Source organism: Tachysurus fulvidraco, chromosome 13 (assembly GCF_022655615.1).
Source record: "Tachysurus fulvidraco isolate hzauxx_2018 chromosome 13, HZAU_PFXX_2.0, whole genome shotgun sequence".
Lineage (NCBI taxonomy): Eukaryota > Metazoa > Chordata > Actinopteri > Siluriformes > Bagridae > Tachysurus > Tachysurus fulvidraco.
Window position 1 is genome coordinate 16,166,201 of NC_062530.1, and position 123,639 is coordinate 16,289,839.

The 123,639-nt window shown below is 38.9% G+C and overlaps 5 protein-coding genes across 11 annotated transcripts in view; 1 reads left to right on the forward strand and 4 right to left on the reverse strand.

The window, feature by feature from the left end:
- Positions 1–41,889: 41,889 nt before the first annotated feature.
- On the reverse strand, positions 41,890–44,731 carry c13h15orf61 (chromosome 13 C15orf61 homolog). The gene is made up of 2 exons (XM_027161329.2): positions 43,679–44,731; positions 41,890–43,498 (listed from the first exon to the last, which is right to left on the reverse strand). Exons 1-2 carry the CDS (start codon positions 44,019–44,021, stop codon positions 43,371–43,373), a joined length of 471 nt encoding a protein of 156 aa, XP_027017130.1. The 5' UTR covers positions 44,022–44,731; the 3' UTR covers positions 41,890–43,370.
- On the reverse strand, positions 43,721–67,378 carry iqch (IQ motif containing H). 7 transcript variants are annotated; one of them, XM_027161326.2, is made up of 22 exons: positions 67,057–67,378; positions 66,763–66,876; positions 65,570–65,667; positions 65,395–65,470; positions 65,147–65,266; positions 62,206–62,311; positions 61,506–61,619; positions 61,030–61,199; positions 59,940–60,476; positions 58,775–58,841; positions 58,257–58,340; positions 57,981–58,153; positions 56,303–56,575; positions 55,823–56,011; positions 52,331–52,451; positions 51,958–52,244; positions 48,393–48,563; positions 47,029–47,154; positions 46,770–46,831; positions 46,201–46,309; positions 44,773–44,851; positions 43,739–43,857 (listed from the first exon to the last, which is right to left on the reverse strand). In XM_027161326.2, the coding sequence occupies exons 1-22, from the start codon at positions 67,105–67,107 to the stop codon at positions 43,850–43,852; spliced, it is 3,135 nt and encodes a 1,044-aa protein (XP_027017127.2). In that variant the 5' UTR covers positions 67,108–67,378; the 3' UTR covers positions 43,739–43,849. The 7 variants fall into 7 exon arrangements, 3 of the variants coding, with proteins under 3 accessions (XP_047678671.1, XP_047678672.1, XP_027017127.2); XR_007144749.1 differs by lacking the exon at positions 43,739–43,857 and adding an exon at positions 46,393–46,458 and having other exon boundaries at positions 44,834–44,851; XR_007144750.1 differs by lacking the exons at positions 43,739–43,857; positions 44,773–44,851 and adding exons at positions 46,393–46,458; positions 46,564–46,612.
- Positions 67,379–67,744: 366 nt separating this feature from the next.
- On the forward strand, positions 67,745–74,548 carry aagab (alpha and gamma adaptin binding protein). Its single transcript, XM_027161328.2, has 10 exons — positions 67,745–67,950; positions 68,511–68,701; positions 68,781–68,877; positions 69,567–69,656; positions 71,176–71,259; positions 71,348–71,427; positions 72,024–72,111; positions 72,197–72,301; positions 72,396–72,445; positions 72,546–74,548. The coding sequence occupies exons 1-10, from the start codon at positions 67,866–67,868 to the stop codon at positions 72,621–72,623; spliced, it is 948 nt and encodes a 315-aa protein (XP_027017129.1). The 5' UTR covers positions 67,745–67,865; the 3' UTR covers positions 72,624–74,548.
- smad3b (SMAD family member 3b) lies at positions 73,265–93,963 on the reverse strand. The gene is made up of 9 exons (XM_027161327.2): positions 93,616–93,963; positions 82,759–82,952; positions 82,447–82,581; positions 80,637–80,708; positions 80,499–80,549; positions 78,749–78,961; positions 78,486–78,623; positions 78,202–78,346; positions 73,265–76,803 (listed from the first exon to the last, which is right to left on the reverse strand). The coding sequence occupies exons 1-9, from the start codon at positions 93,816–93,818 to the stop codon at positions 76,680–76,682; spliced, it is 1,275 nt and encodes a 424-aa protein (XP_027017128.1). The 5' UTR covers positions 93,819–93,963; the 3' UTR covers positions 73,265–76,679.
- A 28,890-nt stretch (positions 93,964–122,853) lies between these two features.
- Positions 122,854–123,639, reverse strand: part of smad6b (SMAD family member 6b) — a 24,059-nt gene continuing 23,273 nt past the window's right edge. The window contains exon 4 of the mRNA XM_027161870.2: positions 122,854–123,639. This exon is cut by the window's right edge and continues 393 nt beyond it. Within this exon, the coding sequence (XP_027017671.1) occupies positions 123,485–123,639 (155 nt within the window). The 3' untranslated portion in view covers positions 122,854–123,484.

The window sequence follows — 123,639 nt, forward strand, 5'->3', positions numbered from 1 at the left end:
TGTAATTATTCACTTCTTTTAAATTTTTCAGCAGTAAGTCGAATGCCACAATGATCTCGTCTTTTTGTTACACACACGTCAAGACGCATTGCGTGCAGGATCACAAGCCCTAAAACAAGGGGCACGACCCACAGATCCAGATCAGACTGACGCTGTATTTCAAAGTGCAGATTATTGTTAAAAATGCCTTTGTGGTTTGGGGTTAATTTGACAAAGCGTGGCATAAATAAAATGAATAAAACTTACAAAAAGGTGCAGCAGCAATTTGGCGGTGTTTATTGGAATAAATGTTTAACCAATGACGGTTAAATGAGTTGACAAAGTAATGTTTCCTCTAATTGCATTAAAGAGTTAATAGATTATTATGCTACATTTACATTTTTCAGATTTAAACTGTACACCAAAATAGTCAATAATGTGGTAAAGATCAACTTAAGACCTGTTTTCTTTAAATTATTTTTAAGGAAACGTCTTAGTAACTTTCAGACCTCTTCAGCCATTATAGCTACGTTACTTTCGTGTTTTTTGTTTTTTTAGCTTCTTCTTCTTCTTCTTCTTCTTCTTCTTCTTCTTCTTCTTCTTCTTCTTCTTCTTCTTCTTCTTCTTCTTCTTCTTCTTCTTCTTCTTCTTCTTATTGTTGTTGTTGTTGTTGTTGTACATTTTAGAATTTGCTAAATATACTAGTGTCTGTGTCTATACCCTGTATACGTGGGTACCACATGTAATAAAAAGTTGTTGAAGACACCTCCATCCCAGTGGCTGCTGAGATCTGGGTGACTGTGATCTCTCAGTTGGAGGCATTAATGAGTCCTGCTGATGGACACCGCAGTAAAATAGCCTGATGTTACAATATAACGGAGTGGTTCACTGTACTGACCGGTATTACATGAACATAGGTTCATTTAATGGAATATAACAACAACAACAACATTATTATTATTATTATTATTATTATTATTATTATTATTATTATTATTATTATTATTATTATTATTATTATTATTATTATTATTATGTTATTTACAAAAGGACGAAATCTCTGGGTAAGAAATGTGTATATTTAAAATAGTGTTAATAAAAGGTCTAAAAACAAACAGACGTGTTAACTTTGGGTTTATTTGGGTACATTTATGACAATGCGCTGCTGAATTGTCGAATGTGATTGGTCAGAAAGTTTTGATTAATTTACAACAGGTTTGTCTGTAGTTCCGTCTGGTAAATTACAGGCGAATATTAACGCACTGGTTTAATACATTATAATAATAATAATAATAATAATAATAATAATAATAATAATAATAATAATAATAAAATACATTATTATTATTATTATTATTATTATTATTATTATTATTAGTAGTAGTAGTAGTAGTAGTAGTAGTAGTAGTAGTAGTAGTAGTAGTAAAAGTATTATTATTTTTATAATAATAATACTAATAAAAATTATTATTATTATTATTATTATTATTATTATTATTATTATTATTTCTTTAAGTATTTAAGCTTGCTGTTTCTACACTCGCTCCGTCTGAGCTGCAAAAAATGAGGAATAAAACAAATCATAAATAAATTCGTTTAACACAACCGATAAATACAGTCGTGTAAATAAAAGTCTAATGTGAAACATTACAGAAGTATCAGGGATAGATTGGAGTTATGAGCGCCAACAGGCCTTAAACAGAAAGGCTTTAACTAACGCAGTTGTAGGAAACAAATTGTCATGACAAGACCATAACACCGTGAACCCAATACATTTCTTTCTAGCGGCCCAACAAGCGCTTGCTTATTGATTTACCCGCTCGTCGCTGGATCCGCATCTCGTAGGTTCTTTTGTTTCACTTGAAAATAGCGTTTCGATTAGACCCTTTATTAAGGAAAGATTGTTCGAAAAGAAGCAGCGTGGCGACAATTTAATTACTGTACATTGACAGATGAAGATGTGCTGGTAATAGCCTAACTCGTTGGGCTGCTCTCGGGCATGCCCTTGTGCACTAACCCTGTTCACACTGGTCAAAGGAGACAGCCAGAGATCTACAAGCTCTGTGGGGAAATGTGACTGTAAGTGGAGATACAAATCAGCCAATCAGATGCGCTACCCATGACGCAACTCACCATGACTCCAAAATAGTACAACGAATTAATAGACAAAAATGGACAAACTATATATACAGTACACAACAGTCCCATACTCCCATACATGATTTGATAAGAAAGGATCTACCAAATCCTTTGCAATAGTTTGTACAATTTTTGTTTGTTGCTTTCCAAACAAAATGTAAATTTTAACCACACAATTTCTCATCCTCATCCATGGCTTAAGTAGGAGCTGAACTACACAAATCAGTTAAACAAAATGAGCTTAACATATTATTAATTAAATTAATAAAATAAAAAAAAAACGGTTCCCATAAATAACAAACTTAGAAACACATTCAAAACAAACCTATAAACACAAACTGCTGATAATTATTAATCTCACAATTAAAAAAAGTTAAAATTGCTTTTAAATATAAGATTTTCAACAAACTGCAGACACTTTCATCAAACTCAAAACGTAACAGTCAATAGGAATAAAGGCATGATGGCTGTGGCTTTAACTACACAACGCCGGAGCCGAAATCTATCTGCAGCTATGGTTTGGAGGAACGCCAAATTGTTTAAAAATGTGTTAGAGGAGAGTCACTCAAGAGCCTTGCCTGGTTTTGTGAGTGGCAGTGAAGCTAATTCTACACATCAAGTCAGTTAAGTCACATAGCAGAGATTCTTGGTTCTCCTGACAAGGGTTCATGAAGCTGTTGGTCTAATGGAGCTGTCTGTGGCAGATGCACTAATAGGCAATAGCTCTTTTGCTTAAAAGATTTGGTTAATTATACAATTATATAATTTATTTTGGCGAATAGTAATCTTTTTGTGCTTTTTATTTCTGCCCTAAATGATGGAAATATTTTAAGAATCATTATTAACATTTTAAATGGATTTACATATCTTTAGCATAAATTCATATGCAAATTATTAGGTAGTTATGACAAGTGTACAAAGGTAGTCACACCTACTGATAAGTGTACAAAGGTAGTCACACCTACTGACAAGTGTACAAAGGTAGTCACACCTACTGACAAGTGTACAAAAGTAGTCACACCTACTGACAAGTGTACAAAGGTAATCACACCTACTGATAAGTGTACAAAGGTAGTCACACCTACTGACAAGTGTACAAAGGTAGTCACACCTACTGACAAGTGTACAAAGGTAATCACACCTACTGATAAGTGTACAAAGGTAGTCACACCTACTGACAAGTGTACAAAGGTAGTCACACCTACTGACAAGTGTACAAAGGTAGTCACACCTACTGACAAGTGTACAAAGGTAATCACACCTACTGACAAGTGCACAAAGGTAATCACACCTACTGATAAGTGTACAAAGGTAGTCACACCTACTGATAAGTGTACAAAGGTAGTCACACCTACTGATAAGTGTACAAAGGTAGTCACACCTACTGACAAGTGTACATAGGTTGCCTTTTTAAACCAGTTCACAGTGAGTTCTATTGAAGGCCAAGCCATAAGGGAGGACTTTTGAATGTAAATTAAAATTTTCCAATTAGCCAAAAATGTTAATGGTGCTAATAAGAATTAAACTCAGACATTAACATTATGAAAATCAAGCCAGTCTCAATTCATAACACTAGTGCCGAGGACAGTTTTGAACAGCACCTGATGCTTGAATTGGGTGGAGAAAAGCTATTCAGTCCTAAAGTTGGGAGGTCATTGTGTAGCTCATGCTAACCTTTTGCAAGAAAGAGGGAAAAAAAAATCCATTTAGTGCCCCTACATTAATCACAGGCTGCATATTAAAGTGTGATAATCACCTGAACACTCCATTAAAATAAAACTGGCAGCCCTGGGGAAATCTCACCTTACACTTTAATTGTTTTGAGGCTTTGATCAGCTTTTTAATTCAAGATTAATTTATGCATTTTTAAATAACTCTACATATGATTAATAAGCTTGAAAATTAAAAGTAGACTGAAGCAATTATAACAAGTGGTTGGTCATCACCTCATTAGATGATGTTAAGAAGTTGCAGTGTGTGTGTATTTATGACAGCTAGAGAGAGACAGAGTGAGAGCAAGAGAGATAGAGAGAGAGAGAGAGAGAGAGAGAGAGAGAGAGAGAGAGAGAGAGAGAGAGAGAGAGAGAGAGAGAGAGAGTGTGAGAGAGAGCGCAGCTTTGGCTTGGGTCAGAAGCCACTATTTATTGCAGCCATGTTAATCTTCATAAAGTCTTCTTTCTCACTGCATACATTTTAACAATCTGCTGAAATACTAATCACCTACTTTGTAGTCACCAGCCATGAGCAGCCATGGACCAGCATACCCATTTATCCTTGTAGAATTATTATTGCACCTAGTGGTCAGAAATGGGGACTGTAACAAGTGCTAATAGAAGCTCATTGGGAAAGGAATCACTCTGCCCCATACTCACATCAAAAATATTCTTTGAGTGGATGAGGAGCAGTGGACAATACAGTTTATAACAATGTTGCCAGGTTCATGTTTTTAAGCCAAATTGGTTGTGATTTACAGCAAACTTTCAGAATAAAATCTGATACATTTCAGTAACCAAAGCCAAAATGTAAGTACAGCCAGACTGACTACAGAATACATGTATAGAGTGACTACATGTATAGAGCTATTTCTATTGATGAACCTAAATGCAGAATGTAAGTTTAGGAGAATGAATGGGAATTATTAGGGAGTGAATAATGTCTGTACATCAGAAAAATGTTTGCTTCACGGTGACCTTGTTTCCTATGCAAAGGCTTAGAAAAAGAGGAAATACTTGACTTCCTTTTCTAAATGTTTGACTTTTTTAGGCTAGCTTCTGGTTTTTTGTTATGGAAATTTTGTGAAAACGTGTAAAAAGATGGTTAATGACATTAGTGCTTCTGTGTGCACATATTGAATAAAACTCAGCTGAACAATGGACAGTCTGTATGTTGTCTATTCTGAACCGCTTATAACAGCTTAAAATTCATTAGTTTACTTCATTACTTCATTTAGTTTAAAGCTATATTGTTATCAGTGTTTTCCTGTCCCTCCAAAATCTAGTCTGGAACCAATGCTGAGAGAAACACATTACTTAAACATCCACCCGTAGACCTTGTACAACCGTTTAATGACCTGTTTGGTCTGCCATGAGGTCATTACCTCCAGTACCTTTTTTCTCACCACTTCTTTTAATATAATCTAGTCGTCTAAACCTAGTCCTGGATTTTATACTATTCACTTTTATTATGCCCTTGTTGATGGTATCTTACTGTTTTTGGTTCTAAAGCTATGGGAAAATAAATTTAATCATAGTGTATGTACTGAATTTGGTGAAATTCTGTTAAATTCTACCATAGGTGCAGCACAAGTGAATGTAACAGAGGGGAGAATCGAGACAGAAGTGATTGGCAGAATGAGCATGGTTGCTAAGAAGGTCAGTGTAATAATAAGGACTTTACAGATTTACATACTAATAGTCTTATTCCCAAGAAAGTAAAACTCTGACCACTCTGTCTGCTGGCGGTGGGCAATTTAAGGTCTACAGCACTGGATCTATCATTTTGGGAATGATGTCTCTTTTTAAATAATGGTGTCATGGCACAGTAGTCAGTTCTTCTGATAGCACATGCTCACTCAAAGTCAGATGAGAGACTAAGGGCTCGAGAACTTCATCTAACCAGATGGAAGTCTCAAACAGAGCTCTTTACACACAGGACACTTGAGTGTATGTGTGTGTGTGTGCGTAAAGCTTGAAGGAAGCAGAGGTACCAGGGATATTAGCAGGTCCTCTTGAGGGCTGTGAAGAACAAGTGTGCTGAGTTAAAGCAGGAGATTCTCCAACCTGCTAATGTGTAAACAAGACATCACTTCTCTCCTGGCCTGACGTTTATCTGCCTCCTAAAAGCCTGCCCCTGGGTCTTACACACAGAGAGACACACACACCACTTACACTGCAAAGCACACATTTCTACTCAATGCGTGTGCGCATATGAGACAGAAGAGCAGGAATGAAGGTTACCATCGTAAAAAGGTTGGTGGAAGTGTGTGTTCTAATGTCATCAGAGTAAGAGAGAAGTGCGAAATGAGAGGGGGTGCTGTTGCTGCGTTTGATTATGGAGGGCACAGGGACCCTTTTGTCACAGGCAGGGGCTCATCTGCCACTGTAGGCTTCTGCTCTCATGAGGCAAGCTGGGAACAAAAGTGCTAAAAGGCAGTGTGACAGTGAGGGCAGGCTGAAGAAGGAGGAGGCCTGCCGAATACAACCACAGCTGTCAATCATTCTGCAGCAACAATTACACACCTACACACACACTCACACACACGTACACACACACGTAGAGTGTCTTTAACCATTCTACTCTCTCTATATCAGGATCTAAATTCTTTATACTATAATGTTACCTAATTCTGAAACAAAATTAATAAAAAGATATTTGTTCTGTACATTAAAAGCTAACATAAAGCCTCAGTGTACAGTTCAGCTCAAAATGTAGTTAAATATATCCAAACATCACCGAAATGTCCTTCATAAATAACACTTATTTCTAAAGCCCAAAACTACAAGAACATAAATTTTAGCTTAAGACAGAGACTCCTTACGTTTATTCAGATCAGTACAATGAAGGTCATAGAATGAAGCAAGAGAATAACATTGAAAAGAAGGCTCCATCAGCTCAGCATGTCAGCCAATACTGCCAATCACCGGATGAGCATCAGCCAGTGATAATGGGAATTATAGTAATGAAAACCAGCGTCTGGGCTCATGCTTCGCCTGGGGCATTTTCCATACTATAGCGGGGCATTACCATAAAGATGCGAAGTGCTTGTTTTGCAGGGTCTATCGGAGGAGCAGTCCGCTAAGATAATAACTATTAGTAAAGGACAGAGCTTTTGTGGGATTCCAGCTGTGGAGGCTGCTGCATTTCCATACAGATGGATGTGCACCAGAGGGGTGATATGTATGCAGAGCGAAGCATTTGGGTGAGGTGATGCCATCAGCCATCCTGACCAAGAATCCTGGTCATGACCTCGTCTCTTCCTACTTGACGGTTTGCCCCGCAGGAGAAGGAACCGTAAGCCTGTTCAGAAAATGAACAGAAAAAAAGAGTTATAAGCTTTGTTTGATAAGCTGTTTAAATTTGCTTTGTTATTGCACAACAGTGAAGAATGAAGTAGCAGTGTTTAGCAAGTGTGTGTGTGTACAAATATTTTGCACACAATCTATTTTCTATCCCTTTTTTCAACCCCAAAATGCGCAGAGCACAGATTAACACTCAAGATTCACAAGTGTTTGAACATGTGTGGCTGTCAGGAAAACCCTGTTAGATGATGTAGGATTCTGGGAAAGGGATAAGAAATTAGATTTTTTAGTCTGTGAATAAGTATTGTTGTAGCATCTCAATATAGACTTATACACTTTCACATTTGTATGTCATTCTGGATCAGGACATCAGCCAAACACCATAAATGTTAAAATAAACATCATTTTGTAAAGATCACAAATCTGCTCATATTTTTGGTCAGTTGTGCTGTAGTGAAACTGACAGAAGTCTAATCAAATAAGTTTGTAATCAGATAGCAGCTGTTAAACTGTGCTTTGATGCCATCAAATTATCAACAAAACAGAAAAAGGACCATTTGCACACTCTGGATTGATGACAATGGACAGTTTTAAACAGTGGCTATCAATCCAACAGAGCAGAACTCACTGAATTAATCAGCGTTTATTTCATCTCTGATGTAAGAGCGAACAGCTTGAACACCATGAGTGATTTAGCCCAGGTGATAAGAGACATGGAAGTGGATCATGCTGATGATGAAAGTGATTACACATTTCTCTTAAACTTATAATTCTTGGTAAAGTATAATTCTAATAAAAGTGTTTCGAATCTACAGTATTATATTTTATTTTATTGCATTTGCTTTTTTTTTTTTTTTTTTTTTTAGAATAGAATGGGGCACAGAAGCCTTTATTATTATTATTTATTATTTTCTTCACATGTTTGTAAAAGAAAGAAAAACATATTACAGTTCTGGATAGTCTGTCATTTTTAGAAATATATACAGTAAAAATTTGAACATGTGAATGGATTTCCCAGGCTGCCACACATTTTTGGCATTCTTAGGTTTAATAGGGTTGCTGTCCAGGGTACTGAGATGTGTCTCATAGGTCCCATGTGCACATAGATGCAGCTGTGTGTGTGTGTGTGTGTGTGTGTGTGTGTGTGCGTGCGTGCGTGCGTGCGTGCGTGCGTGCGTGCGTGCGTGCGTGCGTGCGTGTGTGTGTGTGTGTGTGTGTGTGTGCATGAGGTGCATGAGTGTGTGTGAACAAAACCAGACATTTCCATCAGGCCACAAAAAAGAAGTGAGAAAGTGTGTTACATGTCTGTTAGCAACTCCATCAAACAGCAAAATCAAACTTCAACTTCTCACTTAGATTCTGTGCTTGCAGACAGATATACACAAAGAAATGAAAAAAGTGATTTGGTCTGGTCAATCAGTGTCCAGTACAAAGTTCAATTCAAAACACCAATACAGACTGAAATATGTGTCACTACATATTGATCTAATGTTGTATACTGTATGCATATGTTTGTGTATGACCCATATTTTGTATGAACACAACAGCCAATATTGTAAAATGGAGAGTGTATGAGAATTTAGGGCTAAGTATTTTTCCTGTTTGCATGTTGATGAATTATGCATGTGAGGGTTACACTAATAATAGCTGTGGAAAAGAAGGGCGCTGGTTCTCCAGTGAGCAGGCCAAAGGCTTGCTTAAGGCTACCAGTTTGTGTAAATACGGCCAGCAGTCTGTAAACAGCATCTGCAGCACACACATTCACCAGGTGATGAGAGCACAAAAGCTCCATTAACATGATAGGATTCAGACTAATGACACTGCAAACATTCATTCCTCCGGTGTTGTCCTATCACCCTGAAGTAAGGGCTCCTGTAAGAGTGATTTTGTTTATATTAGCACTCCCTCCGCAGCACATTAGTGCAGCAGGACATTAATATCATCATGCTATACAAGTCTCATTAGTATTCTTAAGTCTACAGAAGAATAGAAAAGAGTAAAGCTACCAGCACTTCACTCCTGCACCAGTTGACTTTAGGGGTTACTGTAGCATGAGAGGCCTGTATATTGTAAAAGGCAAATAAATCAATAAATAAATAACTAAAATGTATTCATGGTAATGTTAAAAATCTCTTCAACGGTCACAAAATATTTTAATGCTGTTTTCAATTATGTCCTCAATGAAATAGATGAAAAAGGTATCTGAGCTTGAATTTCATAAAGGACTCATTGTTACGATACTTTAAGTTGTAAAAACATTGATACATAGATGATGCATAGCTTTCGCAGCTTGAACCTCTTGTTGTCTTTATACAACAGAGGGCATATATACATTGAGATCAGTCAAGGAAACAGAGAAGCAGATGTACAAATCAGACTATGAAACATGTACCTGTATTTAAAGATGATTTACTAGATACTGGTTCACTATTACACCACATAACAAGTCCACTAATGGAGTGGTGATGGCATGATGCTAATTATAGTGGCCCACAACCCATTGGGAGGCCACAAGATTCAAGAAGTCCTTGCTCTGGCTAAACCATTGTATTAATAATACGATTAGATTACTAATTGGAAAAAAATTTAACCAAAATGACAAAATCATACAATATTAAAGAAATACTTTAATATTTTGAAACAAAAATTATTTAATCACTGTTCATGCTTTGTGTAATTAAGAACAATTGGCCTAGATGAGGTGAAAGTTGACAAGGAAATGATAAATCGATGATAAATTTAATTACTATAAAATGCCAGAAAAAGAGAAAAGAAAGCTATTTTAGGTGAAACAGCTTATAGCATGTTTGTGAAAGCATTTGCTGCTTGGTGTTTAACCAGCTAACTTAGCTACTAGTAGTAGTTGTAGTAACCTTTATTTAACAAGTATGAAAAATGACTGAGATTAAATATAATTTTTCCAAGAGTCACCTGGCCAAGAAAGCAACAAAGGACAAAAAGTTCCAATGAGTTCAGCAGTTTCTGAAATCTTCAAACCATCCTGTCTGACACCAACAGCCATTTTTCTCTATTCTGTTGTTTGACATGAATGACTGAAGTTCTTGAGATGTATCTGCATGCTTTCATACAATGCTCTCCTGCCACATGATTTGCTGATTAGATTAGATCTGCATGAATGTATGTTGAATGAAGGTGTTCATATTAAAGTGGCAGGTAATGTGTGTATGGAGCAGTGTGAGTTTACTCTTCTTATCCTTTTAACTAAAACCATATAATAACTACAGTAACCAATTATAATTCCAAACCAGTACATGCAACAAGATTTGTTTTGTGGATGATCTGTAGAACGAGATTTGGACATAATGAGTGCTGCATGCTAATAGTGCAGGGGTAGAGCCACATGCTGATAAATTGTACCAATTTCTTTAATCCAGGTGACTGAGTCGTATGACGTTAGGTGCCCTAAAACACAGTTCAATATGTTGTAGCAAAATAAGGAAAGAAGTCGGCCGTGACAGCAATCACATTGGTGTTTCGTACAAAAACAGCCTGGGAGCTGCTCTCACAACAACAACTACTACTACAATGTGCAAGCAATTCTGTAAAGGAAAAAAAAAACAAGGGCAAAAAGTGCAAGCGATCAAGCCTCACGTACAATCTAATTGAGACTTAGAGAAAGAGCCTTTGGCTGCTTTGCCTTCATTGCTGCTACCTGCCATAATGCACTGGGCCATTTAAATTAACTCAGGAGTGACTTGTTGTAATCAGACTCTTCGTTTTTTTTTTGACGAGGGTAAGGCAGTGGCCATTCAGATGAGCAATGTATCATTACCAAGAATCTGAACCCCCTCCTTTGTAAGTGCAGCACCGCAGGCTAGTCAGCCTAGCGTGAGCTTTCATCTACACAGAGCCAGGCAATCTGGCTAGCAGACATGCATGTATTCATAATGGCAGCAGCCTCTGATGTAGAAAAGTGTGTGTGTGTTTGAGAGAGAGAGAGAGAGAGAGAGAGAGAGAGAGAGAGAGAGAGAGAGAGAGAGAGAGAGAGAGAGAGTGGAAGAGAGTGAGAAGCTCTGTTCAAGGCCAGTGAGGCTAATCTTTCCCAAATAGTGAAGACAGACCATCACACTACAGTCACACAGAGTGACTGGTAACTATACATGTAATGATTATGTCCCAATTAGAGGTAGAACAGAGAAGAGACTGATCAGTAATTACAGGGGAGAAAATTAAATACACTTTTAATGCTGTTTATGCCTATTGACACTGGGTCAGAAGGTGTTACAGAGTGAGCTGATGATCCACAAAGGAGTAGAAAAAGAATAATAACAATAACAATCAAGTGTGCACATTTTCTTTACTTATTTCTTCTATAATATAAACAGTTCAGCTCTTGGCAACTTCTTTCTTTTCCACATTTCTCTCTTACACTCATTCGTTTCATTCCAAGGCAAGGGAATAAAGTCTGAACAGGATTATTGAAGAAAGGCATTCAGTGGGATTTAGTGGCTTTCTGCTCTCTATGGGACTGAGAGTTTTAATTCAGTCCAGGCCCCTATTAAAGCCCTGGTCAGCTGAATATAGATGCTGAAATGGGTGTTCTCTAGCCAGTGGGGGGAGAGAGTGGAGAGGGGTAGGCAGGAAAGAGGTGGAGTTTGAATGATGCTTCTGTCGTGTGAGTAATGAAAAGTTCAGTGAGGTTAAGCCATTACAACTGCAGCTGCTTAATTATTAATTACACACCTCCAAAAGGGAAAGGACACTTTTAGTCATGGCAGTGTGTGTTAACCCTGCACTTAAACCTCAAACACACACATATACACACAACACAATGTTTTATGTTTCTTAAAAAAAAAAATAGCCAATCAGGAAAACTGAAAGATGGAGCATTTCAGGATTACAGTAACAGTGATCATGCACACTTTATCAGATCATATTAGCTTGGCTTAGTAATTACACGTGGAGACACAGAGCCACACTTGGCTCACACACTTACTGACTGTAAGCAATTAAAATATTATTCATTACCTTTTAAATACAACACTGGCTCTGAGATCCCATTAAATTTGTGATAATTGAGTGTGTTTAATTATCAGCTGTGGTAGGCAGATAGTTTGGGTGAAAGTAAAAGGCACAGAGAGAGAGAGAGAGAGAGAGAGAGAGAGAGAGAGAGAGAGAGAGAGAGAGAGAGAGAGAGAGAGAGAGAGAGGTGACCTACTTAGTGTCAGAAGAGTTGTTTTAAAAATGACCTTGCTCTGGAACCTAGGCTCAGAATAACTCTTTTCTCAGACACCCAAGACATTTGCTAATAATGTTCAGATTCCAAGTCTCCTTCTCCTTCCCCATTTCGCTGCCTGACTTAAGATACAGGCTTTTATATTAGACATCCTTTTCTGCATTTGTATAAAAATGACCTGTGCCAAATATCTGTTTCTAAATCCAGCCAGAATTTTAATATGAGTTACACTATCAACGTAAATAGACCTCACCTACTTAGGGTTAATCTGTCAATCTGTAGACAATATGCTGCCTAAAAGGCCTGAGCTAGCATGGCCAACTTTACCCATCCATACCCACCCTCGTGCTGTCCTGTCTGGTGTTCTTGGACCAGGCTGTGAGCAAGGACCATAGCAGTCTGGTATTACAGAGCAAGCCTGAGCGGCAGCAGCAGCCTGTGCCTCCACCGTGCTTCATTAGGAAACAAAATATAAGCTTTCCACTCCATTACCAATGACTTTAGGAGCTACAGCACATAAGACGGCGACTCACCTCATCAACAATGCATTGCAATAACTGCACAGACTTGAACAGGCTACAAGGAGAGAGAGAAGGGGGGGGGACATGAAAAGAGAGAGAGGAGAGGGGGAAGAAAACAGCATTAGCCTACATACGATGTCTTTACAGTGGTGCGGTGAGGGAAAAAAAACATTAATGCAATAAAATGTGCCCAGATTAATCAAACGCATCAAACTCTTATGAAAATATCACAGGGGTAGAAATGTTCTATTACATCTAATGGTGTCTAATCTAATACAGGCAGTTAAGGGCTTGGGTATTTCTTCATTGTGAAATGCAATTTGGGAAATTTAAAGGGAACCACTGAAGCGTGGGCCTCACAGTGCCGTCAGGAACACAGGGAGCCGTGATATTTTCTTTTTCTCCCCCCTTTCCTCTCCGCCTTTCCTTCCAACTCATAAAAGATTACCATTAAAGATCCCTGGATGGAGTGAGTCAGAAAAGCAGAATAAAGCGCAAGAGAGGAAACGGCGAATATGTAATTAGCATGTCATAATCAAAACGACTCATTCGGACACATTATGATCACTGGGAGGAAATTACAGCATGGCTGGTGGCAATCTGTGGGCATGTGTTAACACCATTTCCATAATGAAAATACACCACTGTTAATAGACCGCGCCTTGATTTGGAAAGGGAATGTGGAGAAGCGTGCGCTTTCACTAGGTTTTAGGGCCAGGCAGAGTTGCGAGGTTGGAAGAACACGTATGCTCCATCCATTTTGCAAATGTTGTTTTTCTGATTTTGTACGCAGAGCTGTGACTTTTCTTTACAGAGGAAATAACTACTTTTCCCAGAACGCTCTTCTCCAGAGAAGCTCCATGCAATAATCTTGTTTTCAATTAAAATCCCATTTAAACTGATGTTGAGTCTAAAACCATATAGAGGAATTAACATATTTGGATGCTTGCCAAAGTGTAGGTTTTATACTGTGCTTTAAACTATGATTTAGCTTCATCCATTTACTTCAGAGATTCCGTGATTGATGAGAAACCTCTCATTATCGACACAATGCAAAATGATAAAGTCCATGGAAACATCGCATTTTATCCAATTTAAAAGCTCTTCTTAATTCCCAAACAAACAAAAATTTGCATACTCTGACGGAATGGTGCTGTTTGGCAATGTAACATACAATACAAGACATTTTTCATCAGGCATGAAAAAATAGAACTAAGAAGCAGCAAAATATTTTAAATACAAAATATAGAGGAATTGATATAAATTACACAACATATACACAAACCCACACAAAGTCATTCTCTTGCCACATCCCTAATTTGGATTTGTTCTGTCAAAAGAAATTAACAAATACTATTAGAATTTCATTACAACAGGGCTCACAAATCAGTCACAAAAACAACGATTAAAAACATTTCATTCCAGATTGTAATGGCTGTTATGCAGTAGTGTGTCATAATAACGTCAAAATGTTTTTTGGGAATATTTGTACTTACCACTATTCGAGTGTTAACGTTCGCCTCACATTTTCTATGTGCGATTTTTTAACCAGTGTGATAACCTTCTCCAGAAAAGTTTGTTACTTAATGCAATATTTACTAATTCATTTTGGCCCATTTATTTACTATACAAGCAAATCAGGAAAAAAGTGTAAAAACAGCTTTGCCTGTATTCACACCTGCCATAACACCGATTTTATTTCTTAAAACTGCATTTCCAACATAAATGTTTGATGATAATTTTTATTTTTTTTACTTAACAAAGAAAGAAGACAAGAAGGACAAATCATCTTACTCACCTCGTTGCAAGCAGATGGGAAAAGAAGAACATAATGGGAAGTAAGTATATTGTCAGGCTAGGTTATTATTATGGATTATTCATATATTCGCTTGGAAAACGACATTATTTTGTCAGAAACAGAATAATGGTGTTAACTGGTGGAGTTTGGTTGGTCAGTATCTCTACCTATCTTTCTAAAGCAATACGGCACATTGCTATATTTCATATACTGAGATGAGAAAACTATTAGGCTACATTTTGTCGGGCACTTTCAGTTATCCTGTACAATACATGTAGTTCGTCAAGGCAACATAACAGTTTATCAGCAGAAACCAAAATTCAAACAAAGATGCACTTTAGTCTGCTAAATGAACCATTCAGTAAAATGATATATCTGCTAGACAGCAGTAGCAGCCTCCATCCTGAGGACAGCTAATATTAGCACGACTGTCATTACCTACGCTTAGATCACAACAGAATTATAGTTATTTCATTTGTGACTAAAATAATTGTGCACATTCTTAGAAACTCACTGTTCTTTACAAAAAATAAACGCGTTTACATTGTACACAAACAAGCAGCAAGAAATGTTAATATGGATTTTTCTTTTTTTGTGTGTACCAAAGGAAAATCTTTTTTGACATTATTGTAATAGTTTTATTCCTCTAAGACATTATTGCTCAGCAGAGTTTTTAACCATATACTGTACAGTATATAACACATAGCTGGAAGTTCTAACCACATGTCCTTATATTAAATATACTTTAAAACTTCTACCTCAAAAGTTCCTGATGGTTACCTTTCAGAATATGATCATCTTTAGCTATCATTTATTCACACATTACTGTTTTATAACAGTAATATTTCACACAATACTACAGCTAAAGGTCTTGCAATCTTATGCTGAGCAAAGCTAGAGGCCTTAAACAGACATGCTGAATTGGTGTCAGTGTGTGTAGTAACATGTAGGGTGGATATAAAAACCCTGTTCCTTTAACATGTAATTTGCGATTTACAAAATGAAACCAAGATAAATCATAACAGATCTATCACAGCCAACAAATAGAAATAGAAATATTTAAGAAGATGTTAAAGTGTGCACACTCCATAACTAATACATGGTTAAAACACGCTAAGCTTGTGAAACAGCAGTCTGCAATTGGGTAAAAATCTACAAACGTAGTGCCTCACAATTTTGGCAATTTTATATCACTCTTCCTTGCAAAATGCTCCAGATCTATCAAACTGATAGGGAATGTCCTGGACACAGCCCTCTTCAAGATATACAATAGTTTTACAGTAAGATCTATTGGAATCAGGCTTTGACTGGGCCATTCTAAAATGTTAAACTTCTTCTTTTTGAAACCCTTTCATGGAATTATGCTGTGGTTTGTTATTGTGCTTAAGATGCTGCAGGATTTGTGCCAAAATAGATTGGTATTTGGAATGATCTATGATTCCCTCTATGATGACCAAAGCCCCAGTCCCATATGAACAAAATAAGTAGAATGAAACTACCCCATCATGCTTCACTGTGGGAATGATATTCTTTTATTGAATTAAAAAAAGGTCTTCCTTGTTTTCATTAGACTATATTTATGCAAGATATTTTGCAGCAGCATTGTGGGAAAATGTAGGTGGACTTCTCTCTAGCCACAGGTCCAGCAAAACAAACAAACAAACAAACAAACAAACAAACAAACAAACAAACAAACCAAAGTCTAATAAATAGTTGACTGGATTGCAGATCTCCTGGATGGAAAGTGTGAATCTTCAATTCAGACGCAACGTCTGTGAACTTTTAGAACTTTTCCCTCTAACTGTATTTGGTCTATGCTTCTATGCTCACAACACACAGTGAGACTTCCGGCAATTTCTCCCTCCTTCCAGTTATCCTGCATGTCATTATCTGCTCATTTTGCAGGATATTTGTGACAAAGCCACAATGCCATTATTGATTTGTCCTCTCAATTAAATAAGGCTTCGCTATTTCCCCTCTCTCTGTTAATACCTAGAGACCCCCCACCTGACACAACATCCATTCGGCTGCTAGAGAATGAATTATCAGTCGACATGGATAATGAATTTGTCCTGCATTGCAAAAATAACTATAATTGCCAAGCGCAGGCAGGAGGAAATGGGAAAATGATATTAACGTGTGTTTTCTAGGTGAATTATCCATTCGTTCTAGTTAATACGAACTGTCATTAAAAGCGGCAATAAAAGCCCCCACACATTTTGCGTGCTTATTTATCTCACAGGGAATTCAAAGTTGCATTTAGCACATTTTACCAATCTGATTACTTATCACATTACAATACTCTTGCATGTTAAAATTCAAATGGCATGCTTCCCAATGGGTGTTAATTTGCATATTTATCATCTAAGCTTCCTCAATAGGGTTGGGAAGTAATCAGGAAAAGTGTGTATTTCCTCCTGATCGCATCATTTTCCACATCAGTCATAGCCTAGAAGCCCATTTAAACTTTCTGAAAATTCAGTTTTAGCAGCATGGAAAAAAGTTATGAATATGCACACACATACACATGCATATGTAATGATGGAAATTGGGAGAATTATAAAATACAGCATATATCAGCTTAAATCTGGAGCCAGAGTTAAACTACCTCAAGTTAAAGACCTTCTGGGTGTCCAAATTTACAAAGTTAAGGCCAAAAATAAACCAAGGGCTTTCAGCACTGGTCTCCATGGAGATAAGCCCGGAGAGAAAGATAGCAGGAAAGAAGGGAGGCCTGTGTCTCTGTCTACACTCTTCCTCGTTGTTATCAAAATGACAATCCTGTGGGTGAAATGAAATCCGACTGAGTGGGCTCTCTAGCGCAAAGGTTAGCGCTCCTCTCGTCTGCACAGGAATTATGGGCCGGCCAGCTGCCTGCGGCGCTCAGCTTCAGTTGTGACCCCAAACACAGCCTCTCCCAACGGCAGACAAATTTTTAGTGGCACCACTTTCCAGGCCCCCTTTCAGAAAACCCCAGCCTCTGGCAATCACACACACAAGAATCTAGTCATAGGGTCCAGTCATAGACCAGTACCTATCCATAACTGGGATTAAAATTGAACATTCTCTCAGTCAGAAGTGTTAAAGTAAATCTTTTCTAACAAGATTAAAATATTTTAAGTCATGTGTTAAGTTTTAAGTGTGCTGAGAGGCACCTTTGTTATTACAATAATCATAACCAGTGGACCCTGAGAGTAATATTTAGCATATGGACACAATAAATGGCTTTAGGAAAACACCCCTTGAATGCACAGTCTATCCATTTCAAGTTCAAGATCTATTAACCCCTTGAACTGACAGGATCCACTGACGAATCAAGATTTACACTCATCTTACTACATCGCTTCTCTAAGACTAAGACTAGTATGATTTATACTGAATAATGGAATCTGTGCGTTTAAAAGTTTAAATAAGTTTTAATGAAATTTTAGATCTACTTCACTTATACAGATGATCTAATTATAATCTGAAGGATTTTTAGTGTATTACCATACCTCGAGTTACGTTTATACAAGACTGAGGACTGTTACAAAGTTTAAGCACAACAAAAACAGAACAAAAACACAATAAAGTTCTTGGCTAGTTCCCCTCAGCCTTGTAACTCCAAGTATTGTATATCTAGTTTATGTACAAAGGTATCTTTCTCTTTCTAAACAGTTCTCCGTATTTGTGCACGACATGTTTAGACTCCATCTAAACAATATTGGTATATGTATATAGCGAAAGCATGACAGATAACTCATCTCATATATATTCATAAAGTCATATCACACCATGTCGAACACGCTACTCCAAAAAAAAATACAGTGAGAAAAAAAGGAAGAAAAAAGGCAACAAGAACAAGAGAACAATCAATCAGAAGGCAATTCGCTGGCGGCTGCATATGCATCAGATCATGTCTTATGTCTTCAAGGATTTTCAGAGCGAATCGTAAAACAAAACTCCATTACCTCCTGCCAGAACATGCAAATGAATCCCACCATGGGGTGAGAGGGAATTAAAGAGCCTTCTCTAATCAATGACAAGCCAAGATGAAACCATCCCATCCATTCTCTTTCCTACATCAACAAAGGAATGCTGCTCACCTCTTCGTCAAGTGGCCATAGTTCTGCCACAGGACAACACTTACACATGTACACACACACTGTCTATAAGCATAATGTATTTACACCAGTGCAAAATGGTGACGATGGGCAGCAGACGCTCCTGACTGTGACAAAATGCTTCACACTGCCCTCTTCCCCTGTCATATTGATCTATTACAGGTGTCACTGTGTTTCTGAATAGTGTCAGATATGTTTGTGGATGGGTATGTTTGCATGGAGGGCAGGAAGTCTGGTTGCCACACACACACACACAATCCCACCCACACCCTCACAGATGCACATGGCTGTGTAAATGACAGCCTGGGCCTGAGGATGTGTGTTGGCTGCTTGCTCGGGCTCGAGTTCCTGCCTGCCTCTCCTCTCTGCTCCTCTCCTCTCCACCCGCCTCCTGCCGCCAGCCTGCTACAGCCTGCAGGTAAGGAGTCTGTGGCGCCATATGGAGCGAGGAAAATTAACAACGAGGAGAAAATCTCCACAGCAGCAGGAGGCCGCTACCCTCTCTCTCCTCTCTTCTCTTCTCTCCCCCAAACAAAATTCAAAGATGTAGAGAGAGAAAGAGGGAGAGGATAGTGGGGGTGATAAAATTAATGGGGTTCAACACTTTAACACAACACCGCCGGCAATATTTGCACAGAATGGCAGGAAAAAAAGGAGAGATTTCCCCTTACTGTTCGGTCATATTGTGGTATTATAAATCAGACCCTGGCTTAAGTATTTTACGCCCCTGTTTTATAAATGTACATTAACCCCATTTGCCCCCCCCCCCACAGGAAGATAGTCCTGCACGAGGCTAGATCATGCTGAGGGAGATTCCATTGTCCCCGGTGTGTCCTCGTGTTCGATGCCATCATGAACGAGAGGTCCCCCACGGAGCCTCTCCTGGCCTGGGTCATTGATTACAAAGAGCCTCCTGGTTTTTGTCTGACAGATGCGAATCTGCGCTATTTAATTTGGAGCGTTCCCCTCAAAGGGACACCATTAGCCCCTCCAATAGAAGCACAAATAGGATTCCATTAACAACTAGTGTTTCAGTGGAGCCGGGAAATGTGGCGAAGAACTTCATGCCATGTTCAGGAAGGGATAGAGAGGCCTTTTGCATAGGAAACGCATCAAGTGTGTTCAGCAATAAAATATCCCCCCTGACAAAATGTGTCACACACTGACACTTGCCCAGGCCCTGGGCTTGCACACTGTCACTGCAACATGCCAGTGTCAAGCGTGTCCTTGTGTGCCATCAGAGGAGGGTGGGGTTAGTAGTTAAAATGTTAATAAGTGCAATACAGTTTTAATTTAACAGCCCTCTGCATTTCCAATCAGATCAGTGGCTGTGACTAAATGAGAAAAAGAAAATTCAAGTCCTAGCCCTTCTCTCTTTCTGACATAGCAGCAAAGACAAAAAGAAGGTCGGCGGTACATGAGTCCTTCTTTTTGTCTTTGACTTTGATCCTAATGTTATCATATTTGGCCTAGAAATATCTCTTGATCACCACATGAGCAAATTTTTGTGCACAGTTTAATTCTTCTTTATAAACTAGAGTCTGTAAGCATCAACTAAACACGATGTCACAGAGGAATTATGTATAAATGGGAACATAACAGTAACTGATCGCAAGGATAAACACAGAACAATTTCCTGCCTCAATAAAGCAATAAATTAATGAATGACCCATTATGTAACGGCTAAATGATAAACCGTGGTGTGTAATTCAGTGAGTAGGTGCAGCATTTGATAAAGAGATGAAGAGCTGCATACGGGACAGGATGAAGAGAGACAGGATGAAGAGACCTGGACATGGAGAGTCTCTTCACTACATGCTTATCAGCAGCAAAGCCTGTCTCTGTGCAGTCACGCAATAAAACTGTGCATAAATTACTTTATGTAATCATACAATGTAGATTAGCATGATAATGGCAGCATTAATAGTTGCCGGGAAGCAGGGAGTGACAGCACTCAGACATGCCAGGGGCACACATGCGCACACACACGCATACACACACACTTCAACTGGGAATAGTCAGTCACACAGGCCTCAGTTCCATCAGCCTGACGATGACAGGGTGAGGATCGTCTGCTCATCATGTGCCTTTAGGCTACAGTGCTACTTTACCACATCCAGCAGCCACAAGCCTCAGGAGAGGAAGTGGTAATGGGACCTAATCTGCAAATATTGTTTATACACTCAGACAAGGCAGGAGGTATACTTCTTATTTATTCAATCATTTTATTGTACACAAGTAATCCTTTGAATACCTTAACCTAGACCAAGCCTTATTTTGAGGTAATGGCAAATTTAATGTACTTTCATTGAATTGAAATAAACAAACTAAATCATAACTATGACAGATTCCACATACTTACAGTAGGCTAGCCATGTAGATTTTTGGGAAACACTACCATTATGAAGCCATTTAAAGTGAGTTGAACAAACCACCAAGGCGTCCAATCAAACTTGGGATGAAAGCAAACTGGTAAAACTCACCAGAAAGAACTATTTGAAGAAGTGAAACTCATTTTTAGAGAAACAAGGCAATGGAGAGCGTATAGCAGGTATTTTTGTAAACTTAAACATTTGAGTAATTCTGTAGACTAAAACAAGGATAAATCTGTATCAGAGAAAATTAATGCTGAAAAACCTAGCTGGTATTTCAATTATACTAGCCTTGCAGAGTTGCTGAACTTCTGTTGTCAATTATTGAATCAGATGCATGTACATCAATTATGTCATTTAAGCTCACTGAACCAAGAATTAGCAACAGTGCTAAAGCCTATCTATCTATCTATCTATCTATCTATCTATCTATCTATCTATCTATCTATCTATCTATCTATCTATCTATCTATCTATCTATCTATCTATCTATCTATCTATCTATCTATCTATCTATCTGTCTGTCTGTCTGTCTGTCTGTCTGTCTGTCTGTCTGTCCGTCCCAGAAGGGCATCCCAGAAGCCAGACGTGTGGTTTAATCTCCTAATGGTGTGTGGGCTTTGAACTGGTTTCAGTGCTTCTCTACCACACTACAAATCTAAAAGTGCTGGCACCATTAGTTAATCATTCCTGCCCTGGAAGCCGTATTCAAGTGCACAGAATATCAAAGTTGTCATAAGCATACACTTCATGGGAAGCAATATTGTGTATGTCCTGTTTAATTCCACAAAGCCACAGCAGGTGAACTGGGGCATCAAACACTGTGAAAAGCACAGAGAACATCAGACAACAGGCTTACACACCAAAGGGAGTCTCTGTTGCCTGTGGCTTAATCTGAATCACATTGTGTTTAAGACGACATCCATTTTATTAACCTATGATCAGTTGTACCTGCAGGAAATCAGACTGAACATGCCATCTGATAGTAGCAGGTTCAATCAGTAAAGTGTTAGGTTATACATTCAAGACGCAATGTTCTGCTGGAATTTTTCATCAAATGTTACATATATTATTTCCCAGACATCAATAAATGCCTGAAAAGAGGGACATAGGGCATTGTGTCCATATGTTAACCCCTTACATTAACATATTGAGAATCAATGGTTGTAATCAGGAGAACATAGTGGCCACTATTTTAAAATATAGCCACTAACACTTTGACTGCAGTAATGATCATGTACCTGTGTGTAAGAGCACCTGTGTGCACACACCACACATGCACCCAGAACCACTTACACAACCATGCTAAGGAAAGACAATAAGCATACTCTCTTGGGCCTGCTCCGTTGAAATGCAAGCCCAGCTGACCTACTGACAGCCAGAGATGAGGAGATGGCTCCATTCAAACCGGGAAGCACAGGGTCAGCATCACTATAGTGCTCTGAGAAGGGGGTGATGAAAATTAATTAATGTTGGTGCGTGTGGTGAATAACGGGTGGCTCTGGTGGCACACTCCTCCCTATGCAAACAGCCCCTGTACACCCTTGCTATTGTGCACTTGCCCCATGCTTGCCTAGCCGCTGCCGGCATAGCAATGAAACCGCTCTCCTGTTTATGTGAATGGTAATTACAACATGGGCAGTTTTGTTTTGGGAAACAATTGGCGGGTGGCTGTGAGGGACACGGACTGCGATGGCGGTATGAAGGTCTTAATGACTGCAGGACTGATGGGACCCAGGAAGCTGGAGTGATGAATAAAGAGGTAAGTCTCAGTGGGGGGAAAAGAATGAACAGCTACTTGGAAACATGTTGGTGCATACTGTAAACGCATTCAGCCAACGTGCACTGGTTTGCTGATTAATATGTTTTGGATTCAGTTTAAAGCTCTGGTCTATGTAAAGTGAACCACAGTGGCTGAAGATCAGCATAAAAGAAAAATTCTTTGCAAGCTCAAGTTATAATAGTGTAAAGATACATTTTCTGATTTCTCAGAGTTATCATCAGGATTATCCGACAGCGGCAAAGAATGGAAAAGTATCACAAAAAGACCATCTGTATACCATAGCACTCCTGCCCTGACAAAGTGCAGAAGGGCTCCACAGAGGCAGTTTAGATGCATCTCTGAAAATGGGCGACTATTAAGTCAGTGTCAGGAGCCACGGGGGACTAAATGATCTCAGCATCTCTCAGTGTTAACTACTCGCATTCCCCCCGGTCCCCCACTCATTAAAAGCAGGCAGCATCCACCCATGGAGCTTTTTACACACACTCACTGACCAACGGAACATCTAATAGCTCTTTACAGAGATGCGCACCAGCCCAGGGGTGTGAATGGATGGATGCCGGTGGATTTATGGAGCACTTTCAAGTGAGCGAGTGCTCAGCTTGCATCGACTTTTCTCCCACTTCAAAGCCTAGAAGCACTGACAAATATAATCTATCAAAGAAAAATAGATTTACAAATGCAAAAACAGCAGAAAGCCATATCTGCTCATACTACAACTACTGTATAAGAAACACAAGACTGCCACTCTTTATGGCCTTAATACTTTATACTCCTGGCAAGTATTTTTGTGAATATCTTCAACTAGATTTAATGTTAGTTGTGTAGCACATCACTCCAACCTTGTTTTATTGACTGCATATTAGATAGCACCAATTTTACAAACTGTTTTATTAAACACAACAAAGAAGGATATCATAGATAATATCTGTGTTCAATTTAAAGAGGTAGCTTTAAGCCACAGATATTATGTTGCTCCTTGTTTGTTGGTTGTTGGGGAAGTTGACCCCCAGTTGCCTCCTCTTGCACACTCACCAAGACGGGCTTTGTAAGACACACCACTCTGCTTAATAATTCAGCTGACACTAAACAGGGCCATCCAGTTTCGACCTTATGTCCTTTGAGAGACTAGAGGTAAAGCAAAGGCAACTTAATTTAACTGAGCTTGCATACATGTGAATAACAAATACATTATAATAATAAACTTAAAAAAAAAAAAAAAGATTTTTCTTTAATCTAATTAACACAATGTAAAATGCAGTGCTAGTTGGCCCTAATGTGAAAATACACTGTGGTAGAAAGAAAGAAAGAAAGAAAGAAAGAAAGAAAGAAAGAAAGAAAGAAAGAAAGAAAGAAAGAAAGAAAGAAAGAAAGCAGGTGTTATTATAGGGTTAAAAGAGTTCTATTGCTGAACTCTATGCCAGAGGTTAAATGGTTCAATTACTGAATGAGCTTTGTGTGTTCAATCTACCAATTAGGGATAGATTACAATTGCTCCCCCAAACACAGCCATTCATCACCACCAGCCCGTTTGTTAGTCACTTCACTGGGGGCACGGTGACCATCACCAGCCACTGGAGTCACTCGCATGTACTCTTACACACTTTCACAGCAGACTCCTTTTTTATTGCACTCTTACTGGCTCCTCTTGACACAGAAATTGCTCAAGAGGATACTTCACCAAATACACATTTTTCTTCTGATATTCCTGTGTCAACATAGACTTCTCATCTATTGCTATGAAATGAATATTTTCAGCAGTGTGCAATCATAACAGTAAGTAATATTCAAAAACTAGACCTTCGCATTAATCACACTGCTATCTGTATTCGGTGTTATGTAAACAAAATAACTACATCAGATTTGATCACAGAAACCATGAGACATTCCACAATGAGGTAAACTGACCAAAACAGACCAAACAAGATCCACAAGCCTATAAATGTGTGAGACAGTAAATACAACAGCCACAGCAGTAACTAAGCATCATGCTTCAGAGATGCTCAGATAAGCCAGATAAGCACTAGTCGGGTGTTAGGTGGGCCAGCTCAGGTCTCTGAGCAGGTTGCTTTGGCCCATTCTCAGAGCAGTGCAGCCTCATCGTCCTGTCAGCACCTGGGCAGCCTCACCGATAGCATTACAGGGCCTTGTTGGGGTTTGGGTTACAGCCCGATTAAAATAGAAGACCTGATGATTTAATTATGACACCATCTCTTTCAGACCCAGCAGTTCGGTTACTGAGAAAGGAACACAAAGACGAGGGATGCGAGGGAGTTTCAGCTTCGGCTGCCAAGCTGATCGCTTTCCTGCTCTTGTGAACCAACCTCTAGATGTTGACGTGCATCATCGTTGACACTCTAAAATTGCCCTAAAGCACTTGCACCTTATGATTAAAGAAATACTATCACTAGACACCAAATATAACACAGTGGCACATACACAACAATGATACATAGTCTCCTCAAAAGAAGCACATACTTAAGACAACAGTATCCAGTTACCTTCTTCTGCACATTAAAAGTGTCTCTGCACAGTAATTAATGCTAAAATCTCTTTGGACTCAATTCAGGCAGCTGGTGCTGATGTTTAATGGTCCATTTGTACTTTTGAGATTTGAATATGCAAGGCTTAAAATGTGTTGTTAAAAATTGTTTTTACCTGTAAAAAAACAGACAATGTAAGTGTCCTCTTCCTGCACCCTCACACTGCTTGCTGTGTTACCAGCATCTACCCAAGGGGCCTCTTTGCTCTTCTTAGTGTTGATGGCTTACTTCTCCTCTGAGCCGCAATCAATACCTGTTAAGCAAGACTTTCATTTCTTAATTAAGTAGGAAAGAAGATATTAATTTTGAAGCATAAGGTACCTTATGGTGCTTGGCATTTGATGGTGATTATCCTGCTCCCTGTACACTAGCAGAAAGGTAATTAGACTTCTGCTAGCACAAGATGTTTTTGGAGCCATAAGGATACAGACAAATTAAGCAAATAAAAGAATTTCTGGCTGTATTTATGTGGCACGTTCATTGAGGCAATGCTCGAATGTGTTGAATTTTTGTGAGGTCATGCTCATTGCACTGCCAAATATTTGACACCATTTTGCCACCATTTCTAATGCAGTTTCGAGTCGTGTTAAGGAGACAGCTTTTTTTTTTCTTTTTTTTTTCCTTGGAAGGTACATGAGCAATTGCATTGATGGGGTCAAAAGAGCGCAGAAACAATTTTGTTGAATATTCATTCCTGCCTTGGTCATGCTAAATAGAGGCATACAAAAAGATGTAGCACCAGCAGAATCTGTTTCATACAAAGAACCTGACCCAAGGTTAGCGCAGCATACGCGTGCTAGCCTTGGCGAGTGAATGGGAAGTAAGTAGGTTCAGTTTGACTGACAGCTCTTTCCTCCCCTGGCTCAGCTGACCTGCGTTACAGTGCTCGCATGTCCTGCTCCCTCCTGTCTCTTACTTACACTCCAGTCTGGCCTGTAATGAAAGCTTGGCCATGCACTATTCATGGCCCTCTCTAACAGACCGCACACAAAATCTGGATGGCTGTGGAGAGAGACAGAGATCAGCTCACCATCTGAGCAAGATACAGGCCACCTCGGATATCAATTCTGCTTATGGCACCCAGGTCAGCACAGTGCCTCCATTAAAACTCACTTTGTGGTGGTCATACACCAGCCGGATAGCAAGTTTGCTATGTTCAGTCACATTCAAGAGATCATAAGGAGGAAGAAAACATAAAAAGCAAGTATTGCTTTTGGCTAGCTTTTTACCTTTCATGTTCTTTTACTAGTCCAGCTTTGATTACAGCAAGAAGCCATGATTAAAAGAAAGTATTTTTGTGGGAAAGCATCATTTTATTAAGTTGGTGCAAAATTTATAGGCATCTGAAAAGTCATTTGAATGATGATCCTGAAAAATGTCTCAAATGTCTCAAATGCTCTATTCCTTAAAAAAAAAAAAAAAAAAAAAATTAAGCAAATTAAGCAAATCAGCTTGGTAATTTACATCAGATGAGGCCCTGAAAATAAGTAGTACACACAAATTATTTTTGTTGAAATTGCTAAAATGTAGATTTTGTTAAAATTTGTCTCTCTAATTATGCTCTTAAAGGTTCACTACTGAGTTTCTCTTTCTGAAAAAGCAAGAAGTAGAGAAAATAGATGGGGAGTTGGGGGAGGGTGCTGATCTGATTGTCAGTCATAATTAAAATAAAGCACCCACCAAAAGCACTGTTTAAAATCTGATCTAATTCTCTATTTCTACAGTCTAACTCAGCTCTATAAGAATGAGAAAAAAGGGCTTATTTGTGAAAGGATATCATCATATTTAGAGAGGCTCTGTAAATGAGAGACGTTTATCCCTCACTGCCATAAAGAGAGCGATGGAGCGCCTATGGATTTTCCACACGGTTCAATTGAGTGCGAAGTTGTTTGGCTTGCAGTATTGACTTTCGCAGCGTGGCGTAACATAGAGTCGTCAGGTGCTTTTGCTCAGCTCCAATTATACTGTCATAAAAACAAGAATTAATGAGATATTCTGACTATAAAACATTAAAAGGTTAGTCTGGAAACAAAGAGAAACAGCTTGTATGAAGCTATACAAAAATGACCAAAGCATTTTGTTTTTAGGCGTAACAAGGTTGTTTATCATTAATATATATTCTGATGTTCTGATATTCTGCATGCTAGTAATCAATAATAGCAATCAACACGAAGCGTTTTTTGTAAGCTTGGATCTCCCGGTTCTTAAATGCAAGCAGGAGGTTTAAGGGAATGGAGACAGTGGATCTTGTTGATAGAAAAGTACAGCTTAACAATTCTACAGATGTATTCACTGGCAAACAAGACTAGCTCTCAATCTCAAAATCAATATGCATTCTACTGGCTTAACATCAGAAACGATAAATACTTCTGATTCACTGCTTCAATAAAAGACCAAAAAACTGACAGGGGAGAATACACATAGATACACGGTGTGTACACCGTACACAGGCAGAGGGTCATCTCAAGTTCAGTGGAACAAAGAATGAGATCAATATGATATTTGTGGTTCAATTTCGTAAAGCACAGAGAAACATGAAGGAAGAATAGACTATACTACCCAGCTCTTAAGATTTATAGGACAAGGTACAAAACTACAAATGAAAAAAAGAATGAAAATAAATCATCTACCACACGTCACTGTCAAACTGTAAAAAGATGCACGAATGCATGAGTGAATCGTTGTGTACTTCGAATTTTTGTATGCTTAAGCAAAACTCATAGCTCAAATAAACTCTTAATCAGCCCTTGAGAGAGGCAGCGGCATGGTCAGCAGAAGCTTGTGACAGCGTGAAGGTCACTGTATATAAACTGTGGATGCCAGGGAAAAGAAATAAAATGTAATTATAACTATTTTGCTACTGTTAACTTTTAGACAGAATCACAGCAGTGCAGAGATGGAAACACAGAAGCAATTCCATTTAGCTTCAGCAGAGGGAACATCCACTGAGAAGAAAAAAACCTAGTGGAAAAAAAAGGATTGTTCTTCTACTACCCTAGACACACACACACACACACACACACACACACACACACACACACACACACACACACACACACACACACACACACACACACACACACACACACACACACACACACACACACACACACACAAAAAAACACACACACACACACAAACACACACACACACACACACACACACACACACACACACACACACATACAAACACACACACACACACACACACACACACACACACACACACACACACACACACACACACACACACACACACACACACACACACACACAGTATGAATGTCTCAGAATATCTATAAACATCACATCATCTAAAACATGCCAGTGCTTTTTGGAAGCAACACTAAAATTGTTCAAAATTAACACAAAATCACATTTATTATTTTTAACATCCACGATGTCCGAGCGACTTTGTGATAAAAGTAAGGCTGAATGATGTTTATTTAATTTCTTTTTAGCAGGCAACATGATGGCTCACATTCAGAAATAGAAACGTGTAAATAATGCAGCACTGCTCAATGTAGGACTTTTGCCGATTATATTATAGTAGAGTATATTACTGCAAACCAAAAGTGTATGTGCTTAACCCAGATGTCGATAATCATGCATTGCTTGTTTTCTAAAACCTTAATTTTGAAATAGTTTTAAAATTCATGTTCTTGCTTCCATATCATTGTCTTGTAGTGTATATCAATAAATCTCATTGGTTTGCATGAGAGTGGAAGTTATTTGGCTGCCTATCGATAACTGATTTTAGAAGAGCACAATCTTTGTCTCTGAGTGACTGGGGGTGATATGAAGTCAATATCTGCTGTCAGACTTCATTCTGGTAAACGGATGCCGGACAGAGTGCAGCTAGGAACTGCACCCCTCATCCATTTCATTTAGTCTCCACAACAGAACACATGAATTTATTGTAGCAATGCCATTCTGTACAATATTATTTCTGCTTGATAAAGAAGGCACATATTTGGGCTTAAAGTGTCATATGCAGGGTTAATGCACATGCCCAATCAGTCTAGATAAAGAACTCTTGCCTTGGCAGCTTTGGATGGGAAGTGAGGAGAGCAGCAGAGAGAAATCAATAAGGAACCAGTCATTTAGAAGGCCACATGTGTGTCACAGTCAATTGGAGTTAATAGGCCTGGGCTTGTCTTCACTCTGAGGCTGACCAGGTCTCTCCTCTCCTTCTCCATCACCTCCCTGAGACAGCTTAATACATACTGATAGACTGACTGTCTAATGCCACATCATCCTGAGCCCACTAATAAAGCTGCATGAATAATAGGCCTGGATTAACACAGCCAGGGCAAAACAGAAAGAGATTGCATTTCAGCTTGGCTGCAAACAAAAGAGTACAATCATTCCAGCAATCGCTTCACAGTCATAAAGAAGGCGACATTTGCATTTATTCTCGATACTAGAACTAGAAATAGAAACAATGACATTTATTCGCTTAGCTTTAATGTAATCATGCCATTGAGCCTTAATCTCGGAATGCTGTGCGGGTAATATTTAGCAAAGAACTATGATTTTAGACCTGCTGTGGAACAACTGAATTTCACTTCAGTGGAGACTGGCCAAGCAGAAGATAGATGGGAAAAAATCAGCTAGTTAATTGGGGTCTCTGGGTCATATTGTTTGGTCCAGTTACACATTCTCCCCCTCATTAACACCCATTAAGACCTCATTTATGGGGATCTAATTTTTTAATTGATTCTGATTTAATTAATTTGTAATTAAAGAGGACCTCAGGAGAAGTTCTGCATTTGTACAACCCTGCTGCAGAATTACATTTAGGGAATGTGAAAGGACCCATTGGTACAAAGAAAGAAGTATTAATGTATATTTTATAGAAACATTTACATTGTGTTAGACTGAACAAAAGAGATGTTGTAGTGAGAAATTACAGAAAGAAAGCTAAGCATGTAAGATATTACACAGCATTATTAACAGAGGGGTACTTTATATATATTTCTGCTTCGGTTCAATTTGTAATTGATTTTGTTTGACATGTCTATATTTTTAAATATATATAATAATAATAATTATAATTTCTACTATGTAAGAGTAACTGTGAATCAGCATTTCACTCAATAAACCTATTAGCACCAACAGCCTCTTGACCATAGGTGAAAATGAATGCAATGCTGACCACAAGTACACCACTAAATAAATAAATAAAATAAAATAAATAAATAAATAAATAAATAAATAAATAAATAAATAAATAAATAAATAAATAAATAAATAAATAAATAAATAAATAAATAAAATAAAAATTTTCTATCACATGAAACAACATCAGGCGAGGAAAGGAATTCTATACATTTCTAATGGAACACAAAAGTGTATAAGAGAAGAATGGGATGTGTGAAGTCCTGGCTCCAATTGACATTTCAATAAGTAGAACACAATGTTAGCGATCCATTCCCAACTTTCCTGAAACAATTATTGAGATGGTAGCTCTAGGCCATGTGTGTTCAGGCTCCCCGGAGCCTGGGTGGCTGGAACAGTAATTGACTAAATTGTAGAACACATCGGGGCCATTTACTGTACAAATGTGCTGAAAATGAATCGTTTAAAACGAAATGAGGGTGACTCTCAAATTAGCAGGGAAAATGATTGAGATGTGGCTCAGGGAATTAGAAAACGTGATTTAGAGGTCTGCTGAAGCTAGTGTGCTTGTGTGAGACCGAGGGTGTGTGTGTGTGTGTGTGTGTGTGTGTGTGTGTGTGTGTGTGTGTGTGTGTGTGTGTGTGTGTGTGTGTGTGTGTGTGTGTGTGTGTGAGTGGTCCACAGTTTTATACATGTCTCTGACTTGTATTTAAACTCTAGGACACACATGCACACAATGACATGGGTTAACGTTAAAACACTATGAGAGGCAATTAATGCTGTTACTATTTGAACAAATTAAACCTATGTGTTCATGAGACACACAATATTAACAGTTATATATTTGACCTTGAACACCTTAGATCTCCAAGGCAACATCAAACTTAAAAACAATTAAAAGAACATTTCAAAAGTAGTACACATGTTTCCTACAATCCAAGTAAGGTCAAAATATTTTATAGTAAAAAACAGCAGCAACAACAACAAAGGGCAGAGTCACAGATCACAGGACGCAGGTCCAAGATTGGCTTTAATATTAAGTGCTGCGAGGTGTTAGAGAGAGTGATCTTAGCTACACGTTACAGGGTGTACCCATTTCCTAAGTACAATTCCAATAAATTACACAGGCTGAAAAAAAAAAAGCTTGACAGATTTGATTGATTGTTCTGCAGCCACAGTGTTGATTTTTGCCTGTTGTGTCTTTTCCCCCTTTGCACCTCCCAGCAGTCCTTCTCACTTAATCGTCCCTTACAGTCCTCTAACAATTGACAGCAGTTTCTCAACTCCTACTCAGTGGCCCATGAAGCTGCATTTGATTAAAGAACATATGATGAACAATCAAAGGATTTTGGGACGCTTGTCAGTTGGGATCTCACCACCATGCAGTGATTATACTTAGGTGATCCGTGGAAATCAAACATACATGTTATGCACAATGGGATGCATGAACACACTTGCAGTTATTTAAAATATGATGTCTGTTTTAGATTTTTCACAGACCTTGTATATTTCACAGCATGAATTTTATTATGCGGCCTGCAGTACGGGAGATTGATTGCCTGCTGTACTGACCTAAAGCTATGTACAGGACGTAACATCGGAAAACTCGAGTGTGCAAAACGTTTCCTCGCTCTGTCTATCCACGCCACAGCCACTGGCTATTTGAGAGCAAGGTCCAGGTAATCTTTCTTTAATGGGAAATTTGCTGCTTATTGATCTGCGCTTTGCAATGCCTGCCAGCCGCACTCCAATCACACAAGCTGTCAGACACATTACAGGGGTCTCTGCCAGCTTCAGTCTGTGATGTCATAGGACTCTTTCCCACCGTCCACACACAGAGTATCTTCCTAATGATGTAGTACAGTAGAGTAGAGTAGAGTACATAAACACAGGGTATATCTCTCATATTCTCTAGAAGATATATGTGTAATGTGTGTGAATAAGAAGTCTAACTTTTGGCCACACACAGAGCTGTGGTCCACTGACTATGGCCATTATGCACTACGATTTGCTATTACAATAGTGGCCCCTTTCCAGATCATTTCGTCCACCGCACAAATAACACAAAAGACCATTTTCGGTTCAATATCAAAGACTCCAACCGAATAATCACAGGGGTGAAACTGTAACTATTATACAGGTACCTCTGGGATCTCCCTGCACTACAGGGGTGTCGGAAACCATCAAAATGCTGAGTTTCTGCAGGGCAAAAGCGTTTGCTTGGGCTTGTGTTCAAACATCTGTTTTTAATTACTCAATTAGCCCAATCTCTTACTAGTTCCGACATTAACATTTTATTAAACATTAAATTGTAGGAGGAAATTGCCCTGTTCTTAAGGTCCTTGCACGTTTATTAATTCTGGGCAAAAAGTTAAGCATTAACCATAATGCTAACATCACTATATAATAATCGGTCAATACATTAAAGTTTATTAACACCTTTGAAATGAAATTTCCTAATCTCATGTTTCGTGTTCATCATTCAGCCAAAACTCATTCATTGTCATTAAAACTCTGGGGTTTCATAGAAAACCATGGAAGTGGTATTCACAACATGCTGTACTGTATATGTTGTGTATTAATCGTTGTGTATTAATCATTCATTCTTCTTCAGTAATCGTTTTGTTCTGGTCAGAGTTATGATGGATCTGGTGGTTATTTACATTTACATTTACAGCATTTGGCAGACGCACTTATCAAGAGTGCTTTTGAGACTCTGCATTGATTACATTAACTCTGGTTCACTAGGTTACAGACTTAAGATATCATGAGCCTAAAACTTTGTTCAATTTTTATTTTATTTATTTATTATTTTTAAATACACACATACAACAAACAGAGAAAAGGTGCTAGTTCAAATATTTCACGAAGAGGTATGTTTTCAACCGTCGTTTTAAGATGGCTCAGCTGTCCGGACCCCTAGGGGGAAGTTCATTTCACCACCTCGGTGCCAGAACAGAAAAGAGTGTTGTTGTATACTTACCCCTTACCATGGGTGATGTTGGGACAGGGAAGCAGTGCTGGTAGCTCTGAGGGAGCGAGGTGCAGTGCGAGGAGTGATGAGGGATTTTGCAGTGCGAGGAGTGATGAGGTATTTAAGGTAACAGGGAACTCGTCCATTTTTGTCTTTGTAGGATAGCATCAGTGTTTTGTATCTGAAGTGTGCAGTTAAAGTAAGCCGGTGGAGGGAGCAGTGCAGTGGGGTGGTGTGTGAGGACTTACTGTAGGCAGATTAAAAAAGTATTCTTTGAAAAGTAGATGTGCTGGCAGGAATACACCCAGAATGGAACCCTAGTCTGTCATTCATGTCAGTCATATTAGTCAATTATATACATGATTATTGTAATAGCAGATGAATTCATCTAACTGAGCCCACAAAAGTACAAGATGATTTATTGCTCCAACTATACTACGGTATCCAACATCAAAAATGTCATCAGTTTATTTCAGTTAAATAAAACATTATAACAGTGTCTTTAACAGTGACTTTTTCTAATTACGAATAAGCAGAAGAGAACAGAAAGTTGGATTTTACATAACTTTCAAATGGCAAATTAATACAAAAATATACTACTATATAAATATGTAGAGTCGCAACTATAATTTTCTGTTGGTCATGATTTCTGTAACTATGACTTTTACCAGCTTTCTGAATCTCAGACATGTACACATACAGTTATGGACACATTAACATCCTCTCAAGCTTGTTTTGGGCATAATCCAACTACTCAAATATTGGGCTTAATATTTATATGTGTGCAATAATATTTCCACTCATAGAATACATTTTTTATTAAAAATGTCTTATGAGTCCAACTGACATTATGTATTGTTATAGTATCTTTGATAAAAGTGGGCTGAGAGTTACACAACTTTAAGAAAATCACAGATCTCTTGGCTACGCTTCACAAATCCTTCGGGGTCACTGGACTCCAGCTTGAGAAACATGGTTATAGAATATTCCATAAAAATATTTATGCACAGCCACAAACATACTCACACAGAGACTCACACTAACACTATAGAGAAATTCTTTATAAATGTGCTTTAAGCAAAACAGGATAAAAACACAGAAGTGAAAAAGTCCTAAATGCAGAGCTCAGGGTGAGGTGAAGGAAAGGCAGAGATGGATGATTTGTTTGGGTTAAAGGATCGAGTCTCCCTAAAAATTCAAAAGTGTAAAATCGCAAGACCTCCCCCACCGGCAAAAAATAAAAGACATATTGGAGCCCTACGGTTGTGATTTCGTTCTTGCAATGGATGCATAAATAAACATAGGAATAAATACACAGAGGACACAGGCTGTGAGTGGCTGGCCAAGTGGGGCAGCTGTTATTAAAAGGGCTATTTATCACTGTCACCCTGCCCAGGATTCATCACTCTTTGCCCGCCAGCGTTGTCACTAGGCCGCACAGGAACAATGAGGCTCATCCAAGCAGGCCCAGCTACAACAGATAGGCAGCCGCGCACACACGCACACACGCGCACACACACTCACACACACACACACACACACACACACACACACACACACACACACACACACACACACACACACACACACACACACACACACACACACATCAGGCACAAGGACCCCCTGACATGACAAGCCCTTACAATCACAGGCTAGCACACACTCAGCTACAGTACAGACAGACCAGACACATGGACCATTAAAATCCACATAAGCAGTCAGAATACTGTAGACTGTATGGCAGTGATGCACTTTGACCTAATGTTCTGGAAAGCTTCAGCACACCTATTCTGGACTTCCCCTCCTCCACACAATCACACCTTTCATTTTACGCACTGCTGCCTTATTGATTATGGCAACAATTACCCACTAATCTGCGCAGGTTGTATTAAGTGAATTCCCCCTTTGTTGGCCAATAACTAAGCAGGGCTGTTTCCCAAACACCATCGCTCAGCCTGAGGGGACAAGCCTGTGCAACTCCACGCTCATCATCATTAGCAGCCACAGATACAGTCTTCTCCTCAATTAGTCTGGCCTTGTGCAATGACTGGGCCTGACCAAGGGCAAATTCACACAAGCACAAAGAACTGATATGTCACAGGACACGTGCAGGACATGCTCCTGTCCTCACATCTAAATTTCCATGAGATTATAGGCACCACAATTAGTGAGCAACAAACAATTTTACATGAAAACAAAACAATGCAAACTTTCAAAAACCTCATCCATGGCAACTAATCAGAGTGTAGTGTGCCACCTACATGCACAACATCCGTTCTCAGCGAGTACCATTGACCTTCAGTATCATAACCTACATCAGCCACGCTGCTTGTAAAGCCCCCCCTTTCCAAGCTTAATCAAGTGCTTGCTTAACCAACTCTGGCCTCCTTAATTCCTATTAATTTAGCGTAACAGCAATCCTCTCATCTGGAATTAACGACAGCCCAGCAGAAACCTTCTGGTCTCTGTAGGCCTGCAAACAGTCCAGACAGCACATTCCTCCTCCTCCATTATGCTATGTATGTACATAGCAGTATATAGATGAGAATGGTTAAAATTCATAACCCTCGCATAAGACCCCCATCAAGTCTGCTTTACACCTGTATTGCATTTTCCCCTTCAATCAGCAGCTTTTGGAGAACGCACGCACCGCAGTCTTCCCATGAGGAGCAGAAAGCCATTACAGCAAGCCAGGGCTCATTTGCAGAAAGATTGGAGATCCAACATTCACATTTATGGGGCAAAAAAGGTATCACTGTGGAGGAACAGGAATTATTTATTCCGCTTTTAGTTTTCAGAAGATTGCTTCTCACCACTGGCTTTCTTATACAGAGTATTTAAAGTGTTTCACCAATAAGTACATGCTGCTATCCACACTGCACAGGTGGCCTTTGAATGAATAGAAATACATACAAAGCCATGTCTAAGGAATGAAAGTGTCTTGATTTGTAACCTTTGTTAGATGCTCTTGACCCCAGCAAGAGAGAGATCATGACCTTACAAAGAATCAGCTGCTTGAACTCTTTTGACCAGTGAGAATTTCTATAACACTCGTTTCAATGAATCTTTTCATAAATCTTTTAAATCACGGGAAATTAACTGAATTGAGCTACACAGGCTGCAGAGTTTCGTCATTACACATGAAATCAGTTTAATAAAATTGCATATGTATGCTAGCAACTGATATATAGCCTTAACTGTAGGTCAGAGTGGTGCAGAATGGCTATAAAAACTCACTGTTTATTCACACACTGTATAAAAAGTCTGAAAAGCATTGTGAAATTCAATAGTAAGCACCAAGAATTCTAAAATAAATAATTATTCCATAATATTCTTATTATGCTTTATGAAAAACAGATTAAACGCAGCCCGTGGCGACAGGAGCATCAGTACAAGCTGGCAGGGGGTAAAAGGCAACCTAGAGGGGAAGGCAGAGGGTGGCGTCTGCCTTTTAATGACCCGAAACTTTAAATACTGCATAATATATAACAAAAATGGATAGTTCATTTAACTCTCACAATAACTCACAGAGAGACCATTAGAATCCATTACTCTTAATGTCAACACTGTAAGCAGTAAATATGGATGAAGGGAACATGAGATGAGCACCAAGGGAGAAGTGAAAAAACAGAGCCATAATCAACTAGCACAGGGACAGAAAACAACATGTGAAGTTGAATTTTCAAAATTACTACCAGACATTTGAAATCCAGAACAGCCTGTGTGTGCATGGGCTAAAATCCATCTAATGATCACAACAGCTGAAAGCAAGTCCAAACTGACAATAAGCTTAAAAGTTGATGTTTCTCAGCGTAGCTAAACTACATCCAAATAGCACAGACGTAAACATACGACAGACACAAAAGAATAACCAGGGCAATTGTCCAACCCTACTACCTCAGCCTGGCACCCGTGTGACTGTCTATGAACTGGTGATTTTCATACAAAAACGTACAAACAGGAAATTCGGAGGAAAAAAAAAGAAATATAGAGCCACTTGTCATCCCTAGCAATCTGCTTAGTAATGAGAAGGCTTTCCCCCTGGGTGAAAAGATCTGCTATAATAGATTTTTAATGGCTTTTTCCCTCTCCACAAGAACCACTTCCAGCACCCAATAGCAAGCTGGAAAAAAATCAAGTAATTCCAGCCTCAATGGTGTGAGGTCAGCAATTATAATCCATTGAAATCACTAAAGCTTCTAACAGTCTCAGTAAATCTATGTTTTTTTTTCATCTTTTCTTTCTGTAAGATGATAAAAAGAGTAAATTCTGAATCAAAATGAACTATGTTTGGAATTTACTAACTGCTGGACAAATTTTAATATTGTGAGCCAAAGTGAAATAGTAGGCTATTGATGTGGGTATGTATGTAGATTTCAAAGTCCTTAATGTAATCACATTATATAATCGCAGCTTATTATCAGATATTATTAGGACAGAATTTCTATCAATGTTAAAGAGAATGTATTTTTAACATTAACAGATGTATAAAGGTTCAAAAAGGTTCAAACGTAGACATTTTTAAATTACAGAATGGCCTCATTTCCAGTCTGCCGATGTAGAAGTATAGAGTGTCAAGGCAGACTTTCATAGTGATGGAAAATAAACCAGAAGTCAAAAAGAAACTGATATTTGATTCACAGAATAAAAATTGCAATTAAGATGCTGTCCAATGTGTGACATTCTGGTGAACATCCTCATGAATGTGATTCAGTGGCCCATAATTGCTTTTCTTGCTGCCTTAACTTTTTTGTGAAAACAGATTAAATGGAAAAGACTTTAACCATGTAGCATACACTCGTCAGCCATAATGTTAAAACCACCTGCTCAATATCGTGTACAGGTGCAGGTCAATACAGCTCTAACCCGCTGAAGCATGGACTCCACACGACCTCTGAAGTTGTGCTGTGGTATCTGGCACAAAGACATTATCAGCAGATCCTTTAAGTCCTGTAAGTTGCAAGGTGGTGCCTTCTTTGTCCAGCACATCCTACAGATGCTCGACCAGACTGAGATCTGGGAAATTTGTGGGTCAAGTCAACACCTTGAGCCCTGTATCATGTTTCTTTCAGGGGCTACTGTTGTTAGGGAATACAGTTGCCATGAAAAGATGTACTTAATCTGCAATAATGTTTAGATACAGTAAGTAGTACGAGTCAAAGTATCATCCACATTGCCTCCGCTGGTATGCCTTTTAACCATAGTGCAACCTGGTGCCATCTCCTCACCAGGTAAGTGATGCAAACAAACCTGTTGGTCCACATGATGTAAAAGAAAACATGATTTATCAGACCAGTCCATTTCTGATACTCATGTGGCCATTTCAGTGGTGGACAGGGTCAGTATGGGCACATTCACCATTACATTGCTATGGAGCTCCAAACAAAGCAAACTGTAATGCACTGTGTTGTTACACCATTCTATCATAGCCAGCATGAACTATTTCAGCATTAACTTTGCACATGACCTGTCGTTGTTCACTGGTTGTAGTTCCTTGGACCTCTTTTAGTAACCCCTGCATAATGGGAACACCCCAATACCTACCAGTTTGTGATGCTCTAGCCCAATTGTTACACAATCACATTTCAGCTCTTTTCAGAGTCACTCAGATCCTTACAATTGCCCATCTTTCTTGCTTCCAACATATTAATTTCAAGAAATGACTATTTACATGCTGCCTAATATATCCCAGGCCTTGACAAATTCCAATGTAACCAGATAATCAGTGTTATTCATGTCACCTGACAATGGTTTTCATGTTATGGCTGATCAGAGTATGTCACAGATCACAATGCAACTGATGTCCTCCTGCTGCTAGAGCATCGTGAGAAACAAGAGGTCTGTGGATGGACTCAGCACTCAATGATAACCTCCAAAGAGCTCACTGCAGGGGTTAGTCATTCAGTAATTGTTTCTGCCAAATCCATATATCTTCATGTCATAAAGTAATGAATGCTTTTTTTTTCTTGTTAAATAATAGACTGTCATAAACCTGAAGTCCTGTGCAGAGAGAACATCTTAATATGTCTCAAGGGCAAATTAGATTTTTATCCCTATTAAAAACAAGCACAGAATTTAAATTACTGTAGTTTCAATTAGTTACCTAGAATGTAAATAGCATTTGTATTTAAAGATTTCACCTTGCCCTCTTTCATTATCATGTAATTGAACTTGCTAATACAAATGTTTAATCCTTTGTTGATTAGCACCTTTTATTTAGATGGGGTAATTTGGTCCTTCAATTACAGACACAAGTCTGGATTGCGTTGTCCTTAAAACAAGGCATTGATCCTTCAATGTGGCACTGCTAATTTTTTTCCCCATTAATTTAAAGCAGCCAATTTGCTGCTTTGTTATCCTAGAGTGCTGACCGAGGTGAGGTGTAACAGTAAGCACCTGTTTGGGTTATGGCAGCCTCCAGAAGCTTGGCTCAGGCCTCCAGGTGCCTGGCTGGAACACAGGTACACAGACGTCTCAGCTTAGGTTACACGTGGCTCAAATCACCCTTTCAAAGCCCGGAGAGAAAAAGAAAAGCCTGGCCTGCACTGCCATGAGCTGCAACTCATCCTGCCACAGAGCTACAGTATCAGTGCCAAGGGTTGGGATCAAAGGGTCAATGAGGAATAAAGACACGGTGGCCTGAGCATTCAATCTGATCAGGGTCTGATATCAGCTAGTGTATAAAAGGCTAAGCAGATAGGGCTGGAAGCCTAAATGTTTTCCATTAAGGTATTTTACTCTTATTAAGGATGAAATAAGCATGCTGTTTGAATTTATGAGCATTTACACAAAGGTTGTTTTAAAGGACTGGAGAGAGTCCAGCACAGTTTGTTTATTTATCTTCTCTAACAAACTTAATAAATAATAAATCACTAAACTTTAATGGATTTTTGGCTCTCTAGAACTGCTCAGTATAAGTTATTTGGCCAAATTTTGTGGTCATCTGGCCAACACGTTAGATTCTTTGCTTTTATAACAACACTGTTCTGGAAAGGCTTTTCATTAGGATTTTGGAGCATGGTTATATGGTTTTGGTCATTCAACCACAGGAACATAACTGATGGTCACTGATGTCGGGTGAGGAGGCCTGTGGTGCATTCATCATTCCACTTATTCCATCCAACACATGCGTGTTCAATGGGGTTGATGTCAGGGCCCTGGGCAGGCCACTCGATATTTTACACACCTACCTTGGCAAACCATGTGTTCACGTAGACTCTTTGTACACAGGAGTACTGTTTGGGGCTCTTAGTTCAAGTGAAGAGAAATTTTACAGACTGCAAAGTCTTCCTGGCTTCCTTACAGTTTTGGGAAGACACACATATGGGTGTGATAGTCAGTTGTCCACAAAATGTAAATTATACAAATGTGCTTAAATTCTTGATTCTGATTGGACAGAAGGTGCTGATTCTAACATAACAGAAGTGCCACCAGTGACAAAAAAAACCTAGTACACTAAATTAAGTAAAAGACAAGATTATATAACATCATGCCCATGAATAAAATATACAATTCCCTCTATAAGTAGTAGAAAGGGAAGACCAATGACTGTTTTTGCTCTACACTGCGTCATTTAAGATGGAGATTATAAGATTTATAAGATGAGAAATCTCAGCTTTAATTTCCCATTATTTACATCTAGATTTGTTAAATGTTTTAGACTGGCCAACTCAATAAGCAGTCCTTAACCCAAATGAGCAGCAATCTGAAGAGGACACTGAGACAAACAAAAAAGTTGTGATGCAAGCCTAGAAAGAATCACAAAAGAAAAATGCAAGTTTGTTAATGTCGGGGGTCACTGGTTTTTTCAGTTATTCTGAGCAACAGAATTGAAATAAATTTACTTTAAGTACTTGAGCTCATCTAAAAATGTGTGATCTGCCAGTAAATATTCTAAGGTGTTTAACAGATCTAGCTGAAATGCTGATCTACTGTCTCATGTTCATCTTTTGAACATAAACCCAGCTTATTTCAAAAACAAGTGGTCTTGTCGTTCCAATACTTTCAGACGGGACTGTAACAGTGATGCAGTTTAAACATGGGAAAATATTACACATTGCAAACTGACAGAAGCAGGGACATGGTGAAGTGTTGAGTTCTCTAAAGTCACTGTTTCTATAGTAACTTGTTCACAGAACGATGTATTGTGCATGTTCAACATAATCTATGCCCAATAATAACCGATATATCTTTTGTTGTTCTTTTTTCCTTTTTAAAACAAATTCTTTGATATGGTGAAGCATTCTAAAAGTATTTTATTTAACATTAATGGAAGGATTCTTAAGTGTCAGGGATATTGCTGCCACTGGAGTCTTTAGGACAGAGGACTTTAGAATAGAATAGAATAGAACAGGGCATAGAAGCCTTTAATATCGCCACATATATATTACACCACAGTGGAATTCTTTTCTTCACATACCCCAACTGAGGAGGTTGGGGTCAGAGTGCAGGGGCAGATATGATACAGCGCCCCTGGAGCAGGGACGGTTGAGGGCCTTGCTCAAGGGCCCAGCAGTGGCAGCTTGGCTGTGTTGGGCCTTGAACCCCAATCCTCTGATCAACAACCCAGAGACTTAACCAGTTGAGCCACCACTGCCCACTTTCTTTTTAACAGGGCAAGTGACAAGTGGCACTTTTTTAAAATAAAAAGAAAAGGATTGTTAGAGAACTATTTATAACTATTAGAACATAAATGATTACAGGAATTAACTTGTTTGTTCAACTTACCACATGAAACATAATTATAAATGCCTAAAAGTGACATGATTGATAAATAAATACAAAATTGTAACCTTTGTCAATTTGCTGATATAGAGGAATAAAATACTTATAAACTTTGGCCCCAGCATTCCAGTCATTTCCTATTTTTCTACACCTATATGTATTTTTTTTATTTAAACTCAGCTCCTCTTTGTATTTTAACTTCCAAGCTTGGGCCGATGTAATCTAATTTAAAAGATTGTATTAAAACAAATTTAAATAAACAAACAAATAACTAAAAAGTTGACTCTGCTAAAAATTTGTATAAATATCATAATATTAGTAGAGATGGCATTAGAAGAGACAGTTCAGGAAAATAATGTTCACAATTAAACACCGACCCTTGAAGAAGTCTTTACCTCAAAATTACTCAATGCTAAAAGAAAAGGTGACAGGGTCCATTGATTTGCAAGTAATACATGAAATTATTACTTGAGCCTAATTGTTACTAAAAGAGGGAAGCAAAAGCAAAAGTCAAGGCCTCTGATAAATGGGCTCAGCAGAATGCTTTAGGGGCAGAGAGAATCAATATATCAGTTTGTCAAACTCAATCTCAGGGGAAAGTGAGGGCTTAAATTTTGCAGTAAAGAACTAGAGCAGCATCAAGTCAGCAGAGCACATTATCAGAAATCAAAGGGCCCAAGCCTGACTGAGGGAGGGAAAAAGGAGGGGAGACCACATGAAGGCCACACTTACTCTATGGTAATTAAAAACCATTTTATCAAGACTGTCCTCTCAACAACCCCTTTTGCTTCCTATTGTCAATATGCCGAGACGAGAGTGAGCACTAATTTGACTTTAAATAAATGAACTGGAGGTATTTAAAATTCTGCATTAGCAGGGAAGGACACAAAAAAAGTGACGAGCAAGCAGACTGCAGCACCTGTAGGCTCATTCTCTATGCAGTACATTCAGTACACAATGTGTTACACAGTAAATGGTGAAAAGAAGCTGATTTATTGAATAAGTACTATTGCCTGAAATCCAAAAATATACTGATTTCATTTCAGTCTTCGGATATTTATTTTTTGAAGTAAAGACATAATGACATTAGGAGCATCAGTACTTGGCGCCGTCTACCTCTTTATACGCAAAATAAACAGTGACTGGGCCGGCTGAAGTGTGCACAGTTTCTGTTACACCGGCCACCATCCATGAACCTAGGCCATATGCCAGACACGGAATACCTACAAAACAAAAAGGAGGATTAGAAATTTAGGTATCCACATTATTCTTTAATTCCAAATAATAAATAGTGTTAGTATATATATATATATATATATATATATATATATATATATATATATATATATAGTATATAAATAATAAATCTGGTCACTCCAGGTTTACAAAGAATTTGAACTAACCCAAGTTGATGACTTTCAGTATGCCAAAGAATTTGTTTTCAAAGTCAAGGTTTTGTGGAGGTGCTTTGGTACAGTGGTACTTGATGAAGGGAAAGGCTCCTGTTCTGAGGATGTGGTAGTTGGCACCTTGTACGTGCCAGTTGAAGTTGGACAAGCCAAACTGGTCATTGATTACAGCACTGTAGGGCACACAAAAGGATGTCCAGGGTGGCAGTTTGCGCTGATAAAGATGACATGTCAAAACCTCAGAGGCAGCTGGAAGGACACTGTTATTCCGCAATGTACTTGGGAAAAGCATAAGCTTCAAAAAACAGCTATGGATTATTCTCAGAACCCCAATCATAACCCCTCATTGCATGTACACTTTCTGCTAATGCACAATTTCCAATTTTTCTCCCTAGGACAATCTCTGATTACACAAATATCCCAGTGTATATGGAGCTAAAAGGCTCAACACGGCGGGATCTGTTACAGAAGCCTCATACACGAAGAGCATCAGAGACACAGGACCAGTAATGTTACACATCCCATTAATTAGCTTAGAAAAGCTAAGTCGTGCTAACAGTTAGCTTAGCTAGGCAGCTCGACGGCTCACCTGCTTAACAATCACAGCATCGATGAAAACAACACGCACCAAAACAATACGCTGCTTTATAGAATGTTAAAGAAAAATCTTAAAGAAGTTTAACTTGACCTCAAGAAGCTCTGTCTAAAAGCTGGCTAACTATAATACTATATGTACTGCCGCTATACTGTCCGATTAGAAACAACGGCGCAGCTTTGGTTCCGTTTAATTATAAACGGATAAATATCTATTAAGATGGATTTCTTTAATAATAAGTGGCCTGTAATTATTTATGTTTCTAACTGATTAAGTTAGTATCAGTTCAGTATACTGTTGCTATTTCTACACGACTGTACTAGAAGGATACTCATTGGTCATATTCCATTCTATTCAGTACTTCATCACATGGTCTATATCTATATGCAATTTTATCTTCATTTTATTAATCTCTCTACATATTTCCCTCTTTATCTATACATATGGCAGATGTGTTGGTTAACTGGTAAAAGGAAAAGTTAAACATCTGCACATGTCTCATTTTCTTTGTGCTCCTTGTTGGTGTTCTGGGTTATTAAATCCAGCACCTCCTTGATATTCTTAATCAGGTCCTAAAACAAACAAACAAACAAACACACACACACACACACACACACACACACACACACACACACACACACACACACACACACACACACACACACACAAAATATTCCTCAAATAACAATTGACTAACAATCAGTTAGTACAAACAAACAGTTCAGTATACTATATATATATATATATATATATATATATATATATATATATATATATATATTAGCCTGCATAATCATGCAGTTATCTAATCAGCCAATCATGTGGTAGCAATGAAATGAAGAGGAAACATGTAGATACACACCAAGTGCTTCTGTTAATGTTCACATCAAACATCAGAATGAATGAAAAGTGGGATCTCTGTTACTTTAATAGTGGCATGGAGGTTTGTACCAAATGGTCTTTTTTGAGTATTTTAGATACTGCTGGGATACTTTTAGATATCCTCTTTGAGCTGCTTGATGTGGACACTAAATGAAGCTCATGGCTTGCATCTGCATGACTATGTTGTGCTCGTGCCACATTGCTTGGCTTATTAGATAACTGCATGAATGTGCAGTTGTGCGGTTTGTTCCTAATAAAGTGGACAGAGACTCTAATTGTGGTTGTCTTATTTCTAATTATATTATACTATGAGAAATTTGAAAGAAATTGAGAAATTGGCAGTTGTTTGTCTATAGATTGGTATGGAAGTATAACATAATAAGGACATCTGCAATGTCACAATAGATTTCCCAGAGTAACATTGGACTCAAAATATACTGCAAGGTTTCTGAAACAGGGAGGTCTATTTTTAAAGAAAAATAATTTGTTTTTACATTTTATACCTTAAAAAAGCTAGCAAATAATATAATACTTTCACTGTAATTATGTCATTTATTTTGTTTATGTCAATGTTTTTGCAAGTGAAAAAAGATACAACAAAACCATAATGTTGAACTGAATGGTTAACATGCCATGTTCAAAACTCAAAATGCCTGCACTTGGGCTCTAAGAAACAATATTGTAAATGGAACAGCTTCAAGTTCTCCACTCATTGTTCCCAAGGCTATGAGAGAGTCTAGTTATTATCTCACAGTGCGCTTATCACTCTAAATAGCTAATTGAAAAGCAAAGCATTTCCAGAGGGATAAAATGTAATTCAAATATGTGAATGTAATTGGTGCTTGGCTGTACCAATCAAAACTTTTGTTTCCTTTACTCTCCTAACAACCAAAGATACTTACTTCATTGAGCTGATGACAGGACAGTGTTTAATGGATGATTAAAGTGTGTAAAGGATGCCATTAACAGGTTTCATGTTTAGAAGAGAGGTTCAATTCAGGGGAAAAAGCACACAATCATTAGTTCATTAACATCGCACCTTAAAATTGGTCTCTCCTTGCATATTCGGGGCTGATATTTCTTGATGAATGACAGTGAGGTTGCGAGCAAAGGTCAGCAGCGCTCCCTTGAGATCTGGTGAGATTGTTCTGTTAACGAGATGCAGAGACAAACGAGCTTACTAATGATCCCCATCTACTGCCATCAGACGGAAAACTAGAAACAAAATCACCTTGTTTGACTGCCGGGGCTGCTGAGAGCTTAATGAGAGCTCTCAGGCTTAAAGAGGGCTGTTGTTCTTCAGGGAGAGACAGGGAAAGAAAGCAGGGCTTGAGTGGTTAGCCATAGAACAGGAGTGATGAATGTGTTTAATTGTGCTTGGCAGTATATTGTGAGACTATACTTTTCATTTGAGGTATTTGCAGAGAAATGTGTAGGTGGTAAATTACGTCCTTGGAGAAGCCGATAGTTGTAAATACAGTGAATGATAGGAGAGAATAAGCACAGAAGGAAAAAAAGAGAAACAAAAAGTAGATACTTCCACCGGCACTATACAGAACAGTGGTTAATAGATGATTAAGGGCATAGAGCACATCTGTGGTAACTTACATCATGCCGAGGCTGCTTCTTTCTGCACTGTCATGAAGTGCAAACACAGAGCCATGCCTTTCCTGCAATTTTGGTGCACTGAGTGAGCATGACTTAACATCATCTTTTTCAATCATACAGTGGAAATGAAATCTTTATATGGAAGGTGTTAATGGATGCAGTGTATTTACAAAGCAAAGTGACAAGCTACAGCAGTAGCTGTTTGATTGTCAGTAATTACTGGTTCTAATGTGCAATCTAAAAAGCACAGGGGTTTTACCTTGATGTCAAATCCGATGCCGTGTGCCCTGCACATCTGGAACAACACATCGTAGTGGACCATAGAGAGGTTGGTGTGATAGAGCCGGCTGCTCATCACTGCAAAACGACTTGTTGATGGTGCTGGCTGAGAAGACACATAGAAAACACTACATCACTAACCGTGTACTAGTATGTAAATAAGACATTCTGTTATAGAAATGGTAGCTTGATGACGTGATTTGAGCCATGGAGCCATTTCTGAAATGCAGACTGACATGGTGCCTGCAATTAAAAGATGCACAATATCATAGGCCCGCAGTTGGCAAAGCGTTTATCGCTCATAAAGCTGAATAGGGATTTCAGGAAGGCAATTCCTGGCTTGTTAGTTTAACGGATAATAGAGGAAGGAGAGGCGTCCTCAGAAAGATAACCATGCTCGCAGCAAGAGCAGCTAAATGATGTTTCGGAAAGCATGATACAGAACCTAAACAGTTGAGAGTGGCAGTACTCTGAGGACTCTGTTCAGGCATGAAGCATATTCTCTTTGACAGAGGTAAGGCACGAGCAATGGCCTCAGCACACTCTAGAGAGGCAATGTAATTCTTTCCAATAGAACCGTGCTTTGAGCTGTCAAAGGCACTATCCTCATCCAACAATAAAGAGACTTTCCTGCCGGGATTTAATTGTGTTTGTAATATTCAGGGCCCAAGTGATGGCCAAAGCTAGAGCCATTAACCAAGAGCAGGGCAGGAAATACACTCAGCCACACACATGCATACACAAACTAAATGAATGTTTGATAAAATAATACAAGTCTCAGATTAACAAGCGTAAACTTGGGCTTGCTGCTAATAAAGAAAGTCTATTGTTTAGGGGGCCGGCATCAGGTTGATGAGGTGCTCAGGCATGCATACACATGCATAATGAATGCTGTATGAATTATTAATGGGTTGATTATTTAGGCTCATCTATCAAAATGATAATGAATTTAACATCTAAACACCAATCAGGTCCAAAGCATAATTACAGTGTTTAGTTGTATTTAACAAAAATAAAACAACAAACCTTCAGCTGATCACTCTTTATAGATGCAGTGATATATAGAGATAATATCCTGTTGAGAGGACTGTTATTGCTCTCTAGTCCACTCACTGGCAACAGATGTGGGATAATTACATTCCTTTGCTATATGGTCATGTTTAACAACCCAAATAGATAATGTATAAACTCTTCCCTATTTCAGCAAGGATAGCTACCTTGTGCCAAAGCCAATTGATAACAACATTATGTACCTGACCATTTAATACCGTTCTAAAATGCAGTTGATTATTCCTAACAGTATGCTAAATAGAAAAACGAAGGATAAGTGTATCTGAGCAGTACGGCATTAGCTGTTGGAGCTCTGTGGCATGCAGGGGTCTTGCTGTTTCGGACTGGAAAAGGAACCTCCAGGCGACCTGCATGGCAGTTCAGTGTTCCTCCTGTTATATGGAGCATGATCTGGGTCATAGCCAGCTGGTTACTGTAGCCCAGATCCAGATCAACAGCCCACACCTAGAAATACACATATACACACATGCACATTAGCATTCTAATCATATAGTGCCATAACGAGTGCAATAAATTCTATTAACTCCCTAACACTGGATGAACCTACAAGGAAGCAGTCACAGTAGTATAACCGGTCTATATCTGGGGTTCTCAAATGTTTTGTGTTCAGGAAGTCTTTCACCCGTAAAATAAAATCCATAAACCCACCCAGTACAGATAAACATTTATTCAAATGTGTAAAATAATATTCTGTCTGTTTATTATAGTCATGGAGCTTTTGATTCCTGAACTTTCCACTGATAGAACACATTAGGTTCAATTTCATATTATTTTATACAATAATTTATTGATTTTTTGATGTTTGGATTAGAGCCATTCAACTTAAGTGATAGTCAACAAGGCAACAATAATAGCTCTATAATAAATGTAATAATTTTGATAATGATCAGAAAAAAAAAAAGGAAAAAGGAAAAAAAAAAAAAACGCACCCTGGCTGTGCTTCAAGGATTCCACTTTGACAACCACTGGCCTATATTAATGTTGTGAAACGATTACTTGTGAACTGCAGAACATAAAAATACCCCCACTGTGTGGGGTAGAGCAAGAGAGAGCATGGCATGAGTCTGTATAACAGTTTGTCTACCGCCTGATGGGCTACTCTCTCCACATCTGTATGGTTAATGGCGTCATTATAAGGATATTAAGGGGTCAAGCCCCATCGTGGCCTTATTCTTAAACAGGGCTAATTTTCGCTGATAATAAACTAATAGCTATGCCCCTTTTCAAACAGTGGGAAATAAATCACCAGTGAAAGAGTTGTTAATAACTAAGTGGCAGTTGGCAGCCTCTGCCGTCGTCTCTATTTGTCAAGCTAAACGCTCCTGCCAGGGAATGCAAATGGAAGCCCAGCTTCTGATCTCTGCCCCCAATGCTTTTAATCGGGGCTCACTAGAGCTGGGTCGCATCTTACCGCTTCAGTTCATAAACTTAACCCCAAACTAAAGCCAGTCTATGGATATAGATGGCTATATGTCTATACATACAAGTCTATACATATCCATAGATTATACATACATTTTTAAATTTTTGTCTATAATAAAGACAAAAAGAAGAATACAATCTGAAGTATACATTTTCTAAATCTAGTAATTTCAGAATTTGCCATAGATATTTTGAGCCCCCGATATTTCAAAGAAGAAAATTATGATGAACCAACATTTTTAATGATGTCAATTCAGTACATTTTAAATGATTGTCCTTCCTGTATGAAAAGCTTCCTGCATCTCAATACAATGTTAATACGAAGAAGAAAAAAACAAGATTAAGATCCATGTCCAGCTGTGAGTCTAGCAGTGCTCAAAGAAAGACCTAGGTTTTGTTCTGAATCGATCCAGGCATGTCTCCTGTCCACAGTTAATACTGGGGGTTTGTGTGATGGGCTAGGCTCCAGAGAGCTATTTAGCCAGTCTGTAAGAATCACCCAGGCCTGCCTCATTGTCAGCTTCCACAAAGGCGTCTGATATATACGCCCAGATTGTACCTGTTTTCTATAGCCTCTTTGCTTTCATTAAAAACTGCAATCCTGCAGCTGAGCCTCCCCTTACACACAATGTGAGGCAGACCTACAAGGGCAAACACATGTGCCCCCCCCTACCACTTTGAATCCCTTTAAAAATGCACCAGCTTTTAGCAACAGGTTTGAATGTAAATTGATGTTCAGATAAAGACAGGTTTGCTCTGTCCGGGCTCTCAACCTCCCCAACCTGCTTGCACGCTGAGAGAAATGGGACCGTAACACCCATAATTCTCTGTCGGAACTCCTTTTGCCTTCTCATCAACACTTAAAGAATCAAATTCACCTTTTTATCTTCATAATTGCATTTCACTGGACAAGTTCATCATAAAAATATTCTCTCATTTTCTGATAGTTGAATTTCACTCATATATATGCTTCATTATTATGTGCAGATGTGGTGGTTATCTTGCCCAATGGTTTAAAATATACCACATAATGTAGAAGAGAATTATCACTGATGTGTCAGACAATTACTGCTGCATTTTAGCAGTATTCTCTATAGAACTGCACTATAGTGTAGGGCACTGTTAAAATATCAAATATTTGAACAGCACAACATTTCTTTAACAAAATCCTCTGAAGGATGTGTGTATTTTGGTAGCCAACACTGCAGGTTGCTTTGGACTGTATAAGCCTTCTCCAGGGGGCTTTTGGATCCATCAGCACTGAGTAAATGTCTTTTTTTTTTTTTTTACAAGCACTAATGCCTTTAAAACTGGAGGAGATCAGATCAGGGAGCTCCCCCCTGCCCCATGCGCTCCACAAGGGCAGTCCACACACCACTGCCTTGGTGTTCTAGACCACCAGCCTTTCCGTCTCTCAACAGGCCTTACAAACATTTAGGGAATAGCAGAAGGCTTTAGAGGCTCTTTCTAAATGGAGACAATTAAATGAGAGTGCAATACTTCGCCCTCTAGTGGCCAAGGTGGGACTGACTTCAGCAATGAAAATTCTTTGTGATAAATTTGAAAAATGTGATTTTATTTTATGCAATAAATTGTAAATATTGTGAAAAAACAGATTAATTTAAAACAGTGCCACGGAATTCATAGAAATTAAATTCAAGCTTTACCGTTGCTAAAACAAGCTTCATCACATGGCCTGGTTCATACATACAGCATTTGACGCTAGTGACATTCTTATGTATTAACCCATAATATTATGCACTAATAACTGATAACAGTCCAAAACAAACACTTGAATCAATTAGTGACAATTTACCACAATAAAACATATCATTTGTTTTGTTAATAATAGAGATATACTGCCAGAGAATGCTATGTCTCATGAGTTTGACCAGACAGCTATCACATGGTTGAGGCATTACAAGGTCAGAGGCCAAGGCCCTAAACGGGGAATTAGTTTATTGACACAATAAGTCCTGACAGTTTATTAGATGGGAGGGAACCCTCCAGGAGCCGTCCATCTACCCAGTAGCATCTCTTTCTTAACACAGTAGGCTGAGCACTGATAGCAAAAAGGTGAGAGTAAAAACGGCAGTAAAAAGGCACTAACTCAATAGAGCCACATGTCTGACCTCATCTCAGCTGCCTGAAACAAGACTTGTTTCACTGACTGTAAAATCTACTGCTGACATTGATTTATCAATGCCTCTCTCAGTGCCCTTATTTCAGAAAAATAGAATGAATAGACACCTCTGTGCATTAAAAAAGCTTCTGACTGAATACAAAATTTGTTTATCTATTTTATGCTATTTAAACTGGGCTAACTGCATATCAGTTAATATGAAGCAATCACATGACTTTAGATTAACAAATTAAGCTGTTTTGAACATGTCTGATCTGAATGGGGATCTCTGACCTGCTGTTTCAGCGTGCCAGGCTCCAGGAAGGTGACAAGGTCGAGGGAAAAATGGCCCAGGATATGCTGTTCCTGGCAGGCTTTGCCTATCCTCATGCAGATGGAGTACAGGACATCGGGGCAAACAGAATTCTGTGGTACAGTGCAGCCTGATACCTGCAGGAAACCAGACCCATGCAGCTGATCTCCACAGGAGAGCATGCGTACTCCTCCACCAGGCTCCACCAGCAGATCCACTGTTATACAGGTCACACTATCTGAAGGAGGGTAAGCCTCAATCACGCCACCTGAAAGATGACAGAAGGCGTTACAGATATGGTGAAGGCACAATGTTATCGGAGTATGATACCAGTGGGTGTAGTTAAATTTTCACCCTTTCTGAGAAAGTGCTCAAGGAAGCAGCTCCAGGTTGGATAGCAGGACGTGTCAAAAGGCTTGGCATGAGCTGCCAACATAGCAGGCACTGCCTCCAGAAACCTTTTTAGCACGCGTTCCTGTGTGAGCAGACAAATGATGACAAACAGATATTCAAGACTAATCTATGGAGACACACATTGTTATTTAGTACTTAGGTGATAATAATTCCTTTAGTTCAAGAGTCTAGTGTAAATCAAACACTAAAGATTGTAGTTTAACAGCTAATAAATAATGGGGTGATTGGGGAAGTGGTGATTGACAGCTAGTCAGAGTGCCAAAGTTACATAATGCCTTTAACTGCCTGCCCTCTGATTGCACCTGCCACAAAGAACTTAGGCCATGAGCAAGCTGATAAATGCCTAAGAAAGCCGATCAATCAGCGGATCAATCACGGACAGTCACTGATCAATATATCTCTTGTTTCACTAACTAGAAAATGCCATATTGGCTGTGGCACTTGATTATGTTGTTAACTGCACAGTTTGAATTTCTGTGAGTAGTTGTTAAAACCTGATTATTACAAAGCATATTGTTCCGTAATGCTCTAACTACTGAGATGAACAGAGAACAGTGCATTTCAGCTTTTGTATTTCAGTTCAATTTAAACAGAAAAGGATAAGGAAGAAGTTCCTACTGGGTACCAAAAGACATTCGCTCACTTTAAAGGCATAACCTTATTTATTAAATCCTGCCTGATAAATGAAGTAGCAGCAGGAGTTTCGGAATAATATCGTGAGACGTTGAGCATAATGCAAACATCTTCCGTCATAAATTCTTTTACATTTCTGTTTTATGCACATAGTTTGTAAAGCAAATGTGTTACAACTAACTCCAGTGAGCAGCGTTGCAAGATGAGAGATGAGGAGTTTGATATTCCAGTCATGAAACAGCCATCATCATATTCAAGTACTGTAAGAACCAGGGTCAATCACTGCACAGTGATTTCACCCTGTCACAAGTCATAAAGCACACAATGGTGCGTCAAAACGCGTACAAAGAAGCAGCCCCCTGTTACCCCCAGAAGAGCACATGAATTTGCCACTGCACATTTGCACGAAAAACAGGGCAGAACGAAGGAGGAATTTCCTGCCATCCTTTATTTGGACTTAAACTGCAGGCTGTGCCGTGTGCGAAGAGTCTAGTCTTGCCTGGTTTCCGCATAAAGATAAGCAATCTGACAATAGAAAAATAAAATGATATACACTGATGTACACTGATTGCTGTTTGAGCTCTTCATCATAAAGGGTGACATTTTCAGAGTTCATATTTTATAAAATATTCATCAGCAGCAGTGGGGACATGGAGGACACTGACTTCGTATTCAGGCCATGTTTTTAGAAATATTTCTCAAAATCAAATAATATAACATTTACAATACAAAAATAGCAGTCATTTGTGAAATGTCAAAACTATTAATCTTGACATAAATGTATAGTTAAATAATTTTAAAAAAGTGTTTAACACAAATCAAAATATGGAAAAAAAAAACTCTGATTACAATATAAGTGTTTCTGACCTTTTCCCAATTCAAACTATTAGCAGACTGCCCAACTGTTGATCCTATTAAACATAATTTTACACTGTGTATAATGACCTATGTGTTGGCAGTATGAGAAAGTGTGTATAATGTGTATCATATAGCATTTATGGGCTCATCCAGCCATTCAGTGGCATGAGAGCCATACGTCTTTAGCTCCTCTTTTCTGAATGGGGTGAAAGCTGAGACACTGTGATACTGTGCCTCGGGACATGGGCCTCCCATATACCATTCATACTTAAATGACCAAATCTTTCATTATACACCCTCCAGGTGTGTTCTTTTACTTGTCTCAAGCTGACTGTTTTTCTAAAAGACCACATGAGTTCTGTGTCTGTTAATTGCCCATGCATTAAAGCACAATCAATAATTAAACAATATGTGCACAGTCTGGAAAATAGCAGGAGATTTCCACATGGTTCATCACTGGCAATTCAGACAAAATGTTACTAGGTCCACAATACTAAAAATGTTCACTAAGAGACTATATTTAATAAATGCATGTACCAAATACTAAGTTAGTGTGGAGTCACTGACATTTAGTAATTGCATCCCAGAAAGTTCACCATAACGGTCTGCATTCTCTGACTTCAGTACGTTTGGGTGTAGGCATATGCTTGAGCAGAAGACTGTGTATATACTAATCCAATCATTCATTGAACAGAAGGCAATATTTACCCATTATTGCTCAGAACACGCCTGCAATTAAAAACTTAGACTGATAAAAACCGAAGCAGAATATTTCAGCATTCGAGCTAAAATTTTATTGTTGTGCAGTCATAAAGATAAAATGCAGAGGAGCAAGCAGTCCATTATAAATGGCATGCGAACAACCCTACTGTAAACATAACTGTTCAAATTTGGCTAAATCTATGTACCCGGCATGAGAGGCACTTAAACTGGAACAAGTGAATTAACAGCAACATATGAATACAGATCTATAGAAAATGGATGACACGCCAGAGTAACCTCTACGCTCTCCGTGCTGTTAGCGGTGCTTGCCATTGATTAAAAGGCTGAAGTGGTGGAATAAAGGCCAACGCTTGCTTCCATATGGTCATAGAGCCCTAAGGGTGTAGGGCCAGCTCATCAGGCCCCAACTCCCTCGCCTCTCTCAGGGACCCCAGCTGGTGAAGTGCCCCCCCTCTTCATTTAAACCTCCTTCACTTGCTTTTGCCATAATGAAGCTTGGCTGGATCTCAACCGCTTACCCCTGTAATTAACAGCACCAATGCTGCCACAATTACATCCCCTCACTCGGCCCTCACATGAATTAAGGACTGAGCTAATTGCTGAGAGGCAGGGCAGCCTTTAAGCCTCGTCCATTTAAAGAGAAAAAGTCTATAATAAAAAAAAAGCCTGAGCCAGGTCTTGCATGCCTATATGATGATAACCTTGTAATTAGTTTACACAATGCTTACAGTTTAATGGCAAAAAATAGTAATTAATGCATGACAGAAAATCAAAAGACCCATTATCAGCCTATGAGGAATAAAGGAGTATAAGCCAAGGGAGCTACACATAGCATTAGAGATATATCAAATCAATGTTTAGCTGCTTAGCAAATGTGTTTATATTGATGGGAATTGGAATACAATCCAATATGCTAACACCCAACCATTCTAAACAACTCTTTGCTCAGCACACTTATTGTTGACAAATTTCCATTAAACAGTCTATATACATTCAAAGTGTATTTTAAACTGTAACCATAATCAGCAACAAAGAAAATAGTGACATAAGAGCACGTTCTACATACAAAACTAGATAATTAATTCCCAGCAAAGTGCTCCAATGAACAACTACCATTACAACTGAAGCACTATTACAGCTGTAAAGCAAATGCAGAAAGGAAGCCTAACAGAGGGCCAGTGTATAAGTCTGAAGCACGGGAGAGTGTGATGCCCTCACCTGAGCCCAAGCCAGCCTCCATATCTGTGGTCCGTGACGATGATACTCCTGCAAAGCCCAGCGCCGGAAGCTCACCTGACAGACATCACAGTAGGCTGTGCCATGGCCACCCAACCCATCATCCATCTTAAACAGCCAACGCTGCACCTCTAAATGATCTGTCATCAGCTGGGCAAAACATTCATGCAGCTGAGAAAAGAAAACAATGTGCACAGTAGGTTTCCAAATCAGAAAATGCTTAAACTATAATAAAAGTATGTTAATCTGTAAGAATAAATTTCATTACAATAAACTCTAATAAATTTCTAATTTTCACTGCACAATATTATCAACATTTAAAATCTCTGGCCTAACAGCATACTTATTCCTGAGTTGTTAATTACTTTAAAATACACAACATAACAATTAGCTAGAAGTTATATTACAATGATTAAGATGCTAGATATGAACAGTTTGTATATGTACACTTGTCAGGCAGACCTGCTGAAGTGTGTATATGTCAGCTTGTCCTGGGGGCATTCTAACACCACTGCTGTGGAAGATCCTCCTGATTCCAGACTTTGTTCCATAGAGCTGTGCCACCGCAGGCTCGGGGCCTAGGACTGGCACTCCTAACTCATCCGCCACAGTCAGATCATCCATGTGAGGAACACCACTGACTAAATAGGCTTGCTTCCCTTGGATCAGGTTCTTTATACGACGCAGAGTGTGTGGGCTGTACTTCAGCAGTGTGGACACACACATGCAGCGACTCTGTTAGAAAGGAAATAGCATATAACTGGGTGTTTAGTATTAATTTCAAGAAATGGGCATTAAACTGAAAGACAATAATAAATTTCATGTTATAGAGAACATATATACAACATAGAACTGATAAATTATAAACACTGACCATTTACAACCTCATGTTTACTGTGGTCATTTAAAAAAAATTATAAACACAAAAAATATTTATGTCCTCATAAAACATCAAGTCAATTAATACTGTGTAGCTTTTATCTCATTCTCTTTGTACACAAAATTCGCCTACATTGCTTTTTGTACATAAATAACTGTCCTTTCTTTTCCTGCCTCTGAGGTCTCCCTTTTGTCTACAGCTATAATTTATTAGCGTATATACATGCAGAGGGCCCATTAGGAGCAGCCGGAGGGGTCGTGACCTCTCCTGTACTCAACAGCAGGTTAAATTGACAAAAGACAGCAAAGGGGAGGTACTGGCTTGTGCACTTCCTCCAGCCCATCTTTTCTGCATGCTAAGCGATAGGCTCCTTGGGACTTGCACTAATTACTCAACATCTGTATTTATTTGATCCATACGGAGTTCTCCCTTCTGTCACTGGCATTGGTGAACAGCAATTCATCCCACTGACAGGTCTGGCAGAGTTTACACATGCCGCCAAGCTGGGCAATCGATAGGGAAAAGTGAAGAGGACAACCTGGTGCCCGAGTTTAGCTGCAAGTTAATGGCAGACAGTAAGTAAGGCTATAACGCTGGCTTCTGTGTAGAAGTGGGCAGGGTCACTTATGCCGTATTGATATGCAGTAAACATGAAGAGTTGGATCGAATGTGCACAGGACCTGGCCGGCAAAGCAGCCTTTTGTTTAATCACGTTTTGAGCCCACTGGTATTAGATATTGGATTGTGTTGTACATTATAATACAGGCTATTGCACGCGATTACAGTGATTTGCAGGCGCAATTAAAACAACAAGAGGTAACCTTTAACCTGAGTAAAAGCCATAGTTGCAGTTCATTAATAATTTACATTTTAATCTAATGTCCTTATTTATTTATACACATTTCATAAGCACCTATAAAATGATAATAAAAGGAGAGATGCATGTAAAACATTCTGCTCAGATAAATATGAGGAAAACAAACTTTTCATCATCAAGCGTGCATAACAGAGAGGGGGGCAACAACTAAAATATTCCAGTACTCTAAGCACTACACCAAAACATTCTGCCTCACAGACACCTCCTAGAGGCCAAAAACAAAATTGCCCGTCTCGATTCTCGGTCTCGGCATCCCTAATTTGATATGAAGTGAAACATTTTGAAATTCAGAACATTGATAATGTGTGACCAAAGGCCAAAATTAGCATATGAAGTTAGCATATGGATGGGCATTGAGTGTGTGTATGTGCTATGACCCATACTGAAAAGTGTTGATGTGCCTCAGGTGTGAGGATGGTGAAACTTTTGGCGTAGCTGGAAGATGTGGGCTTCCCTGTCTCTACAGTTTCATTCAGGCCCAGAAGATGAGTGTAGTAGTTGACCGAGTCCTCTCCCAGATGCACCGGACACACATAGATCACCTCCACATTCTTATCTGACATTAACAATGTGAGTAAGTTAAAACAACCTACATGCACTAAAAAAGTTTCATATAGTGCATTTATTTATAAACATGTGGTTAGCACTGTAGCTTCTACCTCTAATGTCACACAGCCGACCCATCTGAGTGTTTTGCAGTATGTTAAACCTTCTTAGGCTTTGACGCTGTTCCTGGGAGTATCCTAGTGTGCAGACACACAAATAGACAAACACACACACATGCGCACACATGCACACACATATGCACACACACAAAAAGTAAATACATCAATCTGTCTAACATGAGATGCACAGATTTGGAAACAGACTGCTCCACTTAAAGCACATAAAGGTAATCGAATGATTAAATGCAACTGAACTATCAGAGTGTGGCAATAAAAACAATAGGGTTCAACTTCTTAATTATCCCAGCTCACACAGCACTCTCCTCAGCCACCCCCAGTGTAAATACACCACTCCATCTGCTGCTAATTACTATTCGCATTGCTCCCTTTATTATTTGTATCTGCTCAATGATTGCAGGTCACAGCATAAACAGATTTAATTGTCTGTTGGGAGACAAAAAAAATAGAATTTTTATATAGGATATATACATTTCCAGAAGAACAAGCAGTACCTAAAGAAGGTATGTGGATAATTGTCCTCTTGGTGGTGATGAGATGGTTCCAGTTGGTGGCCAAATTCTGTCCGATGCAAAATACACAACAGAAGATGAACCAGTAACATGTAGTAAACACACACACACATACACACACACATGCACACACACATGCACACACACATGCACACACACATGCACACACACATGCACACACACATGCACACACACACATGCACACCACACATGCACACACTTATGCACAAACACACTTACGCACACACATTGCTGGCCCATCATGAGCAGCAAGCAGACAGCAAATTAGACTCATCTTTCTCTCTGGGCTTTGCGTTGCCAAACCAAGCATAAATCCCATTCATTAAATCTGCTAAGCGCATACTTCAAAACATCTTCCCACTATTAATTCAATTAGCAGGTTACATGATGCTTTCTGCCAGGGGTAGATTAAGACTTAATTAACACAATTTGACTGCTTAAAGGGTGGAAACACACACTCTTGTCTGCTCTTACAGACAAGATGGTAGAGTGACGGTATGAACAAATGAAAGTGTGTATCCTAATTAATAAAGATGTTACAGGGATGATGGCACAGGAAAACATCTGCTCTAACAACTGGATATGTTGATGCTTGTGTGAGAGGAGTGTGAGAGGCACCTGAAATCACATCGCTTCTAGCATGAGTATGTCTGCACAGGAATCCGATTTATATCAGTCTTGTTTAAATAGTGGCAGAGCAAAAAAGGTGAATTTATAGTGACTTGAAATTGTCACCAAGAAACCAAGCTTGGGCAGGCGATCACATGCAGGAATTCTTAAAAGAAGCTTAATAAAAACAGCTGGACTCTTTCTATCAACAAACTGTATTTATTTCAGTTCAATATGAAACTTTACCTTCTTGCTTTGCCAACATTTATACATTTATACTTTTATCATACCTTTAAAGCCACCATTTATATGATTATTTTATACCTGTTGGATGAGCATATTAGATCAAATGTGGATATCATAGCATATCATAAATATATGTAGTTAATTTCCATTTATTTTGTTGGATGTTATTTAACTACTAAGAATTGTAATTGTCTACATACTGTATGTGTGTACTTTACAAAGTTTACTTCAATATGATTGTGTGGCTGAAATGTGCAATTGTGACTCTTACCTTCGCTCTGCTGTGGTAATTCTCCAGGTGGCGCAGTCGGGTGGCCTGCAGGCTCTTCCTCACGTGGCTTAGATGGGTATGCGATAGCCAGGACATAGCAATGGTTCTGGCTGCACGCTTGCAACTCTGTTGGTGCAGGTAGGCAGTGCGAGTGTGATAGCACCTCCAGCAGGCCTGGATGCGCACAGCAGCCGCCCGCCGACCACCCGCACCCTTGTAGCGTTGCCCAGGCTTCTTCATCAGCTCCAGCACCTCCTCCCTGTTCTCCAGAGCAGAGAGAAGGCACTCGTGCCTGCCCCAGTGTAGCTCACCACTCTGTGCCAGGGCCACAAGTCGATTGCCACACACCAGTGCATGAGGCACAGCAAACTGGCTCAGCAACCGCTCCAGATGCCACAGTGCCTCTAGCAAAGTGCTCCACTGTAGACAGCAGTACTCTTTAAAAGCACAGAAATCAGCTGCGCTCGGATCAATTCGTCCCTCCACTATACTGAAGAAGTGTTGGCTACTGGGAGCTGGTGGTAATGCTAGGGCACACTGAGTACATGCAAATGATAACAATAATTAGACATAAGGATTTTTCACATATACACTCATTAACCCTGATGTTATGGTTATGTCCTGTTGGTTTTAATGTAAAAATTTATATAGCATTTTATATATCAATGCTATTTTAGCACTTCGACTAATTAACCTAATTAAGTGTACAGAAAAAAAAGAATTTGCTTTGCACAGGACTGCATATCAATTGGAAAAATGTAAATAAAGAAAAAAGTATTAGCAGTAAGCAAGGCTAATGGAAGAAAGTCACTGATTTGTGAAAATCTATGCAGGAGTTAGCCTTTACATAATTTACTACTTGTAAACCCTGAAGCTATTCCTGACACAGTGAACATTAGTGATTATAAGATGTCAATAACAGTAGAATAAAGTGATTAAACCACCAGCATTTTACTGACATGTATTAGGTCACTGATGAACAATAATAATTCAAGTATAAAAATAAATGGGTAATGAACATGAACTCTACGTTGCTGTCTGTTATGTGACACAAACTGAGTGAGTTACTATAACACTTTTGCTGATTTACCTGAGAGTTGAGTGGCATGAGTCGTGCTGATCCACGGGGAAGGAGTCTGCCCTCGGAAGAAGCAGAGGGCGGTGGAGTCTGAGTGGCCCAAACGGATGGGGATTGCGCACCAATTATTTTGGAAGCTCTGGTGACATCCTTACTTTGTGTTCTGTCCCTCTGATGTTTTTCTGTCCACAGATCACAAGATGTAACCTAATAAAAACCCTTTGTGCTGTTCAGGCTTCAACAAGGACTTTTCTTTCCCCAAACTTTCCCAAATTTTCTAAGGTTTTCCTTCTTAGCCTGATCTTTTTTAATTCCTACCATACTGTTCTCTTGCTAGGTAATAAATCTATACTGTAGGGTTGCTACAGTATATAGCTTTAAATATAACGTCTCTTGCACATCTACATGCACACATCATTTTATTTCAAAAGTATAAAAGCGATATATATATATGCTAGCTTAAACAGAAACAGTGGTAAGTGTCTGACCCGTTTTATTGGTGCTGCTGTCCTCTCTTTGGTGCTGGGGTAATAAAAGATTTTTCACCCACTTGAAATCACTTGCTAAAGGAGGAAGTCTTTTCTCTAAGCGACTGGCAAGCCCTACAGTATATGGAAACATACAAACATACACTGCTTACACAGCCGGAAACAAGAACAGGCCCAAATCAAAGTTGTTTCATTTTACACCATTATGTCTGCCTTATCATTTTGTTAAACAAAGACATCATCAAAATGTCCTTGGCTATATTTTCTTTCCAGAGCTGCATTTTAAGCCTTCATCCAGAGCATTTCAAAATGTATCTGTGTGTGTTCAGTGTTGCAGGAGGGTTACATCATATGCATAATCAGCCAGTAATGAACAATGCTGCTAGCTTAACTTCAAGGTCCTGCTTGTGCCAATCTTGAGTATTCACCAAATACCACATAACTGCAACATTCTGTATTGGACTATAGATAGATTAGATAGATAGATAGATAGATAGATAGATAGATAGATAGATAGATAGATAGATAGATAGATAGATAGATAGATAGATAGATAGACAGACAGACAGACAGACAGACAGACAGACAGACAGACAGACAGACAGATAGATAGATAGATAGATAGATAGATAGATAGATAGATAGATAGATAGATAGATAGATAGATAGATAGATAGATAGAGGGTGAGTGTATTCTTGCCTACACCCTTGTACTCATCACAGAGATGGGATGCAGGGAGAATAGTTCTGTTTTGTTCTATAGGTACAACAGCCATTGTAGAGCTCATGGATTTCTGGGTTCCCACCTAGAGAGAGAGAAATGTTATGACCTTTTGGGAAATACACACTCCAACTTTTCTTGTGCCACATCAATTTCTTTCCAACCGATTAACTGATTAGCACATGATATTTCTCTATACAGCCATAAACAGTTTAAACATATACTATGGGATTGTAAAAATGGGTGTGCTTTAGTGTATCAACAGTAGTAGAAGAAGGCAAACAAGCTCTGCCTACAGGCTCCACAGCCAAAAAGAAGGTTATTCAGAGAGCAAAACAGGAACAAACCCCACTCAATAGCTTGTTCAAGAAGAACACTATTAGCTTTGGGTCACTGACTAAATTTCTCCCTCCAAACAAAACTTTGTTCTAAAAGGCTGCAAGAAGGCCATCCATTAATCAGACTGGTGGCAGCTTGTAAATGTCAAGAAATATGGTTTCTTCCTTTCCTTCCTTGTCCCTCTTACTATTTCATCGGCTGCTGGAGTTCACAAATGTACGTGCATAAAGGAACGCAACGTTGTGTGATTACAACCAACAGATTTTCTGCATTCATTAAAAGAAAGTTGGAGCTAGCTTACAGGCAGTTAATGACATTGTAAACTAGCCAATAAGCTTCTCTTCCCTCCAGCAATCAATCACAAGCTGGCAGTGTTTTCGGGAGACTTTGAGCATGGTTCAAAATGTTTATTTTTCTCCTGGTTTCTCTTGAGTGAACAGCTGTTTGAGATCTACAAGAATTAAATGCCATCAGAGCAATGCCCAAAATGCTCCTAGTTCCTCATAGCTATAAAACAGCTCATGAATCAAAAGGCAAGAAGTGCTCCACGGTTATTTATCAACAAAATAAGCAATCATGAATCTGTCTGGATTATCAAGAAGGCAATGTTTATTCTCACGCTGATAATCTTACCAGTAGGGTCATTTTAATGATTACCAATCAATCAGGCAAACTGCTCATTTATGCACACAGATATATTTTCTAAGGATGTAATCTCATTAAAGAACGAACCAGATAAAAGCATGTTATCTACAGCAATTTTACAGCCTATTAGAACCAACAACGGATGAAAAGATGCTTAATAATAATAATAAAAAAAAAACACAGCTGTCATTGTAAAAGTAGCAAGCAAGTAGCATCTACGTATATCTCTGCACAGAAAATAGCATTTTAGTCCCAGCTTGTGAGATATTACACAGAAACACAAAGTAGGAATTGGAAGAGGGTTAAAAATAAGCATGTATGGAGTCACGTCATCCTTCTCCAGCAGATTCCATAGCTGTGTGTTCTCACACCACTGAGCCAAGTGACACACCAGCAGTGCCTGCCAGCTGCGGAAGTTTTATGAGCGGGACATGAAAATGACCACAGCAGGAAGAACAGCTCTAAAGGCACTGAAGTGAGCTGCTGCTGAGGTGTTGAGGTGTTGAAGACAGTTGGCATGCTGCCAGCAGCTGCTGGGTGGGTAAGATGCGCCTGTCTTATTGGCATGCAGAAACAGGTAGCGGCACCTGTCCTGAGACAGCTGTAAAGCAGCAGTCCATACAACTGCAATCAGGAACTGGGCACCTTCTCAGGAGAATACTGATGTGCAGCAATCTGCGTCTGTTTGCTGTCGCCAGCCAAGTCTCCCATCGCCCACTGCAGCAACCTGACAGCCTCAACTCCCCCTGAATCTCTCTTCACATGACAGGCACAGGATGCCAGAGACAGCGGGATGAAGCAGACTGAGCACTACAACAAACTGCGACCTTTGAAAAGATCAATTTGTTGACCAACGAAGGCTTCTGCAGTAACTGTCAAAGCAAGTGGCTTTCAACTCACAAATGTCTGAAAGCATAATGACTAGACTCTCTCTCCTCTGTTATTACTCACCTGTCCATCACTTACTTTTATCTGACATATGTTGAGTTTAAGGTGGCAGTTAGATAAGCAGCTATCAAATAAAAACTTGAATCCAACTTCTCATTTTTTTTTTTTTTGAAAATTCAGAACATTTTGATCATCGAGGACAAAACAGTAAACACTGTTTAACAAAATTTACTCACTAGTCATTGAGCAAGTTATGCAGAATATTATTCTGCTTTTGGAAATCTTTTATGTAATAAAATAATTTAATGCATATGCAGTCTGAACAAAGCTTATCATATGATGCTTAATCACATAACCATAGGTTCAACTTATGTCATGTGACATTCTTTCAATTTTTTTGATTCACAACTTAACAACAAATGGGTTTTCTAGCCACAAATGCTAAACATTCTGGAATGAGAAAGCATTTGTTTAGAACATTCACAATCATTGTGTGCTCTACTGCCTTCACTCCCATTGTTCGGTACTGTACCAATCGCTGTATACTTACATTATATTTTATCAACTATGTCACGTCTCTGGACATGACATCTCACTCATGTTACTGGAAGTCACCAGCTTTCAATGAAAATGAGTCTCCACTTGCTTTGTCACTGAAAGTTACTGTGTGTGTGAATGCAGCATAACTGCTTCATACTGCTCAGGGTCACAGCAGAGCTGCTATCCAATATAGGAAAACTGGGTAGGAGATGTGAAGCCAAGCCACCTGTCAACTTGTTTTATGGAACTGGGAGCATATGAGTTTCGTCATGTAACCCGACGAATCATTTAATCAAAATCCTAGGCCCTGGTGCCAGGGCAGCAACAGTACCCAATGTCACCTGGATTTCTCTTAGCAGGGTTTTACCACACCATCACTTTTTCTGGACAAATATCTGCTGACTGTATCACTTATCACTTATTATCACCTAATATTTACATGCTGTTATAGAGCCAAAGGCTTGTACCATCTGTAATAGAATATTCATTAAATCTCATTAAAACTCACATGAGTCCCAGGTTTCTTGAAGAAATCAGGACGTTGGATGCCATAGTTTTGGTGCATCACCGCTCTGTGTTTTGGGTGGTCAGGGTTATACAGAACCCGCATTGTAAAAGCTGCCTTGTGCTAGTGGAATGACATAAATATAAGGGTCACTGACTAAACAAAGGTGTGCATTAGTGTGGCAATAGTAGTAGAAGAGGGAATCAGTAGTTTGGTTTAGTGTATGATAATAAAAAAAAAAGGACAACAACCTTCTCACCAGGAGATGATCCAGCAATCAGATATTTTTTAGGAGGAATATATGGGATGGAATCAGTGGGTGGCTGCCTATAAAACAGAATTATAATATTCACTTACTTAGGGTGTGAACACTTCATTTGTATGTTCATGTGTATTTTCATATTTAGATATGTTTGTCTATTATACCATTTGGTGACCTTGACAATTTTCTTCTCAACATGTTCAATAACGGGAAGAATCAGTACTTGCTTATTTGCCATCTTTAGATATTCCTCTGTATGGCTCTGTATAAACATCACAAGAACAAGTAATACACAAAAACACACAATTCAACACATATTCAAATGTTACTTTAATAGGTACAACGACTTTCTAAATATTGGTCATTTTATCAGGTAAACAATAATAAAAGTGCCCCATTTAATATCACTTCTAGCCCCTTACTTACTATACCCAGTCTGTCAGCCCACCTCTACTCGTCCACCAGTAATATAAACAGTGCATAATTAATTTACTTAGAAAGAGAAAATACAGAAAAGAAGCACTATGCTTAAAGAAAGAATGAAGGTTATGAATTGAAAAAGTCACATCTAAGGCCAACCCAAAAATATTTTTGTTAAGTTTTCTATTAATGTTCTATTATTTAAACCAAACATAATAAGAGAAAATACAGTTTAAGGTCATTCCACTTAGCATGAATTTCCCCTGGAGTTGCCTTTTGAATGCTGAGGCTCTTTCAGTCAGTTTACGCAAATGTCTTTTGAAACAACAAATGCCTTTTGAAACAACAGGAAAGTTTAAATGAAAGAAGAACATAGATACACTCCATATCACAGCAGTTCTGTTTTTAATGTACTCTAAGTCAAGTATTCAAACCTTATGTAGTCAGGGTCAGGTTTTTACCGTAAAAACAACAACAACAACAAATATGCTGTGGTTCCCCTCAGTACAGATTTATTTTAAAGTGAAAGTGACATACGGTTGGGGGGTTCAGTGCCTTGCTCAAGGGCATCTCAGTCGTGGCCGGCCCGAGACTCGAACCCACAACCTTAGGATTACGAGTCAGACTCTCTAACTATTAGGCCACGACTTGCCCACATGAACATATAATAGATAATTTAGTCACATTATATAAATGTACTGTATGTTGACCTTTTTTAAACCATCATATTACTCAAAGAACTCTATACGATATATAGAGTAAAGTATAAAAAAATGTCAATAGATTTCTAAACTTTGTTTTGATTACTTAGGACTGGATAAAATAAATATCTTTACTTAAAGTAACTCATTAAACTGATTAAAAGTGAACTCATAAACTCAGTGTGATACTGGTGGACTGTGAACTTTCCACATGGGCTTAAGAGGGTGTCAGTGACCTTGATACTGTCTTCTGTCCTGCGTATCACCGCTTCAAGAGCCTGAACATCCAAAGTCCCATCCTGGTCTATTCGACCCAACCACTTCCTCAGCTGAGTTAAATCATTCTGCACCTGGTCAATAAACAGAGACACAAAAAAATAAATTAAATGAAAATGGCAGCTTATATTAATACAGTCAGTAACACATGTCTAACAACGTTTAGAGTCTAGTAGACAGCTGCAATGTCTCCTCAGATGATACAGCTAATCTCAGTCTGAAATCTCAGTCAAGTTGATACTCTGTGACTTTACCTGCACCAGAATACGTCCAAGCTCGTCTCTTTTTTGAATGATTCCAGCCATTTGGTTTTGTTTTTACAAGTATTTACACAAAAAAATCCCGTCTAATCACTTCAAATTAGTAAACGACATTCTAATCGTTTACTAATTATTAGCTTACTCATAAGCGTCCCTGTTGTTAAGAGAAACAAAGTCCGTGACTGTGGTTTCTATAGAAACGAAATGTTTTTAGCATATTAGCCGTGTGCTCCGTTGTGTAGTTTAAGATAGCTATTTTTTTACTTGCTAGTGCATTTTGTGTTCTTCGTAACCATGTAAAATGTGCTTATTAAATAGAAAATGATCATTTTGTACAAAATAAAAGTTTATGAACATGATTCGTATTTTAATTAGGAAAGCGTTAAGAAAACTATATATTTTATATATTATATATTACGTTGTAATTGTTATTTTAGTATTTGTTGTGTTTCTCATTATATATATATATATATATATATATATATATATATATATATATATATATATATATATATATATATATATATATATATACAACAACAACTGTGGTTAATTTAATATTAAGGAAAGTATAAATTTCCTAATAACTTCTTTGTACTTATATATTTTTATATAAGTACAAATAAGTATATATATTATTATACTTTGTACTTGTATACGTACGTAGTATTTAGTACCTGGACGTAGTGTACGTCATGACGTCTTAACGCGTCAACGCGGAAGTTCTGGTTGGACTTGAGAGGTTCTGAGCCACCGTTAGTCAACACTAATAGTAGCTTATTAGCTGCTAACTCGACTGAAATATGTCCGATGAGGGAGAAACTGCACTACCATGTGTTCTAATAACAAGCTGTGATCCTGGGTTTAAAGAAGAGGAGCTTGTCGTGCGTAAGTAAACATAAACATCCCCGGCTAAGCAGCTTTGCTTGGTGGCTAGCTAGCATCACTGATAGCTTGTATGCTATTTAAATGAAGCTAGCTAGCTTGCATAACTGATTCGGTGAGAAAACACACGTAATAAACAACACTTTAAGTTCACTGCTATGATTCCTTGATGTAAGCCTGCACTGTGTGTCTCCAGACTGAATGTAGAACAAGGTTAAAGTAATGTTTGTAATACTGGTGTCATATAAGAGGACACAATGTTGTTGTAACGTTAGATATGCGTTTTTGTGTGAGCCTTTTAGACACATAGATGTGTTATTCTTGTCCTGCGTTGAAGATGAACACAGTAAACATTTTGACAGTTCATTAAGGCATATGGATTCATTAGGAACCATTTAGAGCTATATGAAGTGCAGCTTAATGGCCAGCAGTAGGCAGTGTTTATCTACTGATTACAGTCTGAGTATCAGTGTCATAAACTACAGATTGTCATATTCTTTGATATTTCTGAAATTGTATGTTCATTTTTAATTAATCCAGGCTTTTTAATTTATTGTTTCTAGAGATCTTGGGTGTATCAGCATTACCAGTACCCACTAAAAAAGAGGATGATGTGGTTTGGCATCCATGGACAATCAACAACAAATACTACACTGCAAATATCAGCCTTTGTGTCGTGCCAAGTCCATTCAGCATGAATTTAGAAGTCGCCAGATCCACGCAGGCTTTTATTGTCTACTTTGACAGTAAAACTGTGAGTGATTGACGCTAATATTCAGTTGTCATTTAACATTTGTGGATTTCTGTACCCTCTGAATCTGTCCACGTTACAGAAAGATGGTCTTACAGCTGTCACGCCGTGGGTTGCACTGGTGGAGGAACTGGCTCCTGAGGTGCTCATCTTGGTGTGTGACCATGTGCGTGAAAACGGTGAGTGCTGTCACTGGTCCCTGATTTTGTCCACATCAGATAGCTGTTCAAGTTTTTAATTAGTTAATTGAAGTGCATAAATATTTTGTAAAAAATTAAATAAAAGTTTAGCTGCTTTCCCAATGATTTACTAAACACTATGCATTTGTGCTATGCACTGTATATTCTCAAGTGTACAACTTTAAAAAGTTGGAATTGTCTCAAATGGATCACATCTATATTATTTGTCACTACCAAGTAGCATAAGTTGTTTTTCAGTCGATTGGAAATGACATTAAACACACTTAATGCAATGCTGCTAGCTTCAGCAGAGTTTTTAAAATACTCTAGCTAGTTTTTTGCCTTTGTTTTTAATTTGGGAATTGTAGTGTCTGTATAGTAAAATATCCATAAATATCAGGACACACAATGAAAATGGGTAAAGTGAATAAATTGCAATGAGTGATATTTGATCTTATCGTTTTGTAGGCTGTTTTTCAGTTTGCGGTCATGCAGATGGTGTCTACTAACTGATTTGGAAACTTGAACACCACTACATCTATTATATCTGGTCATTAGTGGTTTTAGGGGTCCTTGTGCTCCAGACATTAATTGTATAAAATGGTCAATGAGACTAGGAATATCTAGAAAGTGGTGGTTTTATCCATGTTATTTATAGTGCTGCTGGCTTTCTGTGACTGTTGTTGCAGGTGTAAGCAGACAAGAAGCTCAGCAGTGGTGCCTGGCTCATGCATTTGAACTGGTGGAGCTCAGTCCTGAGGAGCTGCCTGATGAGGATGGTGAGACCCATGAAATATGTACATTGTGTACACTATGCATTTATAAATATGTTCTGCCAGGATTTTTTTTTGTAGCAGTAGTAATGGTGGCAAATATGGTTTAAATATAAAGTTTCAGTATTTCATCTGCAAACTAAACAGTCTGTGATATAATTTAGTTGCTGAGATGGAAATTGAGAAATTGTTTAAATGTAATTTAGGAAATATTATTTATCAAAAATATACTGCTTAAATAAATGTACACTGTGTAATTTGTTGAGAATAAAACTGTGTGACAATGGTCACGTGTCACACGTGTGGTGCTTATTGGTGGATTTGGATGCTCTAATACATAACGTCCCAGAGGTGCTCAATTGGATTAAGGTGCAGGGAACGTGAGGGCCAGTTGATGGTATCAATGTCTTTGTCATCCACAAATGCATAGCTTACATACTCTGGCCACATGAGGTCAGGCACTGCCATGCATCAGGAGGTATCCAGGGCACCTAACAGCAATAAGGTTATCATTGGCAAGCATGTGGAGGTCTGTGAGTCCCTTCAAGAATATTCCTGCCCTGACCATCAATGACTCTCAGCCAAACCGGTCATGTTAGATGGTGATGCAGGCAGCATAATGTTCCCCGTGTCAACTCCAGACCCATTTATGTCTGTCACGTGTGCTCAGTGTGAAACTGCTCTCATCCGTGAAGAGAACGGGGCGCCAATGGTGGACCTGCCAATTCTGGTGTTCTCTAGCAAATGTCACTCAAGCTGCACAGTACTGGGCTGTGAGCAGAGGACCCACTAGAGGATGTCGGGCCCTCATGGCATTCTCACGTTTGGTCAGAAACATGCACACCAGTAGGTCTGGAGGTCATTTTGTAAAGCTCTGGGAGTTGTCCTTGCACAAAGGAGCAGATGCCAGTTCTGCTGCTGGGTTGTTGCCGTTCTACAAACCTGTACAGCTTTTCATGTGTAACGGCACTTCTACCGGTATTCCTTCCATGCGCTGGGAGACACCAAAAAACATCTTGCAATTTCATGTATGGACGTGGATCCTTAAGGAGCTGGACAACACGTACAACCTGATCGGCTTGTAGGTACTGCCTCGTGATCCAAGTAGTGACAAGGAGCTTAAAACTAGAAACAGCTCAGTCAGGAAGGATAAGGAGACAGTTGACAGTTGCCTCTCCAATGTAACTGCTGTCACTTTCATTTCCACCAAAGCAGGTGAAACTGATTGACAATAACTGGACAAATTGTTTAAAAAAAAAAGTATAACTCATGGTGTTATTCTGTGATGATTGTCTTCCCTTAATTTTTTTTTAGCAGTTTATTTATATAGAAGCATGGGCTGTATGTCTGTGTAGAGCTTCACATGGTGCTCTGTGATGATAGAAGATAGAATTCCACTAAACAGAATGACAGTCTAGACAGACTTTAACCCATACAGAGCCAGAAACTTGGAGGCAAAAAGCAATTCTGTGAATTCTTTCTGGAGGGAAATTGTTTTGTCATTTGTGTGTCATTTATACTTCAGATGACTTTCCAGAGTCCACAGGAGTAAAGAGGATCATTCAGGCTCTCAATGCTAATGTGTGGTCCAGTGTGGAGATGAAGGATGGTGAGGTTTAGATGGTAATTCAATAATAAATGTAAAAACCTGTACATGACACTTCATGTTAACATCTGATCATGTTTTTGCTTCCTAGAACACAATCAGGGATTTGGTCTGATGAGCAGCTTGGTTGCAGCTCGTCACAACAACCCACGATCTGTAGCAGAAACGCAGGTCAGACTCCTGAATTTTAAACCTCTTAAACAACCAAAAGTTAAAAAAGCTTGTGTGCACTGTGTTATTTGGGACAAGAAACAATTTTTAGTTTTTTAATTTTTTAGAGTCTGGTTCCTCTCAAGGTTCCTTCCTTTACCATTCAAGGGAGTTTTTCCTCCCCACAGTCGCCTGAGTCACCTCAGACTTGCTCATTGGGGATAAATATAAACATATCTAAATATATCTAATATTAATCTTGAATTTTTGTATTATATTTTTGTATATTATTCTTTATATGAACTTTTCTTTTGATGTTTACGTTCTGTAAAGTTACTTTGAGACAATGTCCGTTGTTAAAAGCACCATACAAATAAATATGAATTTGAAAAACATTAAAGTCAATTAAACAAAATAAATTTGCATTATTAGTGTAATATCACGTGTGTGTGTGTGTGTGTGTGTGTGTGTGTGTGTGTGAGACTATTGTTTAGTGATTACAAATTCCACTGTCATGGGTGCTCAGTTAGGGGCTGAGATTTTGCTTAACTTGTAAATATATTGTATGAATATTAATAGAGTAGCATCCATGTGTTTCATGCGGTCATTTGCTTCAGTGCCAGTCAAACCGTGCAGATGAGAACACAGAAGGACAGAAGACAGGAAGCTGTGAGAACAGTACACAGGAAGTGGACTCAATAGTAGGTGAGAGCATGTGCAGTTTATATTACTGAATGAAAGTATCACAGTTACAGAGGAGAGGGATATTTATGGCTTTTTTGTCACGTAGACCCGATGACTGACATGGACATACAGGAGTTGGCCAACCTCACTGCTGGAGATGCAGATGTGGACAACTTTGAGCGTCTCTTTACTAAACTGAAAGAGATGAAAGGTGAAGCAACACTTTTTTTTTTCTTGTTCATTGTTGCTTCACTACCGTTTAAGCTTAGATCACATTTCTCTTTTTTTTTTTTCTTCCGGTATAGACAAAGCGTCTTCAATGCCACATGAGCAAAGGAAGGTGCATGCAGAAAAGGTGAGGTGTGCACATAGATAGATATCCTTCACAACCAACAAAATGATCAAATCTTGAAAAGTGGTAAATTGAATTTGGTGTTGTAATTCTCATCTATTAGGTAGCCAAAGCATTTTGGATGGCAATCGGTGGAGATCAGGACGAGATTGACGGTCTGTCATCAGGGGAGGAGAGCTAAAGCAGAAGTCCTCTCCCCAGCATCAGTCTGTTGCCCATAATCCTCCAGCACTGCCGTGTGATTCGCAGCTTGTCTCCTGGGCACTGGGCTGTGGCATCAAGAAATATGTGGGCATGGTAGACAGGCTCCTCATGATATTCTGGTTATTACTCTCTCCAACACCAGCACCTTTGTCACCGAGTGCACAGCCATTATGGGCTGCTGTCTTTTAAACACTGTAATCTAAGCTGAACGGGAGAGGGTGCGGCAGGCAGACTAAAAACTACACCAGAGAGGACCTCACCAAAATCTTTAAGTCCATCCTTGTGTTGCATTGTTGCCCTAGGAGTGTGTGCATGTGTGTACAAGCTCTTTTTTGGTGTGAGGGCAGAACTTGTCCATAATTTTGTTCAGAATATAAAAGATCAAAATTATGGATAATTCAGTGTGGTTGGTTGGCCATTCAAATAATTGATCTAAATAATCTTGCAATTTTTATAGTCTCAATCTGACCAAGCTTCACTTTTAATAATGAACATTTCTGACATACTATTCATTAAATTGTCTTTGTGTATAAAAATTGATGTCTGAGACATGTGGAATTGAAAATATGTAAAACAAAATCTTTACAATCCCCTCACAAGCTGCACAAACTCCATAAATTCAGTTTAAAATACACATTTTATTACAAATCTTTTGAATAACAAAATTAAGCAATATAATAGCTAAACAGTTAATGTAAGGAAAATCTATGCAGGAACAGTAGTGGAGAAAAAAACACATTTAAAGCAAACGGAAACGAAGCAACATCAGAAAAATATATAGGGGTAATTATTAAGCATTGAAACCATAAGACAGAAACAGAGATTTACATTTGCATCACATAATGAGCATATGTATGGATAAGAACATGATACTACAAAGCGGTATTTCAATTTGAAAAAAAAAAAAAAAAAGAAATCGACAAGAATCATAACCCTACATGGACACTGCTGACACTACAGATCCAGCAGGGTCCTCAGCACTGGATGCACAGTTTAGGGCTCGGTGTTAAGAGAAGATCAAACCACAGGGATCAACAATTCTGTAAATGCAGTTCCTTACGACTTCATTGATGACACAGGCTCATTTTCCATAAATCAGCTGTAAGAGCTTTGAGAGGAATCGAGTGAGCGATATTTCAACATGTGATTGCCTGAGCTATCAGCAGGAGGCAGCTGGGGTCTGCAGTGTACCTGCTCTCAAATCAAGCACAACTGCTGAGCTTTACTGGTAACTCAAGAATTGCAAGACAATGCAATTAATCAAAAAGGATCAAGTCTGTAATTATATAATCATAACCTCATAACTACATACAAGGAAATACACTGTAGGACCTGGCTCAAAAAAAAAAAAACACAATTTCAACCTGTGTTAAAAAAACAAACCAAAAAAAAAAAAAAGTGAGCATCCACTAGGAGCTGCCAGCAGTGTTCTCCTCACACTAACATTCGTTCCAAAAATATCTTTATAGTCTTCAATATACAATAGATCGCCCATTTTCTTTGACACAGTAATAACTGGCAGTGACAAAATTGACTATATATAAATGTGTGCAAGAAGCAGTTTTCTTTCACATGGCCAGATGGACCTGAGTTTGAATTTGCTGTTTGTTTGTTTTTCCTGCCATACAGACTGGTATATTGTGAGTGAATTAACTTCACAAATAACTGCAGTGCACCCATAGGATGTGAAGGTCTATGTATATCTATGTATATCCTGCATGTATTTCTTGGGCTAGTTGTATCTGCTATGCGAGTGAAAAACCTGCAGGTAAGATTGGGACTCTCTCATATCTATATACACAAGTGCAAGGGTAAAAGCAGTAACGGACGATGATCTTGGGTCGGCACACCCACAGGCTGCCTGGGTCTAAAATTCAAGGTTGAGAAATTTGAAAACAAACACACACAAAAAAACCCCTTCCATCTACGATCTATTTATAATCATACTGTTTTTCCTGGTTCTCTGATATTACATATACTGCCTTGAATAGCTGTAGCTGCTGCATGCAATGTTTCTTGATTCATAAAGGCTTTCAGTCACTAAGCACTTTAGTAAAGCTGAGGCTGCACCAAAAAAAAGGAGCAGATCAGGAGAAATAAAAAATAAAAAAATGTCAAGTGACTGTGTCTGTGCTGCTCATTGGGGCCATTCTTATAAGGCTCTGCCATAATATACTGTAAGTGACAGCAAAAATACACCACTGCACTCAGTGTTATGCAGAAATAATTACACTCAAGATCCCCCCCCCATTTGTCACTAACAAATTTCCCAAAATCCAGCATTGAATTAAATGCTTTGTTGCCATTGATAAAGTAATAAAAACAAGTGCTTCATATGGTAATGGTTGTGCTACACTGGACTAAGTACCATAAAAATGCACCATTTTCAGTATTTATGATACAAATTATCATAACCAAAAGCCGTCCGAATGAACATAGTTAATGATATTCATTTGACTGAAACACCATTACTGTATTACATTTGCTGAGTCTGATACACTGAGCCACATGTAACCTTTTCCAGGTAAACTGCACTGCAACTTGCTATGGAGAACAGCTGAGAAAGCTGTAGCTGATCATTTAAATGCAGTATATCAGGCCTGGGCGTGTAACTTTATTTACTTTGAGCTTAATTTTGTATTGATGAAGATCAGAAACTGGCCCCCAGGTGGTCCAGCGGAAGGATCCTTCGCTCTCATTGCCACGGCCCGTGGGCGATTCCCATGGAAGGGCACAAACCAAGACACTGAAGAGTTAAATCTCAGTGCCAGTCCTAAGCCTGGATAAATCTGGGAGGGTTATCAGAACCCTGTGCCAAATCTAATATGTGGTCCACGAGGTCCACTGTGGCAATCCTGAACAGAGGTCAGCCGAAGGGGAAGAAAAATAAATAAATAAATGAAAATTAGAAACTGTTCACATGCTCTGAACATGAACAAAGTGGAACACAGGATCTATGCCCAAGCACGTGCCGACTATTTTGTGGATGCAGTACAACAGTGGATAGTTTTAAACATGATTTACCACACAAGACTCAACTGCAGCTGCAAGACATCTAGCTCTCTAGAGAATATTTGAGAAGCTTCATACCAAATCCCAAGCATGATGCTGGGCACTACAAACACAATTCCTTTGTTGTTTCCCAGCTAGCACAGCAGTAAATTGTAAATGTAAAACCTTTTTCAGGTAATATTTGGGGGGGGGGGGGGGCATCAATTTAGTAGCATCTGAATTACATGGTACCACCTAAATACAGCTCCAAGTCACAACATAAATCTTATGTGCGTGTGTGTAATACATATCAGACATCGCATGTTGTATCAAGATGCATTTTGTCTCATCTTGAAAAGAGATGTCTAGAGTTCTAACCAAAGAAAAAAGAACATTAACCAGGTTAACAGCAGTGAACCATCCTATAAACTGTGCTGAACTGCTCAGTGCATGTTTAATCAATGTGGCATGTGAGCACCAGCACACCATAAGAGCAGTACCCAGCTACTGTTCACTTTCAAACAGCCGACAGCTAGGCTTAAACTCTCACGCACCTAAACGTGTGCACAGCAAACTGCTGGGCCTGAGAGAGATCCACTTTCTAAATTACAGAGTGTTACATAAATCTTGCAGTACGTGATAAGCTGCATGTGATGAATGATAAAAATCTACTTCACCAGTTATTTATCCATATCCACCTTCAATGAATATAAAGTGTTTAAACTCTGTAAGTTCATGTTTTAAGCCAGGCTTAAAAAAAAAAAAAAAAGAAGCCAAAATATATATTTTCTTTGTATGACCAAAACAAATCTACATATCATGCACAGCTATACAAGCCATGCTGTAAAGATATCAATAATAAAAAGTGCTCGAAACTCTGTGTGTGGAAATGACTGGACCGGCAAGCAGTGAAGTGACACTAAAAGGAAAGACTTGAGATCATGTCTGTCTGTCCGTCTCTGCCCAGCCTTCTCGTGTTTTCTCATTCAGTATGCAGGTGGTTGGTGTTTTCCTGGGTGCAAATCCAGTGGTGATGTGCCTCCTATGACACGCTGGAGCAGCGGATGCTCGGTGAGCCCATTTGAGTGAGCACCTTGTCTAGCCATTGCAGGGGGCCGTTTAAGTGTAGTTCTATCCAACAGGGGGTGCTGGTTACAGTCTGGCGCCTACAGATAAAAGGAATCAGATTAAGCAATACAAGCTTTTTATAGCTGCGCAAAATGTTTGATTAAATTAAGGAATAACACAATCTGGAAGTGAATTATTTCTACAATAACAGCACTGACTGAAGCCTGTACAACAGTGATTTGCCGACAATTACAACAGCCACTCACTGGTCTGGTCTGGTCTGGTCTCTCTCTGTCTCTGTCTCGCTCTGTCTCTGTCTCTGTCTCTCTCTGTCTCTGTCTGTCTCTGTCTCTCTCTGCCTCGGTCTCTCTCGATGTTAACAAGACAAAATAAAAACGCAGCTAGTCATAAAGAAAGAAACTTGGAGAGCAGAAACCTGTCAGTCTGAAGACTGTCCTGTGTTGAACTTGGCAGCCTTTTAAAATGCATGGACTTGATGACCGTTACAAAGCATCGACACCTGAGACTCCTTCCATAAATGGTACATAACTGTGTGCTAACAGAAACCTTCACAGCAATAACGATTATGTCTTTTTCTTTGTTAAATCTATTTGTTTACCATAGTGGATGGTTATGTGGAATCCACGTGTAAGCGAATTTTATTAAAAAACAGCAATAAACAAGCCCTTCACAGGAACTTAAGGCAAATTTTGCAAGGTCATGATCAAACTGTTTGTGAATAACAACTACCAGCTTTCTCTCTATCTTAGCCTGAATCTCTGTTAATATCTCCTACGCTCTCGCACCCACCTACTGCATTCCTCCCGTGTAAGTCAAGACTCTCCTGCTGCCTCATTCCCTTAATATACTTAGAAGTTCCCTCAGTGAACCACAATGGCAATTTAAACTTGACTCTTCATCCACATCATTGGTCCACATAAACAGTCTACTTTCCCATTAACAAGCCTCAAATTTATAAAGGAGCTTCAACCTCTGCTGGTTACATGGTGAGAGATAAAAGGAGTAAGACGAAGTTTGTGGTAAAATTAAGGATACTGTAATCAAAGTCTGAGTACTGATTGTGTTAAATGTGAAAAGAGAGAGAGAGAGAGAGAGAGAGAGAGAGAGAGAGAGAGAGAGAGAGAGAGAGAGAGAGAGAGAGAGAGGGAGGGAGAGATTAACATGATTCTTAATGATGAATGGTTTCAATTAAAAGCTCAGTGCTAATCTCCGGCAAAGACCACACGCATTTCGTGAGTCACACCTTACACAATCCCCTCAGCTATAACCTCAGTGACCTCAGCTGGGATGCATTCACAAGAGATTCTTACAAGTCTCTCCTTGTTGTTGAGATCTCTGCTGACCATCAGTACCAAACAAGGGCGAAACGTACAGCCATTATAACCTGATTTTAGACTCCCTTGCAGCTGACAGTCTTTAAAGCCTGTGTTGGTGTGTATGTGTGTGTGTGTGTGTGTGTGTGTGTGTGTGTTTACCTGTATTCTGCTCCCCAGCCTTTGACAAAGCTCATGCGGATTGTGCACATGCGGGTCAACTGGTACACAGCCTCAAATCCCTGATTTACAGACTGAGCCAACAGAGCCGCAAACTCCTGGTTATTGAAGATCTTTAGATTACAGCCTGAAAGGAAAAAGGTAAACACACGCACATGTCTGAGCATGCATGAATGATTCATCAAGGGCATGCACTCGAAAGTGTATGCCATCAATCACAGCTTGCAGACACAAGGCATGCTGTGTGTGTTGTGTGTTTGACTCACCTGGAGGAATCTTACACACGGTGGCAGGGTGCCAGCCATAGCGCTGGTTGCAATTAGGACTCTGGACAAAGATGGCACTGTCACTCAGACACTCTGCAAACACTTCACCGCCTATGTAGTACAGCCGCACTCCCCGACCTTAGCGGAAGAGAAGAGAGGATAACCAAGTATATAAGGATGTAAAAGAGGTTACATCTCACTTTATCTTAGATCACATTTCACAATTCCAAAGTTGCGAAGTGACAAATGGACAGGTGTCCTACCAATATGTCTGCGTGTGAGTTCCACAGCAGTGTTGCGGTTCACATTGGACAGCAAACCCAGACAGAATCTCTCAGCGTTGGACGGATCCGTGAACCCATCCACAGTGAGAGAGGGCTGTGAGGCATGGAATATCTCCCCTACCCGCTGGTTCAGCTCGTAGTATGAGATGGAGCACCAGAACGCTGACTCACAATACGTTACCGGTTGCAGGTCTAAAACACATGTGCACATCAACACAAAATGAGAATAATAATAATAATAATAAAAAAAGAAATAAAATGTAAACCCATGGATATACTTTAAAGTGAATATTTACACACAATGCAATATACTGTAGGTTCTATGAGCAGTGATGTGTAAAGAAATTGGGACAATGGGTCACTGCAGAGGTTGAACAATGCAATGACAGGATATCATCCAATTACCTTGGGCTGTCTCACAACACAGAAGGGACAGAAACAAACACTTCTTTCATATGAGCTTTTCACTTAGAGCAAAGAAGCAAAGCCTTGTAGAGTATGACCTCATGAGCACTGACCTCTCTGAGCTCTTTAACCACCCACCCAATATGCGACATGCACTAATACAGCCTTGTGCAAACCCTTGGCTCACAGTGTTCCACTTTTCTAGAAAACATCCTGTTCTGATGTCATCTTAAACAAGTAACAAAAAACTGAGCAGCAAAACAAACATACTTCTTAGTTACTACGCCATGTTCAAATAAACTGACAGCACAAATGATAGGTCAACTATGACCCAGAAACACTCACTATGAGCTGTGGCTTCCAACCCAAAAGTCAGCTCCTCTGGCTGTGTTCGAGTACACATTACACTATTGTGCATCTGAGGATTGTTACACCAGCTAAATGCAAGTTCCACTGTAAGTCAGGGTGTAAAGTCCTAACTTATACACTGAGAGAAGCTGGTTCAAACCTAACAATGTGTAGAATTTGGGTTGTACTACAGGTAGCTAGGCACATCCTGCCTAGATAATAGATCAAAATCTTACCTTTTCCAGCCAATACGATTAGGCCGTTTTATTTACTGTGTTTTTATTTTTATTACATTATTATTTTTCACACTGTATGTGATAAAAATGGAGTCTAATGGAGTTCTACTTAGGGCATCGTCAGTCTGATTTGTGCTTGTGTATAAACTGGCATAACAAAGTTTTTAAAGTCAGCTTGAGCTAATAAGAATATTCTCTGTCCAGCTTGTTCTCTTAATTGCCAGAATTTTTCGTAATCCTATGCTGTTCCAGGATTAGGCTTTAAACAAGGGTTATTGTTGTAATTATAAATTGTAATAATAAAAAACCATTACTGAAACTACTAGAACATCAGCCTGCCATCAGTGTTCTAATAAACCTCAAAGGGAATCACTGGATTGAGTCAGTTGTTGTTCAGTAACAGTGGCAAGCAATAAGCAATGCAGACGCACAATTCTATCCTCACTAATCATAAACGACCTGGCACACACCGTGGTTGTGGAGATAACAAAACAGATTACACTAGTATTCTGTGGGTGGAAAGAAACTCGAGAGGAATTTAGAAACTTTCTCTACAGGGATGTCAGGCTTGCATTTTTTTAAAGACTTCACCATATTAGAATGAAATGAATCTTCTTAAATGCCTTACCCGATTTAGGGTTTTTAGACAATGTATGCTGCTGTGTTTGAGTGTGTGTGTGTGTGTGTGTGTGTGTGTGTGTGTGTGGTGAAGATAACAAGGAACTGCACACGGTTCTTACCAGGGTTGCTACTTGCAGGGGAAACAGGGTTAGGAGACAAGTTTGGGGAACCTGCAAAAGAAACATGCTATAATGAGTGATATAATACAATAATAAACCTATTCTCATCAGAATGACATATAGAGGAAAACCTCTGACCTGTGTCCATGCTGCGATTCTGCTGATCATTGCTTTCACCGTCTTCACTGAGATACCCTGGAGGGGGCGTTTCTGAAATAAAGGCAAACCGAGTGCATGCTTAAAACCATTATACACATCTAACAACAAATGTCTTCACTATAATAAACCAATTTAAAATTATAAAAAAAATGTAAATACTAATTATTTGGTTCAATAAACAAAATACGCATGCTCAGGATGCAACTGATCTGCTTCTCACTAGGTCTGGGAAAACTCTGTTATTATGGTCCTGGGTATTTGTTTTTCACAGAAAAACAGGATTTCACAGAATTGACATATGAAATGGGATTTGTTTTTCTCAGGCTTTCACATGTGAAATTTGAGGAAAGTGCTTTTGTGAGCTGGACTGATTTCTCAGATGAAAGCGCACAGTGCTCTCTACCTGATCTCAAAACTGTTACTTTGTGCATTCATGTAGGACCGAGTGCACAAAGGCAATACATGTTTAAATCTGTTTTTTCTGTCAGGTTTTCTGACAGTAGCCATTTCAGAAATTCGGTATATAGTGGGGATTTTACTAGCACTGATTAGGATTGTACAATACCAATATATATAGTTCCTCTTTACATGTGAAACATGGTACTTTAATGCAACTGCTGGTTTCCCCACAGTCAAAAATCAGCTTATTCACTGTACAACGATTCTGTCGTTCTTTGAACATCTGTCAATCGTAGGCAACAGACCAGTGTCCAGCACACATTTCTGCAATGTACAATTATCATCGTAATTATAATATTCATTATTCAAGAATTAAACACTTTGCTGATTATAGTAAATTATTGCAAAAATAAAAGATATGAATCAGCTGACAAAGTTTTCTTTGATTTCTCCTTTTATTTTTCTCCATTAAAGCTCATCTTTTTGCACTGCTGCTCCTGCTGTATCATAGGGCAGTGTAACATACTCATAAGAAAGTACTATCTGCCCTCTACTACATACATGAGCTCTTAAACAACTGTAGTTAAAGAAAGTCACGCCAAGTAAAAGGGGATAGAAAGTATGCTATTCCTCCCCGCCAGATAACATGGGTGATGGTGTCAGTCTCTTGATGAAAGTCATATGGAAGCCCACAGAGTCTTGCTTTTAATCTAATTCAAAGAGATATTAAAATACACAATTACTTGCATCACTATTAAAGATGGGTAATGAAGAAATAGGTTATAAAAAGTATTTTTGTTGATAATTAACTTTAAATAATCTGCCACTTAAAAAAATTAAAACAAATAATAACAGAATAATTATTTCACTGACATGTTTTAGCAAATGGTGTTTATTAATTTTCATAACTCACACTTGAATGACTTCTTTACACACATCAATGAATTCCTTTTTTTTTTTTTTTAAATAACTTTTTAGGAAATATTAATAAATGAAGCCCTGTATATATATTTGCTGGGCACGAGACAATTGGGCCATCTGGTAAATTGCATGCCACTGTATTTAATGCTGTTGTTCACTTTTAATATTATTTACAGCACCTTCTCCTGACTAAGACATACAGCTACAATACAAAGTGTTCTGCTGTACTGACCGGCAATTCTACAAGCTAATATTAGGCTACCAGCCACGGACGATTTTGTTTACATGTTACCTAGCAACCCAAGCATCATCTAATTTCAGTTCATCATATTAAGCAGATATGAAAGCAGAATACTCAATTGTGATTGAAGACTGATTTAAGACAAAAGTAAGTAAAGTGTATATGAGGAAACACAGCCTAGAGTGCATGTCTGTGTGATTGTGATTTTTGTCCCCACTGTGCACTCACCGGGGATGTAGTTGATCAGAGGCTCTATGCCTGCAGGAAAGTTGGTGTTCTCGGGGATAGAATGGCTGTAGTCGTCCAGCGGGGGAAACTCGGCAGGGATATCAGTGTGTCGGGGAACCAGCACTGGAGGAAGAACTGCACACACGCACACACACACACACACACACACACACACAAAATCATCAAGGACAGATCAATGCAAGACTAATTATAGCGTTCAGAGCAATTTGATAATGATGATTAAATGTGAAGCTTCAGAGAAAAACTAGTGTGCAAGACTTTGACACACACACACTTCTGCTGGGAGCTCACCTGGCGTCTCCACGCGCTGGTAATGGTAGGGGTTAACGCAAACCTCATCCTTCTTCATGTGAAAAGCAAACTCGCACTGGTCTATAGCACGCAGCTCATGGTGTGACTGCAGGTCTGGCCAGCGCCATAGTCGGCAGTAGATTACATGAGGGAGGCCTTTTCTGTGAGATACCTGCAGACGTCCATCCAGAGACCTAAGAGAGATGAAACACAGTCATTATAAGTAGACTGAAGACTCAGCTTGACCACATACTCATACTGGTGTTTTGAACAATAATTAGCCTTGCACACAGCCAACACAGTAGTTTTAAAATCTAAATAAAAATTGCACCGTATGCAATTTACCCCAAAACAAAGACAAGCTAGTTAAAGTTAGGAGCATGAATAAAGAGGAATTTATGAAGGCATGACTGTGGCCATGGTCCCTAACCTCATCTAATAATGTCTTAGATGAAGTGCATAGTGTTTGCACTGTAGAAATTCTTTGTCTAACATTTTGGTTAAGAGCTGTGGTACTGTTGCCTCGCAAAGCATTCAAAATATGTTCAAGTCCGGATGTGTCTTTATTTCCATGTGCTTAACAACAAACTGACTGAAAGTTGCATTGCACAGAATTTTGTGAAGATTTCCACATCCTGCCTGTCCATAATCCATGCAAGTTCATTATCTGTATGGTAACAATAGCTACTGACAGACATACAGAGTTACAGATCATATCTGTTATTCAGAAGGTAGCAAGATACAGGAACGGGTAGTGTACACTAATAAACATGCTTAAACGTCTACATCAAATTAAAAGAAATTTGTGAAAAGCAGAGTTACAGATCATAACATACATGTAACATACAGAGTTACAGATCATATCTGTTATTCAGTAGGTAGCAAGATACAGGAACGGGTAGTGCACACTAATAAACATGCTTAAACGTCTACATCAAATTAAAAGAAATTCAGGGCAACCTATTTAACCCACTATTAGGCAAATCTAAATTAAAAACAGTCTAGGCAGATAATCCGCTTGTGTTCCGAGGTGCTGGTCCAATGACTTGTCCACCTCATATGATGACATACACAAAAAATACTTAGAATGAACAGGGATTAGATTTTGTTTTAAATGGCTCCTTTGTGAGTCAGTGGTGAGGCACCGTTAAAGCTAAAGCTCACTGCATCAAAGGGTCAGATGTTATTTATGACAGCTGGGGTGTTATATGGCACAAAATACGTGCTCTTGTGTTGTCTTTTGTCTGAAGCTCTGTTCTAAAACATGCTGAACACAAGGATATAAACCTAAGAAACATCACATGGGGAAACGTTAGGAGAGATGGGGGTAAAACATTTTAATCCACTGTAAGCAGTCCTTCATATTGTTTCCAAAGTGATTCTGAACCTTATTTGCTGTGTGAAGCTTACTGCGTAACCCTGACAGCTTGTTACCTCTTTCTTGCAAACTGCTTTGCACATGAAGCTGTGATTTCCTCAGCCTGGATGTTTTTAGGGTTTCTTAACACGTTGCTTTTTTGTTTCACTTTCATGATTTATTGTGAGAAGCTTGCATTGTGAATGCTTCAGCAGTGAGTATCGAATAAAAGTCTTTCCAACTAATGTATCCTCCACACAAAGTCCAGTGTCAAACAAAAAACAAAAAGAAATGAGACCCAACTGAACGATTCAATCAATTTTCAGTTCACGCTGCCTGCGACTCCTTCCTTCACTTCATATCTGATTTGAGCAGAAACTGACAAGGCTGTGCTATACAGAACAGCCAAATAACAGCCTTTATAAAGATTTAACCAGCTTCTGGAAATTTACAAACTTGCCTATTTGAGTATTTGACAAAACAGGCTTTATAAATTTGACTTGTCAATTGTTGCATATTTCAGCTGGGGAAATGAGCAAAATGCCCAGCTCTATAGAGCCCCTACTGCCAAATAAATAACAGGGCAAATTTCTGTGGGTGACACCCTCGCCAGGGATAATGCTGCGGACAATGTGAAAAAAAGCCTCTGACACCACGGCCTTTAACACCACTCACCAAAGCTAACAGATGAAATTTATTTATGATAAATTAAAATCTTCTCAATTAAAATCTTGTCAAATAATAGTAAAACCGAGTCATGGCGTCTGACGTCTTACTTCTTAATGTAATGATATCCGGCAACAGAAGCAGCGAACGGGTCAAATACAAAATATGCAATCATTTCATGATCATTTCTGCTTTTAATGATTTTGTGTCTTTTTCTATTTCCTGACGTGAACATACTCAAAGCTGAAGAGCAGAAGGCTTTATCTCACCCTTCTTTCAGTTAGACAAATTGAGTGGAACAAACAGCTGCTCGCTAAAAGGTCACTTAGTGTGAGAGTGGAGTGCTGCTAGTTTGTCACCAACGACAGGCCCTACAAAAGAGCTCAATTATCTTAATGCATTTCTCACTACAGATCAGGATTTTCTCACTTCTCAAGGGCCTCGGGGATAAGGGGTGTGCATGTGCGTGTGTGAGAAAAGAAGTGGGCGAGTGAGGAGCGTGAGTGAGTGTGTGTGTGTGTGCCTGGTGGGCATATCAAAACCCAAAATTCCCCACACCCAAAATTCAGAGACTTTCATAATCTAAATGTTGCCAAACAAAAAGAGAGTTAAAAACCAGAAAAGCATAGACCATACAGGTTTCTCAATATCAACAAAACTTTTATCGTCCCTTTTTCCGCACAAAAATCATATCAACATTGGTTTTTTGGAAGAATGTGCCTGCCAAAGAACAAATTTGAGTGGGTATGATAACACTCCTGGAAAAGTGTCAGGCTTTTAGCTTGTGTTCTAGCAACTTCAAGCCCCATGGGCCACAACACAAGGTACCACATTACTGTGTAATGAGCTTATTTGGACAAACTTCCACATTTGCTCATACTAAATAAGAACAGTTATTTAAATAATGAACCAGTTTCGCACTTGCTCATTTTCAGCACACCGTTCAGATATAATAAAAGCCCTTGAATCTTGTGAAGTTACTGCAGTGAATTATGTAAGGAATTACGAGCGACAGTCCATGCAATCCTACAAAAATAATACACCCTCAGGGGATGGGGTGGGGGTTCCTTCCTGTGCGTTAGAGCACTTATAACCAAAACGCCTTGCATAAATGTTAAATAAACATTTCATAACAAAAAAATGAGAGACAACTTCAAAGCAAGTACACAAGAACACCAGCCTACAAAAAAAAACACTTCATAGGACAGTTCATAAGACAAGAACTGAAGACACTAAAGATTTGCATTGCTCTCAGTCCATCTACGTATTTTAAGGCACACAATTCATTCACCATGAAAAGGAACACAAAGAGCTGTTGACTAGCCCGTCTACGAGAATGTGGACTAAAAGAGAAGGCCAGCGGCCTCTATTGTGTAAGACAAAGGCCAAGTCTCAGGTCTTCGAGTCACTCAGCAGTCTACAATTCATTTTCTGTTCGGAGTGGTGCAGGCTCAGTAACCCCCAGCCTGCCCCGCCACACAGCACACCCCCACTCAGCTCAAAGTCAAAACCAAGAGCATCAACCCTGCCTCCTTGTCTACCAACTCACAGCTTCACCTACAGCTCTGACCTGATGAAACTGTTTAAGTGCTCCACAAATGCACCTATTTTTTTTAAAAAAAACGTTTAATGAAGTAAAGCCTACCAACTGCATAGGTCACTTTTTCAGACAAGTCACTGTTGGGACCAACAGCAAGCCTAAGTAGATACATACATAAATAGCTGGATGCCACTGTGGTTAATAAGGCCAGAACTGAAAGCTTGTAGAGAAAAAAAATTGGGAAGTGTATGTTTGACCAGTAACCTCACTGCTCTCCGCAGCCAATGAAGTTTCTATCCACAGCTTAACAAGTCACACTTCCTCATCTGTGCTGTGGTGCTCAAATTCACTAACCACTGACCATGCACGCTTCTGTCGTCCAAAACAGTGGAAGAGCTGCTGGAAGTTTAAATAAGGCATCAAGAGGAAAAACAGTGCCTAAGAGGCGCCTGGAGGATGCCTGACCTCAGTAAACTCAGAGCAGCCGGTCATTTCCTGGTCTTTCACAGCCACCTTACAGCAAGTAGCCATTCTTCTCTCTCCGACTTGCACATACACAGCATGAGATTCTGCCATGCTGCATGTCTGTTGTTGCAGATGCACTACTGTTCATGGGTTGTACCCTCTTTCTCTTGTACCCTCCCTAAACCCCAGCTCACAGGCTAAACCACGAAGCAAACAGTGACCCACGCCCTCCCCAGGGCCCACGCCGCATTCCTGGCCTCTGAGCAACCATGCCACACAGCACGCAAACACAAAGTTTGGTGGAGTGTAAAACTGCACGTGTGTGTGTGTGTGTGTGTGTGTGTGTGTGTGTGTGTGTGTGTGTGTGTGTGTGTGTGTTGCTAACAAGTTAGATGTCCACCCACTGCCTGCATTCTTGAAGAGATTCATACTTTCTTTTCAAATACGTGCTGAAAAAGTTACTTTGAAATATTAAATAAAGCAATCATTTTAAACTGCTGAGTAGGAATATAAAAGGCTACTGTGCTGCTATTGGTTTACAATTTAAAACCTTATTTTAAACAGTCTTCAGCCACAATCTGAAGTTGAACTTGGCTATTTTGCTTCCAGTAGTTTCTGGGTCAGCTTTGCCATGAGTTTAGCTTCATCCAAATGTGTGCATTTTATGAGTGATAGCTTTGGTCTTGGATTGCTTTGCTGGGGACAAAAAATTAATTCAAATATTAAACTATTAGTTCAGTTTTGAAAAGTGCCTGTGATTTTCCTGCTTGTATCCCAACACTAAGTTCCAAAAGTAAACACCCACATTCACATAGCACACAAAGGAGCATGATGGTGTCTGGGGCACTTACTGAGCAGTTAGTTAATAAGCATCAAGTGCAGTTTGTAAGCAAGCAACTGTTGCGTTCCACTAGATGCAGAACTTACCTTAGCAGGATGTGTGGTCAAAACCGTTACAAAGCCATAATATTACATTTACGAAGTGAAGAAAAACAGTCATAAAAAATTAAACATATATAACTCTGCAAATAAGGCTGCTTCTATAAATTGTGTAGATAGTAACAGGATAACTGTTGTGATGTCCATCAGTTCCTATACAACCTATACAAATCTTAATTTGGATGCATTATATAATTACTTCTTCGTTCAAAGGCGTGACTATTTTATCTTTTAAGACTTGGGGGAATTTTAAAATTGACACAATGATTCAACGTTGATTATCAGGCCGACTTCACTGAACAATAATTCACTAAGTGACATGGAAACATACTTATGTTTATTTGCAGGGTTTCAGCATTGCTTACCTTGTTAACAGGTACTAGTAGTACTAATAATCATGATTAAAAAAAACCTAAAAGAATTTTTGCAATTTAAGCTACAGCTGGACTGCTTTTAGTATTTATTCTTCTGTATCTACGTACAGTACATGACATGACATGCGTACATGACACGTTACACATGTTTGCAGTTTTCTCTGTTCTATGTGCCTCCAGTTCCAAGTCCTTCATAACAGCCCAACTAATTAAATATAAACATTTGTTCCCAACTAATTTTATTGTCCAATTTAGCACTTTTGTTGATTAGCTGTTGCAGCCATATAGACAAGAACACAAGAAGTCAGCACACTTCTCTCACACTCACATAAATATGTGACTTTAGGCACCAAGATGTCTCAGTGAGCTCAATTTAATAACGCAGCATGAGTCAGTATTGGGGATTCCCAGTAAGCTTTCTCTACCTACTTTCTCACCCTTTCTTTAGCCTAAACAGTCTGTCTGCCCTCTGACTAAGCAATACACACACTGCATGGTGGACAAGTGTGGACCACTTGGATTTGAGGAGATTGAGGTGCAGATGTACATCTCTTACAAATCTTTAACAAATACAAATGTGTGTCGTCAACCACCACCACCCACACACACACAATAAGAAGCTTATCTGAGCTCTAAGATGTGCTTCAATTTCAATGAAATGCTATAAAATACAAATTCAAATCTAAATGTATTATACTACAGAATTTGGGAAACTGTTATTGTAGATTGAAGCAATTCCTTCTCTTGTTTGTTGTGATTGTATTTGTGTGAGTGTGGTGTTTTTGTATTGAATCGCCACCCATGCATCATTTTATGACTGTAATATAACCCCGTAATACCATTCTTTGTTAAGACAAAGCTGAAGAGTAGGTTTCTAAAGAGATTGAACCGAATGGCCTTTATGTGCCATCCATTCCAATAAATCCTACTTAGATTCATGAAGCTTGTACATGGTTATAAAACAAGTCTGATCATAAATCACATGCGTCGTTAAATCGTGCAGTACAGAGTTACGAAACAAGCAGGTGGAGTGCCAGTTTGTTTACCACTGATAAACACTCCCTGCCAACTGAGAAAAAAAAAACACAGATAATGGTTCTAGTGAAAATGGAATATCAACAAACGATGAACAACTGCACAGAAATTTACTAATACAGTAATGAAATACATGTACTGCTGTATTCTATTGGCCTTTTTACACCTGGTCACTTCTTGTGATTTCTCTGATCTGATTTGTTAAAACTGTTTCATTTACATTAGGCCACATAAATGCGTTTGGCGAATCAGATATCAATCCAATATTTCTACTCCTGCCCAAAATGCAAATATATTTTACCTCATTTCCGGGGTAATTGAAATGGAACACACTTTGGTGTATATACTTAAATATACTTTTGTTTCTATATGTTATTTGTTTCTGAGTAAGTCACTTGCGAGATTCATTTACACCTGTCCAGTTTCATCTGAAATGCGTCCCAGACCACCTCCTGAAGTGGTTTGAACGATCGGATTTATGTCCGTCTCAAAAACGTTTCAGAGGGCATTTAGACCTGGTCTTTTTACGATCGGATAGCTATCGGATCACAGAAAACGCATGAAGTGACCAGGTGTAAAAAGCCCCTCTGTCTGTTTCTGAACCACATTACTATATTCAATAATACTATATTAATAAATACAAAAGGCATTGCCACGTAGCAGCTTGACAAAAATATATGACAACTAAAAGAACATTTTCCTACATTCCATCATCATCATCTCAATCAGACCCTTAATGAAAATATATAAAATGCATTCATATGACCCATTTAGTGCATCTTAGGAGATGAGCCAAGGTAAAACAAGGCTCTTGTAATGATCTGAGATCTAGACCTGGTGTAATTTTACAGTGGAAATGATTATGGGTCAGTACAACAAACAGAATGAAATTGCTTAAACCTGGACTGTAGCAACTAACCAACAAAACCAGTCAAATGTTTATGATAAGTAACTTAGACCAATAGCCCAGATTTGTGTCAGGCTGTTCATTCATATGTTTTCATGGCCTAACATCTGATATTATTCTAAAAAGATCAGGCTCTACAGTGACCTGCATGTGCAAAGGAACAACGTGTAATGTAACATGTTGAAGCGTGATGTAGTAAGGAGGGATCATAACTCAGCCGCAAATACATCTTTTCAGCTGAATCCTAGCAGTTTATGTCTTCAAACATAAAGTATATATTATATGTGCCTTCTAATTTTCAACATCACCCCAAATGTTTTTGAAGCCCATTACTATCCTACCATTAAAATACTGTATTTTTCCTCCTAAAAGCATGAATTTGGACTTGAATTGCCAATAAACTCAAATAGATTCTGTTGTACCTGTTCAGACAGAGGTTAACAGATTTTGGTACCACATATGAAAGTGGCCCAGATCAGAACTGTAAATGTCAAATGCATCATTTTGTGTTTTTTTCCCTGCTTTTCTGTTTACACTGCCATGCAAGCAACAAATCTGTGTCATATTTAAAGAAACGCTTTTGCCTGCTGTGTGAACGTAGCCTGAGAGACATTTGCTGGAAATGATGGAGCATGTGATTTGACAGTGAAACTATGCTTCTGGCCTCATGTCATACATTTTCATGTGAGTAATATTTAAAATTGCAATCATTCATTTTTGGGAATGTGAGAAAGCCAGTGGCCACAAAATCCTGACAGCAAACCCAGGTCAGTCTGTCCATAAAACCGCATCATGTGATTGTAGAGTGTAAGTAACAAGCTTTAACTGGACAACAGTCCATGGGAGTGGAGGCAATCAAGATTTATATTCTTATATTATATAATATATATAACTAAAAAAACAAAAATGATAGCCGCTATGATGATTTTTTTGTTCTAACATGTCTGGCCATCTCGTATGGTCCGAAATTCTTCGAAATATTTGCTAATTGTTAAGGCAATGGCTAAAATTTACAAACTTCCGTCTTTTTAATTGCGTTGCGAGATCATTCAACAATCTAAGAAGTAGTCAAAAATATACAGTTCAGTTATCCTATAAAGAAGCAATGTACAGACATTCCCATCCAACAGCTGTGAAATGGCAAAGCCATCTGAAATTCTGATCCCTCATCTTATATTAGTCCTCTAATCTAAAACCTAAATGTCTACACACACACACACACACAAAAAAAAAGATACCAGCTTTGCTGTCCAATACTTTTGAAGGGGACTGTAGCAGAGATGGACAAATCACTTATCACAAGGCCTGAAACAAGCAGACTTATGTTCTGTCTGCAGGTTTTTTTAATTATTCATTTCAACAAAAGAAACAAACAATCTTACTGACTTCTACAAAACTTGGCATATGGTATGCATGTTTAAACGTACCACACTTCATGGTGCTGTGACAAACCTCACTGCTGCAACTTCTACGATGTGCTATACATGCAGGCAAAACTTTGTGGTGATAATTTACTAATTAAGTAGCCCGCATGCTATTGATGTTCAAGGAACAGGAACATGCAGATATAATACTGATGAAACTCTGTTAAATATAAAGTCTAGCAGAAAGTGTTCCTATAATTTTCCTGCTAGCACATATGGTCACCGCATGGTTTTAAACAAAGACACCTGCCAGAATAAGCTTTCATCCCAAAGCCAATATTTTTTGCTGACTTTTTGCTGAGGAAGCATACCTGAATATATTCATAGTTGAGTGGTTCATCAAAGCGCTGTTCATTTTATTCCATCCATTGACACATGACTGACAGCATGTTGGAGTTCTTGACTGATTTACAGAACAACCAGTTATTTGTTGAATTGTGTGCTTTTGTGTAATTTGTAAACCAAAGTTTATCAAGAGATCTGTTTTTCAGCTGTGGAGAATTTCTCACTTCCACTTTAACCCACGCTTGGTGATTTTAACTATATCAGCGATGAGATACAGAGTTCCGTGGATGCCGTCACCAGGTATCACTCTCACTCACTCATTCATTTTCTACCGCTTATCCGATCACCGGGTATCATCGGAGTTTATTGTTGTATGTGCTTTTCACGTTCTCTATCAGTCTGACATGGCACGAAATCCAGCACTGAACATCTTAGAGAGTAAAACACCCCCAGAAAATGTTTGTCCTACAACCAAAAACTTGCACATATTCAAAAAAACATAAATACATAAAATAAAAAAATTAATGGTATACAGGAAGAAATAAAAACGGACCAATTAAAATCTGTCCCAAATTCCAGCTTCTACTGAAGAGCCAAACCCATCCCATGGCCATAACATACTGCATATAGGTTCTAGACATCATTAGAACACATATATTTACAATACTTTGAGCCATATTGTGCAGTAGTGTAAAAGGTACCTGTATAAAACCCTAAAATAAAGCAGAAACTATTCAACACCTCCAGGAAGTTCACCAAGCCTCCACCAGTACATTCAACCTGAAATCATTCTCACAACACATTCCTTTTAAAACTGCAGAACATAATAGAGCTGCAGGGATTTGAGGTGAACCATTTTGGATATTGTTAGATAGCTAAGTTATTTGTCATTACACATGATTTGGCTTGTTTTAGTATTAGAGTTGCACATTCACACACTCATCTAGCGTGAAGGGTCGGAACACAGAGCTCCTGTTCCAGTTAAACATGTTGCATAACAGCTGCTAAGCTGAAAGTGCTGTGGGGGATGAGTTGATTAAAACCTTTCAGATAACCAAGCTAGCCATTTTCATTACCTAATGCCCTTAAAACACACACACACGCACACACTGAGAGAGAGAGAGAGAGAGAGAGAGAGAGAGAGAGAGAGAGAGAGAGAGAGAGAGAAAGTGAGAGACAGAGAGTGTGAGAGACAGATAGACAGAGAGGGAGGGAGAGAGAGAGAGTGTGTGTGTGTGTGTGTGTGAGAGAGAGAGAGAGAGCTAATAGAAGTTAGACTGTTAGTCGTGTAGCAAAAAAAATCAAGCTAAAGTAAGTCAGAGTCGTGTCCTAGCAACCAAGTCAGCTGTTTTTCTATTAACTTCAAACGACAGGAGTTTTTGTAAAGCATTCAAATTAACCAGGTTAGACAAACCATGCTAAAATTAGCCGACGCAGGCTTATCATCATCTTCTACTTTGTAGCTTAACACGTACTGCTGCTTATACCACGTTTACTACGCAGTAAGATCAGTTATGAACAGTTCACTAAATATACACGTACAACACGGAGATGTTTTATAAACTCTGCTAGTGTTATTTACTTTGGAGAAAGGTCACAGATCACTAGCTAAGTAACCTGCCCACTTTGATATAAACCATGTGAAACTTGAACATAATATCACTTTACACATTAACTACGGTGTACGTGTAATTGGTGGTAGTGTTGATAAACGGATATATAAGGATATATAAGGGCTTATACGGGTCTATAAAGGTTACCATAGAAACCAGTACTATATTAGCTAGCTGGCAGACTTGCTACATTGCTAGGTTACAAGTTAGCAAAACAAAACTCGGCTCGTGCAGTCGTGAGTAAATAAATACCTCGGTATGGTTATACACTTGGTGTTTATATTCTGGGTAGTAATGGCCTTTTCCAGTTCGTCAAGTTGCCCCGTCTTCTTGAGCTTTTTCACGAGACTCTTCACCGCCTTTTCACACCATTTCTCTTCTTGTCCGTTCTGCTCTCCTTTTTTCCATCCAAGCAGCTTCTTCACAATCGGAGGTGTGAACGGCAGTATAGACATGTTCGTAATCCAGTGAGATTTCACCAAAATATCCGCCGAATATCAGTTAATGAAACTTTAGTTCCTGCAACAGACATTTAGCCGACGGCTACAACACCAACTCTGTAGAGCACCGAGCACAGAACACAGTAATGTCGCCTCGCCCCGCCCCTATAGACTCGTGCACAGACCGTGGCTCTGTCCCAAATGCCTTCATATTAGAAATCGAGTGTACTACATAAGACAAAAGGACTGACCCTATTCCACCCTACGTAGCGCAGTTATATCCCAAGTAAGCATCCATTTGTGATTCAGCCCACGGTTTAAAGATTTAGGCCGGTTAACTCGTACGCAGCACATCCTGACTTAAGTGTTTCGTTTCCTTTTGGGGTATTTATGTGAAGAAATGTATATTAGAATTTCTCATTTAGTTTTAAGGTCATTTATAAGAGCAAATAATTACACGTTTGAAAGAGTATAGAGTTTATATATTTATATCTACATATATTATTCCTTGAAAACCCTCCCACATGTTTTAAACCACATCTAATCATTTACTATGGAATATTGGTTATGCTTTGTAAAAGGCATACACTGCTAAAATTTCATATTCATATTGAAAGGTATTAAATGGGGTATAAAGTAAGACGTTGTTGGTTTGATCCCACGTCCACCAGGCCACCAATGTTGGGCCCCTGAGCAAGGCCCTTAACCCTTATTTGCTCAGTTGTATAAAAAAAAAATGATAATGTAAGTCTCTCTGGATAATGGCGACTGCCAAATGCTGGGAATGTCAATGTCAAATGACGTGTCCGTGTGTCCAGCAGTCAGGGAGAAATAGGGAGGGGTGGTGGCAGCAGTGGCCCGCAGTCGTCTCAAATGCAGGCCTGTTTCTGCATGTCCTTCCCATGCAAACACTCAGGGATCTAATGAATCTGTACAAGAGAAGGCTGTCCTTTCAAAATAGCTAGAAGATGGACGGGCTGCACGGATTACAAGTGGTTGTTATTACAAATGTGAAGGGTGGTAGGGGGTAGGGGGGTTTCCCTGTGAGTTTTGTGTTTATTGTTTTGAATGTCATCACTATCACAAGTATGAAAGTGCAGACAGTAAATATGATGATCCAAGCATTTCTAAGTCACTGTGCATTCAACTTCAGTAAAAACACCTTTTTAATATAAATGATATTTTGGAAAAATAAAACTTCATATCATGCAATTTGAAGTAATAAATTAAAAAGAAAGAAAGAACGAATCTGGTAATGTTTTCTGATCATTTATGCATGAATTGGTTAAGATGGCCAGAGTCATGGTGGATCTGGAGCCTTGTAAAAAGAATTGATGTAAGACAGAGATTTCACACAGGATAGGATTTACATTTACATTTACATTTACAGCATTTGGCAGACGCCCTTATCCAGAGCGACGTACATAAGTGCTTAAATCTCTAACATTGAATACATTAATGCTGGTTCACTAGGTTACATACTTAAGATACCATGAGTTTAAAACATTTGTTCAAAGTTACAATAAAAAAGTGTCAAAGGTTGTATTTTTTTTTTTTTTTAGGATGTTGGATTATCATAGGGCACCCGACATACAAATTCACACAGTCATTCAGACCTGGGTCAATTGAGGTTACACAGTCCACCTACTGCTATGAAACAAAAAAGAGATCTTAGGGCTGTGAGGTGGAACCTTGCTACCCTTAACTCACCATATCACATGTTAACATTTGCTTATCAGCTATCTGTAATTGAGATCAGAAATTAAATTAAACTGCCAGCCATGAGCTCGTATCACATTGTGCTTCAATTAAGCCACATATCTAGATCTTGTTGAAATAAATCATCTTGATAACATTGTAGAAAAAAATGGGATAATCTGCTAATGTATAGTCCTACACATAATTATACACGATCCTAGACACAAAGCTACCCAATGTGTAGAAACCTGTTTAAAAGTAAAAACCGTGTCAAATAATATTCTGTGATATCATGTTAGTGAATCCAGAAGCATATTATCCTGAGTCATTCCAAATCAGTGCCTTCTAAGTGAAATGTAGAGCCAGACATTGTAAAAGGAAGCGCCTCACTGGCTGCCCTCAGCATGTGAAATGTCGACACATTCCTGCTTCACACCCCCACTGCGTTGGCTCTGAAAATGAAGGGCCCCACTTAAGCAAACCCTCACACTAGACTTGATTTTATTTGTATTGTTTTATCATCCTGTTGAGCGAACGTGATTACTTTGGTTTAGTTATCTGAAGTTATTGATTATTAAGCATTGACCTTGCCACTTTTATGTGGACAAAACCAGGCCAATGCTAAATATAGCAATGCCATGAGGCCCATCCCTATGATCCCTTTCCCTTTTATCTTTTTATATCACACCATCAATGACACCACTATATATTTTGAGCTTTTGGCATATCCTCAGCTTCTCTAGCTGTGGCGAGAGGTTCCGAGTAAGCTCTTGAGACGGAGGAATAGGTTTCCTGTCACAGAAAGTTTGAATGAACTAAATTCTGTGCAACCGGATGTGTAGATGGTGCTGCTGCATCATAATATTTGCTTCATGTGATTCCCAATGCACTACATATAGAGATCAAATATAAAGTACCAACTGATTTCTGTTTATCAGCAGAAAACCGCACTAGGACGAAACTAGTGTTGAGCAGAGACTGGGGAATCAGCATGTGTTGACATGTGCCTGCACTCCAGCCTGCACAAGCCCAGCACCTGTTTACACCCCAGGGACTAAGGAGGACAGCTGGTGTGGAGTGTGGACAGAGCATGTGGGGGGCAGATGGGCTATGGAACAGCAGTGCAGGAAAAGGGCAAACTTCACATACACAGCTAGAGGAAGGGATTGCAGTGGACAAAAGGCAAGACAGCAGTCTGAATGGTGAATGACAAAAGTCTGACAAATAACAAAGGCATTGTGCCAGACAGCACACTGCTTAGGTTTTGTGGGGGTGCAGGAGGATCAGCTGGACTACACAATAATGCAAAGAGCAGGGGGTGAGGATTATAAGGCTTTGTATAGCCATAATGCTGTTTAATTACAGCAATGGAAACCTCAATCAGAGTGTGTATTCAGTAATAGTCTGAAAGCTGACTTTCATTCATTCATTCATTTTCTACCGCTTTATCCGAACTACCTCAGGTCACGGGGAGCCTGTGCCTATCTCAGGCGTCATCGGGCATCAAGGCAGGATACACCCTGGACGGAGTGCCAACCCATCGCAGGGCACACACACACTCTCATTCACTCACGCAATCACACACTACGGACAATTTTTCCAGAGATGCCAATCAACCTACCTTTGGACCGGGGGAGGAAACCGGAGTACCCGGAGGAAACCCCCGAGGCACGGGGAGAACATGCAAACTCCGCACACACAAGGCAGAGGCGGGAATCGAACCCCGACCCTGGAGGTGTGAGGCGAACGTGCTACCCACTAAGCCACCGTGCCCCCTGAAAGCTGACTTCTTGATTGTTATTTTTTGTGCTTTTAAATGGTACTGAGTGGTAAATTCTGGTACTGAGGGACAAAATAGAACTGAAGATACTGAGACTTAAGCTGAGCAAGATTTTGGAGTTTCTTTTGTTATTCCTATGCCAGTGTGGGTTTGCTTTTGGTTCCCTGGGTGCTTCCCATCTCTGTAAAAACAAACATATAGGTGGATTGGCTGAATTAAATTACCCCAGGTGTGAACAAGTGTGTGTGTGTGTGTGTGTGTGTGTGTGTGTGTGTGTGTGTGTGTGTCCATTAAAAGACAGGGACTATCATAAGACCACCACTCACTAAATAACCTTTTGGTTGGTGGACAGTTTTTAAGGCAGCGGTCAAATGATAGTGACATGTTTTAGAGCTCAGCAATTGCTCAACTGTGGTGTTTCAAAAATCTTAAAATAGTCAAATTGTCAGTAACTAAACACCTATTATGGCTGTTCAAGTAAAGTTTTGATTTAATTCAATTTTATTTCTGTAGAACTTTTAGTAAGGGGCTTTGTCACAAAGCTTTACAGAAATATATGCATCCCTTACGAGAAAGCCAGAGGTGATGGTAGCAAAGAAAAAGACTCTTCCCAAAGACATTAGTAAGAAACCCTTAGAGGGACCGACCCACAAGGGAACGCATTGTCATCCAAATCCATCTTGGTTTTTAAGTTAAACTTTACACAGCAATTCCATGTATCTCTAGGCTGTGCATGCAGGGCCATGCCCACCAGCAGCAAGCCGAACCTGAGTGATGGAAACTATATAAAAAACAATAAGGGTATGTGTAAGAGCAGCTTGGTTCATTTTAAGTAATTGTGTGTTACCATCTAGTGTTCAGTTGTAGAATTGCATCACAAAATTTGTATATCAATACTTTAAGTGTACTGTGTATATATATATATATATATATATATATATATATATATATATAGATATATATATATATATATATATATATATATATATATATATATTTTAAGTGTATATACTTTAAATGTACTGTGTGTATATATATATATATATATATATATATATATATATATATATATATATATATATATAAATGTGTGTGTGTGTGCGTGTGTGTGTGTATTTCTAAGCCATTTTTTCTAATCACCATTTTACTAATCTCTCATCACTACAAAATGGCTAAAAAAAACAACAGAAAAATGCATTTCACAAATTATTTAACCTTCTTTTGTGAATGTACACATGGATATACTTTTTATAGAGGGTAATTTATTCACTTAACATGGGCCATGAACAAGTAAAGAAAAACTAAGAATGCTACATGTGTACATATACATGTCTTCTTCAAACATGAGGGAAAAGTCCAGGGTTCAACATGTTTATTTAGTTTGATAGCAGCCCTGAGCTGTGTCTCCGACTAGTGCAGTACAGAGGAGTACAGAAGAAGCAACCACGCTCCAGTCTATCTAATACTGCAAGGCCCAGAGGGTGAAACCCCCATTTGCTCCACGAAGCAGGCCCAGCGTGTGTGTGTGTGTGTGTGTGTGTGTGTGTGTGTGTGTGTGTGTGTGTGTGTGTGTGTGTGTGTGTGTGTGTGTGTGTGTGTGTGTGTCTCTGGGGACACTTTAAGCCAACCGCAGGCCACATATTCTAACTGCTGTGCTGATCGAGTCGATCCATCCCCAGCACAGCCTTCCCCTTCATCCAGTCCTCTCGGGTCCCAGGAGACGCAGATCCACAGAGAGACTTGGAGTAAATGAGTGGGCTGGGTATTTATGTGCTACATGATGAGTGAGGCTATGAGAGTACACTGCATGGGGCCTTGGGCTGTAGTAAAGGGAGAATCAGAGGAATTAATGGCTACAAACATATATTCTTACATTTACACATACACACAGTCACACACAGACACACACTTACTTGAGGGCTTTAGCTGAAATATCAGGAGCACTCCTCCCTACCAAACTAATTATTATGAAATTACTTTAAGTGCAATCAGAGACCCCCCTGCTATGAGCCCCTGTGACCGCACACGTAAAATTGCCTAAGTTAATATGGGTTATGAAATGGGGCTAATGCTGTGGATAATTCCTGCACTCGCACTAATGTTATTTTCCATGAAATTGGGGCTTGTCTTTTTACTGAACAGCCCTACAGCACTCTGCCTGTAAATTGCCATGTATTGGGTAATTAAGCATTACTCATGAACATTAAAACATGCTTATTTTGGAGAGCCACTGGCTCGGGGACATGTCCTCTCTTGTGGTGAATGAAGTAATAGAGGCACAAAGATTGTACAAAGAACTCACATAACATACTTAATAGTAATTAATAGAATATTTGACAGAATGTATTAGATTGTGGAAGGAATACAATAATGAGAGTCATATAGTTACATACTAGAAACACTGTTTTAAATATTAACATAGAGTCTTAAGTATAATATGATCTGGCTTATGATGTGCTAAATTGATGCAATCGCAATATCACATTAATAACTAAGACTCCTTTTTTTTTTTTTTTTTATAGAACTTTATTATCTTACAAATTGGTGAGCCACATGAAGCCAGCTATATAATGCTTAATTAGTTCACAACAGAATTGCCACTTACTCATATATCGTTTCATTAATTTGATGCAATTCTGGACTGATGCTCCAAGCAATGCAATAAAATTGTAAATACCACTGCCACAAACTGATGTTATTTTTTATGGTTTAGTAAACATAATGGATATAAACTGTTTTGCATTGATGGAACCCCTGTTGTACTTCTTTTATGCTGCCTGTCTATTAAATTCCAAATGACGTAGTATAGATGTATGATATATATTCATCGTAAAGATCTTGCAGATTTGTCACTAAAGCAGCTTCAAACAATATAAGAAAGTATAAGAAAACAGAAATTAATACCTCCTTTTTATGTGATTTTGGATATAGTCCTTTTTGATCTTAATCTTAATTTGAACCTTTTTAAACACACACACACACACACACACACACACACACACACACACACACACACACACACACACACACACACACACACACACACACACACACACACACACACACACACACACACACACACACTTTACCTGTTCCTCTGCTTAAGGGACGGTTGCAAGCATTTTAGGAGGCCGGTAAAACAATCATTCAAAGGACTCTTAAAAACAACTTTGCTAAAAGTGTTTGTGCCTTCATCAGCAGTAACTGACACAATTCACACAAATTCTGTCTGTCTGTTTGTCTGTCAGACTGTTTGTACATATGTGCATGTGCTGCTCTGTCTCATTACATTCACTGCATGTTCTCAGATCCATATGTAAACCATTTCCCTCACTTTCCCCAAAGCCTGGCCTCATTAGTGTTAGCTTTATGACAGAGCTCTACCTAAATGCCACAGATTTTTCCATTCCCCTTCCCGGCTTGTGCTGCAGCCGTTGCCAAACACAAACTCACCACATTTGCTACACAAAAGCAATCATGGCCACAAGAGGAGGAGACGAGATCCTAACACATAAACAAATGCTTAAAGAATGCACTGTTCTGACCAATGCTCAGAACCCAACTCACACTAGTCATCTCAGTGTACATATCGAGCATCAATTCATTACTACATCACAGTCTTTTTTTTATGGTTTTTCATATGTTCCAGCTGTAGAACAAAACAAACTTAAAGTTAACAGAAGAAAATTGAGGCCTCCATAGATTTTTCATGATTCCATATACTTCCAATATATTAAACCAATAAGCGTGGCACAGAAAATGTAATTTTTTTCATATTTTTTAGTTTAGGTTTTCCTCCTGCTGTCTCCTCACCGCTCTAGGACTCCTGGATCGATCTTGACCTTGGGTTACTGTTTCTGAGCATGTTCTCCCTGTGTCCTGTGGGTTTTCTTTGGGTTCTGCCCCTAAATGTAAATGTGTGTGTTTGTATGCATCTGTCCTTGCGTACATATTGTCCTGTGAGTCGTATCCAGGATGTATTTCCACCTTGTGCCCAATGATTTTTGTATAGACCCCTGATTCACTGTGACCATGAACAGGATAAAGTGAATATTTACTTGTACATTTACATACAATTCAATTTGCACAGAGACAACTCGCAGGAGTCTATTTGCTTTTCTAGTTTCGTCCAACTGAAATAGAGATGATATGAAATACATGGGTAAAAATCAGATCTACATATTTCTCATACAGAAGCTTTTGATGTGGTTTCACATGTCAGCTTTGTGAGGCTCTGGCAGGACCTAAAAGAACAGGCTCAATGTTCCCACAGTACCTCCTCATACACATGAAGAAATATATTCTGGCTACCACAAGGTGGTGGTAGAATATTTTTGAATATGTGCTTTTCCACTGTGCTCTTGCAAAAAAAAAATTCTCCTCAGCTTGGACAAACCAGCAACAATAAAAAGGTCCCCATTTGCCTTTTTTTAAGCAAGAGACCTCTAAAGTACAAATAATATAACAAGATAGGTAGATAGAGATAGATAGATAGGGAGAGAGAAAGTGAGAGAGAGAGAGAGAGAGAGAGAGAGAGAGAGAGAGAGAGAGAGAGAGAGAGAGAGAGAGAGAGAGAGAGAGAGAGAGATTTCATGAGTAACCCTATTTCATATGGACCTTCCTGGGAGCTGAAAGTTCTATAGCAAACACAAGGGAGCTGAAAAGAAAAGAAAAGAAATCAGTGAGGACTACAGTGGAATATTGGCTCTCATAATTACAGAGGAAATGTTACTGTCCGTTTTGTTCCTGCATGATGTCATGTGCTGGTAATGGATGTGTGCTCTTTTCTAGGCAGCCTCCTCTACTCAGTCCCTTTACATTCCACACTCTCAACGTGCCATGTCTGAAAACTTGGCCCCAAAAATGGGTAAGAAAGGAGCAAAGAGCTAGAAGAAACGACAGAGACAAACGCCAGAGAACTGAGAAAGGAAGCGAGGAGTGGAAAAGAAAAGCAATTCCTTCTTGTATTTGATTCAAAGTTCTATTTGTTTTTATGGAGAATGAATCTGAGCCAGAATTCCTCATGAACATTTTGGTGCCGTGAAACTAGAGCTTTTCACTCTTAGTCACTTTTTGTCATGGTGCTGGACAATTCAGAGCTTTAGAGCTGTTTCATGATCTTCCCTGTATTGGCGTTTGGTTGGGAGGTTTATTCAGAGCACCTGGTCCCAGATGAAGGTTTCAGAGCATAACTAAACACAGGCCATTTTGAGGGACCCTTGCATGCTTTTCCCCCTTCAATGGCTTTAAACTTTGCACACATGTTTCTGATAGAGGTTCATAGCACTCCTCAGTCTCTCATTCAGAAAGAGCGGAAGAGAGAGGGAGAGAGAGAGAGAGAGAGAGAGAGAGAGAGAGAGAGAGAGAGAGAGAGAGAGAGAATGGAGAAAAGTTTCCAGTGGAAATTTAAGGCAGTTTATTTTCCCTTTGCTGCATCTTTCTTTAGGGCATGTTTTAAAGATTGCTTAATCACATTCTGTTGCATTGTCTACACCCAAAACCAAAAATGGATGATTTAATTCTCCTTCAAACCAATCCACATTTGACTCCCCTCTCAGAAATATAATGCACTATTTCTCGCACCATGCAAATGAACGAGGCAAGGTTTGTTGTCACATTTGCATAAACATAATGCCTGCTATCAACATTCTGAGCTTTAGCTTTAAAGCCAATAAAGCAGAGCTGAAACAGCGCCACTGTGGCGCCGTGATTAGCTCTGAGGATGGTAGACATACATATTGTATGCTGTTTGTGGGGCTGTTACTTGAAAGCCTTTGTGCAGCAGTACAATAGAAGTGATGTGCAAGCATTAGGAATTTACAGAGGCTGTAAATTTGCATGACTTTTTTTAATGAGATACTAGTAGATCCCATTAAATCAATATATCACTAGAAATTGTAATGTTATTCATGTTGTATAATGATAAACACATCCAATTTCCAAGTTAATTCCATTTCCAAGTTAATTATTGCCTATAAAATACAGAGTCTTGTACTATAATCTATTCAATTAAATTCCATATAGCTTTATCTTCTACAACTTAAAATGTTTAATGCATTCATTTATCTTATCCTCCATATCAGGATCTAGATCATGGGGGAAGTTTTTGGGAGATTGGAAGGAAAGTGTAGAACCTGGAAGAAACCCACAGATACATAGAGAACATGTGAATCTCAACACAGACAGTAACCTGAGCTCAGGATCCAACCGAGAACCCTGGAACTCTAAAACTCTCAAAAATAATCGATATTTAATATTTGATATACAAATTATAAGAAATTAATGTGTGCCTTACCTCAGCAACGTCGATCACGTTTAAGCATAGTGGAATCAATACAGTGGCTTACTTTCCATAAATTTCAATCGATTCGGTCGATCTGCAATATCTATAGACACAGAGAAGACACTCTGTACTGCACAACACTAGCAGCACAGCCCCAGCTGCCTGTGCCAGGACCTTAACCACAACATTGCCTTTCATGGTTAATTTCTATTAATGCTTCATAATTCACCAATAGACTTGTGTGAACAGACAGGCAAGTGTAAACACCTGTTGTGCTGTGTGTCAGGATTCAAACATGAGCTTGTGAGAGTGAGTAGTGAAAGGTTTTGCAATGTAGGTGGGGGTTCGGGTGTGAAATCAGAACCAGGCCTCAGTCAGCCTTTTGGATAACCTCTGTTGGAACTGTTCGCCAGCAAATTGTTACTCTTTCTCTCTAGAGCCATAAGCAGATTGGCCCTTCATCAAAGTTGAACAGGCCTCCCAGTTCATCACTCGGACCCACTTTCTGTCGGACACGCATCTGTGAGGAAGCTCACGCTTGTTTGTATTCGTGTCCAGGCCTTTGCTGATCTAAACATTATGTGCTTATCTGTCTTAACAAGAGGTCAGAATGTGTGTATGCGGGTGTAAATATTTACATTTACAGCATTTAGCAGACACGCTTGCTCAGGTGCCCTGCAGTGGCACTTGGTTGACCTGGGATTTGAACCCTTGACCTTCCAATCACTAGTCAAACACCTTAACCATTGAGGTACCACATCCCACAAGAGGCTGCTTGGACTGATGTGTCAGTCTAAGTGTATAATTGTGATTGATTGATTATTTATTTATTTATTTTGGGTTGTGTTTATTTTGGGATTAATTTTTGTGACCGAACCATGTAAGAAACAATAAAATATCTAACAGACAGTTAGTAAATGTGTGTGTGTGTGTGTGTGTGTGTGTGTGTGTGTGTGTGTGTGTGTGTGTGTGTGTGTGTGTGTGTGTGTGTGTGTGTGTGTGTGTACAGTAAATAGACTGGCTAGACAGATGTCAGTCTATGTGTATAATTTTGATTGATTTTTTTTTTTTTTGGGTGTGTGTGAATTTTTGTGACTGAAATTTGTAATAAACAATAAAATATCTAACAGACAGTTACTAAATGTGTGTGTGTCTGTGCTATGGCCTATGGGCTGCTTTAGCTGACCTCTGTGAAAGCGAGCCTCATGACAGAAGGTCTGGCATTGTCTGTGTGCCCAGGCTGCTGTGGAGCCAGCCCGTCTGCCGGCCGCCAGCTTTGCTTGCTTATAACTGCTGAGAACATCCGATCCCCTTGGGGAGGCCAAGGAGGGAGTTGGCCTGAAGGGGTGGGGTGGGGGATTGCTTTGCTAGGGGGTTGGGGGGAAGGGGTGATGGTGCACTGAGAAAGTGAGGGCAAGAAAGAATGGGATAGGAAAAGACAGAGGAAGAGAATGAAGTGAGATAGTTGTGGTTGTTAGTGGTTGTGGGGAGGTGGTGAAGGATGGGGGGTGGGGGGTGTTCTTGTCTTAGCCTTTATCTTTTCTGTTTGTAAAACCTCCTTCAGCAGCAGTGTTTATTTGTCAATGTGTTTTAGGGCCAGGAAAATACACAGCTATAAAAGAGGAATAGAACTGAAAGGGTTGAAAGCTACAGAGGAAATACAGAAAAAAAAAGAAAATGATTCATTAAAAAGAATATCCTTGTAATTTTACCTGCTGTCATTATATGCTGAGTTGAACAGTTCAACCTATAAAAAAACAGGTAATTCAACTAAAAACCAATCAGGTTGCTTTGCCTTAGGCTGAAGCCACTTATAGTCGCCAGACTCCTCTCATTTGCTTAAGTGCACTGCTTGGAGGCAGTCCTGTAGTCTCCACTGGAAATGGGAGACTCACAGTTCATCGTTTCGTCAGTATATAGCTTGTCATCAGAGAGAGGGCCCTCTCCACCAACACACTTCACTTACATAGTAACAGAAGTTTGTCTATTAGAAAAGAAAAGCAGCCCTGCAGAAGAGCAGCCCTGCACTCTTAGCTTTAGATGTGTCTGAGACCCTACAGGACAGTGAAGAGCTTTAATATTGGAACCTATCTTTTTCCACCCTAGGTATTAAAGACATCCAAAATCGTAAGCTTTAGTGCAGAAAGGGCTAAACATCTATAATAACTAAAGCAGAAAATATACTATCTATACTCTCTTGCGCTTTTCTCTCCCTCGCCTAACTTTCTCTCTCTCTCTCTCTCTCTCTCTCTCTCTCTCTCTCTCTCTCTCTCTCTCTCTCTCTCTCTCTCTCTCTCTCTCTCTACTGTATGTGTGTGTGTGTAGAAATTTCACAACCATCAGAGGAAGTGGCCAAGTTTTTCCAGCTATATATTATTATAATAGCAATTGCTGGCTCTGGGAGAATGCTATAAGGTAGTTATGTCAGGAAGTGGTGCAAATGAAAGGAAGCCACATCTCATATACAAACATACACAGTATGTGCATGTTACCCAATGAGTTATTCCAAATGTCCACTTAGGGGACAGAGAGTTTCAGTGATTCTCTATGATGAGTGCATGGAAAACACTGTAGCCAAGAGGACATGAATATCAATGTGGAAGAAAATGGAACAAAAGAGAAGACAAGTGTAAAAGAGGAGCAATAAGAGACAGAAGGAAGTGGAGAAAAATAAGTGGAGAAAGAGAGGAAAGGTGAGAACTCAAAGGGGTTGGGGTATTTGTAAGAAACAACATGACCTGGCATGAACTCGGTCACAAACAAGCCTTGGGCACAGCAGCTTATTTTCAGGCTCTGTTTATTTTGATATGAAGCTGTGTGAAAGCTTTTCTTATTTAAAGAAAGAAAAAAGAATACGTTTTGAATTAATGAACCGAAAAGCTATTACAATAAGCCACAGAGGAAAGACAAATAAGTAATTCTGAATACACAAGGCTCTTGCATAATATTTTGCTTCCCACAGAAATTGATTTCATTGCTTTAAAAAAAAACATAATTATACATTAAATTGTATCTTGTATCCTCTGGCTACATTTGGGTGAAATTCAGTAAGACTGCTCTTGTGGTTTTCTCCCTGCACTAACACACAGTATCAGTGTAAACTATTGATAATTTTCCCTAAAGTAAAGAAAAACAAGGAAAATAAGACATTGTTCAAACGTGCAGCAACACATAAGCACTTCTTGAGAATCATTTAACTGGATCCTTTGAGCAGCCTTCTTCTACTACTTTTTCTTGCACATCTTTTTTTTTTGGCACTGTGACTCAAAAGACTCAGTGTTAAGAAAACCCAGAATTTACAAGGGTCATATTATCCAGTTAAATTAGCAATTCAGCTTTTTTTCCTCTTTGCCTAAATCTAATCTCTATCTGCTGCGTCTGTATGATTACAATCAATCTGACGCATTTCCCTCTACAGGAGAAAAAAGGAAATCCTGTTTAGCTGAAACGGTCTTGTAATGTACATCTAAAGGTCTTTAGGGCAAAGAAGAATTATCACTGGGTGTTTTTAAGCATTTATTATTTATCCGTTACATGGCAGAATTTTCTATTTGTCTGTGTAGGATTAGCTAATACTGGGAAATGATCTAATCAGCATTCCTACGATGACTGCTCTTCACCTGTGCAGATGAGCTGGTGGAACAACACCCTGTCTCAGGCGTTCTTGATCTTTCTTGATCTTTACATAAAGTATGTTTGCAACAATGAATAGAAGTGAATGCAAACCTTGGATTTAAATTAGCTAAGGAGATGTGAGAGTAATTAAAAATAACGCTGAGCTTCATAAACACAGATCATAATTTATCGTGAATTATTTTTTAGTTTCATCTTAGATTCAATTCACAAAGAAATAAAAAAAAATTTTTTTTTTAATTATTCAGAAACATAAATTATTTGTAAAAAAAAAAGCCGTATGATAGGATATTTGTGCACTGACAAAACTCTAAATACAATTTTGTGAAGGAAAGTGAGCTTCCATTTCACTTTGTGGTTTTCATTTCATCTGGTCTTTACCCACATATGAAACATGGCCTGAGGAGATATCTTTAGAAAACAGAACATGTTTTATTTTACTCACTCTCTCTTTTTGCTTCTGACAACTTCAAACCCAGATCCCAATTTTCCTTACTGAGCATTACTGAGCAAACTATAGAACAATACAAACCACATCCTGAGGCAAGGCACATCAGTGAAGCAGGCTTGGCGTTGTTTTTTTCTACTATACAGACCTAAGTCTTTTAATCTAGTCATGATTACGCTTTTCATCTGGAATGAATGAGTTAATGAGTTAACCACCGGAGAGAACCCTGCTCTCCTTCAACAAATGGCTTATAGGAGCTATTTTCCAGCTATTAGAAGTTAGGATCTTGAAAATGACAAAGTGGCAGGATAGTTGCAGTAAAAAAAGGAGACCTTTGTTAGCCTTCTGTTGTCTGGCCCGATGAGGTGAAATTAAGTTATTCAGTTTCAAACCTGTGCCCCAAGCAGATGGAGAGAGAGAGAAAAAAATCTCTTTTGTGTGCCACAGACTGGTCTCTCTCCATCCTGCCTCCACAGCTTTTTTTTTAACGTACATCTTCCGTTCTTGCTGAACGAGGGTTGACAAGTTCTTGTCGTTCCTGGCCAGTTCTAGAAAGATCCAACAAAAGCCCCCTTGTTCCTCTTTTAGCGTTGTCAGACAGCGCACTTTGATATTAAAAACTCCGGAGTGAGGAAGGGAGAGAATGAGGGTGGAAGGGATAAGGTGAAGGAGGGAGCAAAAAGATGAAAAGGAAGAAAACAAACTCCTACTGTCTCCTAAGCCTTATTTCTCTAGGTGTAGCCCCATAATGGACTCACAAATATTTGTCTAGTCAAAACAAAATAAAACGCCTCTTTGACGTGTTATATAGTGGGTACAGTCAGTTGCAATCCAGGCGTCTCTTGCTTGCGTCCTCATAACAAACAGTGCAGTCTCCAGTCGTTTACAGTTAACAGTGATGGCATTGACATGTACAGTACCTGCTTTTCTAACAGAAAGTCTGGACAGCCATCTTACCTCATCACATGTAGCCAAAGCTGAAAATTCCCCTGAGGTAAGTCTACCTCTCTGGCTGAGACACTAGAAAATCCCCTGAAACAAGTAAACACTGTACTTCTCAAAGTGTGCCAACGATGAAGCTGCAACCTGCCAAAAGTCTGAAATTATTAATACTGAATAAATTTTAGGCCTAATATAAAGGTATTTTAGGGAGCTATAGACTGCTGGTTTATGCCACATTTGATCACCAGGAACTGTATGGCCCGTATTTAATGCTAGGGCTAGGTAGGGTAACTATGTTGATTTTTGAATTATGATTAATTTGCATTGTATGTTTTAGAATTGACAGTTTGTAGCAAGTAAAAATGCCAAAGAATAATACTATTGGCCTATTCTTAGCCAAAACATGCAGGGATAGTAATGCAATAGGTAGTGTGTGTATGTATACATGGTGACAGCTTGGGTGTAGAAACATTACATTTAATTGTCATGTCAAATGTAGTACATTCATGTGTATAGAGACATTTGGGAATCGGCCATGAAAGGAAGAACAAGCCTTGACACGTCGACCTTTGCAGAAGAACGCAGAAGTGAGTGTAATGAGGCTGACATTTTTCTTTTCTTTTTTTCTTTTCTTTTGCCTGTCTCTCTTCTCGTTTTCCTAGGCGCTTGCTATTACACTGATTCTCTGATCCCTTCTGGGCATTTATATCAACTCTGACTTGCTTAATTTTGTTCGTACAAGCAGGAGACGACAGACAATTTGAGGGGAATGTCGACAGTACTGTGTGATGTAGCACTGGAAAACAGATGTGCTAAATAAGAACACAAAAGCTAAAACTATTAAAATGCTTAAAAATACCTTAATGCTTCTCTGGGTAGCCAAGCAGATAGTGAAGTAAAGTAATTTATGAATTGCTATATTTTTTCCTCACTAATCATTAATCGCTGAGCACTTGTGTGAGTTTTTGGGTTTGGCACGTTGGTACGTGCCACACCTGTTTAGCGTTAGCATTTATCTCGCTCCCCTTGCTCCAGGCTAATTCCTAATGGGGATCCTCGTCCTTGTTAATGACTGTTTGAACATTGTGAGCATCAGCACTGCCAAACTCCTGCCACTCAAACCTTCAACCACAGGCTAAAGCAAGGGTGTGGCCATAAATCACCTCCCAGTGAGATCTTGCAAAAACATTACCAGAAGAACAAAAGGGAAAAATCACAATGTAGAGTTTTGCATATTGTCCCTATGTGTAAATGGGTGTCTACATGGTGCCCTAGACTTGAATAAACTGTGTACTGAAGATGAATGAATAAATAAATGAGCAAATAGGACAGGTAAAACTGACTGATACTGCAGCCAGATTTCTATACAAATGTACACTTCGATTTAACAGGTAAATCTGTTCTTCTTTAAAGTAATATACGTCTTTACATCAGCCAGATGTAAAGAAAACATGACATGATATTACTTTTACTTTTCTTATACTAAAAGCTTGGGTATGATCTATTAAACTATGATATTATTTTAATTACTAAGTTGTAAAATGAAGCTTTCTAGTGGCTTTTTAAATGACCTTACTCAAAGTACACAAAAAACACAACTGAGTAAATACACAGACATCAACATGACATATTGTCATTGAAGAAATTTGGGTTAGATACAAATGTCTGGTTTAATTGAATATAGGCCAACAAATCATGCAGATCAAAATGAGGGCTATATCAGAAATGGGTAAGGTGATCTGTAAAGAGACTCAACAGGGACATGTGGTAGCCTAGTGGTTAATGTGTTGGACCAATTAAAAGGTTGTGAATTTAAATCCAATTTAATTTAAGTCCAACAAGCTGCCAATGCTGGGCTCCTGAGCAAGGCCCTTAACGCACAATTGCTCAGTTGTTTAAAAATGAGATAAAAATGTAAGTCACCCTGGATAAATGTGTCTGCTGACTGCTGTTAATGTATTGGGACAAAAACAGATTCAAAATGGCAAACAAACATCAATTAAAAAGTCATAGTAATACGTATGCACCAGGACTGGGACATTGTAAAGACTGGAACTTATGTGTGTGAGATGGTGAACAGGTGTGACTAAGTAGACATGAACTTGAATGTGGATTTTGGTGCCATTTACAGTGTTGGTAATCCTCAAGGCTGATGGGAAATGGAATTGAATGCAGAAGTGTTTTGTTGTAGAGGATTCTGGGTGATAGAGCTTGTGGACGAAACAGATGAAGATGACATACATCCGTTATGGTCTCCTGTTTTAGTTTTTATTTCTTTTAATACTTCTTTAGTACGTAGTTAGCTAGCTACTTGTTATGGTAATTGAGGCTCTAAAGGTACCTTACAACAGGTGGTGTTATTTTATTTTACTATAATATGAACTTTTTGAATGAATTCTCGGATATTTTGATCTAGATATGACATGAAATATATTCTAGCAATAGCTCACTTTTACAACATCAACCCTGGTCCTGATCGTAATCTCCAGATGCTGGATACCTTTATCAAGACTCCTACTTTCCAGCCAGGTCAAAATACTTGTCCTATCTCCTCATGCTCCCCTTTTGGTATATCCCTCCAGTCCCCATCCCCTCTACCCCTTTTCTCCTCAGGTTCTTACACTCAGGTGATGACAGAAGCCAGCATTCACAGTCAGTCAGTTGGGGTCTTAACAGGGCTGAGCTGAAAGACATGGCCAGATTAGAGCTCTCAAACAGCCTCTTGTCGAATGGCACAAGACAAGTGAGACCCTCAGGTTCTCCGGCACTCACCGTAGTTCCAAATGCTGCCAAACAAAAGGGGAGAGGAATGCAAACTAGGGCTTGAGTTACAGAGAAGCCCAGGGAGGTTATTAAGGTAGGGCCGCTACTGTGGCCTTTCAGAGCGTGCAGCACTGTTTCTGTTTAGAAGAGAGGCCCCTCTGATATGCTGAATATTAGATAAAAAAAAAAAATACTGCCAGGATTTTACTGTCATTAAAGTTGATTATCAGGTTTGGATTAAAATGAATAAAGTCCAAAAAATTTTAAGTGCTAAAAATGAATTAACAACATTCCTTATAACAATTGACTGTAACAATTAGTTTAAATATTAATTTATCTATCAAAATGTTTCTTTGATTAACTGATTATTAATTAAATATATTAAATAAAAAAAAATTGTAAAAAAATTTTAAGCTGAATTTTATTTAACTAATACACTTAATCAGGTTTAATTAAATAAGATTTATATATACGAACTGTTTAACAACCACCTTAACTCGTATTTTCTGTGTGGAAATGACCAGTTTTCAATGACTGGAATCAGTGAATCTTTTTTTTTAGAATCAATTTGAATCAGAACTGAAAGCAGGAAGGCAACTTGATCACTTAATACAATTTAAGATATATATTGTGTATGCTATGGAAATTAAATAATGTAGCATTTATAAATATTACTCGGTCGAATAAATAGTTTAGATGCTTACAAGCTAATTGAATCAAATACACTATATCGCCACAGAGCCCTGACCTCAACCCCACTGAACACCTTTGGGATGTGCTAAAACACTGACTGAACCCATTACAGCTCTTGTGACCGAATGAGCAAATCTCCACAGCTGAGTTCTGAAATTTAGTGGAAAGCCTTCCTCGTACAAGAGCAACAAAAAGCAAACAGCAAAGAGGAGCTTAAGTCTGGAATGAAATGTTCAAAAAGAATATACAGGTGATGAATGATGTTCAGGTGTCCAGATAATGTGTCCCATCATTTTCAACCAAGCCGAGTCATAAAAACAATGATTTTTATTTATTTATTAATTTACTAAGTAGCATGAAAGAATCTTTTCTGATATGACAGGAATGATGAATAAATGTGGCTATAAATGTGTGATGCATCCAGAAAACTTGATAAGGTGGGAAAAACAGAACAAATCAGAACGATCATGCTTCACCGGTACATTGCGCTTGCACTTTTGCTCACATTCTCATGAACAAATGATAGAAACAAAAGTTACATCATTTTTTTTAGAGCTTTCTGTTTGTTATCAACGACTTTTATTACTAATTTTGATCAGGTGATTGTTGCAGCCATAATTATGGATGGTCTTCTTACCAATATATTTTGGTATAATGGTATTTTTAGTCCATGACTTAGTGAGCCAGTATCGATGTATTCATTGTACTTCAAAGCACTTTTTAAGTCTCTCTGTATAAGGACGTCTGCCAAATGACATACATGTAAATGCCAATGCAAATAGAACAGAAGATTTCTAGGTCCTAAAGTGGCATTTTATCAATAAGTAAAACTATCTAGCATGGCTGGAAGACTGCAAAACAACCCGCACAGGCAAAATTCATATAACAAAATTTTTTTTGTTGTTGGCTTAATTACTCGTGAAAACAGCTTAGTACTTCAAGCTCTCTCTCTCTCTCTCTCTCTCTCTCTCTCTCTCTCTCTCTCTCTCTCTCTCTCTCTCTCTCTCTCTCTCTCCATCTCTGCCTCTGTCTCTGTACAGTCCAGTAGGCACTGGCAGCTCTTAAAGCTTGCTCTGTGGTTTCCCCTACTGGATTCCAGAAAGTCTTAAGGCACAAACTTTCCCACAAAATAGACATACTACATTCTTTTTTTTCCTACTTTGCTACTTTTTGTTCATTCTTCCCTTCATTTAAAAACACAGGCAAATATAATTGTTTATGGATCCATACAGTTTCGGTGTACATTTCTTTGTCACTGGAGTTTTACCCTCTATAGTATATAATTCTTGCTACATTTTAAAGCAATCATTTGAAGCTACAATACAAGAAAGCACTTTGTTTTGTGGATAATAAAGTAAATTAGATTTGCTTTGTACATATTTTTCTCCGCACATGACTGGTTTTCAGATGGTTTATTACCTAAACAGTGTCCCATTAAATGAAATTCATTTGGAGTGGGTGTGTATGTTCATCACTAATGCACTGATGTACTGATGAATGTAAGTTTCAATGCTCTAAGAACATCTGCTGTAAGAATGCTTTGCTGATTAGAGTGCTACTAAGTTTAGCGTTAATGTTCTTACAATTAAAATCATTACAGCAATGTTGTTGTAATGTTTATAAATGTTATAGGACACACAGAAGAACTTAACCGTAGTGCAATCCGGAAGAAATAGTTGGGGCTACATTTCACAAATGTAATGTTGTGTCTCATTCATTACTTCAACCATGGCTAATGCCTTATACTGTATGTGTCTAATTCCTTTACAGCCTTCACACAAAATGACCTCCAAAAACATCCCCATAAATCTGTCTCTTACAAAACAATAATTATATGTAACATATTATACTGAAATAATGTGTTGGTCACATCTGAGTAAAAATCATCCTTCAGGGTAAATATTACAGATAGGTGTGCAGTCCTTGCACACAGATACACACGTACGATGCACAAACGCTTTCGATCCCACATTCAGGTATTTCAGTGAAGTCAGAGGGTGGTGGTGTTGCGCCCCTGGAATGTGTAACCTGACCTCTGCGCCAAAGCAGAATTTCTTCCATGAACTTTTCTTCAAGAGAGAACATCCAAAAATCCCTGAGCACACATGCTGACGAAAACATACATACACACTAAACAGATCATAAACTCACACTGAGAACAATGTATTACTATTTAAAATGGTGTTTTCTTTGTGTCTCCTTCAGTAAGGGATGCAGTGTGAGATAAAGACATTATAAACGGGAGCTGGCAAAGCTGCATAATGTAATTCCCTGCATGATGTGCTTCACCTTTTGGCATGGACATACTGAGCTCTGGGTTAGATTAGTGACAGCAGAAGGACAGAAAGGGTGAGAGAGACAGACAGAGAGAGAGGAGTAGTTCTATGCATCTATGATTTCCCCGTCTCTTTCTTGCTGCAATGTATTCTCACTGAGCACAGAGAATCTGTTCAAGCCTCCAACCCATAAACACACCCTGGTCCACTCCATCTCTATTACTGCTGTGCCTGTGACACACAAAAAGACTGTTTGCATGTTTTAGGTGTGTAGCAAAGTTGCAAAAACAATGCTGTTTATAAAAGAACTTGACCTTGCCGCAATAAACGGAATTATTTTGAATGTAAAGTCCCTATGTACCAAAAAAAAAACAAATCATGGCCTGGTAATTTGGACATCAAGTCTCTCAGGAGAAGGAAACCCAACACGGACTGATCTCTGAGCCCAAGCCCACAGAACCACCAGCACAGCGGGCCAAACCTCAGCCTGGAAGCTTGGAAAGCACGTCAGTGTGACTGCATTTCCTGAGTCCACCCCATTTAAAGTTACAATATGGAACATATTAGGAGGGAAAGAGTCTCTACATTTTCTTTTTAACAGCCCCCCTTGGAAAAAGGGTCCTTCCTGCTGAAGGGACAGACTGGTGGGAAGAAAAAAGACAGTTAACCCTTGCCTCTCAAAACATGCAACATTTTTTTTAAAAGGTAAAATGTATTTGAATGTTCAAATAAATGTATTGATTATATGCTCTAACTGTGTTTTTACTGCTTACAGGCACTGTTTAGACTAAATACATTTAATATGAGTTTTGTGTTCAGGGGTTGCATGGAGTTGATCCTGCTCCTCCTACTGGAATGGAGTCAAACCAAAAATCCCAAGGGTGAAGACAAATCATTGTGTTTCAGAATAGATAAGTGTCTTTGTTGTTCCTTGTAGTACAGCATCTTGTGGCTTAGGGTCAGGGTTAGGGTTTAGGATTAGACTTATAGGAGGAGTTGGACTAGATCCTTTCAGCAAGGACCATCTCGTTTTTTTCTGGTGTTTTATGTTTTGGTCCACTTTGATGCAGTGCACTTATATATGAAGTATATTATAATCGATTAGATTAAATCTATGATATCAAAGGCGATGCTAACATTTGCACTTAGTTCTATATATAAAACTTGCTAGTATCATATTTGATGTATTGTTACATTATAATTTTATAAAATTTGTTCTGCTAGAAATGAAGCCTAGTTTTCGATTTCCCAAAAAAGCTTTGCACTGAAAGAATCCATTACATTATATGATTAATGCCATTGTTCTGCAATGGAAACAAGCCTTATGAGACACTTATCAGACACCATACACACAAAAAAGCTGACTTTTTTCCAAGACAAACAGTAGTAGCATGGAAGTAATTCTAGTCCAAAGCCATGTGAATAGAGTCTTGTCCCATGGTAGGGTTAATTGAAGGCTGAATGACTTTCTAATTCTACTGGGAAAAGAAGAGAATCTTGGCCAGGTTTCAGGAACACAAACTTCAATCAGTATCATCGCTGCACACTGCTGAACGAGAAGATAGAAAAGAGAGATGGAAGGATAGATGGATAAACAGATGATTCAAACCTTGCAACTTTCTAAGATTTAACATGGTACTACAGAGCATTCATAGACTATAAACCAGTGGTACAAAGTGAATTAATAGTTGTGCAAGATAACACAAGCCTCAACTCAAGACTATGTCAAATAAAGGTTTTATAAGCATGGAGGAAAAGTCTACCTGAAACCGCAAAATAAAAACAAGGCCTATTGTGTGTCAGTGCTCATAAGCCTATCACTTATTGAAGCTAAGAGCATAGCAGAGGGAGGGCAAAAGTATATGTTGATTAATGCTGTCAGAATCCTGCCTTTGGCTCCGGTGTGTGTGTGTGTGTGTGTGTGTGTGTGTGTGTGTGTGTGTGTGTGTGTGTGTGTGTGTGTGTGTGTGTGTGTGTGTGTGTGTGCAGAGGGAGTGCTGTGGCATTCTTTTAACTTTTGTGGAAACTCTCTAAAATAAATCTTGTGTGTACGTCAGCGAGGCCGCTCTTTACCCTGTAATTACTGGAGGGGGGTGGGGGCAACGGTTGAAGGCCTGAAACTGCCTCTGAAAGCACCTCAGGCTCTGCAGCAGCCTTTTCACTGCCATGTGGTTATTGACTCTTACAGCAGCAGCAACTACATGAGGTAAACTTGAGTTAGGACCGAGCTAATCCACTGTCCTTATACTGTCCTCTTTACACTAATAGCCATCCTGTCAGACTTGGTAAAGGTGCCGTCATATATAAAGTGGCAGAACACAGTGCTAAATGCTTAGTATGAAAATGCTTAACATTGTGGAAACATCTACATCTCGAGCTTGAAAGGGCTGGAATTGTTGTAGCTATGTTTTTCCTGGAGAGGTGATACACTTGTTTGTCGTACAGTTGTGACACAATTACAATTGTTTGGTAAGAAAAAAAGAAATCTTTCATGACTTCGATGGTACAAACATGGCCCTGTGAACAGACCAGATTATTCACTTATTGGTTATTTATTGGCTAGTATCCTCCTATTATAAAGTGAACTTTTTTATTATGAATTTTTGTCCATTTTTATTTGTGTTTATTGATGAAATTTTTGCTTGTTTTTTAATTTCTTCCTTTTTTAATATGTGAAATAAGTTTAGTTTTGTAAAAGTGATTTGCAATTGAAATACAAAAGCTGCTTAAATACAACAGCATAAAATGTACATTCGATCAAAGTTTACATAAATTATGTATGTTATTCTTCTTATACTTTTAAGTTCTCTGTAAAGTTACACACATTCATGGGCATGTGTAGCATGGGAACATTTTTCAATATGTCTTGTTACTAAACAACCTATCACTAGTAGTTATCCGCCTAATTTGTATTGTATATGTGTTATATAACAGCATGCTAGTAGATGAAGTGTCAGCCAGCTTTCTGTTGGCTAATATGGACTCTGAGAGATGTGGCTTTGTCTACAAGGCCTGAGATCTAGTTAAGGTGATGGAGTAAAATAGTTCTTTTATTATTATTGTCATATATTTTGAGATAATTATTGAGAAATATTTGAGATAAATTTTGAAAAGTTCTTGATAAAAGTTTACAGTAGTAAACAATAACATAACAGTAGTAAACAATACACCCCGCTTCTCCACTCCCTTCACTGGGATCTGTTAGCTGCACGCTTCAGATTCAAAACACTGATGCTTGCCTACGAAGCCAAAAATGGACCAGCTCCCTGTTACCTCAAAGCCCTTATCGCTCCTCGCACTGCACCTCCCTCCCTCAGAGCTACCAGCACTGCTCCACTGGTCCCACCTTCTCCCAGGGTAAGAGGGAGGTATACAACAACACTCTTTTCTGTTCTGGCACCGAGGTGGTGGAATGAACTTTCCATAGATGTCAGAACAGCTGAGTCACCGACCATCTTTAATTTACGAGTGAAGACTTACCTCTTCATGAAATACTTGAACTAGCACTGAACAGAGTTTTATGTTGATGGTATCCTAAGTCTGTAATACTAGTGAACCAGTGTTAATGTATTCATCGATAGATATTTAAAAGCACTTTTGTACATTACTCTGGAAAAGGGCGTCTGTCAAATGCAGCAAATGTAAATGTAAATGCATAAAAACATTGTTTGTGTAATACTATCATGGTACAAAATTATTAACAGACATCTTTTTGAATAGTATCCTAATCCTAGTAGGCCTAGAAGTATCCTGAAATGGATTTAGTCAAGGTTGGAAGTTTTCTTTACATTCAGCAGCTTCCATAAATATCTGCTTTGGTCTCTGTGGTGCTCCAGGCTTTGTAAAAGGAAAACATGTGACGTGGAAACAACATCTAACCAATCAATACAAGGAGATATCTTTACTGATCTGTCCATCATGTTGCCTGTCAATTAAGAAAATAACCATGTATGTATTATGGGATTGGCTTTACAGGGTAAAACAAACATATGGCATGTATTTGTAGTAGGTCTTTGCTTCTACACCTTTAACATTTATATTTTCACATCTATAATGCATTCAAGATCAAAGTATTTTGTCCAGTCACTGAGGGAAAGTACATGAAATATACTGAAGTTCAGAGAAACCAGTCCTACTTGTACCTAGGGCATCATATCCCTCGCTCTCTCTTTCCTTCCCTCCCTGTGGATCCCCTTATTCCCCTGAAAAACACATTATGTGTGAACGTGTGAGTGCTTGTTTTAATAACTGTGCATCGACCTGCATTGAAGCATAACTGCGAGCGGGTGTCAGGACGTTGCCTATAATTAAGCAGCTCTAAGCCTAGGTGAAAAGATTTCCGAAGTCAGCCTCATGAGAGAGAGGGAGCAGGAAGTCTTCCAGCCACTCTGTGTAATCTCTCTCTTTCTCCCAGTGTCAAATGTACTATTACTCTGTTGTCTGTGTGCTGAATCCAGATGTGCAGGGCATGGATTAGGGCTGCGGCTAATGTGTGGGACAATGATGAGGATGTACTTCCTCACTTCTTTAACTGTGCTCAGTCATGAACATACACAGGTCAGAATCCTTTCTCTATACTGTACTGATTCTTCTTCATGCTTTAAAGTCAGGATTCAGAAACTTGGCTTTATATAATTGGGAATATAAACGGCAGTATTCTGTAGTTCACAAAGCCTCCAAAGAAGCAAAAGAATTTGAACTAATGTCTTTAATTTGCAAATTTAGCAAAATTTAGGAACCGTGTTATTGTAAAAACCTGTTGCAGTAATAAAACCTGACCTAGACGATGTTATAGAAATGTGTGATTGTAATACTGTTACAAATTCTCTATAAGCTCTACATATTATACATTCCACTGTATAATATTCATATATGGTAAATAAACTGCCCCTGTGGTTAGCTAGTGTCCTGAAATAGGGGAAAATCTTGAAGCCTTTGTGACAGATTCTGATGGAGTGACTAATTATGTGACCAACAACGTGACAGGAAGTAAGTCATTAATGTGCTGTTTACAAGCAGCATTACGATGTGGGTGAAGATGTTAAGGTGAATACAACCTGGGGTTAAGCTGAGATTTAAAACAAGCAATATTCCATATAGATATCTTGAAGGTGTTTTGGCATGTTTATGAAAAACAAAATGATTGTAATTAAGGTTTTTGATATAAGATATTTTCTGTGTTGATTCTTTAACCCCAGTGATTACAGAGTAGGTCAGTGAGCAATTAGATGAAATCAGGTCAAAATAAGTTAATTCCTACCTTTTCACCTTTCCTTTGCTTAAAACATCTAATGTATTTTCTCCATAAAAAATGTGTCAGTTGTATGTCAACTATTTAGCAACTTTAGAACAGCTTCTAACTATTCTGGTTCTGCTGTCACAAAGTGTTGAGCACTAAGTGACACTCCATACCTAAGGTTAGGAAATGGTCTAACATGTTCAGGTCTAGCATGGAGACCTGTGGGTCTGTACTGCGCAAGGTCACAGACTAGTAGAAAGTGATGAGCAGTGTTACTCATTTTGGAAGGATGTTTTTTACAATATGGACTGACTGTCATTATGGCACAAGTTCAAATAAAAAGCTCATATGAAATCGTAGCCTTGGTCTTAGATGTGTTCTTGAAGAGGATATTGCCTATATCTGGATTCTGAGAACTTCTGAGAATTACAGATGAATCTAAATTGCATTATGAACTGAAAAAACAAGGTGAAATGATCAAAAAGTAACAAATTTCTGAATTGCGGTTCTATTCTGTTATTTTGTCAGTTTCGGTTTCCTAGCATCCCAGTTTGCCAAAGTCTTTAGCAGAGTTCAGTACAAGGACTTAAACAGTACACTCTGTATCATACCATTCCACTGATGTCTACACAGAGCCCATTTTTACCCTCCTTTACTATGGTTTTGCAGAAGACATTAAGTGGTTTGGCTTTGTTTAATACTATTGTTTAAACGTCTGAGCTGTAAATGTTCTATGCTGTATTTGTGTATATCCAAGAACAGCATGTAAAAGCAGGACTAAAGCCTTGGCATCTAAAGACTGTGACATACAAAAAAGCTTTTGCAGGACAAAGGCAATAATCATAAGGTTTCCAAAATGTACTTTAAAAAGTTGCAGTGCCCTCAGTGCCCTCACTGGCAAAACAAAAGCTCTGCAGAATGTTGGTAAAATTCTAATACATTTATAAGACTTTTGTTGTATTGTATGTTAATTGATATATTTAAAAAATCTTGCATTCTAAATACTATTCCGTTTGCATTCTAAATACTATTCCGATTTTGAGATCTGATGTGAACTGTGTTGGCGTCGGGGTCTGGCCCTGTTTAGTTCAGAGACTGAGTGTGAGCTCTACAAGGGCCCTTAATCAATACCATCCCTGAGGTAGCAGTGCATTCACAAAGCTGCTTACATGGCTTTTCCGTTCTCATCCCTCCCTCACACGCTCCCTCCCTTATTCCCTCACTAAAAGCTGCAGCTCTGCCACAACTATGAGGAGCAGGGCACTTTCTCTGTACCTCTGTCTCTTTATCCCCTGCCCAGATTTTGATATGCCCACTCTAATTAGGCTTCCTTCTCGTACCCTGAACAGGTCCTTGAGTACAGTGCGTATCACGCTCTGTTAATCTGGCAGAGTGACCTGCCAGCTCTTTCTCCCAGTGTTGATCCAGGCCCCCTTCCCACAAGGCAAACACAAAAGCACAGGATAATGGCCCTGACTTGTAGGCAAAAGAGCCACTCCTCTGGCTCTTGGACGTTTGAACTCGGCACGGGGTTGGCGGCAGACGTTGCGCCAAGGGAGGAACGGCAGGCTATGGAGCCTATGGCTTTGCGTGAGACAGAACAGAGGCATTGCCCTCTTCACCACACTCCCTGCACCTTTGAGGATGGGCCGAATTAACGGACCACAAGGCGCGGACCTTGTTTTCTCAACATGTTTCAATTAAGCGGCCCAGTCACACTCTCTGCACGACATGATCCGTCTTTCCCCCACCGATTTCAGTACTTACAGTAAGTCTCTTTGAACTTGTCAGAGTAGCACAAGGTCCAGCCAGGACTCACCAGAGGTGCTGGCACTTTTATTGTTGAATACAAAAGTCAGCTGAGGGAAAGCAATGTTTGGCACTGGAATCAAATTGTTGCTTTAACGCGATCTGGATGCTGGAAGGAGAATTCGTGGCCAGTCCCCTTCTTCTAAACCTCAACCTCCTTTTTTCTCCTTATGAACTTTTTTTTTACCTACATCTTACTGGACTTTTTCAGCCTGTGCACATTCAGGCCATCTATCAGTGCACACAAGTGTGAAGCTGCCTTTCTGGTCAGTTACTGTGAGAAGGACAGCCGGGTCCATAAACCACCCGCTGCAGATATTCAGTGCTCGGAAGGCATGAATGCTGGATTTAGCTTGAGCCGCACCACAGATGAGGAAAACGGGCCAGGCCTAGTCCCTCTCCACTGAACTCCTCCCTGATCCTTAGAAACATCCAGTTAGGCTCTCAAGGACCTGAAGGAAATTAAGGCTGCAGCTTTCTATCTAAAGCTACAAGGCCATATGATTAATGGTGAGAGCTGTGTGGTGGTGTGCTCTGAACTCAGGAGGTAGATGTTGGTCTGACTGTTTATAAGAAAGAAGATAAAGGTAGTAGTATACCCTATATAAGCATTTAAAATTAGAATTACGAGGTTAGGAATGGAACAAATGGTTACAAGTAAATTGAGAAACACAATCAAGTCCAAACTTAAAAAGGCACTAGTATTACACGTTAAACACTAGTATTATATTGTATATTACAATGTATGTTTTTTATATATATATATATATATATATATATATATATATCTATATATATATATATATATGTATGTATGTATATATATATAATATATAAATATATATATATATTTACCTATAATTTACCTTTAAATATATATACATTTACCTATAAATGTGAATTATTTATTTTGCATTATTACAAGGCAATATAGTTTCAATACGATCTAAGGACTTGCAAGTTAGGTCCACAGCTACAAATACGCAGGTCTCTGTTCAAAGGTTTGGTTAATATTTTTGTTTAGGCTGCAGCACAAATAGTGATTAAAATATAAAACAAAAATCTATTGACCTGCCAGTGTAAAAATGCTGAATGGCTAACATTTTTGTTTAATCATTTCTCCATTTTCAGAAAGTAAAGAAACTTATATTTTTTAGTTCTTCCATAAAATTGAGGCAGAGAATTTATGTCTGTGTGTGAGTGAGAGAAAAACAGAGAGAGAGAGAGAGAGAGAGAGAGAGAGAGAGAGAGAGAGAGAGAGAGAGAGAGAAGGACACAGTGAGTTAGTTATAATGTTGACTCGATAAGAGTTCCTGTGCTTGTGATGCCAAAGAGTTTACTTCAAAAGAAGCGATGTACAATACAGTACCGTTCCAGTAACAGTGTTCAGCACTAGAGTACGCAAACACTCCCTCTTGTCCTCACTAGTATTCACAAGGACCACAAAGCAGCCATTGGTGAGTAAAACAAGCCATCCTCCAAGGGATACTTTCACACTGGCTTCTTTTATTTGCCAGACTCTTTGGTGCCTGTGGGCCACTCCACCCGCAGTATACACCTTCTGAAGCATATTCACACAGGTAGTACATTGCACACACCCACTGAAAGCACTATAGTATAGTGATGGTGATATAAATGAAAATGGTTGACTTTCATTTAGGAAAGAAGTGAGCAGTTCCAGACAAATATTATGCGAATACTTTATTATCAATGTGTGAACGGTGTTAGCTTTTTGTCTGGATATTAGTAATATGTAAAAACTATACACCAAAATCAGGTTTATCTAATTTTGCTGTATAATTTTTCAAAATGGTATTGAAAAATTCTTTATCTTTATAGATATTTTATATATATATATATATAATATATATAAGCCAAAGTGCATTTCTGTTTCTTTTCCACTTGTCCATGTACACATTGCACCATACATAAATAATTACATTGTAAAAATGACTCCAGTATTTACAAGTATAATATATATTTCATATAATATATAAAACTTTATATTAAATCTAAGTAGATGATATTTGGGATAGTTTGTGGGTTGTGTCCAGTCTCTGGGTGCATCTTTTGGCTCTGAGTCTGTGACTGGCTCTCAGTGTCTATTTGTTTGTGTGTTATCTATGGTTGTTGAGGAGGATTTCGAGCCAGCAGGGGCAAGAGGTGATGAACTGGCGTGAGTAGCATGGTCCCCAGCCCTTGGCAAAGCTGATGCGCACGCTGTTGGGGTCGTATGGGCCGTCCGGTAGCGCAAGCTCGGCCTCGTGGCGCA

What these genes read in the sequence shown, in the direction of transcription:
- c13h15orf61 (XM_027161329.2), bottom strand. Translation starts at nt 44,021, where the DNA reads ATGATTGGGGTTCTGAGAATAATCCATAGCTGTTTTTTGAAGCTTATG. An exon ending in ACTGAAAGTCATCAACTTGG is followed by an intron (nt 43,499 to 43,678) that starts GTTAGTTCAAAT and finishes TTTGTTTTGTAG; the next exon opens with GTATTCCGTGTCTGGCATAT.
- iqch (XM_027161326.2), bottom strand. Translation starts at nt 67,107, where the DNA reads ATGGCTGGAATCATTCAAAAAAGAGACGAGCTTGGACGTATTCTGGTG. An exon ending in CAGCAGCACCAATAAAACGG is followed by an intron (nt 61,200 to 61,505) that starts GTCAGACACTTA and finishes ATCTGTGGACAG; the next exon opens with AAAAACATCAGAGGGACAGA. An exon ending in AAGGAGAGACCAATTTTAAG is followed by an intron (nt 44,852 to 46,200) that starts GTGCGATGTTAA and finishes TGTTTGTTTTAG; the next exon opens with GACCTGATTAAGAATATCAA.
- aagab (XM_027161328.2), top strand. Translation starts at nt 67,866, where the DNA reads ATGTCCGATGAGGGAGAAACTGCACTACCATGTGTTCTAATAACAAGC. An exon ending in TGACCATGTGCGTGAAAACG is followed by an intron (nt 68,878 to 69,566) that starts GTGAGTGCTGTC and finishes CTGTTGTTGCAG; the next exon opens with GTGTAAGCAGACAAGAAGCT. An exon ending in GATCTGTAGCAGAAACGCAG is followed by an intron (nt 71,428 to 72,023) that starts GTCAGACTCCTG and finishes CATTTGCTTCAG; the next exon opens with TGCCAGTCAAACCGTGCAGA.
- smad3b (XM_027161327.2), bottom strand. Translation starts at nt 93,818, where the DNA reads ATGTCTATACTGCCGTTCACACCTCCGATTGTGAAGAAGCTGCTTGGA. An exon ending in TCTGATCAACTACATCCCCG is followed by an intron (nt 80,709 to 82,446) that starts GTGAGTGCACAG and finishes CCTTTATTTCAG; the next exon opens with AAACGCCCCCTCCAGGGTAT. An exon ending in ACTCACACGCAGACATATTG is followed by an intron (nt 78,624 to 78,748) that starts GTAGGACACCTG and finishes TCTTCCGCTAAG; the next exon opens with GTCGGGGAGTGCGGCTGTAC.